General features: G+C 43.0%; 3 protein-coding genes across 13 annotated transcripts in view; 2 read left to right on the top strand and 1 right to left on the bottom strand.

Annotated features, from left to right (window-relative positions):
- Nucleotides 1-2,932, top strand: part of LOC109869032 (membrane-associated guanylate kinase, WW and PDZ domain-containing protein 1) — a 200,793-nt gene extending 197,861 nt beyond the window's left edge. For all 11 annotated transcript variants that reach the window (XM_031803412.1, XM_031803411.1, XM_020458852.2 and 8 more), the window contains one exon: nt 1-2,932. This exon is cut by the window's left edge and continues 405 nt beyond it. Coding sequence is in view for 9 of the 11 variants with exons in the window: in XM_020458852.2 (XP_020314441.1) it covers nt 1-782 (782 nt within the window). In the remaining 2 variants the exon portion in view is untranslated.
- Nucleotides 2,933-9,438: 6,506 nt separating this feature from the next.
- LOC109869303 (rhodopsin) lies at nt 9,439-11,147 on the bottom strand. The gene has a single exon (XM_020459364.2). The coding sequence runs from the start codon at nt 10,984-10,986 to the stop codon at nt 9,922-9,924; it is 1,065 nt and encodes a 354-aa protein (XP_020314953.1). The 5' UTR covers nt 10,987-11,147; the 3' UTR covers nt 9,439-9,921.
- Nucleotides 11,148-81,565: 70,418 nt separating this feature from the next.
- Nucleotides 81,566-143,597, top strand: LOC109869443 (prickle-like protein 2). Its single transcript, XM_020459609.2, has 9 exons — nt 81,566-82,047; nt 133,800-133,984; nt 137,191-137,304; nt 137,417-137,554; nt 137,997-138,200; nt 138,597-138,783; nt 139,987-140,141; nt 140,233-141,007; nt 141,137-143,597. The coding sequence occupies exons 2-9, from the start codon at nt 133,865-133,867 to the stop codon at nt 142,144-142,146; spliced, it is 2,703 nt and encodes a 900-aa protein (XP_020315198.2). The 5' UTR covers nt 81,566-82,047; nt 133,800-133,864; the 3' UTR covers nt 142,147-143,597.
- The last annotated feature ends 582 nt before the right edge of the window (nt 143,598-144,179 follow it).

The raw sequence follows: 144,179 nt of genomic DNA, 5'->3' as shown, positions 1-144,179 counted from the left end.
GAGAGCGCTCCGCTAGTAGCAGTACTCTGGACCAGAGATATGGTCGATCACGCCGCGGCTCCCTCGACCGCTCGCCCACCCGTAAACGCAACACTTCCCCTGACCGACGGCGGGCCAAGTCCATGGACCGCAGGGCAGAGCGAGCACACCGGGACTGCACACCTGAGAGGGAGTATGATGACGGAGGGTTTCTCAGTCATGCAGCCACTCCTGAACGACCACTCTATGACCGTAGGCTCCTGAGGGAACCACAGACCCCAGGCAGAGCCTACATGGAGGCCACCACCCCAGAACGCCCCAACAACGGGGCCTCCTCCCTGTCTCTCTCCAGGGACCGCACGACTGACATGAAGGCCACCACCCCAGAACGCCCCAACAATGGGGCCTCCTCCCTGTCTCGCTCCAGGGGCCGTACGCCCGACAGAGGCAGCCTGAAGAATGGCAACCTCCTGAGGGACTCGTCGGCCGAGACGAGGGATGAGAGCTACGGGATAAACGGAACACCAGAGAGACGCTACAGGTCAGAGAGAGACTCATCTCCAAACAGCAGCTCCAGCAGGGAGGAGCTGAACTACGCTGCAGCGCCTGCTCCCAGACTGAAGGATTACTACAGCACACTGAAGAACAACTCCTCCGCTCACCACAACGCCAGCTACAACAATGCAGGACTTAGCAACAAGGCAGGACAACACCACAACAACGCAGTAGGCCGTGCCCCGAACCAGTTCCCAGAGCCTAAGAGAAGGTTTTACAAAGAGAGCCCCAAGGACCTCAGCATCTGAGTGGACAGAGCCTGGCTTCTCAGCCCTTGATCTGTAGAGACTACAGTAAATACACTGGACTTAGACCTCTGAGGAGATTGACTCATGTGATTTATCTGATTGCTTGACTAATTTGACTACTTGTGATCCCAGACAGAGATTCATACCACAGCAGGAGTACAATCTTTGTTTTAGTTCTTACTGTACGTTTCTGTTCTCGTTATTTTGAGCATAACTGAGGTTGTTAATACTGTAGTGAAGTTATGTGTATGTGCCTATCAAATTACAAATGGTGATTTAGCTTTTTTATAGGCGTCTCTGACTCCACATGTGTTCCCTCTGAGGTTTCGAACATGCTCCTTACTGTGCTAACAGGTACTTCATGATGAGCTTGTTTTAACATGTTTTTAGATGTTGTTTTCCACCCCAGAATTGCTTTATAAAGCAAACTATAGCACAAGACGTTGGCAGTACAGGCATTTTATGGACGACTGCAGTGAAAACCTTAGTGAATATCATACAGAACGAAGGCAAACAAACATTTTAGAACCAATGGTCATTTTAGAATGAAGTAATATATTTCAAATAATACTTTTTGCATTCGACTTGCTGTTTATTTTCAATTGGCACACACTATGAGGAAGCTCAGTAAAAGGACCAAGTAATACGCCGATCACCTGAAATTAATAATAATTTTTACCCCTGCTGGATTTGCTGTTTAATCTAAGTTGGTATGGCATGCCCCCTTCCTTACCAAGCCCACAAACCCTCAAAAATCAGAGAGGGGAAAGCAGACCATCTATTGAGAAAAACACCAGGTATTGTTGATATTTCTCTCACAGAGCAGACAAGTCTAAAAACCCACCCGGATCTGAGGCTGTTTGAGGTTTCTGTTTTTCAGTGTGTCTAATGATGAGCCAAGGAGGAAAACTAAAAAAAATTATCTCAGTAAGAGGTGTCTGGGTAGACTACCTGTGGTGGAAATACAATTGAACAAAGTTTTGTATTCCTGTTCAGAGGACAGTAGAAGCAACACGTTACCTGACAGGAGCCTGTAACATAAAACCTACTTCACAGTTATATGCAGCATGGAGAGGTTGACCGAGAGGTCAAGTGGTTTTAAAGTAACCACAGTCCTATAATGACTTGATCCTACAAATGTAGGCTGCTTATTTGATCACACTGTTTCAGGAGAATTTTCCCTTGATCCTTGGCCCATTGATCCTATGCAGGTGATATGGGAGTATTTCTCAAGTCCCTCTCTTCCTCTCCCTGCCCAAGGAAATTAGGTGATGATGTAATAATGTAAGGGACGTTGTTGCGATGATAACGGATGGACCGTTCCAGTACAGAAGTGGGCCTATCTGCCAGGCTGAGCCATGCTGTCACACCACTGGAGTCTGACTGCTGCTTTGACCATGTGTATTCTCTGTTTTATGTTTCACAAAAGGACTAAAAAGATATAGGAAAATCCACAACAAATGCATTGTTTTATCACTGTTGTTGCCATGGTACTGTAAAAAAAACACAAAAAAAACATTTAAAGACGTTAACCTGTTGGCCACCACCTGTACAGAATGTCAATATGTAACCAATAGGAACCCATTGAGGACTAAAATGTTGCCTTTTTCTTGTACAAAAGAGACATTTATGGGAAACCTCTTTAGTGAGGAATGTGATAGTGTTTATATTTCTGAAATGGACCTGATGATTCATGGGAAATATGTTAATGTACTCTGAATCAGGTATGTAAAGACATTCTAAAAATGGACAACTTTATTTGGTCAATCAGAAGCTGTTTGTTGGTTTGAATATCTCTCGATGGTTAGCCTGCCTTTGTATTATAAAGCACTTGTATGCAGTCTGTGTTCTTTAAGCATTATTGTAATGTGCTCCAGACATAATGCTATCTCTGTGTTGATAAAAGCATTACATGTATATGGGCCAATCTTTTTTTATAAAACACTATGCATATATAAATACTACATTGTTCATAGCTTTATTTAACCCATGAAGCTATATATAACATTAGTCTAAGTACAAGTAGATGTGGACTTAACCAGTAAAGCTTCTTTCCTTGAGATGGATCACAATGTATATGTAGCTATCAAAAAGAAGTCTGTGAATGCTATTTTTATTATCAAATAAAGTTTTCCATACAAATTCAAAAATATTTTTCTCCACAGTGACTTGCAATTATATTCTCAGGAGATTCCTATTGCTATGATTGACATTGTAGAGTCCCTTTGCAGTGCAGCATTCTCAGATTGATTTATTATTCACCAAGGTAGTAAGCACACTGCTTTAGTAACAGGATATCTGCAAAAAAAGATATTGTCTAGCTTCCTTGCTTTTAACAGTGTCTATCTGACATTTCAGATTTGTCTGACTAGCAAAGGTTTTAGTAAATAAACAAGGAATGTCTAACTGCATATCCATTCATATCAATATCTCCCTATTACCCGCGACAACATCGACATGTCAGTAAACTGCCTACTACAGTAGCACATACTGGGTACCCACAGCTGTTAACCAGCAACCCTGAGGCAGGCTTTCAGCTATGCTACAGTATATTCCCTTGTTGGTTTTGTAACACACACAATATGTTTTTTTCCATTTGAAGCATGTGAAATGTGGAGAAGGTTAAACTAAGGCCTTATACATTTTAAAGGGTTAATAAATAATATTGTTATAAACTGTATGGTCTCTCTTCAGGAGACATCTGTGTGCGTGTTAAAACCTTTTCTGAGTGTTGTGACCTTCAGACACTATCAGAAGGCGTCTACGTTCAGACTCCTCCTGTCTGGATCCCACTGTGGTTATCTGGTTTTCTGAGAGCACAAGTCTGCCACAGACCTGATGAAACCAGCCACCTGTCAGAAGATGCTTACACTCGTTCACATTGTTATGACTCTATACTTGTGATGAAAGGTCAAGTTTCGGTCAAACCCAATTCTGAGTTTTTACTTAGTGATAAGATGGTTCTCGCTGTCAGGGGGAGGTTAGATTTATTAAAATGTTGTTGCTAGGGAAAGTTATAAAATGCTAATTAATTACTTAAAAATCATACAATGTGATTTTCTGGAATTTTGTTTTAGATTCCGTCTCTCACAGTTGAAGTGTACCTATGATAAAAATTACAGACCTCTACATGCTTTGTAAGTAGCAAAACCTGCAAAATCGTCAGTGCATCAAATTCTTGTTCTCCCCACTGTAAGTGGCGCCTCACTGTTAAATTTATCTGAACCTACATTTCTTTGTAATAGCGGAATAATTGAAAGTGTGAAATTATTGTTACACAATCCGTGGGGATAGGTTTAAAGGAATTTATCCACTACTCCCAAACGAACTAGTAGCTCCAGGAGATAATTCTTCCCCACCACTGAGTAGAATGTATCAAGAACTAGGAGATATATGGAATGATGCCAAGACTCAATCAACACCTCTCTATCCTAGAGTTACCATGGTAAAGGACCTCATGGCAGCTCAATAAAAGAAAGCACAGGGAGAAATGGATAACGCTGGTGAGGTTATCAGACGAGGTCGTAATGATGAAGATAAAGAGCAAAGTCTAAGTGGTAATCACACAGTGAATGAAGAGAACAGAAGAGAGGAAGAAAAACTGATACGACTGAGAACAGAATATGAAGAAAAAATGAACACTGAACAAACAGGAGACAGTGGGAGGAGAAGAAGAGAGAGGAGAGAGAATGTGAATAATTCACTGAACACGAGAGTGGAACTGCCCTTCACCCATTTCAGACAAGCACTCTACTGACAGTTAAGGGAATGTTTCCCACCACCAGAGATGTTGCAAGACCGGGTGAACTGCTCTTCACTGAAGATGATGATATCCTCGACTAGATGGATAAGATGAAGACAGAATGGCAAGGAGAGACAACTGAGAGATTTGAAGGCCCTAATAAGGAGGACCACATTAGACACTACTGCGGAGCCTGGAAAAAGATGAAGACTGAGGAAAGAGCAAGAAAGGCTGGACTCGTCACGCAGCTTAAGAAGGCCCAGCTAGCTCAGCCGGACAAAGGAAAGACCAGCAACCTGATGGTGGCTGAACCTCCTGCCACCCAGCAGCAACAACCACCACAGCCTCTTCCACCACCTCCTTCACAGTTTACCCAAGCACCTGCAGCTCAGTTCCCTCCTCAACCATATGGGAACCCACAACCATACCTACCAACACTGAGACAACCGCTGGTGTGCTGGAATTGCGGAATGACAGGTCATATGAGAAACATGTGCCCTCACCAACCACAGCATCAGTCACCCTGGCAGCAGAGTGGAAGAGGTCAATGGAGAGGGAATGCTGGCAGATGGAACTTCCAATGGTGGCTTGCCTGTCTTGGATAGGGGTTTGGAAAGGTAGGGACTTTGTTAACGCGTCTGGGACCCCTATTAAAAACCGTATGCAGATTGAAGCCCTGCTTGAAGCCATGTTGCTTACAGCGCAGTTGGCTATTCTTAAGGTCCGAGCCCACACAGGCAACACTGACAGCATTATTATAGGTATTGCAGCTGCTGATGCTGCTGCTAAGAATGCTGCTTCCCGCCGCCATACTCATGCTGTTCAGCTTGCCTCCCGGTGTATGTCTGAAATCACTGATCTGGACCAACACCAGGCTGCGGATGCATTTAATCACCCTTTGTGAGAGTTTAGAGGCTGCTCCAGAGGCCCTGGTGGCCCGTGGAGACAATCACTCTCTGGCAGAACAGTTCTGCCTCTGCCTCTCGTCTCCTGTGTGTGTCGCTTGGTCCACGGGGTGGGAGATGGTAAGACTAATATCTGACACCTGGTTTTGTCCAAATCTGATTGAAATTTGCAAAACACACGTGTATAAATGTACTACATGCATGCAATACAACATTGGTAAGGGTATCCCCTTGAAACCAGGGAAATTTCCAGTGCCAGTAATGGGGTTACTGAGATGGCTAATTAAACCATAGAAGGGGGGCTTGCCAAAGCATGCCACTCCACAGGGAAGTCATAGGTAGAATGTCTCCCCTTAGTCTTGAAGAAAATGTGCAATAGTATAAACCGCGGAACAGGGCGTAGCCCACATGAGCACGCCCCCAATGACTCCAAAACTGACGGACCTGACTGCGCTGGATGATGATTTGAGTAAATATATGAAGGAACTAACCCATGTTGTTAGGTATTTGTATTCCCAATACAGGAAAGCCCAGGACGTTCCAGAACAGGGCGACCCAGACAGCCTGCCTGTTGACGTTGGAGAATGGATCAAGCTGAAGGTCAAATCAAATCAAATTTTATTTGTCAAGTGCGCCGAATACAACAGTGAAATGCTTACTTACAGGCTCTAACCAATAGTGCGGAAAAAAGGTGTGTGTGTGTGTGTGTAGGTAAGTAATGAAATAAAACAACAGTGCACAGGGACTATGGTGGTCTGCTTGAAGCATGTTGGTATTACAGACTCAATCATGGACATGTTGAAAATGTCATTGAAGACACTTGCCAGTTGGTTAGCACATGCCTGGAGCACACGTCCTGGTAATCTGTCTGGCCCCGCAGCCTTGTGTATGTTGACCTGTTTAAAGGTCTTACTCACATCGGCTACGGAGAACATGATCACACAGTCATCCGGAACAGCTGATGCTCTCATGCATGCCTCAGTGTTGCTTGCCTCAAAGCGAGCATAGAAGTGATTTAGCTCGTCTGGTATGCTCGTGTCACTGGGTAGCTCGTGGATGTGCTTCCCTTTGTAGTCTGTAATAGTTTGCAAGCCCTGCCACATCCGACGAGTGTCGGAGCCGGTGTATGATTCAATCTTAGCCCTGTATTGACGCTTTGCTTGTTTGATGGTTCGTCGCAGAGCATAGACACTATCAGAAGGCGTCTACGTTCAGACTCTTCCTGTCTGGATCCCACTGTGGTTATCTGGTTTTCTGAGAACACAAGGCTGCCACAGACCTGATGAAACCAGCCCCCTGTCAGAAGATGCTTACACTCGTTCACATTGTTATGACTCTATACTTGTGATGAAAGGTCAAGTTTCGGTCAAACCCAATTCTGAGTTTTTACTTGCTGATAAGATGGTTCTCGCTGTCAGGGGGAGGTTAGATTTATTAAAATGTTGTTGCTAGGGAAAGTTACGTAAGGGGGATTGGGGAGGCTATATGAGTTACAGGATGTCTTAGACATTTTGCAGAACTTGGGGAGAACTATCATATGCTGTTAAACTGTACTCTGTATCAACTTCTGCCTACAATTGTATTACTACAAGGAGTATTTTAATTATTAATGAGTCTGTGCTTCCTTTCCATTACTAATGTATGTTTGGTAGTTATATAGACCTGATCATTTGCTGAAGAAATTGACCAACAAGAGAAACAGATGAGTCTTTTCATCATACAGGCCATATCAGTAACCTAGCGTACACTGGGGAAAGATTTGTCTGAAGCTGTGATGATGGGACAACAGTCCACTCCTTATGCTATCTTTTTATTCCCTATGTAGAGCACTACTTGTCTCTGATCAAAAGTTTAAACAATATATAAGGTGTCATTAGATTTCCCCGCAGACAATAATAGGGTTAGTAGCATGTAAGTAGACTTTGAGACGTTTTTTCCTCCATAGTGATCCATACCATAGCTAATGAAGGGGAAAACCTTCAGGATGTGTGGGAGCACGCACAGCACTGAGTCATCACAGAATCTAACTGACTTATAGCTTTAACTTCTGAATAATGGATGTGTTTTTTCTTCCATCTAGATGGGGGGAGATGTGAAATAAAGAGTACTTTGCACTCACCAAGCGATCCTTCTCCAAGCCAATGCAACCTTTGTTACCTTCCCAGGGAGGTATTGATGTTGCAGGCATCCCTATTCCATGTGACGATGACATAGTTTACAACAACCTTAGAGGAGATGGGTGCTAGCAAGTTGACCTTGATAGGCAGTTGTCATGGAAACACACAACTATGCACTGTGATTTTGTAAGTGCCGAAGTGACAGAAGCCAAGATGAAAGCCACTCTTCTGAGGCAGAAAAACTCGCTTCAGAGGCAGTAAAAAATACAAAAAAATACAAACTATTGAGTCAGCAGAATATTGATGAGATTCATTCATTAGTGTGGATATGTCAAGTTCCTGTCTGAGCAAGCAGTTAGAGAATTTCTGAACTGATGAAGGCAAAGACTGGAAATTGGAAATCATGAGGTGTAATGCTCCCACTCTTCCCTGCCTGTCTTCAGCCCAGCCCCTAATCTGGTCTGCGGCCAGTGATTGATGTGTTGTTGTTTCCCTCAGCCTGTCTCTGCTGGAGTTGGATTGGAGCAGATCGCTTGGCGAGTGAGCGTATCTGTATTCAGCCAGAGATCCGATGGTATGAGGGTTGCTATAGCTACACAACAAAGGTCATTATGAGAGAGTTTTCTAAGTGTTTGTTATGCTCCAGCCTGACAGATATTTCTGCACAACCGAGCACTGAGGAGGAGAAATCTCACGTCACTCCCTGAGCTTCTATCATTTATCACATAGACATGTAGGTACAGCTTATACCACCGTCTTTACATGGAGGGGGAAAGTCATGGATATGATGAAAATGATTCAGTATCTGTAAGCCGCAGTAAATCTAGACCATACTATACCTGATGCTATACTTTACCAGTCATGGGCAATAATAGGCAACCTGTCTGTCATTTTTTTCACATTCAATTGTGATCCAAAGTGTGTGTGTGTGTGTGTGTGTGTGTGTGTGAGAGAGAGAGAGAGAGAGAGAGAGAGAGAGAGAGAGAGAGAGAGAGAGAGAGAGAGAGAGAGAGAGAGAGAGAGAGAGAGAGAGAGAGAGAGAGAGAGAGAGAGAGAGAGAGAGAGAGAGAGAGAGAGAGAGAGAGAGAGAGAGAGAGAGAGAGAGAGAGAGAGAGAGAGAGAGAGAGAGAGAGAGAGGCCATGTGTTTTATTTAACATCAGGAACACAAAGATATATTGATAAGATTGACTGCACTTGATCCAATTATGGCTTTCACCTCATCAACCTTGTGGGTGATTACTGTAAATCAGAAGCTATAGTCATGTCTGCATCTTCATGTATGTATTGAGTCATACATAGCTATGCTTATTCATGTCATAATCCCTTAGAATTAGCATTACATACTCAGTACAAGGTGACCTGTGATTGACCTTAGATCACTATTCCGTCTTAACACCTTTATCAAAGCTATGAGAACACTTGACTGTACCAGACCTCAGTTTAAATACGTATAAGTATTTTTTTTAAACATTTTTTTAAAGAATGTGTATTTGAGTATTTTCAAAACACAGCCAAAAGCAAGTAGTTTTATTTTATTATTATAAACCAAAGTCAATGAAATTGCATTTGAAACTATTTTCAATGCTTAATTCAAATACTATTTTCTAATACCTGGGCTAAATGCATGGGAATGTATTTGAGTCAGTGTATTTGAGTACTTTAAAATACTTTCCAATGTTATCTGAATACTTGCTTTGAAATGCATTCAAAAGTAATTGAAATACCTGAAATCGTTTTTGAACCCAGGTCCTGACTGTACACAACATGTCTATATGTTCAATTATTTGCTATTGCATTTAAGAGCAGGCGATTCACATTGACTCAGTTAATTAAACATACTACTTTAGTTCCAACCGTTTCACCCTGATAGTAAGTAAAACATGAACAGTAATTGTCTTTTGCAAAGTGCGATTTATTACGTTGCCTTGATTACGTGTCTCTACATTCACAAATAAGCCAGTAACATATAGAATCCAACTGTAAAATATTTAAGATATTTTCCTTTCCTGTCTCGAGAAAGACAAAACATCTTGCACATCGACAGGGGTGGAATTGGGAGGGAATGAGTGGGAACAGAGTTCCCAAAGTGAAATAATTTGGACATGTAAAAATACAGAATCTGAACTATTTACATTGGTTAATTCCCAGAGTGATTATTTTCCAATTCCATCCCTGCACATTGTTACGTTAGACTCTCTTTACATATACATAAACAACTTTGTTGTGGGCTGCCCATCTGCAACTGTCTTTAGGTTGAACCAACTGGTTTGCAAAAATACAAGAGTTATTTCTGTAGACGTGAGCCTTTGTCGTTTCCGGGAGCAGAAGTCTTCTTTGTGGACGCTGGATCGCAGGGCCCACGTTGGGGGCCCGTTTATGCAGGAGCCACGGAGCTGGAGGACACGGAGGAGGCCTCGGTCTTGGAGGCAGTGGTGGAGGCTCCCTCCTCCTCCTCGAAGGGGTTCTTCCCACAGCACAGGGTGGTGATCATGCAGTTGCGGAACTGCTTGTTCATCAACACGTAGATGAGAGGGTTGTACAGGGACGAACTCTTGGCAAAGAATGCCGGAATTGTCATGAAGACGGGGCCGAACTCTGATCCCTGGTTGCAGAAGATATACCAGGCCACGCTGGCGTAGGGCACCCAGCACACTAGGAAGGAGACGACCATCATGATGACCATGCGGGTCACTTCCCTCTCAGCCCTCTGGGTGGTCTCAGACTCCTGCTGGGCGGCGGCAGCTGCCTTGACAGCGCAGAGCAGGTTGCCGTAGCAGAAGGAGATGATGAACAGGGGAATCATAAAGTGGACAACGAACATGTAGATGACAAAGGACTCATTGTTGATGTCAGGGGCGCGTGTGTAGTAGTCAATTCCACATGAGCACTGCATGCCTTCAGGGATATAGCGGGACCAGCCAAGCAGAGGGGGCACGGAGCAAGCAGCAGCCATGACCCAGGTAAAGGCCACGCCCATGATGGCATGGGTCTCACTGAAGCGGAAGTTGCTAATAGGTTTGCAGACGACCAACCACCTCTCAATAGCCAGGACAACCAGGGACCACAGGGCAATCTCACCACCATGGGTAGCAAAGAATCCCTCGATGTTGCAGCCCGTTCTTCCAAAGACGAAATAGCCATGCATGGAGGTGTACATCGTAGTGGTGAAGCCTCCGATTACCATGAAGAGATCGGCCACAGCCAGGTTCAGCAGGATGTAGTTCAGGGCGGTCCTCAGCTTTTTGTGCTCGATGGTGACGTAGAGTGTGAGGAAGTTGATGGGGAAGCCGGTGAGGATGAGAAAGAACATGTAGGCAGCCATGAGTGAGTACGCCGCTGGGCTGACAAGGTAGTACTGGGGGTATTCATAGGGGTTCCTAACAATGCCAGTAGCATTGGACATAGGGACGTAGAAATCTGGTCCCTCTGTGCCGTTCATGGTTGCGGTCTTGCGGTGGCGTTCAGCCCTTCTTCAGATGGTGTTCCGGCTGTACAGAAAGAGAGATGGAAAGGGTCCTTTCTACAAATGCACCCAGGAGGTCAGACTCCTGATTTTATAGGCACATCTTAAGGTGTTAGATGATCACTTTCCAAATCAGTCAGCACAATGTGATTTAGGCCACTGTTAATATATAATCCAGCCACCACTGCAAACATAACTGGCCACTCATCAAGTTATTAAGGTTACACCTGCTCATACCTATCAGGAGATGATGGCTTAATCTGAAACGCTGCATAGGCTATTACACACCTAGGCCTCATCCATATACTCAGAACTGAGTTAGTCATTTGCATACAACTTTTAAACACTGTTCAATTTACAGTTTCTCTTTTGAAGATATATTTCAATATATTCTAGAGACATGTTTGAAGCTTCATACTCCAAGCATAAAAGAGTGAAGAGATGGAGTGCTGTGGGAGAACAGATGGTTTATTATAAGTGGCGATAAGAAACATGTTAAGCTGTGGTAATACATAGGCACAAAGTAGAATAGCTGCCCCACCAGGAAATACTATATGGTGATTGAAGTATGTTTTTATAGATAATGGTCTGAGACGTGTAAACGTCCTCATCCTGAACATATTACATAATTGTATTAATATTAGGTATAGTAATATTTATAGATTTTTATCAAAATAATGTAAAATATTATTTTCATAAAACATTAAGTGTAGCAACATAAAGTTACATGTAATTCACAGGTCATTCATTGAGTACTTGTGCTTATGTTGCAGTATTATAGCTGATGCTTATTGTGTGACTAAGATTTTAAGACTGTGCGTGTGCATGCATGTTTGCACGTTTATGTGTGTGTGTGTGTGCGGGAGAGAGGATTACTCATGCATTTCAATGTCATTTCTTCCCAAACATCCTACAAACATGTCATTCAAAATAATATTCACATTTATTCCTGTTTTATAACCTTAAAAGTTTATTTCAAGAGATGTTACATTCTGCATATCTTCTGTTCTAATGTAGCCTAAATAAATCATAATGATCATGTGAGAGGTAGTCTTCAGCAGTAATGCTGTTTGTGTATTCTTTGATTATCAATTTAAAACTAATCAAACCAAGGGAAATGAGGGGAAAGTAGAGAGTAGACTTGTACAGAAGATCTAGACCATCTTAATGGCTAGAAGAGAGCTTTGCTCAGCACTTTCTAATGGACATTGTATTAAAGAGATTTGGAGCTTACGGACGTGTTACTTTAAGAGGCCTGTAATGAGGTTAGTGTCCCATTGGTCACCCTCAGACACAACATTATGGATACTCACACATGTACTGCTCGTTTTACTCAATGAAGAGCTATACAAATTTAGGAAAATCCATCATTCAATGGGGAAAGTGTCTATGTTTAGATTACAAGGCCAAAGGAGTGAAGAAGCTGTGGTGGCAGCTACTGTAGTGGAGGAACATAAGAATACTATTTCATCCTGTCAAAGCCCCAAGTGTTATTCAAAACCATGACTTATTTAGTAACTTTATAAATCACTTTAATTTATTTATTCACCTTAAAAAGTGCACTGTATGATGTTTTATTCATTCAGTATTCAGTATGCTAATCTGTACACTAAAAATAAAAAAAAATACTATGTAGATAATAAATACTGGCAGTTGGGGCCTACCCAAGACCATGTTTAATGAGCTATTCTCCTACCTGAAAGGGAAAGGGATCCGCCACATCCGCCCAGAATTCTACCACCCCCAGGGACAGAGCTGGGTAGAGCGGTTTAATCAGACGCTCAAGAACCAGACACTCAAAAAAACTTGCACAAGGGTGCACATTCGCCATCAGCCTGCTCTAAACACTTCTGCACTACCATGCCATGCAGCAGCTCTCCACCACAGGGGTCTCCCTAGTCCAGTGGATTCATGTTGGGGCATGAGCTTCAGCTACTGAGGCACCTCCAAGGTTAGGGGTTAACAGGCCCAACCCTGCAGCCCACATGTGGCTGCTAGCACCTTAATTGGAAAGAACAGTCTCATAGTAATGGCTGGAACGAAATACATGGAATGGTATCAAACACATTAAACACATGGCTTCCATTCCATTCACTCCATTCCAGCCATTTGGTCTGAGCCATCCTCCCCTCACCAGCCTCCTGTGCTGACCAGCCCCATCCAGTCCGAACCCTTACAAGGCATCAGCCCGGCCAGTCTGTACTCATAGCAGGCCTGAGCACCTCGGTTCCTGTGAGGGGGAGGGGAAGAAATGTTATGTCCGTACATGAAAACATATGTCAGTGACGTGAAACATTATTGTTAGTGTTTGACCTTGAGGCATGTTTACGACCCCCATGTATCGTATTGTTCAGTTGATGTTATAACTAAGAGAATGCAGTTAGCTCTGACATCAGTGGCCTCATCTGTCCTTCAAACAGGTATGTCACTACGGTGGTTACTTCAGATACTGCTCTTCCAATAGTTCAATATGTCTTGTACAGGTAAAGTGTGCTCTCTAGTGGAGTGTTATCAACATGACCAGATTTGTCTGTGAGACGGTGGCGCCCAGCATCAATGGGGAATATAGAGGGCAGTAGTGAGACGGAGCTGTAGTGAGACTGAGCTTTAGTGAGACGGAGTTGTGGTGATAAGGCAAATCTCAGCAGGCAGCTGCACTGCATAGAAAGAGGTTTTAATGTACAGTACCACGTGTACATTGTGTCATTTCATATCAATCACCAATTGGCCTTTCCACTATGCGATTTGTGCTGAATATTAAATTGTCCATTGACCGTCATGGTAGTCAGTTCATCAGGAGTCTCTCCTAGGAAGAATAGCCTAGTATAGCACCTTGGAAGTCATTCCATAAATTACCATAGGCTAATGAGGCTAATGACACTACACTACATTACTGATGAGCAGATCAGCTAGCTAGGATTATTCAGGATAGTAATTTAATGTGTTGTAGCCTGGTCCCAAATCTGTATAAAAAGGGGGGTTGAAATTATTCCATTTTTTACTCCTTGTTGGCGCATTTAGTTACAATTTGGCAACCCTGGGGGAGGTGGGTAATCAGCTGACCAGAAAGAGAGTGGGGTGAAGTTAGTCAATGATCTAGGGTCAGTTTTGCATCTTCCCCACTAATGGTTAAATGTAGGATTGGGGGAGGAATGGAGGGAGGGAAAGATAGAGGAAGATGGGGTGATGAATATTATCCTACCTCTACAGTTTGCCACACTTTCCAAGTTCTATTTTTCATTTCAGGGGTTTTAGGGCAGGGTATCCTGAGCTAAAATCCTTGGGACATGCTCATAGCCGTCTGCTCCCTGCAGTGCCTTGGGGAGTAGGATAGCCTCCTGTCCTGTGGTTCAGGAAAAACGACGTCAGAGCGCAGAGGTGAGTAGGTAACAGATCACATAAACAAACTAGAATTTCTCAGAATAATATTGTGGATACACAATGCAATGCTACACAAAATAAACAAATAGCTGTTTGCCTGTACTTATATGCTGTGGTTATTTTAGTATATCCACTGTTAAGCAGCAACTAGTTCTGTCTGTTACTCTCTCTCTCCCCCTCTCTCTGAAACAAGGGAGCTTGCCTATTTAACTGTTTAGATTACACCTAGGTGTTGCACAATATCAATTTATGTCATTTATTTGTTAGATTAGACTGTTTATTAGTTTTATTAGTTATTAATATCCTCCATCCCCTCTCATCCCTATTAATTACTCACACCTGTTAATTCCTAGCTCATGGAAGGTCAGCGTTGCAGTGCACAGGGTGATTAGCATCCTGGTTTCTTTCTGCACAGATGGAGGGAAAGCTTTAGAACAGTCCTACTCTTTATTTCTCTCTATCACTAGTTACAGTTCTACCTACAGTACTAGTCAAAAGTTTGGACACACCTACTCATTAAAGGATTTTTCTTTATTTGTACAATTTTCTACATTTGACATTCTTCAAAGTAGCCACCCTTCACCTTGACAGATTTGCACACAATTGGCATTCTGTCAACCAGCTTCGTGTGGTAGAGACCTGGAATTAATTTCAATTAACAGGTGTATCTTGTTAAACATTTAATTGTGGAATTTGAGCCAATCAATTGTGTTGTGACAAGGTACTGTAGAGGTGGTATACAAAAGATAGCCCTATTTGGTAAAAGACCAAGTCCATATTATGGCAAGAACAGATGAAATAAACAAAGAGAAACGACAGTCCATTATTAATTGAAGACATGAAGGTCAGTCAATGCGGAAAATGTCAAGAACTTTGAAAGTGCAGTCGCAGAACCCATCAAAACATTATGAGGAAACTGGTAAAGCGCTTACAGTTATTTGTTAACTACCTGTTTCAGGGAGAGGGAGAGAGAGAGTGACAGTTATTTGTTAACTACCTGTTTCAGAGAGAGGGAGAGAGAGAGTGACAGTTATTTGTTAACTACCTGTTTCAGAGAGAGGGAGAGAGAGAGTGACAGTTATTTGTTAACTACCTGTTTCAGAGAGAGGGAGAGAGAGAGTGACAGTTATTTGTTAACTACCTGTTTCAGAGAGAGAGAGTGACAGTTATTTGTTAACTACCTGTTTCAGAGAGAGGGAGAGAGAGAGTGACAGTTATTTGTTAACTACCTGTTTCAGAGAGAGGGAGAGAGAGAGTGACAGTTATTTGTTAACTACCTGTTTCAGAGAGAGGGAGAGAGAGAGTGACAGTTATTTGTTAACTACCTGTTTCAGAGAGAGGAAGAGAGAGAGAGAGTGACAGTTATTTGTTAACTACCTGTTTCAGAGAGAGGGAGAGAGAGAGTGACAGTTATTTGTTAACTACCTGTTTCAGAGAGAGGGAGAGAGAGAGTGACAGTTATTTGTTAACTACCTGTTTCAGAGAGAGGGAGAGAGAGAGTGACAGTTATTTGTTAACTACCTGTTTCAGAGAGAGGGAGAGAGAGAGTAACAGTTATTTGTTAACTACCTGTTTCAGAGAGAGGGAGAGAGAGAGTGACAGTTATTTGTTAACTACCTGTTTCAGAGAGAGGGAGAGAGAGAGTGACAGATATTTGTTAACTACCTGTTTCAGAGAGAGGGAGAGAGAGAGTGACAGTTATTTGTTAACTACCTGTTTCAGGGAGAGGGAGAGAGAGAGTGACAGTTATTTGTTAACTACCTGTTTCAGGGAGAGGGAGAGAGAGAGTGACAGTTATTTGTTAACTACCTGTTTCAGAGAGAGAGAGAGTGACAGTTATTTGTTAACTACCTGTTTCAGAGAGAGAGAGAGTGACAGTTATTTGTTAACTACCTGTTTCAGAGAGAGAGAGAGTGACAGTTATTTGTTAACTACCTGTTTCAGAGAGAGAGAGAGTGACAGTTATTTGTTAACTACCTGTTTCAGAGAGAGGGAGAGTGACAGTTATTTGTTAACTACCTGTTTCAGGGAGAGAGAGAGTGACAGTTATTTGTTAACTACCTGTTTCAGAGAGAGAGAGTGACAGTTATTTGTTAACTACCTGTTTCAGGGAGAGAGAGAGAGAGAGAGTGACAGTTATTTGACAAGCAGTTATCGTTGATGTTCACTTCAGGAGGCACTTAATTCATAATAAGGGTTACATGGAGAAAATCGGACCTCTCTAAAATGAAAATGGATGGCGTGTATAGTTGATATTGCATGAAAAATATATATATTTGACCTAAAACCTCCCTGGATGCTTGAAAAAAATAAGTGACCCTCCCCTATACCCAAAATAATAATTCAAACATAGAGGTAAATTATGACATTTCAATATTTATCATTGTTTTAGAATTAGTTGCTTACTAGGCTATATATCAATGCTTGCCTGATGCCGTCCCTCATCTCTGATTCTCCACTGGACACGCAATATCAGGTGCTCCTATAGGCTATTTAGTGTGGTCTCAATCAAATGATCCATAGCTTATAGCCTATACTAAAGTGCATGCTTGGAGAAGCACAGCACAAAGTTATATTTCTAAGATAGCTATTGGGATGGTGCAAATAAACCTACACTCTGCAATGGATATTCCAACCTTTGAGCCCCGGGATGCTCTGCTCCTGCTGATCAAAACTTGTTTGTCTGCTGCCTGACCAATGGCTGTGCTGTGTAGGCCTATGGTAACAGTTCAGAAGGAGAGTCAAAGGTTTCTCCAAAATAATTGGATAGGAGGGGCGGCATCGGGCACACATCGATATATAGCCTAATAAGCAACTACTTCTAAAACACTGAGAAATGTTGACATTTCTTGGTTCTCAGTCTTATATAACAGGCTCATCTTGGGATGACAAGAGTACACTTTGTGAGATTGTTATTCATTTTAAGGACCCATCTTGTCCTTATGACATTAACTCAACACTGAATTAAACACAGTTCTACCAGTTTGGAAGGGTATCTTTGTCCGGAAAATACTCAATTTTTCTTCCAAGTCTCAATCACACGTTTGAGATGTTTCTTATTTTGGGACGTTCTTTGATTGAAATCACACCATAGATTACCCTATTGAGAGCTCCTTGAATATAGTCTTGAAAGGGCCTTAGAATAAACCCAGGACCTCTGCTCCAGTGGGTCATCAGTCATCCAAGGCATGAGAGACACAATGTCCTCTCCCTGAATGGTGATTCACTGGGCTTGAGTTCTCTGACTGGCTCAGTGTGACAGTTTAGCTGTGCAGTGAATGGAAAGAACAGTGGGCCTGCTGAGGGTGGAGACCATTGGACATTGGGGTCAATCCACCTTAGTTTGTGATCACAACCAGGAGGACGATAAGTAAGAGAGTGAGAGAAGAAAACAGTGATAGGACAGAGGCTACTTTGCAATGGATCAACACAGAGATCAACATGCACTGAACAGTGCAGCAGACAGCGAACTGTGACTGGCCTTGGTTAGATGGGCTTTAGGCTACTAAGTGCAGGCATGGAGAAGCACTAGGCCAAAGGGCTGACGGCTTCTACAGATACACGTGATGAGTGTGGCACGTTGGATCATCCTGGTTTATAACATGTGCTTATCATAAGCTGCTGCCGTAATGCATTATCTGTTTCTTTTATGGGAACCTTCATTTTTATGCTGTGTTGTAAAATCTACCTAATCATTGGACAATATGTCCATTTTTTCCCTTCATACTATGCCTGAAAGAAAGTTAATCTAATTTGCATATTGGGATGACTGCGTGCCAGAGGACAGATCAGTGGGCAGGGTGTGATGCTCTCTCAGCCTGCCCACAGGAACTCTCTCTTTCACTGAGTGGACACTAACAAGGAAGGAACACTGTGACAAGGACATGGTACATATGGCAACATAGGCTGCCACAGCTCTGTATGTCACACTGTCGGACATATACTGTATGTCTAAATTGCACTATATGAACACTGGTATCATTTCTGTGATATTCAAACTGTAGATTAAACTATTTTTGATTGTATTTATTTATTATTTCACCTTTATTTAACCAGGTAGGCTAGTTGAGAACACCTTTATTTAACCAGGTAGGCTAGTTGAGAACACCTTTATTTAACCAGGTAGGCTAGTTGAGAACAAGTTCTCATTTGCAACTGCGAACTGGCCAAGATAAAGCAAAGCAGTTCGACACAAACAACAACACAGAGTTACACATGGAATAAACAAACATAGTCAATAATAGAGTAGAAAACTATCTAAAAATATATAAACATATATTATATTATAAAATATATAAACAGCATTTGCAAATGAGGTAGGATAAGAGAGGTAAGGCAATAAATAGGCCATGGTGGCGAAGTAATTACAATATAGCAATTAAACACTGGAATTATAGGGTGTGCAGAAGATGAATGTGCAAGTTGAGATACTGGGGTGCAAAGGAGCAAGATAAATAATTACATACAGTATGGGGATTAGGTAGATTGGATGGGCTATTTACAGATGAGCTATGTACAGGTGCAGTGATCTGTGAGCTGCTCTGACAGCTGGTGCTTAAAGCTAGTGAGGGAGGTAAGAGTCTCCAGCTTCAGAGATTTTTGCAGTTCGTTCCAGTCATTGGCAGCAGAGAACTGGAAGGAGAGGTGTCCGAAGGAAGAATTACAAGTCAGGACATAGGTTTACAGCCTGATTGAAAATCACGTATTTAAGTTAGAATTTGACTAAACCAATTTCAAAATAGGGTAAAAGTTGCATATATTTTGTAGTCTGTAGATCCAACTCTCAAACTTCTTAACTGAGAACACTAGAAAATCGCTGCCAGCAGAGAGTGCTGTTGCCATGCAATATAAATGTAGTTTAGTCCTGACCCTCAAACAGGCATGGCCATACAAATGCACACACGCGCAACATTTGGTTATTTAAATTATTAAGGTTATCAGGGTTTTTGAATTCAACCCAAGGTCAGCTTCAAAATGAAGATGCCCTTGTTCTCTAAATTTTGCATTGGCAGGGATGCTTTGCATGGAACACTGTCCCAATATACTAACCAGTGGTGATTTTAGCATTTAAATGTTGGTGGGGTAAACAAACAAAAAATTGGGGGGCAGCATGCCAGCAAAGCCACAACACAACACTAAACAATCTATTTTCTATGTATTTATATATATTACACAGTACTAGGATGTTAGTCCACCCATAAAGATTAGAAATTAAACCAAATGAAACTGTAGGTGCAAACCTGTCTATGACTTCACTATTTCCCAAGCGTGTTAGTATGTATATCTTTGTTAGTTGTCATGATGCATTCTATCTTGGATCATTGGGCTCTTAATTAAGCCAGGTATGTACAGTAGACGTCTTAATGCACTGAAAGATCTCTCACAGCTGCTAACTGGGAAGGTTGGCGCGGCCTGCATGATTGTCTTCAGTGATGGGAACGTATCAGGGAATAAAAATGTATAAACACAGGACATGTCAGAAGTGGCATCTTTCTTTTTTTGTGAGATAATGTTTAGCAAGGACTACTTCCTCTGGCTTGAGAGGAATATGCCATGTTTGTCTTGTGTGTGCCTCCCCTCTCTCTATGTTCTCTGTCCTGTCTGCTCCCCTCTCTATGTTCTCGGTCTGTCCTGTCTGCTCCCCTCTCTATGTTCTCTATCCTGTCTGCTCCCCTCTCTATGTTCTCACTCTGTCCTGTCTGCTCCCCTCTCTATGTTCTCTGTCCTGTCTGCTCCCCTCTCTATGTTCTCGGTCTGTCCTGTCTGCTCCCCTCTCTATGTTCTCTATCCTGTCTGCTCCCCTCTCTATGTTCTCACTCTGTCCTGTCTGCTCCCCTCTCTATGTTCTCACTCTGTTCTGTCTGCTCCCCTCTCTATGTTCTCTGTCCTGTCTGCTCCCCTCTCTATGTTCTCACTCTGTCCTGTCTGCTCCCCTCTCTATGTTCTCGGTCTGTCCTGTCTGCTCCCCTCTCTATGTTCTCTATCCTGTCTGCTCCCCTCTCTATGTTCTCACTCTGTCCTGTCTGCTCCCCTCTCTATGTTCTCACTCTGTTCTGTCTGCTCCCCTCTCTATGTTCTCTGTCCTGTCTGCTCCCCTCTCTATTTTCTCAATCTGTTCTGTCTGCTCCCCTCTCTATGTTCTCTGTCCTGTCTGCTCCCCTCTCTATGTTCTCACTCTGTTCTGTCTGCCTTCATCTCTATGTTCTCTATCCTTTCTGCTCCCCTCTCTGTGTTCTCACTCTGTTCTGTCTGCTCCCCTCTCTATGTTCTCTGTCCTGTCTGCTCCCCTCTCTATGTTCTCTATCCTGTCTGCTCCCCTCTCTATGTTCTCACTCTGTCCTGTCTGCTCCCCTTTCTCTATGTTCTCCTGTGTTCTCGGTCTGTCCGGTCTGCTCCCCTCTCTATGTTCTCCTGTGTTCTCGGTCTGTCCTGTCTGCTCCCCTATCTATGTTCTCTGTCCTGTTTGCTCCCCTCTCTCTATGTTCTCACTCTGTCCTGTCTGTTCCCCTCTCTATGTTCTCACTCTGTCCTGTCTGCTCCCCTTTCTCTATGTTCTCGCTCTGTCCTGTCTGCTCCCCTCTCTATGTTCTCGGTCTGTCCTGTCTGCTCCCCTCTCTCTATGTTCTCCTGTGTTCTCGTTCTGTCCTGTCTGCTCCCCTTTCTCTATGTTCTCCTGTGTTCTCGCTCTGTCCTGTCTGCTCCCCTCTCTCTATGTTCTCCTGTGTTCTCGGTCTGTCCTGTCTGCTCCCCTCTCTCTATGTTCTCCTGTGTTCTCGTTCTGTCCTGTCTGCTCCCCTTTCTCTATGTTCTCCTGTGTTCTCGCTCTGTCCTGTCTGCTCCCCTCTCTCTATGTTCTCCTGTGTTCTCGGTCTGTCCTGTCTGCTCCCCTCTCTCTATGTTCTCCTGTGTTCTCGGTCTGTCCTGTCTGCTCCCCTATCTATGTTCGCTGTCCTGTTTGCTCCCCTCTCTCTATGTTCTCACTCTGTCCTGTCTGCTCCCCTCTCTATGTTCTCACTCTGTCCTGTCTGCTCCCCTTTCTCTATGTTCTCCTGTGTTCTCGCTCTGTCCTGTCTGCTCCCCTCTCTCTATGTTCTCCTGTGTTCTCGGTCTGTCCTGGCTGCTCCCCTCTCTATGTTCTCACTCTGTCCTGTCTGCTCCCCTTTCTCTATGTTCTCCTGTGTTCTCGCTCTGTCTTGTCTGCTCCCCTCTCTCTATGTTCTCCTGTGTTCTCGCTCTGTCCTGTCTGCTCCCCTCTCTCTATGTTCTCCTGTGTTCTCGCTCTGTCCTGTCTGCTCCCCTCTCTCTATGTTCTCCTGTGTTCTCGGTCTGTCCTGTCTGCTCCCCTCTCTATGTTCTCACTCTGTCCTGTCTGCTCCCCTTTCTCTATGTTCTCCTGTGTTCTCGCTCTGTCCTGTCTGCTCCCCTCTCTCTATGTTCTCCTGTGTTCTCTGTCTGTCCTGTCTGCTCCCCTCTCTCTATGTTCTCCTGTGTTCTCGCTCTGTCCTGTCTGCTCCTGTAACGGATGTGAAACGGATAGCTTAGTTAGCGGTGCGCGCTAAATAACGTTTCAATAGGTGATGTCACTTGCTCTGAGACCTTGAAGTAGTGGTTCCCCTTGCTCTACAAGGGCCGCGGCTTTTGTGGAGCGATGGGTAACGATGCTTCGTGGGTGACTGTTGTTGATGTGTGCAGAGGGTCCCTGGTTCGCGCCCGGGTATGGGCGAGGGGACGGTCTAAAGTTATACTGTTACACTCCCCTCTATGTTCTCACTCTGTCCTGTCTGCTCCCCTCTCTCTATGTTCTCCTGTGTTCTCACTCTGTCCTGTCTGCTCCCCTCTCTCTATGTTCTCCTGTGTTCTCACTCTGTCCTGTCTGCTCCCCTCTCTATGTTCTCGCCCTGTCCTGTCTGCTCCCCTTTCTCTACGTTCTCCTGTGTTTTCGTTCTGTCCTGTCTGCTCCCCTTTCTCTATGTTCTCGTTCTGTCCTGTCTGCTCCCCTCTCTCTATGTTCTCATGTGTTCTCGGTCTGTCCTGTCTGCTCCCCTTTCTCTATGTTCTCGCTCTGTCCTGTCTGCTCCCCTCTCTCTATGTTCTCATGTGTTCTCGGTCTGTCCTGTCTGCTCCCCTCTCTCTATGTTCTCGTTCTGTCCTGTCTGCTCCCCTCTCTCTATGTTCTCCTGTGTTCTCGGTCTGTCCTGTCTGCTCACCTCTCTCTATGTTCTCCTGTGTTCTCGTTCTATCCTGTCTGCTCCCCTCTCTCTATGTACTCCTGTGTTCTAGTTCTATCCTGTCTGCTCCCCTCTCTTCCTTGTTTTCTGAAGTTCTGATTTCCTGGATCTCCTATATTTTTACAGAGACGGCATAGTATCAGTGCCGTAGCAATAAGGTGTATACTGAAAAGACAAAACACACACAGAAGCAATATATGCACACACACAACATGAACAACAGGCAAATAATGTTTACCTGAATTGAGCTAAAGGTAAAATCTGGGATTTCTGTTCCTTAATGATATTTGCAGTTCACTCAATCTTATAGCTGATTAACATTCAACTATCTTACCCTTCACTAACAACAATACCTGTGTTCTCTCTCTGTCACTTTAGCAACAACATTGAAATGCGTGCTACCGTGGGGCAAAATAGATGTTGGCTTAAATTGTTAATATGTAAGCTATATTTAATCTCAAATGTTTATTGAAAACATATACATTTGCACAATGACCACTTGTTTCAAATACATAGTTATAGTTGTTGGTTAGCTAACTAGAGAATTTTAGCCATAATTTTGCATTGACATGAAATCAGTCAAACATCTCAAAACAAGACATGGTATCAATGACAAGATTAACCATGCTGAAATAAGCCACTTATGATTCCCCACACGGCAGTGTCATTCTTGCTACAGTAGCAATCTGGCCATCCAGAATCACAACAGGATGACTGATGCCCAATGGAAGCATGCACATAGTTTTCGTGGCGTTGTCAGCCAATCCATATACCGTTCTGTAGCTAACGTTAGATGCAAAATAATTGAATTGTAAACACACACACAATTTATGCACTTACTTCTGCAAATACTACAACCATCTCTGTGTTTGCTGAGCTGCATCTTCAATTCTGTATGTCCATCTTCTATAGAATGAGAACATTTAACTCAGATATCCTGCTTTGTTTTTTCAACAGCTGACATTACCAAAAGTAGCTAACATCATGTTAGCCATGTCAGCTACCTATCTTTATTAGTAAAGTTTTGCATATTTGGAGAGTATTTGATTAGACAGTAATTGGTTAATTAGTGAGTTGTCGGGTGGTGAACAGAGCTCCAGCAATTAGATTCAGTGTTCAGATAGCTAATCAATAACTGTACTGTCAAAACCCTGCTCTTAAAATGTGCTAGGTTGCTAATGAAGCAGCACTACTAGCTAGACTGGGAAGTCCCTCACGTTAGTTAGTTAGCTTAACGTTATCTGTCAGTGCAGCTTTTGAGTCAACATGTTGAAATGTAAGTCAAAAATAACTTTGGAAAATCACTCCTAAAGTGCCACCGTTCACAGAATGCTGGTTTTAGCCAGCACTAAAAAGGCAGGTCAGGCCAGGGCTCATGTTCGGGGCATTCATTGCAGTGTGTAATGCAAAATAGCTGTTTTACACCAGCCAAGCAGGGCAAAAGACTCAGGGATGAAGCCACGAAAGCCCGGGTCTGGTGATGTTAATGGTTTACAGTATATGCTGATAGAGGATTTGTGACAGATAGTTATGAAATAAGTCACTTCTCTCTGTGCAACTGCCAAGGGCTGGATACTTGTTGAACGATGTTCTGTTGTTGAGAGCTAAGGCTGAAATTCGGAGTGTATTTGCTTTCATAAGGTTTTTGCGATACCTGTTCAGTAGTTTTAGGTCAATGGTCACAGTGAAAGAGGGGGGAAATATATTTTGAAAGCATCAAGTCTTAGCCAGGTGTGAGTCACCTGATGAGGGTGGTGACTCTTTGTGACACTTTGTCTGGCATCCTCACGAGACATCGTGTTTCAGCAATAACAACACACCTATTCATGTAACTGCAGGTCTAGAAAGGGATGACGTCATAGGTGTGGTTATCGTTCCATTTACTGAGTTCGTCCAAAGATTCAGATAGGCCATTAGAAAAAAGAGATCCTACAGCACCAGCGTCTCTTTGATAGGCCATCAGAGATCCTACAGCACCAGCGTCTCTCTTTGATAGGCCATCAGAGATCCTACAGCACCAGCGTCTCTCTTTGATAGGCCATCAGAGATCCTACAGCACCAGTGTCTCTCTTTGATAGGCCATCAGAGATCCTACAGCACCAGCGTCTCTCTTTGATAGGCCATCAGAGATCCTACAGCACCAGCGTCTCTCTTTTCAGCACTGGTAATGCAGTAGAGGATATGAATCACACTGATGAAATAAGAGTTCCATTTGGGGGTGTTTGACTATATGTGTTTGTTTATGTACAGGGTGTGTGCGTGCTCGCGTACATGTGTCTGAGGCTGTGTCTGTATGTGCGTATGCAAACGTGTGTTTGTGTATAATTTGGCATTCAGTCTATAAGGCCGTCCTCCTGAAAATGAGGGTGGAATCGCAGCACCTTTCCACTGAGCAGACCAGACCCAATTAAAATGTGAGAAACAGGCACAGGAAATGAACTGTTATGAAGCTAGACTGGAGCCAATTTCCTCTGACCAGAGGAATTCACTGACCCTGATCTCTCTCTCTTTCTCTCTCCCTTGTTTTCTTGTACTCTTTGCTTTTCTTTCCTCTCACCTCACTCCTGTCAAAATGGAAGTCAGTTTGGGATGGTACACCCCTCCCCTCGCGCTCTCATTCTCTCTCTTCTCTGTGTTTGTACTGTAGGCTACCTCCCTGGATTGGTAGTGTTGGTGGGTTGTTCAAGGTCATTAAAAACATTGCACACCACTTATCACACTGATATTTATCCTTCATATTTATCCTTCAAGTTGGTTTTCAATCAGTGTTAAAATAAGACTCAATTGCTTCTTTGTGATTGACTCTCTACCTAATAGGTCCTCCATGTTTGATTTTGGAGTAGTCAATCACCTTGGCTGGACTTTATTTCTGTTACCAATTAATTGGTTCCCATGGAGTCATGTTCAACAAGTTTTGTCCCTGGTGACTATATAGAATGTCCACGGTTAGTCGGACACACACACATTATTCTCACCAAATAATATTGAAACTATCAAAGGTTGTCATAAGTGAATGTTCTGCATCCTGGCACCCCACCAGCACTCCTCTTCTGCTCAGTAACTGTTGAATGAGTCAAATTCAGCCGTGGGCTGTACTTAGTGCTTACGTCTTCAGAGGTGATGTTGGGGTTTTGGAGCGATGCCGCATACCCAGATGCTGGGCTGGTTAGACCCCGTACTGTGAACCAAAATGTCACCCCTGTCACACACAGACAAACACACACACACACACACACACACACACACACCGCATACCGCCCTCCCACACTCTTATCTGCACGCTCTCACATACTGTAATGACAGCATCATAGCAACACATACATCAACTAGCTCTAATCTGCTTCTATTGTATCACATTATTTATATAATAAGCAGACGGACAGATTCGTGTTTTGCTGACGTATATCAGACAGTCATCAGCCATTTAGCCACCATCCCCAGTCCTTCTCTACCCTCTGCCGTTGTAAGTGTTCTTTGTACTGTGAGCTGGCTTGGCTGTCTCTCTCTCCTCTACCTGGGTGTCTGCTCCTGGTGCGGTAACCTTTCTCTGTTCCTGGATATGAAAAAGTCACACAGAGAGGAAACAGGAACACTCAGATATCTTGACATTATTTTGAAAATTAACAATAGATTTGTTCTCTTAGGTCTCTGGCTTAAAATGTACATCCTGACAGTTGATTTCACCCAGTCCCTTGAATTTCTCTAGTGTGAGGCCCTTACATGACTTTGACATAGAGCTAGAGACCACTCAAATCCTCCACTGTCTAGGGATTGACATTAACTCCAAATGCCATCCATAATCATTGCAGCAAAACGTTATAATAACTTAAAATGATAAGCCATTAATATACTATTTATAGCTGATCTATAGATCACTCTCCTGACTGCATCTCTTTGTGTTGAGACCTTGATGTGTGCATAATGTGAGCAGATGGGGGTACTTGTCTCTCCTCTCTTTGTGTGACACTTTGAAGCCTGTGTGTCTCTGTGTTAATTCATGCTATGTCTGTGGCGAGGGCTAGAGAAACACCACACCCAACACGCTGGCTGGCTCCCCTATTTTACAGTCTATGTGGTACATTTTCACAACTCTAAGCACATAAATTAAAACAGATCATCAACATTTTAAAAACTAAGCACATTTTCAATTGACTAAGTACAACAAAACAGATTCACAAAGTCACTTGCTCACTGCACTGAATCACTCTTTCAATTTGGATACATATTCAATCTAAGTATCTGCTTTTCAAAATGCAATATTCACTTTGCTTTTAATATGATTTTCTTGTCATTTGTTAACAATACAATTAACTATCACTTAATAAAACTGCTTGAAACTGCTAACTACAGAACCAAAATGATGTAGTGCCTAGTTCGTTTTTTTAAAGGCTTAGGTGCAATTCTCACAAGTACAAATCAGATCATCAAAAAGGCAGTTTCAAAACTCGAGGCACTTTTTGACTAAGTACAATACTGTACATTAATTCATACGGTCACTTTTTCACCAAACTTAATCAGTATTTCATTTAGAAATGCATGTTTCACATTGCAATACATCTTCATATAAAGTAATTGCCTTTCACAATACAATGCTCACATTACTGTAGATATGATTATCTTCCCTTTTGTTAAAATACATTTTACTATTACTTAATCCAATTGCTGTTAATTGATGATCACTTAAATGTTTGGTAAACCTATAGATTTGACATGTCAACTGGTTTGTCTACTACAGATTGAGAACTACATAATGAAAATGTACAGTTCCTTCAGAAATTATTCTCACCCCATGACTTTTTCCACATGTTCTGTTTCAGCCTAAATTTAAAATGTATTAAATTTACATTTTGTGTCACTGGCCTGAGCAGTGAATTTCAAACACAGATTGATCCACAAAGACCAGGGACGTTTTCCAATGCCTTGCGAAGAAGGGCACCTAATTGGTACAGTAGATGTGTAAAAAAAAGACATTGAATATCCCTTTGAACACGGTGGAGTTATTAATTACACATGCATACTTTTAGCAACAAGGCACTAAAGTGATACTTGTAAAAAATGTGACAATGCAATTCACTTGTTTTCCCCTGAATACAAAGTGTTATGTTTGGGAAAAATCAACACAAGAGTACCACTCTTCATATTTTCAAGCATAGTGGTGGCTGCATAATGTTATTGGTATGTAATTGTTAAAGACTGGGAGGTTTTCAAGATAAAAAAAAGAAATGGAATGGAGCTAAGCACAGGTAAAATCCTAGAGGAAAACCTGGTTCAGTCTGCTTTCAATCAGACACTGTGAAATAGACAATAACCTAAAATACAAGGCCAAATCTACACAAGTTGCTTTGCAAGAAGACAGTAATCATTCCTGAGTGGCCGAGTTACAGTTTTCACTTAAATCTGACAAGACCATAAAATGGCTGTCTAGCAATGACCAACAACCAATTTGACAGAGCTTGAAGTATTCTGAAAATAATAGGCAAATGTTGCTCAATCTAGGTGTGGTAAGTTCTTAGAGACCTACCCAGAAAGACTCTGCTGTATTTTTATTGATTTATTTTTCATTTCACCTTTATTTCACCAGGTAGGCCAGTTGAGAACACCTTTATTTCACCAGGAAGGCCAGTTGAGAACACCTTTATTTCACCAGGAAGGCCAGTTGAGAACACCTTTATTTCACCAGGTAGGCCAGTTGAGAACACCTTTATTTCACCAGGTAGGCCAGTTGAGAACACCTTTATTTCACCAGGTAGGCCAGTTGAGAACACCTTTATTTCACCAGGTAGGCCAGTTGAGAACACCTTTATTTCACCAGGTAGGCCAGTTGAGAACACCTTTATTTAACCAGGTAGGCCAGTTGAGAACACCTTTATTTCACCAGGTAGGCCAGTTGAGAACACCTTTATTTCACCAGGTAGGCCAGTTGAGAACACCTTTATTTAACCAGGTAGGCCAGTTGAGAACACCTTTATTTCACCAGGTAGGCCAGTTGAGAACACCTTTATTTCACCAGGTAGGCTAGTTGAGAACACCTTTATTTCACCAGGTAGGCCAGTTGAGAACACCTTTATTTCACCAGGTAGGCCAGTTGAGAACACCTTTATTTCACCAGGTAGGCCAGTTGAGAACACCTTTATTTCACCAGGTAGGCCAGTTGAGAACACCTTTATTTCACCAGGTAGGCCAGTTGAGAACACCTTTATTTCACCAGGTAGGCCAGTTGAGAACACCTTTATTTCACCAGGTAGGCCAGTTGAGAACACCTTTATTTCACCAGGTAGGCCAGTTGAGAACACCTTTATTTCACCAGGTAGGCCAGTTGAGAACACCTTTATTTCACCAGGTAGGCCAGTTGAGAACACCTTTATTTAACCAGGTAGGCCAGTTGAGAACACCTTTATTTCACCAGGTAGGCCAGTTGAGAACACCTTTATTTCACCAGGTAGGCCAGTTGAGAACACCTTTATTTCACCAGGTAGGCCAGTTGAGAACACCTTTATTTCACCAGGTAGGCCAGTTGAGAACACCTTTATTTCACCAGGTAGGCCAGTTGAGAACACCTTTATTTAACCAGGTAGGCCAGTTGAGAACAAGTTCTCATTTACAACTGCAACCTGGCCAAGATAAAGCAAAGCAGTGTGACAAAAACAACAACAGAGTTACGCATGGGATAAAAAAATGTAGAGTCAATAACACAATATAAAAATCTATGTACAGTGTGCAAATGTAGAAGAGTAGGGAGGTAAGGCAATAAATAAGCCGTAGAGGCAAAATAAATACAATTTAGCATTAACACTGGAGTGATAGAAGTGCAGATGATGTGCAAGGAGAGATACTGTGGTGCAAAAGAGCAAGAGGATAAATAACAATATGGGGATGAGGTAGTTGGGTGTGCTATTTACGGATTGGCTGTGTACAGGTACAGTGATCGGTAAGCTGCTCTGACAGCTGATGCTTAAAGTTAGAGAGGGAGATATAAGACTCCAGCTTCAGGGATTTTTGCAATTCATTCCAGTCATTGGCAGCAGAGAACTGGAAGGAAATGCGGCCAAAGGAAGTGTTGGCTTTGGGGGTGACCAGTGAAATATACCTGCTGGAGTGCGTGCTACAGGTCGGTGTTGCTATGGTGACCAGTGAGCTGAGATAAGGCAGTGCTTTACCTAGCAAAGACTTATAGATGACCTGGAGCCAGTGGGTTTGGTGACGAATATGTAGTGAGGGCCAGCCAACAAGAGCATACAGGTCGCAGTGGTGGGTAGTGTATGGGGCTTTGGTGACAAAACGGATGGCACTGTGATAGACTACATCCAGTTTGCTGAGTAGAGTGTTGGAGGCTATTTTGTAAATGACATCGCCAAAGTCAAGGATTGGTAGGATAGTCAGTTTTACGAGGGTATGTTTGGCAGCATGAGTGAAGGAGGCTTTGTTGCGAAATAGGAAGCCAATTCTAGATTTCATTTTGGATTGGAGATGCTTAATGTGAGTCTGGAAGGAGAGTTTACAGTCTAACCAGACACGACACCTAGGTATTTGTCCACATATTCTAAGTCAGAACCATCCAAGGTAGCGATGCTGGTCGGGCGGGCAGTTGTGAGCAGCAATCGGTTGAAGAGCATGCATTTAGTTTTACTAGCATTTAACAGCAGTTGGAGGCCACGGAAGAAGTGTTGTATGGCATTGAAGCTCGTTTGTAGGTTTTTTAACACAGTTTCCAAAGAAGGGCCAGATGTATACAGAATGGTGTCGTCTGTGTAGAGGTGGATCAGAGAATCACCAGCAGCAAGAGCGACACCATTGATATATAGAGAGAAAAGAGTCGGCCCAAGAATTGAACACTGTGGCACCCCCACAGAGACTGCCAGAGGTCCAGACAACAGGCCCTCAGACTTGACACACTGAACTCTATCTAGTTGGTGAACCAGGCGAGGCAGTACTTTGAGAAACCAAGGCTGTTGAGTCTGCCGATAAGAATGCGGTGATTGACAGAGTCGAAAGCCTTGGCCAGGTCAATGAAGATGGCTGCACACTACTGTCTTTTATCGATTGGCGGTTATGATATTGTTTAGGACCTTGAGTGTGGCTGAGGTGCACCCATTACCAGCTCGGAAACGAGATTGGATAGTGGAGATGGTACGGTGGGATTCAAAATTGTCGGTGATCTATTTGTTAACTTGGCTTTTGAAGATTTTAGAAAGGCAGGTTGGATATAGGTCTATAACAGTTTGGGTCTAGAGTGTCTCCCCTTTTGAGGAGGGGGATGACCGCGGCAGCTTTCCAATCTTTAGGGATCTCAGACGATACAAAACAGAACAGGCTAGTAATAGGGGTTGCAACAATTTCAGCTGATAATTTTAGAAAGAGACGGTCAGATTGTCTAGCCCAGCTATTTTGTAGGGGTCCAGATTTTGCAGCTCTTTCAGAACATCAGCTGTCTGTATTTGGGTGAAGGAGAAGCTGCTGCAGGGGGTGCTGAGCTGTTGGCCGGGATAGGGTTAGCCAGGTGGTGAGCATGGCCACCCGTAGAAAAAAAGCTTATTGAAATGATAGATTATCGTAGATTTATTGTGTTTCCTAGCCTCAGTGCAGTGGGCAGCTGGGCAGAAGTGCTTTTATTCTCCATGGACTTCAGTGTCCCAAAACCTTTTTTGAATTAGTGCTACAGGATGCACGTTTCTGTTTCAAAAAGCTAGCCTTAGCTTTCCCAGCTGACTGAGTATATTGGTTCCTGACTTGCATATCGCGGGGGCTATTTGTTGCTAATGCAGAACGCCACAGGATGTTTTTGTGCTGGTCAAGGGCAGTCAAGTCTAGGGTGAACCAAGGGCTATATCTGTTCTTAGTTCTAAATTTTTTGAATGATGCATGCTTATGCATGCAAGTTCAAATCCCAGAGCTGACAAGGTACAAATCTGTCGTTCTGCCCCTGAACAGGCAGTTAACCCACTGTTCCTAGGCCGTCATTGAAAATAAGAATTTGTTCTTAACTGACTTGCCTAGTTAAAGGTAAAAAAAATATATATATAAAAAAAATATATACGGCGAGCAAAGCACTTTTGAAGAGCAACCAAGCATCCTTTACTGACAGGATGAGGTCAATGTCCTTCCAGGATAAGTGATATGACATGCTATTCTATAAAATAATTTCTCCGTAATTAATATTAGCTGATTGAGCTAATCATGTAAATGTAATTAACTAGAGAGTCGAGCACAACAAAATAATATTTATAGAGCTGTTATCTTCCGAATAAACTCTTAAAGACCTAGTAATATTTTACATCAATAGCAGTCAATATTAATCAAAATCTTAATTCATGCTCATCTGAAAGTTGTAAATTCTCGGTTATCAGCATGAAACCTGGCTAACAAGTTGAACAAGCAATACAAAATTGGGTTTAATTATTTATTCACTAAATACCTAACTAATCACACAGAATTACACATACACATAATTAAATCATAACTTGATTACAAATGACGTCATAAAGGAAAACGTCCCTAGCGGGCGGAACAGATATGACAGCTTGTTATACAAAAGAAGGGGCTGGGTTTGAGTGAAAGAGCGGGAAGACTGAGGAACAAAGGCCAAAGCTGTGATATCGTAAATACGGTATCTTATGCATTCTAAATTACTGCCCATTTGGAAAAGGAAAATGCAATAAATATTTACTCTGAGCTGCGCTTCGGTAGGTTGGTGGTAGATGGAAGGCCGTGTTGCCCAACCGAGTCCTTTAAAGAATGTCTCTGGTTGTCAATTGGATACGTTGTAGTAACGTCATTGTGTGGTAGACGGGATACTCTGTCTGTTCCTTCCTAACCTGTGTTTGCATCTGCTGTTGCTAACTCAACGGCTAGGAGGTATCACTTCTGTAGTGAATAAGAGTTCAAAGTTCATACCATTCGCAACCAAAGCTCATGCTGATGTTGGCTTCGTTCTGTAGTTACCTGAACCATTCTGACATAGGACCGTTGTCCTCACATCCTCGGAACAGGAGGTTATATTGTCGTCAAGGGCTTATATAGGAAGGGAGAGGAGGGCGTGTTTGAAAACTTTAATAGCCCATGTCCCTTCACAGGGGCGGGCCACTGATTGAGCAGAGCCCTGTCTTATGAAAACCCAAATCTCACATTTTAGAAGCTAAAATCACATTTCATCCCCTCATGAATAATTTCATATTCAAACATTTCAATTAAACAACAATTTAAAGTGGCTAGTATACATTTATTACATAGATTTTTTAATTATTAAAGTGGCTAGAGATGAGTCAGTATGTTGGCAGCAGCTACTCAATGTTAGTGATGGCTGTTTAACAGTCTGATGGCCTTGAGATAGAAACTGTTTGTAAGTGTATCGGTCCCAGCTTTGATGCACCTGACATCGCCTTCTGGATGACAGATGGGTGAACAGGCAGTGGCTCGGGTGGTTGTTGTCCTTGATGATCTTTTTGGCCTTCCTGTGATATGGGGTGGTCTAGGTGTCCTGGAGGGCAGGTAGTTTGCCCCCGGTGATGTGTTGTGTAGACCTCACTACCCTCTGGAGAGCCTTACAGTTGTGGGCGGAGCAGTTGCCATACCAGGCTGTGATACAGCCCGACAGGATGCTCTCGATTATGCATCTGTAAAAGTTTGAGTGGTTTTGGCGACAAGCCAAATTTCTTCAGCCTCCTGAAGCGCCTTCTTCACCATGCTGTCTCTGTGGGTGGACCATTTCAGTTTCTCTGTAATGTGTACGCCGAGGAACTTAAAACTTTCCACCTTCTCCACTACTGTCCCATCGATGTGGATAGGGGGCTGCTCCCTCTGCCATTTCCTGAAGTCCACAATCACCTCCTTTGTTTTGTTGACATTGACTGTGAGGTTATTTTCCTGACACCACACTCTGAGGGCCCTCACCTCCTCCCTGTAGGCCGTCTCGTCGTTGTTGGTAATCAAGCCTACCACTGTAGTGTCATCTGCAAACCTGATGATTGAGTTGGAGGTGTGTTTGTGTGTGTGTGTGTGCGTGCATGCATGTGCAAGTGTGTGTCTAGATGGGATGTCTACATGAATAGAACAGTCTATCTAGTGAAGTCAAATGGAAAATGAGCTTTGGTTAAAAACGTAATTATTATTCATTAATTCAGGAAAGCGTTGAATACTAACTGTTCTTACAGAAGTGTGATTTACATGGAGACTGAGAATTAGTTTGGTCTAGACTGTATCTTTGTGATACATGCATCATCAGCCAGAACGGACATTTACATGATTTACAATTAAAATTCTAATTTCCCTAGTGAGTGTCCATGGCATTGTGTCCATGGCATTGTGAGTTTAGTAGATGATGGATGGGGTTCTGGGGGGGTAGGGGGTTGCTAGGGGTAGGGGGTAGGGGGTAGGGGTGTGGGACTAGACTGACAATACTGTAACTTAACAAATGGAAGGTGGAGAGGAAAAACAAAAATAACTCTGTGTCTGCCTGGGTGTTGATTGAGCTCTCTGTCTCTGAGCAGGGTTTTCTGGGTGATTGAGCTTTCTGTCTCTGAGCATGGTTTTCCGGCGGGTGCAGGTGCAGGGCTCAGCGGGGCCTGTCATTGGGTTAACCACAGGGGCACAGCACAACCAGCCCATCAACCTGCCTGGCGGGAGGGGAGGTAGTCACTGGCAGGGGCACAGCAATGTGTCTGGGACAGAGGGGGTCCAGGGTGGGTTCCAGAGCCGTGATGAACAGCCTTGCCAGGGCCCAGAGTGTGATTGGCAGTGATTAATTATTGGAGACATGTAACCAGTCTGACACAGACAGTCAGGAAGAGAAGCTCTACAGAATAGTGCCTCCTGTGAACATATCAACAAACTGGAGGAAATGTTCAGAGAATGAAACAAAAATAGACTTTCTTTCAACCTTATTTTTATGAAGAAATGTATTCAACAAATGCTTGTTGAAAAGTGTAGCAGTGTCATACCATTTAGAGTTTTGTTGTACTGGTTTTAGAGCCACTTTGATTGCCACTATGATAGCCATTATCATAGCCGCAATGATAGCCATTATCATACCCTCTATGATATTCACTAGGATAGATTCTATAATATCAAAATTTTAGCCACTGTGGTGGCCACTGTGGTAGCCACTGTGGTAGCCTCTCTGATAGCCTCTCTGATAGCCTCTCTGAAAGCCTCTCTGATAGCCTTTCTGATAGCCTCTCGGGTAGCCTCTCTGTTAGCCTCTCTAGTAGCCTCTCTGGTAGCGTCTCTGATAGCCTCTCTGGTATTCTCTCTGATAGCCTCTCTGGTAGCCTCTCTGATAGCCTTTCTGATAGCCTCTCGGGTAGTCTCTCTGTTAGCCTCTCTAGTAGCCTCTCTGGTAGCCTCTCTGATAGCCTCTCTGGTATTCTCTCTGATTGCCTCTCTGGTAGCCTCTCTGGTAGCCTCTCTGATAGCCTCTCTGGTAGCTTCTCTGATAGCCTCTCTGATAGCCTCTCTGGTAGCCTCTCTGATTGCCTCTCTGGTAGCCTCTCTGATAGCCTCTCTGATAGCCTCTCTGGTAGCCTCTCTGATAGCCTCTCTGATAGCCTCTCTGGTAGCCTCTCTGATTGTCTCTCTGATTGTCTCTCTGGTAGCCTCTCTGGTAGCCTCTCTGATAGTCTCTATGATGGCCACTATAATAACTTCTATGACATCCACTATGGTAGCCACTATGACAGCCACTATAATAGTCTCTACACCAGGCTACATTTCCTAACAGATGTTCATGAGAAATGCAACAGAACGGCTCTACAATGGCAGGTGTACTACAAAGGTTAGAATGGTTTGGAAACACACTTAGGGCATAGGACATTGCTGTGAACATATATGTTTAGGTGTACTGATGTAGGATCTTAATTTCGCTTAAAAGCGTTTATGTTAGGACATCTCTCTCAGCAGACAAATGGAGGGAAGGCATGCAATGGAACAGAGAGGTTTCAGGAAAAGCAGCACTTCCTGGTTGGATTTTCCTCAAGTTTTCACCTGCAATATCAGTTCTGTTACACTCACAGACAATATGTTGACAGTTTTGGAAACTTTAGAGTGTTTTCTGTCCTAATCTGACAATTATGTGCATATTCTAGATACTGGGCCTGTGAAATAGGCAGTTTCATTTGGGTACGTTTTTCATCCAAACATCAAAATACTGCCCCCTACACTCAAGAGGTTAATAATTTACATGTTAACATGGTAATGCAGTACTTAGTTAATAATTTACATGTTAACATGGTAATGGAGTACTTAGTTAATAATTTACATGTTAACATGGTAATGCAGTACTTAGTTAATCATTTACATGTTAACATGGTAATGCAGTACTTAGTTAATAATCTACTGTACATGTTAACATGGTAATGCAGTACTTAGTGTATTTATTTATTTATTTGGATCCCCAATAGCTTTTGCATAGGCAGCAGCTACTCTTCCTTGGATCCACAAAAAAAACACAAAACATGACAAGTAACAAAACACTAATATACCGTTACGGATAATGAACACAATTACACTTTACCTATGGAAATATGCCTGCCAGTACCATAACCCCACCACCACATGGGGCACGCTGTTCACAATGTTGACATCAGCAAACCGCTCACCCTCACAGCGCCATACATACTGTCTGCCATCTGCCCGGTACAGTTGAAACCGGGATTCATCAATGAAGAGCACACTTCTCCAGCGAGCCAGTGGCCATCGAAGGTAAGCATTTGCCCACTGAAGTCGGTTATGATGCCGAACTGCAGTCAGGTCAAGATTCTGGTGAGGACGAAGAGCATACAGAGGAGCTTCTTCTGACAGTTTGTGCAGAAATAATTTGTTTGTGCAAACCCACAGTTTCATCAGCTGTCCGGGTGGTCCTGTGATTTGGAGGTCCTGGGCTGGCGGGGTTACACGTGGTCTGCGGTTATGAGGCGTACTGCCAAATTCTCTAAGACAACGTTGGAGGCAGCTTATGGTAGGGAAGTTAACATTAAATTATCTGGCAACAGCTCTGGTGGACTGTGAAATTGTGTTGTGTGACAAAACTGCACATTTCAGTGGCCTTTTATCATCCCCTGCACAAGGTGCACTTGATCATGTGATCAATGATCATGCCGTTTAATCAGTTTCCTGATATGCCACACCTGATAGGTGTATGGATTATCTTGGCAAAGGAGAAATGCTCACTAACAGGGATGTAAACAAATTTGTGCACAATTTTAGAGAAATAATATTTTTGTGCTTATGGAACATTTCTCGAATCTTTGATTTCAGTATATGAAACATGGGATTAAAACTTTATAAATTGCATTTATATTTTTGTTCAGAGTGATCGCTTCTTCTTTCTGTTAAGTTCAGTCACAACATTTTTCAATGTACAGTATGTCAACCAATTAGCTGAGCAGCTTGACTTGTTTGCCACCTATTTTGCGTCTTTTCTTTGAACCATAGAATTTTTAAATTCATCATCAAATCCATGGGGCTCTAACAGTTCTCACAGTTAGTTTCTTAACAGTTAGATTCATACACATCAGACTAACATACATTTTTTACATCTTCCAAAAAATTGTATCATCTCTTATCTTTTACTTTAGCCCCAACCTTTGGCACTTTGGCTTTCCTTGTTATTGCCACAATGTTTTGGTCACTACAGCCAATATAAATGCATTGCTTTGGAGCAAAGCCCTGCAACATTACTGAAGATATGATCAATGCAAGTGGATATCACAGTTCCAACACTATTGCTATGCACACCCAGAAAATAGACCTCTCTGTTATCACACACATTATCAAGCACTCCTTCATTTTTGAAGAAATGAATTTATTCAAAACTGTTCAAATAATGTCTCTCTCTCTCTCTTTAAGTCAACTGCTTACTACATTTTATGCACTGCAGTGCTAGCTAGCTGTAGCTTATGCTTTCAGTACTAGATTCATTCTTTGTTTGGGTGGATAACATGTCAGTTCATGCTAAAAGAGCTCTGATAGGTTATGGGACGTCCTCCGGAAGTTGTCATAATTACTGTGTACGTCTATGGAAAGGGGTAATAACCATGAGCCTTCAAGGTTTTGTATTGAAGTCAATGTACCCAGAGGAGGACAGAAACGATCTGTCTTCTGGCTACACCATGGTGCTACCCTACAGAGTGCTGTTGAGGCTACTGTAGACCTTCATTGCAAAACAGTGTGTTTTAATCAATTATTTGATTAACTATTTGAGACTCCACTGCTCTGAACATATATAGCAACACCTCCCCTGTCTTTCATGTAGATGTTATATCCCTGTATTGCTACTGCTATATCATCAAAGGAATGATCTAACTGAATTTCAGACATGGCCTGTACAGTGCCTTCAGAAAGTATTCTCACTCTGACTTTTTCCACATTTTGTTGTGTTACAAAAGTGGTATTCAAATGTATTTAATCATAAGTTTTTGTCAACGATCTGCAGAAATAACTCTGTAATGTCAAAGTGGAAGAAAATTCTAACATTTGTCAAAATAAAAGACAAATATATCTGTCACGACTTCCGCCGAAGTGGAATATATCTGTTGTTTGGTTTAATGGGCTTCCCTATATTTAGTAGGTAGACCCGCCCTTGTTTTCTGCAATGGATCAAATGATGGAGAGGAAGGATCGATGGGAGAGGAGTGGCCTTCCCACCTCATCTCCAGCACCCCCTTCTCCAGCACCTCCTGTTCCTGCTACCGCATCCGGCTCTGGGGCTCTTCGGCTGGCGCTCCCACGGGAGTATGATGGAACGGCGGCGGGGTGTTAGGGTTTCCTCCTACAACTGGAAATTTACCTGGCGACCGTTCGTCCTACTCCCTCCGGAGAGGAGAGCGTGAGTGCCCTCGTCTCCTGTCTGACTGGACGAGCCCTAGAGTGGGCCAACACAGTGTGGAATGGTCCAGACTCGGCGAGGGATCATTACCCGAGTTCACCCGCCGATTCCGAGCTATATTTGACCACCCACCAGAGGTAGAATGTTCAATACAACTATTTTCTTTAAAAATCATTAAAACTATCCATAATTCCTATCAAGAATAGTATGAGTGATTAGGCAAAAGTTTTACTTTTTACTTAAGTTCTACACATTTTAAACATTTTCAGCTGCGGCTGGTGAACGGCTGTTCCTCCTGCATCAGGAGACGAGCAGCACGCATGACTTTGAACTGGAGTTCAGGACCTTGGCATCAGGAGCATGGTGGAACGACAGGGCCTTAATAGACCATTTCTGATGCAGCCTTAGGGAGGACGTCCACAGGGAGCTAGCGTGTCAGGACACCACCCTCACGCTGGATGAACTCATCAACATGGCCATACGTCTCGACAACCTGCTGGCTGCCCGCGGGTGTTCGGAACAGGTCCTGTCATTTCCATCTCCCAGCCCTCCTGCTCCTATCCCTATGGAGTTATGGGGGGCGGCTTCGAGGGGGACCGGAGGAGGAGTGTCCTCCTGCACCAGTTATGGTCGGCGAGGACACATGGCCGACCGGTGCTGGAGGGACTCGTCTGGGAGTCGGGAGGGCAGGCGGAGCACTACTCGATCACCCCAGGTGAGTAAGCACCAGACTCACCCAAAGCTTCCTGTCGGTCATATGTATGTGTTAACCTCTTTCCCTGGGTTTTCTCCCTCTCTACAGCATAAGACGCTAGTCGATTCAGGCGCAGCTGGGAATTTCATGGATCGGGGGCTCGCGTTAAGGCTAGGGATTCCCCTTGTGTCGACAGACGTACCTTTCGCCGTGCACTCCTTAGATAGCCGACCATTAGGGTCAGGAGTGTTCAGGGAGGCCACGGTGCCGCTGGACATGGTAACGCAGGGGAGTCATAAGGAGCAAATTAGTCTGTTCCTTATCGATTCACCTGCGTTTCCAGTGGTGTTGGGAATTCCCTGGCTAGCTCAGCACAACCCGGTGATTTCCTGGCGACAGGGGGCTCTTAAGGGGTGGTCAGAGGAGTGTTCAGGCAGGTGTATAGGAATTGCCGTTGGTGCGACTACGGTGGAGAGTCCAGACCAGGTTTCCACCGTGTGCATTCCCTTTGAATATGCCGATTTGGCTATCGCCTTCAATAAAAAGAGGGTGACCCAATTACCACCCCATCGTCGAGGGGACTGCGCGATAGACCTCCTGGAGAACGCTGCACTTCCTAGGAGTCACGTGTATCCATTGTCCCAGGAGGAGACAGTAGCTATGGAGACATATGTTGCTGAAACGCTGGGACAGGGGTACATTCGGCCCTCCGCATCACCCGTCTCTGCGAGCTTCTTTTTGTGAAGAAGGAGGGAGGTCTGCGTCCGCGCATTGATTATCGAGGTCTAAAGTCCATCACAGTTTAGTTACCCACTACCTCTCATCGCTACGGCGGTGGAATCATTTCACGGGGCGCGCTTCTTCACAAAACCGGACCTGAGGAGTGCGTATAATCTTGGTCAGGTGGCTGCTCCCATTACCTCACTGCTGAAGGGAGGACCGGTGCGCTTGCATTGGTCAACAGAGGCGGACAGAGCTTTCAGTCGTCTGAAGGAGCTGTTCACCAATACGCCCGTGTTGGTGCATCCGGACCCCTCTTTAGCGTTCATAGTGAAGGTGGACGCGTCTGAGGTGGGGGTCGTGTGGCCTTCCCCCGTTCCAGGGAAGTACCACGATCCTGGTCGTTGTGGATTGGTTTTCTAAGTCCTGCCGTCTCATCCTGTTGCCCGGTCTCCCTACGGCCCTGCAGACTGCGTAGGCCTTGTTTACCCATGTCGTACGGCACTATGGGGTGCCCGAGGACATCGTTTCTGATCGGGGCCCCCAATTCACGTCCAGAGTTTGGAGGGCGTTTATGAAGAGACTGGGGGTCTCGGTCAGCTTGACCTCGGGTTTTCACCCCGAGAGTAATGGGCAGGTGGAGTGCGTAAACCAGGATGTGGGCAGGTTTCTGCGGTCATATTGCCGGGACCGGCCCGGTATCTTCCTTGGGCTGAGCTCGCTCAGAACTCCCTCCGCCACTCCTCAACGAACATGTGCCCTTTTGAGTGTGTATTGGGTTACGGCGCACTGCGGGAACCGCGCGTCAGGGGGGGGGAAACTGTCACGACTTCCGCCGAAGTTGGCTCCCTTGCCTGTTCCGGCGGTGCTCGGCGGTCGTCGTCACCGTCCTACTAGTCGCCACCGATCCCTTTTTCATTTGTCTGTTTGTTTTGTCTTATTAGTTTCACCTGTATTTCTGTTGTTTGGTTTAATGAGCTTCCCTATATTTAGTAGGTAGACCCACCCTTGTTTTGTGCGGGATTGTCTTTATGTTACGTGTGTGCATTTTAGGTAGAATCAAACTTTTGATTATCTTCTCCCTGGACAGATATAGCAGTCCCAGAAACTGAGGCTAACTGAGTCGCCTGATCCAAATTCAAAAGGTAGCTAGTAACCAAACTTTGTCAATAGAAAACTTTTTCAGAGACTTTCAAAACAACACATCACGTGTAATACACTTTGCTTTGACATTGCCAGAAAGCTGCTAAAGACGTAGTTACATAACAGTAAGTGTTTATGCTGTCTAATGTAACCACTGCCTTTTCACTGCTGCTTTGCTTTAGGCCCAATAAATACACAGAGCTTTAGTTTACTATGTGCCTGACTGTGTTATCTCTAAGTCTGTTCTGTTTTGTGTTTGGACGTTTGTTGACTCAATTCAGATGCCACTTCTCAATAGCTTTTCTGTGTGCTGACACTGACAGTCAAAGGTTCAGAATTGTTCTGTTTGTAGGGGGCCGTGTTGAAGTCAGACTCAACATGGCCAGACAGTGTGCTCATCTGGGTCAGGCTCAGGGGTCTTACTGAACACCAGGGAGGGAGTTTGAATCTGGTGTTAGTCTTGATCATGTCTGTCTGGGGACCTTAACATTGTCTCTCCTGTCTCCTTACAGGCCTGGCTCTGGCCTTGCACTGACTTTACAGCTGCATGTAACAGCCAGAAGTGGCCATGTGTGTCTAGAGTGTACATCCCAGTGAGATTGTGTTTGTTTGTTGTGGTGTGGTTGTAATGGACTGAGGACAGAGAGGGTGATTATGGCTGGATCATGTGGTTAGGTGGTCTTTGTCATGGGCTTCACAGCCATGGGGTTGGAATTGAAGAGACTGTAGCAGGAGTAAGTGTTAACTGTTTGTGAGTATTTTATACATGGCTTCTTTTGTTTGTCAACGTTTCCATACTTACAAATGAATCAATTCAATACGTTTATATTTAATGTTACTTCGACCCTGTTGTAATCCCCTTGGCAATTTCAAATTACTAGCAGCCGTAATCTAATCCAAATAACAACACTTTTAGGAGAAACAAATGCCAAACATTAAGTCATGACGAGTCTTGTTTGATCTGTTTGTCCTGCTTGTTATGAACATGATGTTGGGCTTTTTCTAGGGATTTATCTGGAAGAATTGATCTCCACTTATAAACTGGGTGTTTCGAGACCTGAATGCTGATTGGCTCAAAGCCGTGGTATATTTAAGCAATAAGGCCCAAATCAAATTGATTTATATAGCCCTTCTTACATCAGCTGATATCTCAAAGGGCTGTACAGAAACCCAGCCTAAAACCCCAAACAGCAAGCAATGCAGGTGTTGAAGCACGTTGGCTAGGAAAAACTCCCTAGAAAGGCCAAAACCGAGGAAGAAACATAGAGAGGAACCAGGCTATGAGGGGTGGCCAGTCCTCTTCTGGCTGTGCCGGGTGGAGATTATAACAGAACACGGCCAAGATGTTCAAATGTTAAATGAATGAATTAAATGACCAGCATGGTCAAATAATAGGTCTGGGACAGGTAGCACGTCCGGTGAACAGGTCAGGATTCCATAGCCGCAGGCAGAACAGTTGAAACTGGAGCAGCACCACATCCAGGTGGACTGGGGACAGCAAGGTGTCATCATGCCAGGTAGTCCTGATGCATGGTCCTACGGCTCAGGTTCTCAGAGAGAGAGAAAGAAAGAGAGAAAGAGAGAATTAGAGAGAGCATACTTAAATTCACACAGGACACCGGATAAGACAGGAGAAGTACTCCAGATATAACAAACTGACCCTAGCCCCCCGACACATAAACTACTGCAGCATAAATACTGGAGGCTGAGACAGGAGGGGTCAGGAGACACTGTGGCCCCATCCAATGATACCCCCGGACAGGTCCAAACAGGAAGGATATAACCCCACCCACTTTGCCAAAGCACAGCCCCCACACCACTAGAGGGATATCTTCAACCACCAACATACCATCCTGAGACAAGGCCGAGTATAGCCCACAAAGATCTCCGCCACGGCACAACCCAAGGGGGGGCGCCAACCCAGACAGGAAGATCACATCAGTGACTCAACCCACTCAAGTGATGCACCCCTCCTAGGGAAGGCATGAAAGAGCACCAGTAAGCCAGTGACTCAGCCCCTGTAATAGAGTTAGAGGCAGAGAATCCCAGTGGAAAGAGGGGAACCGGCCAGGCAGAGACAGCAAGGGCGGTTCGTTGCTCCAGAGCCTTTCCGTTCACCTTCACACTCCTGGGCCAGACGACACTCAATCATATGACCCACTGAAGAGATGAGTCTTCAGTAAAGACTTAAAGGTTGAGACCAAGTTTGCGTCTCTCACATGTGTAGGCAGACCATTCCATAAAAATGGAGCTCTATAGGAAAAAGCCCTGGCTCCAGCTGTTTGCTTAGAAATTCTAGGGACAATTAGGAGGCCTGCGTCTTGTGACCATAGCGTACATGTAGGTATGTACGGCAGGACCAAATCAGAGTGATAGGTAGGAGCAAGCCCATGTAATGCTATGTAGGTTAGCAGTAAAACCTTGAAATCAGCCCTTGCCTTGACAGGAAGCCAGTGTAGGGAGGCTAGTACTGGAGTAATATGATCAAATGTTTTGGTTCTAGTCAGGATTCTAGCAGCCATATTTAGCACTAACTGAAGTTTATTTAGTGCTTTATCCGGGTAGCCGGAAAGTAGAGCATTGCAGTAGTCTAACCTAGAAGTAACAAGAGCATGGATACATTTTTCTGCATAATTTTTGGAATTTGTTTTTTGCAATGTTACGTTGATGGAAAAAAGCTGTCCTTGAAACAGTCTTGATATGTTCGTCAAAAGAGAGATCAGGGTCCAGAGTAACGCTGAGGTCCTTCACAGTTTTATTTGAGACGACTGTACAACCATTAAGATTAATTGTCAGATTCAACAGAAGATCTCATTGTTTCTTGGGACGTAGAACAAGCATCTCTGTTTTGTCTGAGTTTAAAAGTAGAAGGTATGCAGCCATCCACTTCCTTATGTCTGAAACACAGGCTTATAGCGAGGGCAATTTTGGGGCTTCACCATGTTTCATTGAAATGTACAGCTGTGTGTCATCCGCATAGCAGTGAAAGTTAACATTATGTTTTCGAATGACATCCCCAAGAGGTAAAATATATAGTGAAGACAATAGTGGTTCTAAAACGGAACCTTGAGGAACACCGACATTTACAGGTGATTTGTCAGAGGACAAACCATTCACAGAGACAAACTGATATCTTTCCGACAGATAAGATCTATACCAGGCCAGAACTTGTCCGTGTAGACCAATTTGGGTTTCCAATCTCTCCAAAAGAATGTGGTGATCGATGGTATCAAAAGCAGCACTAAGGTCTAGGAGCATGAGGACAGATGCAGAGCCTCGGTCTGATGCCATTGAAAGGTCATTGATGGGGTGATGATGGGGTCTAAAACCAGACTGAAGCATTTCGTATACATTGTTTATCTTCAGGAAGGCAGTGAGTTGCTGCGCAACAGCCTTTTCTAAAAGAAATTAGAGGAATGGAAGATTCGATATAGGCCGATTAGTTTTTTATATTTTCTGGGTCAAGGTTTGGTTTTTTCAAGAGAAGCTTTATTACTGCCACTTTTAGTGAGTTTGGTACACATCTGGTGGATAGAGAGCCATTTATTATGTTCAACATAGGAGGGCCAAGCACAGGAAGCAGCTCTTTCAGTAGTTTAGTTGGAATAGGGTCCAGTATGCAGCTTGAAGGTATAGAGGCCATGATTATTTTCATCATTGTGTCAAGAGATATAGTACTAAAACACTTGAGTGTCTCTCTTGATCCTAGGTCCTGTCAGAGTTGTGCAGACTCAGGACAACTGAGCTTTGAAGGAATACGCAGATTTAAAGAGGAGTCCGTATTTTGCTTTCTAATAATCATGATCTTTTCCTCAAAGAAGTTCATGAATTTATTACTGCGGAAGTGAAAGCCATCCTCACTTGGGGAATGTTGCTTTTTAATTAGCATTGCGACAGTATCAAAAATAAATGTACGATTGTTCTTATTTTCCTCAATTAAGTTGGAAAAATAGGATGAGGTGTGGGCAGCTGTAAGGTCTCTTCGATACTGCACGGTACTGTCTTTCCAAGCTAGTCGGAAGACTTCCAGTTTGGTGTGGCGCCATTTCCATTCCCATTTTCTGGAAGCTTGCTTCAGAGCTCGGGTATTTTCTGTATACCAGGGAGCTAGTTTCTTATGAGAAATGTTTTTAGTTTTTAGGGGTGAAACTGCATCTAGGGTATTACGCAAGGTTAAATTGAGTTCCTCAGTTAGGTGGATAACTGATTTTTGTCCTCTGATGTCCTTGGGTAGGCAGAGGGAGTCTGGAAGGGCATCAAGGAATCTTTGTGTTGTCTGAATTTATAGCACGACTTTTGATGCTCCTTGGTTGGGGTCTGAGCAGATTATTTGTTGCAATTGCAAACGTAATAAAATGGTGGTCCGATAGTCCAGGATTATGAGGAAAAACATTAAGATCCACAACATTTATTCCATGGGACAAAACTAGGTCCAGAGACATGTTGGACAAAACCCACTGAGTCGATGATGGCTCCGAAACCCTTTTGGAGTCGGTCTGTGGAGTTTTTCATGTGAATATTAAAGTCACCAAAAATGTGAATATTATCTGCTATGACTACAAGGTCCGATAGGAATTCAGGGAACTCAATGAGGAACACTGTATATGGCCCAGGAGGCCTGTAAACAGTAGCTATAAAAAGTGATTGAGTAGGCTACATAGATTTCATGACTAGAAGCTCAAAAGACGAAAATGTCATTTTTTTTTTTTGTAAATTGAAATTTGCTACTGTAAATTTTAGCAACACCTCCGCCTTTGCGGGATGCACGGGGTATATGGTCACTAGTGTAACCAGGAGGTGAGGCCTCATTTAACACAGTAAATTCATCAGGCTTAAGCCATGTTTCAGTCAGGCCAATCACATCAAGATTATGATCAGTGATTAGTTAATTGACTATAATTGCCTTTGAAGTAAGGGATCTAACATTAAGTAGCCCTATTTTGAGATGTGAGGTATCATAATCTCTTTCAATAATGACAGGAATGGAGGAGGTCTTTATCCTAGTGAGATTGCTAAGGCGAACACCGCCATGTTTAGTTTTGCCCAACCCAGGTCGAGGCACAGATATGGTCTCAATGGGGATAGCTGAGCTGACTACACTGACTGTGCTAGTGGCAGACTCCACTAAGCTGGCAGGCTGGCTAACAGCCTGGCCTGCACCCTATTTCATGTGTAACTCTGTGTTGTTGTCTGTTCACACTGCTATGCTTTATCTTGGCCAGGTCGCAGTTGCAAATGAGAACTTGTTCTCAACTAACCTACCTGGTTAAATAAAGGTGAAATAAAAAAATAAAAAAAATAAAAAATTGTGGAGCTAGAGGAGTTAGAGCCCTGTCTATGTTGGTAGATAATATGAGAGCAGCCCTCCAGCTAGGATGGAGTCCGTCACTCCTCAGCAGGCCAGGCTTGGTCCTGTTTGTGGGTGAGTCCCAGAAAGAGGGCCAATTATCTACAAATTCTATCTTTTGGGAGGGTCAGAAAACAGTTTTCAACCAGCGATTGAGTTGTGAGACTCTGCTGTAGAGCTCATCACTCCCCCTAACTGGGAGAGGGCCAGAGACAATTACTCGATGCCGACACATCTTTCTAGCTGATTTACATGCTGAAGCTATGTTGCACTTGGTGAACTCTGACTGTTTCATCCTAACATCGTTGGTGCCGACGTGGATAACAATATCTCTATACTCTCTACACTCGCCAGTTTTAGCTTTAGCCAGCGCCATCTTCAGATTAGCCTTAACGTCGGTAGCCCTGCCCCCTGGTAAACAGTGTATGATCGCTGGATGATTCATTTTAAGTCTAATACTGCGGGTAATGGAGTCGCCAATGACTAGGGTTTTCAATTTGTCAGAGCTAATGGTGGGAAGCTTCGGCGTCTCAGACCCCGTAACGGGAGGAGTAGAGACAAGAGAAGGCTCGGCCTTAGACTCAGACTGGTTAATGGGGAAAACCGGTTGAAAGTCTCAGACCCCGTAACGGGAGGAGTAGAGACAAGAGAAGGCTCGGCCTTAGACTCAGACTGATTAATGGGGAAAACCGGTTGAAAGTTTGTCGGCTGAATGATAAACCATGAGAAAATTGTCCGGCTGCGGGGACCGTGCGAGAGGATTTATACTAACGTTACAATCTGTACTTACTGGTGGCACAGATGCTGTTTCGTCCTTTCCTACACTTAAATCACCCTTGCCTAACGATTGCGTCTGAAGCTGGGCTTGCAACTCAGCTATCTTCGCCCTAAGGCGATCGTTCTCCTGTATATTATGAGTACAGCGACTGCAATTAGAAGGCATCATGTTAATGTTACTACTTAGCTTCGGCTGTTGGAGGTCCTGACGAACCATGTCCAGATAAAGCGTCCGGAATGAAATAAAGTTGAGTGAGGGAAAAACCAAACATTTAAACGGTAATTAAAAAGTAAAACAAGTAAAAAACGTAAAGTTGTCAGGTAGCAAAGTAAGGTTGGCAACAAAACACACAAAACGCACAGCAACACGTAAACAAGTCTGCATGTTGTGACCGGAAAAAGGGGGTGTGGTATATGGCCAATATACCACGACTAAGGACTGTTCTTATGCACGACGCAATGCTGAGTGCCTGGAAACAGTCTTTAGCTGTGGCATATTGTCCATATAACACAAACCCCCGAGGTGCCTTATTGCTATTAGAAACTGGTTACCAATGTAATTACAGCAGTAAAAATACATGTTTTGTCATACCTGTTGTATACGGTCTGATATACCACGGCTGTCAGCCAATCAGCATTCAGGGCTCGAACCAACCAGTTTATAATAGACTGTATACCACGCTTATGATAAATCATGTATTTGTACTTCTCTAATTATGTTGGTAACCAGTTTATAATAGCAATAAGGCATTTTGGGTGCTTGTGGTATATTGCCAATATACCACGGCTAAGGGCTGTTTCCAGGCACTCTGCGTTGCGTCGTGCATAAGAACAGCCCTTAGCCGTGGTATATTGGCCATATACCACACCCCCTCAGGCCTTATTACATAATTAGACTACCCCGGTCCCTTGGGGTTTAGCTCTACTATGCTGTCCTTTTAAGTTTCCCACCATAATCAAGTCAAACATTTATTCAGTTACATAATAATATATTTTTTTGCATTCCTTGAAGTAAATGGTGATATGATACATATGTATGAGAGAGAGGGAGAAGTGAGGGAGAGAACGAAAGACAGAGCAGGGAGTGTGTCTGTTGGGCCCTTGCTGAAATAGAAATTGATGTTGATGACTTCAGATCCAGGGTTGTATGTGTATCAATGACAGCTTACCCGCTCCCTCCCTTTACCCATTCCAAAATATGAAAATGTTTTCAAATACTGAAATAGAGGTCTTCCAATGATTATGTGAGAAGGAATAGAATTGAACAAATCCTCTTCTGGTGCCTTCTTGGAACATTATGTTATTATTGTGACCTTCTCACAAGGTTGATGAGGTAAAGTCTTCTCGTTGCCTCTAACTCACGACCCACCTGAGTACTGCTTGACGGAAACAGAAACAGAAATGCAAATGAAAGGGTTTCATAACACCTTATTTATATAAAGATGATTCTGTTTCTCTGCAGAGACTCCAACTGTGCTCCTTTTTAGTGTTTGAAACACACAGAAATAGTTTCTCAAAGGTACATCTTGCTTCATTAGTGAAACAAGGGATGATAATTACTGGATTCATGTACTAAAGATGCTATGTTGAAAGAGGCAGCCTCAAGCAATCTAAAAGCTGAAGTTGACAATAAGTTAAAGCTTTTAAGTGGACATTTTAGTAATTAGCTTAATCCTAATAGTAAGGGTTAACGATGAAGGATTTCATTCCACTATGGCATCATGAGGTGTATGGTCTCAGAGTTACTTAGAGAGTTCATACTCTAGTCCATTATCATTCTTGAGGGATTCCTATACTGTTACAGTCTTTGAATATAAGCCAATTCAGAGTTATAAGTAATGGCGGATTTACAATCCCATGTGGCTCCCAGGACCAGGACAAAGCGGCTGTGTAAAACCCAGTGAAATCTGATTCCCTTTCGTGACTTTCTCTTTTACAGCTCTCTTTGAAGGATTTACCCAATATATGGCTGTGGGTGGCAGTTTGAAGGTTTACTGTTATGCTAGCATGATTTCAGTTTGTGTGACTAATTCGTAGACTCTTAAAGGTTGTGGTTTTGTAGCTTTTTTGCATTGATTGATTCTATTGGTTCGGTCTGGGCGAGAAAGAGCAATGTGAGAAGGAGGTTGACAGACAGCTGTTAAACTTCTCCCCATGTGTGTTTTCTCTGATGGTGTGATTTGGTGAAAGGGCAACAGACTGACAGGATTAGAGGTAGACAGCACACACAGCCCTACAGATGTGACGTGTTGTCAAGTGTCAGTTGTGCAGAGGTGAGGACGGAGTCAGGCGCAGGACACAGAACTGAGTAAAACAAAGTACTTTACTCTGAAAAATAAATCTGCCAAAATAAATCCACACAGGGAATAACAAACCCTAACACAAAATACTAACACAAGACCAGGAACAATCACGCACAAAACATAATGAGAACCAGAGGGTTAAATAGGCAAATAATAATGTAATGGGAACCAGGTGTGTACAATCAAGACAAAACAAATGGAAAAAGAAACGTGGATCGGTGGCAGCTAGAAAGCCGGCGGCGGAAATCGTGACACGTGTCTGTGTGTGTGCATGCGGCGTACATGCGTGCATGTGTTGTTTAGTCCATTGGGCTCGTGTCAACTTGGCTTAATGTTCTGTCATTAACCATCCCCATAGTGGATGTGTAGTGTCCAGGGGAACGGACCTGCAGTGAGCTGTACATGGGTAAAACTTCCACTACAGTAGGGAGATATATCATAAATCCTCCACTAACTGCCTAAAATATATTTTTGAAATGTCATTCTGCACTGAGGCGTCCATTGGCATATGATGGGGAAAAATGTTCTGTTCAGGAAGCTGTAGCTTGACATTTGAGATTAACTTCTTATAGAATAATAACACTTACAAGACAGTTACATTTTATAGTGATAGACCCGGTCTACTTGAAAACCAATTTGGATTATTCATGATAGTTGATTAGATGCCGTTATCCATGTGATACAACAAGTGTTTGTTAAAATCAGTTAGAGAGGCAAGTGCATGTCAAACTTATGAATTATGAGTAAAAATGGGTTTTTCCACTGAATTTCTGTCTGTAGAAGATGTTTTTGTGCACATTGTTTTATACCAATGGAGACAGAAACTTTTTAAGATGTGAAAAACATCAAAGTGCCTCTCTTGAGATTGTGCTTTATGAAAGGTTTAGAACTCATGTATCAGCATCCATCTAAGAAAGTGTAGCAAAAGAGAAAGAGAGAGAGTATGTTCAGATGAAAAACAGCCTCACACTCCAGACAATGTCTATCATTCCTCTGCTGCTTATTTTCATTTCATCTTGCTGAAAGAGAGAACTGTATTTCACTGCAGAAAAAAGCCAGACACTGACAATGTAAAAGTTCCCAGCATCTCCAGCATGAGATAAGAAAACCGTGACAGAAGACATGTGTGTGTGTGTGTGTGTGTGTGTGTGTGTGTGTGTGTGTGTGTGTGTGTGTGTGTGTGTGTGTGTGTGTGTGTGTGTGTGTGTGTGTGTTTGTGTGTGTGTGTGTGTGTGTGTGTGTGTGTGTGTGTGTGTGTGTGTGTGTGTGTGTGTGTGTGTGTGTGTGTGCGCGCGTGCATAATGTATGTTTTGGCTTTGGCCTCCTTTTGTAAAGTCTTAAGGATTCTTTAGGGAAGGCCTCTGACAGCTGGTTTCCCAGGGAGTTGTGATAAAGAGTGATAAGGTATACATATGTCTGCCTGTTGACGTTTCTGTCATCCTCTACAGAGGAGCATGGAGTCCCCAGACCAGGTGTATTTACAAGACAGGTGCTGTGAGGAGCTTAAATGGACAGGATGCAAGAGACTAAGAGAGAGAGAGAGAGAGATCTTGCTGCTGTGCCATCACAGCAGCAAGATTTGTGACCTGTTGCCACGAGAAAAGGGAAACCAGTGAAGAACACACACCATTGTAAATACAACCCATATTTATGCTTATTTATTTTATCTTGTGTCCTTTACCATTTGTACATTGTTAAAACACTGTATATATATAATATGACATTTGTAATGTCTTTATTGTTTTGAAACTTCTGTATGTGTAATGTTTACTGTTCATTTTTATTGTTTATTTCACTTTATATATTATCTACCTCACTTGCTTTGGCAATGTTAACACATGTTTCCCATGCCAATAAAGCCCTTGAATTGAATTGAATTGAATTGAATTGAATTGAATTGAATTGAGAGAGAGAGAGAGAGAGAAAGAGAGAGAGAGAGGAGGGAAGGGAACCTTTAAGAGGTTGAAAGGGGCAGAGTGATCAGGATACAGATGGTAGATTGGAGGTTCAGAACTTCATGTACAGTATGTTTTCAATCTTCTTATTTTTTCAATCTGTTTTTAGCGTTTCCCTTCTCTTGCTGTGTACGGCATGTCTTAAGTCATGTTTAAAAAAATCTATAAATATTTTAGTTTTTTAATCATGGGTTTCAACGAGGGAATCACATTTTATCCAAACCTCATTCTTTATTTGTATGATCCAAGTGCTTTTTCTGGGCCATGAAAGTGGATTATCTTTTCTGAGTGATTTCTCTCCCTCTCTTAGCTAGAGTCTCGCTGCTTGCTTGTGCGCTTGCTCAGCCACTAGGGAATCAATGGCCTCATCTCTGAAGAAACACACACTCACATCACATCACACACATACACACACACACACACACACACACACGCACACACACACACACACACACACACACACACACACACACACACACACACACACACACACACACACACACACACACACACACACACACACACACACACACTTCTTACTAATGTAATATTATAAGGTAATAATGGAGCAATCTAAATTTGTATAATGCACAATGTTTTGTTTAACGTAATGTTTTATCCCTGTTTGGACCACAGACAGAGTAGATGCTGCCTGGCAACAGCTAATGGGGATCCTAATAAAATACTTTATCTCCTGAAAGCTCGGAATGGTCAGAGTCGCTATGACCCGGGTTAACCCAATAACCATCAACTCCATCTCTCTTCTAGGTCCATAGTATTATACAGCACCTTCCACTCCAACAAACCCAACAAACCCACATAACTGACAGAAATAAATTCTGCTTAAGACTACATGTCCAGAATAGTGGAGATCGTAAATCAACATTTCAAATAGTTTGGAATAGCCTACATTGACGATTACATGGAATGCACACAGACAAAGTATTCTATACAAATTCAATGAACAATGATAGCAGAAACAACCAATAAGCCAATTACATGTATAATGTATACTGAACAAACATATAAATGCAATATGTAAAGTGTGCTGAAATAAAAGATCCCAGAAATGTTCCATTCTCTCAAATGTTGTGCACACATTTGTTTACATCGCTGTTAGTGAACATTTCTCATTTGCCAATATAATGCATCTACCTGACAGGTGTGGCATGTTCTGGGACAATAAAAGGCCAGTCTAAAATGTGCAATTTTGTCACACAACACAATACCACAGATGTCTCAAGTTTTGAGGGAGTGTGCAATTGGCATGCTGACTGCAGGAATGTCCACCAGAGCTATTGCCAGAAAAATTTATTGTAATTTCTCTACCATAAGCCTCCTCCAACGTCATTTTTCTGAATTTGGCAGTACGTCCAACCGGCCTCACAACCGCAGACCACGTGTAACCACACCAGCCCAGGACCTCCACATCCGGATTATTCAGCTGCGGGATTTTCAGAGTCCAGCCAACCAGACAGCTGATAAAACTGTGGTCGTTGTCCTCAGTGGGAAAATGCTCACCTTCGATGGCCTCTGGCATGCTGGAGAAGTGTGCTCTTCATGGATGAAATCAGGTTTCAACTGTACCAGGTGTTGTGTGGGTGAGCATGTTTGAAATGCTCTGGATCGATGTGTACGATAGCGTGTTCCAGACCTCGCCAAAATCCAGCAACTTCACACAGCCATTGAAGAGGAATGGGACAACATTCCACAGGCCACAATCAACAACCGGATCAACTCTACGTGAAGGAGATGTGTCACGCTTGCATGAGGCAAATGTTGGTCACACCAGATAGAGACTGGTGTTCTTTTAAGGTATCTGTGACCAACAGATGCATATCTGTATTCCCAGTCATGTGAAATAAATAGATTAGGGCCTAATTAATTCATTTCAATTGACTGATTTCCTTAAATGAACTGTTACTCAGTAAAATCTTTTAAGTTGTTGCATGTATATTTTTTTGTTCAGTGTACCATTTTAGAGCAGTGAGAAGCATAGAACTGTATTCAATGACCGGTGGCATGTTGTAAACATGCAATGATGGTGATGATGGTGTTTTCCATGGAGCATAGGAGTTAGTTATTAAAAGAGGGCCTCTTCTGCTGTAAAGGACCGTTTTTCAGCTTGCAACTCAGTCTACACCACTGAAACCAAAACATGTTTTTCATGTTTCACGTTGTTTTTTTTTTATTATGTTGTTCTGTAAAGATTGTATTTTTAGACTTGAGTACAAAAGTGTGAATTGTTTCTTGTCTCCAAGGAACAGAAGCTGCTTCAGGGTCCCCTTTCTTTAATGGCTTAAGGATTTAGTCTGTATCTTCAATTATGCCAATTTTGACACATTTGGACTTAATATTGTACAAAACAAGTAACCAAAATATTGCTACTAACAACCTTGGTTTTCTGTGCAGGACTGGACAGAGTAGAATAGAATAGAAACAAATTTATATTGTCCACAAAAAGTGGAAATTTGCCTCTGTCTGTGAGAAGATCTAGATCATGTGGGATTTACAGTTTCTATTGTTGTTAATCAATTACTTACTATTAGAGTAGCGTTGAAATGAACGAGTTCTGTTGTTTTGTCTGTTATCATGATTTGCAATAGGGAAGTGACTTGAGATATTCTACCTGCCAAACAGACGTGTTTCCCGTGACAGTGAGGGATGGGAGGACTGGTTATCTCTCTGTAAAGTTGTGTGATTAAAGCAGGTCAGACAAGCTGTCACTGACTCGAATAAACTCAACACATCACCAGCAGAAACTTTATCGCCTCTCCAGCCGCCAGATTGGTTCAATAACAAAATGCTGTCTTGGCTTCCATTGGCCCATCAGTGTTTAACAGTGTTTATTTCCGGCTTGAGTGGTTGGCTCATAGTTAGGGAAATGGCTTCTGTAATTCACATGCTGCTGTGGACCTAAAGAGTATTTTTCCCAAGGCTATGTGTAGTCTTAGAGTGCTATGGTCACATACACAAGCACACAATCAATCAATCAAATGTATTCATTAAGCCCTTCTTACATCAGCTGATGTCACAAAGTGCTGTACAGAAACCCAGCCTAAAACGTCAAACACCAAGCAATGCAGGTGTAGAAGCACGGTGGCTAGGCAAAACTCCCTAGAAAGGCCAGAAGCTAGGAAGAAACCTAGAGGAACCAGGCTATGAGGGGTGGCCAGTCCTCTTCTGGCTGTGCCGGGAGGAGATTATAACAGAACATGGCCAAGATGTTCAAATGTTCATAGATGACCAGCAGGGTCAGCAGGATCACTATAGCAAATAATAATAATCACAGTGGTTGTTGAGGATGCAAAAGGTCACACACACTGTGTTACTTAAAAAATGAAGGAGCACCACATCGATGGTGTGTTAAAACGTTGTGTGTGTTAACTGTAGTGGTACCCATGGTGCTGGAGATCAGAAGTGTCCTGGGAGAGAAAGGCAAGGTTGAGGTTGCCAGGATCAGAGTAGTGCAGAAGGTGTCGTATGCTGAAGCAGTGAAGAGATTAGTAGAGGAAGATGGGTCCAATGCGAGGGATCCTAAGAGGCTCCCTGTGAGTAGGGAGAGGCCAAATGAGAGTGATAGGAATAACATATGCTTCAGTTAAGAACAAATGTACCTTGTGAGCAGGGCTATAAATAAATACAAATATTTTGTAGAACTGGTGCTCCCAACTTGAAAAAGTTAGGAGCAACCACATGAAATTTAGGAGCACCAGAATTGTTTTATTGATTGAGATACAACCTATATTGGGCCTATACCAATTTTAGCAACTATAGCTAGATATTTCATTAGCATTTTCATGATTGAGTATGCATAATGTCAGCCATATGAAAAATAAATAACAAAGTGTGTTTGGTGTTTTATTTCCATGGTACTATAAAAAACAACACTGACACATTTAAAAATCTAATGTAAATGCTTAAATGACAAATAATTTCTCATGTTTGCCATTTCATTTCCTTGTTGTGATTGCATGAATTGTGACAAAAAGATAAATAATGATCAATTCGCAATTGACAATTAGTTTCCATACCCTGTGGTTTAAGACAAACCCTGTGGTTTAAGTCAAAATTCTAATGATCAATCAAATACCATAAATCAATCGCAATGCTTAATTTTGCTATTTAGTTTCTTCATTTGTCATTTTCGATTGTCATTCAAACACTGTAGGTGGGGTTTCGGTAACGCGAGGCGGAAGAGGTTGCCTGTGCTTGCTGGCAACAGTCATTTTCGGTCATAACTGTATCAATGTGGCGTGGGTAGACAGAAGTTTGAGTCCCAGGGGTTTCGAATATGGACGATGAAGACGGGAGGTTGATAGGCATCAAGTGCAAAAATTGAAAAAAGTATTTCAGTTGCTCGGAAGAGAACATGAGGAAGAAAGCAGAAAAGTTGACGAAACAAAAGGAAAAAACCCTGGGACAAGAGAGGATGTTGAGAGAAGTACAAAAATGGGAAATCATGCTACAGCAGTTCAGAAAGTAAAAATGACAAGAGGGAAGATGGTGGCAGGGTCGAGTGAACAAGGAAAAACCCTGGGGAAAGAGAAGATGTTGGGTGTCAAGTACAAAACTAGAAAACAGTACATTAATAGCTCAGAACGTGAAACTGAGGAGAGTGACATGAGTTGAAGAAAGAGAGGAAGACGTTTTAAAAAATGGAGGAGCGGATTCGGAGCTGCAAAGTGTGGAGGTTGATGTGTCTGTGAAGAGTGGGAAGAAATAAAAGGATGACAAAGATGATTCTGGCCCTGTGGGAGTGAGATTTTAGGGGAGAATAGATCCCTGCCTGAATGGATCCCTGGCTGATCCATATGTAGTGTCAGGTTGAGTCGGTGAAAGTAACTGGAAGTGGACTCGTGATGATTTGTTGTGTTTTTTTGGTCCAGAGGGAGCAGACACTCAGCACCACGTGCCTAAGGACAAAAACTGACTTGTTTTCCTCTCAGAGCAGTGCACCGTTGAAAGGAGTGAAAACTGTGGTGGCATTAACTGTTAAATAGGATCAACTGAAATGGAAGATTCCCAGTGTCTGAGACGACTGCCATTTGTTGCGGCGCAGACCGGCAGAGAGCGTGGTGAAACAGAAAAGACACTGTCTGTACTGCTGAGTTTTGATGTAAAGTCTTTACCCAACAAAGTCAAGTTAGGATGTGTACTGACACATATCCTGTATCCATTTGTCCTGAACCCATTAAGGTGTTTTAGGTGCCAAGGTTATGGTCATGTTGCAGCAGTGTGTAGAAGGGAGATTCCTAGATGTCAGAAGTGTGCAGGAGTGCATGAGACAAAGGAATGTGTGTTATTCATGGAAAAAGTTGTGTGTATTAACTGTAGCATTACCCATGGTACTGGAAATCAGAAGTGTCCTGGGAGAGAAAGGCAAGGTTGAGGTTGCCAGGATCAGAGTAGTACAGAAGGTGTTGTATGCTGAAGCAGTGAGGAGATTAGTAGAGGAAGATGGGTCCAGTGTGAGGGATCCTAAGAGGCCCCTTCTTTGAGTAGAAAGAGGCCAATAGAGAACGATAGATAAAATGTGCTTTGGTAAGGTTGATTTCTTAGCATTCATACGCATGGTTATCAACTGTAACACAGAAATGGAACATAAATCACAGAAAATATACAGTACCAGTCAAAAGTTTGTACACACCTACTCACTCAAGGGCTTTTCTTTATTTTTACTATTTTATATTTTGTAGAATAGTAAGGAAGGCATCAAAACTATAAAATAGCACATATGGAATTATATAGTAACCAAAAGGTGTTAAACAAATCAAAATATATGTTATATTTGAGATTCTCCAAAGTAGCCACCCTTTGCCTTGATGACAGCTTTGCACACTCTTGGCATTCTCTCAACCAGCTTCATGAGGTAGTCACCTGGAATTCATTTCAATTAACAGGTGTGCCTTGTTAAAAGTTCATTTGTGGCATTTCTTTCCTTCTTAATGAGTTTGAGCCAGTCAGTTGTGTTGTGACAAGGTATTTATTTGTTTAACCTTTTTTTGGTTACTACATGATTCCATATGTGTTATTTCATAGTTTGATGTCTTCACTATTATTCTACAATGTAGAAAATAGTCCACATTTTTTACTGGTACTGTATGTGGTGGTAGCTACAGAGAAGTACTTGGGTGTACAATATTTTACTGCAGTTGAGTTATAAGGTGTGTTGAACTACAGTTTCCCATCCTCCCAGGCTGTTGGCCTGGTGTAGTATCAGACAGGGCCATGTAGTGGAATTGTGGTGAGGTTTGAATGGGTGTAGGGCCAGTTGGTATGATCATGTTTCTTCCCTTTTCCCCATACTTTTTCCCTTCCTTTTTGTGTCACAAAGTGTTATGAATTCACTCTCCAGAACAGTAGGCGTAACACAGGGCTAGATAAGATACATTGATTAATAGAGAGGCCATCACCTGCCTCACACTCCAGTACAGTACGTGATAGTATATGCACCTCTTGGTTGCGATTCGCCAATACAAATTTAAAGAAGAAGAATCAAATGTGGCGTGTTTTACACTGTTCCGGCAACAAGAGGCAATGTGAAACCCCACAGTAGAGTTGTGCTTGGGTGTCTCTCAAGGATTTATCACCAATCGGAAACGTCTAACTCACAATTGTGATCTCTACAGAACTGTCGGGTGAACATCACTAGCAACATTCTTATTTATAAGGCCATTTCAGGAAACTGACGTTTTATCTATCCTCTCTTCTAGCTCGAAATGAAAACACATACAAGTTCAATCAATCTTGTTCTATGCTAAAAGTCCCAACAATTTGAACCAAGCTTGGGAAAACTACTCAGCCCCCTGGTCATGGAATTCTCTCCAAGCCAACCTAAAACTGTAGGATCTGGTATTCCTGGGGAAGTTCAAAGGACACATAGATTAACAGGTTGTTGAAACGTAGTTGTTTCTAGTTGTCACCCGATGTCCATAGTTTGCGTTGCCTTACGTAAGGAAGTATGTTGTTTTACTTCACACACACTGCACACGTGCCTTTCACACACACACACACACATCCACTGTTTGTTTGCTGTCGTATTTGCCAGTGTCTTCTGTCTGTGTTGTCCATTTTTGTCTTACATTGTGTGTTTGTTGTTTTTTTATCCCCCGTCCCGACAGGAGCACTTTTGCCTCTTGCCAGGCTGTCAGTGTAAGAATAAGAATTTGTTCATAATTGACTTGCCTGGTTAAATAAAGGTTAAATTAAGAAAGAAAAAGAAGAGCAGCCAGTGTGTGCAAGGAGTTTGCGGAAGGGGACTATAACGCTCAGTTGAAGACACAAGGGGCGCTACTAGCTAATATGGCTAATTGCTATTATATGTAGTTAGCTACCAGTAGGTTAGATAGCTAGCTAGTAGGTATTTTTAATTTTTCCTTTATTTAACTAGGCAAGTCAGTTAAGAACAAATTCTTATTTACAATGACAGCATACAGTAGCAACAGTGGGTTAACTGCCTTGGTGTCACGCCCTGACCTGAATGTGTTTTTGTACTGTCTAGGGTTTTTTGTAGGTTTATGGGGTTATTTACCATCTAGGTGTTTATGTATGTCTATGGTTGCCTAGATTGGTTCTCAATTAGAGGCAGCTGTTTATCGTTGTCTCTGATTGGGAACCATATTTAAGCAGCCATCCTCTTTGGGTATTTTGTGGTTTATTGTCTATGTTATGTTGCACGATAGCACTCAGTTTTGATAGAGGTCACGGCCGTCTTGTTGTTTTTTGTTTGTTTAGTGTACTTCATGTTTTTTCGTCTTTCATTAAAAAGAAGTATTCACATCACGCTGCGCTTTGGGCTCCTCACTACGACGATCAAGATACTTGGTCAGGGGCAGAACTCAGATTTTTACCTTGTCAGGTCGGGGATTCGATCTTGCAACCTTACTGGCCCAACGCTCTAACCACTAGGCTACCTGCCACCCCAGGTAGCTGGCTACGAAGAGGAACTACTGTCTAACTTTAGGTACCTAGCCCACTAGATAGTAGCTAGATAGCTAGGCTTTCACAATAAGACACTGTGGAACACCTTTAAGTACGGTAAGGGGATTATTTGTCTTGTAATTTCACATTTGGAAGGCGCATTGAAACAATTTGCTGGATTACTAGCATGGTTATTTATTTATCACCACAAATAGTTACTCTAGAGGGGATCACTAATGGTATGTGGCTACTCAAAAACAAGGGAATTTTGTGAATGCATGCCACCAGACTAGATAGTGGAATGTCACATACACAAAATAACATTTAGTCCCCCCCCCCCCCCCCCAGATGTGGCTGCAGGAGAGTAGTGGTGGACAATACTGGAGGGCATCTACACTGGGCACATGTGTGACATGTAGAAGTAAGTATCCCATATTAGCTACTAATACTTAGATAGATAGGAGGCAGATGTTGCAAGCATACAGTAGAGGAACATACTGTGTACTGTATGTTTGCAAGTCATTGCGTGGCTGTCATTGTGCAACCCAAAGACACGTTGTGTCACACACTGTGAACAGACTGTATGGACCACCCGTTCTCCTCATAGGCAGTACCCAAATGAGTTGGACTTTGCAGAGTTGCTGTAATGATTCTACTCCCTTCCCCCAAAAGTGTGCAATTGCATACTTCCACGATGAGGAGTTTGCAAGTGCACACCAGAAGAGAAGGGTGGAGAATTGGGATGTAGCCCTAATGTGCTCTCTCAAAGACCCATATGGCTATTCCTGTAACTGAGGGCTATAGCGATATTACAATGAGGGGATTCGATTAAACTCCTGCCTTGTTGATAGTGCTATTAAGAAGGCAGAGCAGCGCTCTATTATGGACAGACTTCTCCCCATCTTAGCTACTGTTGTATCAATATGTTTTGACCATGACAGTTTACAATCCGGGGTTACTTCAAGCAGTTTAGTCACCTCAACTTGCTCAATTTCCACATTATCGATTACAAGATTTAGTTCAAGTTTAGGGTTTAAGGTTTTTTAAATGATTTGTCAAAAATGCTTTTAGTCTTTGAAATATTTAGGACTAACATTTCTTTCCACCCATTCTGAAACGAACTTCAGCTCGTTATTAAGTGTTGTTGTTATTTTAGTAGTAGCTGATGTGTATAGTGTTGAGTCATCTGCATACATAGACACACTGGCTTTAAACAAAGCCAGTTGCATGTTGTTAGTAAAGATTGAAAAAAGTAAGGGGCCTAGTCAGCTGCCCTGGGGAATTCCTGATTCTACCTGGATTATATTAGATAGGCTTCTATTAAAGAACACTCTCTGTGTTCTGTTAGACAGGTAACTCTTTTTCCACAATATAGCAGGGGGTGTAAAGCAATAACACATGTTTTTTCAGCAGCAGACTATGATTGATAATGTCAAAAGCTACACTAAAGTCTAACAAAACAGCCCCCACAATATTTGTATCATCAATTTCTCTCAGCCAATCATCAATCATTTCTTTAAGTGCTCGCTTGTTGAATGTCCTTTCATATAAACATGCTAAAAGTTTGTTGTCAGTTTGTTTACTCTAAAATAGCATTGTATCTTGTCAAACACAATTTTTTCCAAAAGTTTACTAAGGGTTGATTGGTCAGCTATTTGAGCCAGTAAAGGGGGCTTTACTATTCTTAGATAGTGGAATGACTTTTGCTTCCCTCCAAGCCTGGGGGCACACACTTTCTAGTAGGCTTAAATTGAAAATATGTCAAATAGGAGGAGCAATATGGTCTGCTATTATCCTCTGTTATTTTCTATCCAAGTTGTCAGACACCAGTGGCTTGTCATTGTTGATAGACAACAATAATATTTTCACCTCTTCCACACTCACTTTACAGAATGCGTTTCTTTCATAATTTGGTCAGATCTACTTGGATGTATAGTGTCAGCGTTTATTGCTGGCATGTCATGACTAAGTTTGCTAATCTTGACAAAAAAATGTTTAAAGTAGTTGGCAATATCAGTCGGTTTTGTGATGAATGAGCAATCTGATCCAATGAATGATAGAGCATTGTTAGCCCAAAATGTAATTTAAGTTGGTCCAAAGCTTTTTACTATCATTCTTTATGTAATTGTTCTTTGTTTCGTAGTGTAGTTTTTTCTTAATTTTATTCAGTTTAGTCACATGATTTCTCAATTTGCAGTATGTTTGCCAATCGACTTATTTGCCATTTATTTAGCTTTTCAATTCCTCATCAATCCATGGGGATTTAACAGTTTTTACAGTCATTTTCTTAATGGGTGCATACTTATTAGTAACTGGGATAAGCAATTTCATAAATGTGTCAAGTGCAGTATCTGGTTCCTCATTACAAACCACGGACCAACAAATATTTTTTATATTAACAACATAGGAATCACTACAAACTTATTGTATGACCTCATATACACTATAGTAGGTCCAGCCTTTGTAACCTTGGTTTTCCTAGATATGGCTACTATACTGTGATCATTACATCCAATGGATTTGGATACTGCTTTCAAGCTAATTTCTGCAGCATTAGTAAAGATCTGATCAATATATGTTGATGATTTCATTATTGTACTGTTTGTAACTACCCTGGTAGGTTGACTGATAACCTGAACCAGGTTGCAGGCCCTATTTACAGTTTGATGCTTTTTCTTGAGTGGGCTGCCTGATCAAAGCCAGTCAATATTAAAATCACCCAGAAAATACACCTCTCTGTTGATATCACATACATTGTACACATACACATGTTATCCAGATACTGACTGTTAGCGCTTGGTGGTCTATAACAGCTTCCCACCAGAATGGGCTTTAGGTGAGGCAGATGAACCTGTAACCATATTACTTAAACAGTATTTAACATGAGATCCTGTCTAAGCTTTACAGGAATGGGGTTCTGAATACAAACCATCTGACGGCTCTGGCAGCTCCTGGCTGACTGACGGCTCTGGCAGCTCCTGGCTACCCGACGGCTCTGGCAGCTCCTGGCTGATTGACGGCTCTGGCAGCTCCTGGCTGATTGACGGCTCAGGACAGACTGGCGGCTCTGACGGCTCTGGCGGCTCAGGACAGACTGGCGGCTCTGGCGGCTCAGGACAGACTGGCGGCTCTGGCGGCTCAGGACAGACGGGAGACTCTGGCAGCGCTGGAGAGGAGGAAGGCTCTGACAGCACTGGACAGGCGGGAGCACCTGTAGGGAGAAGACGGAGAGACAACCTGGTGTGGGGAGCTGCCACCGGAGGGATGGTATGTGGAGGTGGCACCGGATAGACCGGACCGTGAAGACGCACAGGAGGTCTCAAGCACCGAGCCTGCCCAACCTTACCTGGTTGAATAGCCAGGCCAGTGCGGCGAGGTGGAAACACCCGCACTGGGCTGTGCTGGCGACCTGGGGACACCATGCGTAAGGTTGGTGCCATGTACACCAGCCCGAGGAGACGCACTGGAGACCAGATGCGCTGAGCCGGCTTCATGGCACCTGGCTCGATGCCCACTCAAGCCCGGCCGATACGAGGAGCTGGGATGTACCGCACCGGGCTATGCACATGCACCGTGCGCCTCACGGCAAAACACGGCATAACACGGTGCCTGCCTGGTCCCTCTCTCTCTCCGTTAAGCACGGGAAGTTGGTCAGGTCTCCTACCTGCCTTCGCCACACTCCCCGTGTGCCCCCCCTAATACATTTTTGGGGCTGCCTCCCGGTCTTCCAGCCGCGCTGCCGTGCTGCCTCCTCATACCACCGCCTCACGGCTTTCGCTGCCTCCAGCTCAGCCTTGGGGCGACGATATTCTCCAGCCTGTGCCCAGGGTCCCTTGCTGTCAAGAATCTCCTCCCATGTCCAGGAGTCTTGCGATTCCGGCCGCTGCTGCTGCTGCCCGTTACCACGCAGCTTGGTCCTTTTGTGGTGGGTGTTTCTGTAACGGATCTCGTCCTCCTCTTCTGAGGAGGAGTAGCGAGAAGGGTCGGAGGACCAAAACGCAGCGTGGTAAGTGTCCATAATGTTTAATAAAAACAACAGAACACTGGAACAAAACAAAATAACGTGCATCAACGAAACAGTCCCGTGTGGCGGCAAACACTGACACGGAAGACAAACACCCACGAAACACCGGTGGAAAAAAGGCTACCTAAGTATGATTCTCAATCAGAGACAACTAACGACACCTGCCTCTGATTGAGAACCATACTAGGCCGAACACAGAAACCAACATAGACTGCCCACCCCAACTCATGCCCTGACCATACTAAACAAAGACAAAACAAAGGAACTAAGGTCAGAACGTGACATGGTCAGAATATGAATGTCATCTGTTACTAGCAAATTATTGATTTCATTAACCTTGTTTCTTAAGCTGCATATGTTAACGTGGGCTATTTTTAACACTTTTCTGTGATGCTTGATTGTTTTTATTACTTTACTGAGAAATTTAGCAGAGGTAGACATTCTCAGGTTATTTATGTTAGTACACAGTGGACTTCCTGCTAGAGCACACAGCCTCAGTCCTAACAGTATAACTCTGGTTCATAGGCACATGATTACTGCATACAATAGCTGTAGGGTCCGCAGAGGCATTCAGGTCAGAAAGAAGGACATATATACATTAGGTTAGTTACATTGCCTCTTCTAGCACCCTTGGGATAATGTACATTTGCTGAAGCATTATGAAAACTCAGCGACACAATGGTAGGGTTTAAAATAACTGGGCTTGGGTCATAGAAAGGTCATTGTCTCAACACAGCCTTATAATGCTGTGAAAGGATCCTGGAACCCAAATGAGTTGGGTGGATCCCATCCACCTTATAATATGAACTTTGTTTCCAGAAGGTATCAAAATTGTCAATAAATGTTACTCACAGTTACCCACAGAGCTGCAATAGTCTCGTTGCCAGTTATGGGGGGCTAAAAATCAGCTGAACCGTTCAATGCCACGATTTACAGAGGGCAGAGGGCCAGATATATTGGAGCTTCTGTTGGTGTCAAGTAGTGACCCAATCAGTTCTTTAAAATCCTTCTTCAGCTGTTCTGAGCTGCCCTTCCTAATGTCGTTGAATCCCACATGAACTATGATATAGTCAATTAGCTGATAGAAAATACTTTTAGAAAATAAATAGCTGTACTGATGAAGAGGAGGGCAGAATTATCCATTGTTGCTGAAATGCTTGGTGTTCAGTCAAATGCACAGTGCCACATTGTTACCATTGGTCACATGTTCAATAACATGTTCTGCAAAAATAGTAACAATACAGAAATGTTTTTGCTCTTCAATGTGGTTATTCCAATCATATGTTGGAAACCATTATCATGGAATCCTACAGTAGTTGAACACTTTGTGTCGATAGTAACCTGTTTGTTGAATACCCGTGATTCTAAGAACAAGAATAACTGATATCTGTAGGACAATGTCTCTACCACAGGTCACCAAGGGTACAGTAAGGTATATCCTTAATAAAATGATTTGTGATGGTTAATTGTGCATGCCTCTCCTTTTTCAGTCAACATGGAATAACTTAATCTGCAATATACACTGAACAAAAATATAAATGCAACATGTAAAGTGTGCTGAAATAAAAGATCCCAGACATGTTCCATACGTGCAAATGTTCCGTTCTCTCAAATTGTGTGCACAAATTTGTTTACATTGCTGTTAGTGAACATTTCTCATTTGCCAATATAATCCATCCACTTGAAGAAGCTGATTAAACATGATAATTACAAGGGTGCACCTTGTGCACTTATTAATTTCTCGACCATAAGCCGCCTCCAACGTCATTTTTCAGAATTTGGTAGGACGTCCAACCGGCCTCACAATCGCAGACCACGTGTAACCACACCAGCCCAGGACCTCCACATCCGGATCCTTCATCTGCCGGATTTACAGAGTGCAGTCAAACAGACAGCTGATGAAACTGTGGGTTTGCACAAACAAAGAATTTCTGCACAACCTGTCAGACACTGCCTCAGAGAAGCGAATCTCCGTGCTCGTTGTCCTCACCAGATTCTTGATGTGACTGCAGTTTGACAGTCACGTCAACAGGTGTGGCATATCAAGAAGCTGATTAAAAGCATGATTATTACACAAGTGCTTACACAAATAAAAGTCCACTCTAAAATGTGCAGTTTTGTAACACAACACAATGCCACAGATGTCTCACATTTTGAGGGAGTGTGCAATTGGTATGCTTACTGCAGGACTGTCCAACAGAGCTATTGCCAGTTAATTGAATGTTCATTTCTCTACCATAAGCCGCCTCCAATGTTGTTTTAGAGAATTACACAGTACGTCCAACCGCCCTCACAACCGCAGACCACATGTATGGCGTTGTGTGAGTGAGCGGTTTGCTGATGTCAACGTTGTGAACAGATAAATTCAATTGCATTTTATTGATGGAAATTTGAATGCACAAAAATACCGTTACGAGATCCTGAGACCCACTGTGAGACCCATTGTGAAGCCCTGTTGGTCACAGATAACAGATCTGTTTTCCCACTTATGTGAAATTCATATGATCTGTTAGTCAGTAAAGTCAATGAAATTGTTGTATGTTGTGTTTATCATTTTGTTCAGTATAGTTATACGTATGGCTTGCACAACCAACTCAGTGTATTTGTTGTTAGTTTCTTCCCTGAGATTTGGACAGTTCGATCCCTGGATGAGTCATACCAAAGACTGTGAAATTGGGACCAGATGCGTCTCTGCTCAAGATAGATAGAGATAGATTGGGAGTAAGGCCCTGCGATAGACTAGCGTCCTGTCCAGGTGGTGTACTTGTACCTCAAATGGCCTCACACTACAGAAACAGTAGCTCCTATGAGCCGTTGTGGCTACCCTCTTACTTACTTTGGCTTGCAGCTTTAATATTATTGAGTCAAGGTACAGGGGCAGAGGAGGCAGGTGTGATTCCTATCTCTTGTGGGGATACCCTAATGGTGTCATCATATATATGACAACTAGCAGTTTAAATGTTATTTGTTAGACCAGAATGATTTTAGTAGATTATGTCCATCTACTTATTTCTTATAATGTGTTAACTAACGTATCTAACCTAGCTATTTAACTACATATACTAGCATATACCATCATTGCTAGTAGCTTGCAGCCTGCACCATGCCCGATCTGTGTCCCAGTGTCTCCTCCTGCGAACTCCTTACTCACTGGCTGACAGATCTCTTACACTTTGTCATCACAAACCTGATGTTTTTAAAGAGACAGTGAACAATTGTCAAAGTAATGCATCTCAATAGAAAAATAATGCTTTTACATAATGTAGAAACCTAAAATGACACAAATTACTTTTACAGATTATATAATTAACTAAGGTCTTTACAGTGTTACATATGATTTTCTAGGGCACAACATGTGCTTCAAAAATAGCTAGAATTCATATAGGCCCAATATAGGTTGTATTCAATCTATATTTATTTTTTTACAGTACCAATGAAACATTTTAATTTAGAACCCTGCTTGATTGGGCTAGAAGCTAGACATTTTCACTCTAGTAATGGTGCAAACATGACGCTAACAAATCTGCACTCACTTTTTCTCTAAGGCACTCGGCAACAACGGTACAGCAAAGCCTTTTTATTCCAACAATTATCATCTGGGATTTTTTTTTATCCTGGGCGCACATTCCTCCCAAAATAAAATTGGTTTCACTTTAGAGCCCTGCTCGTGGGTAGAAGGCCTACATTTGGAAAGTGTGTTTAGGAACACAGATGATCAACATCTAGGTGTCAGTATTTAACACCAATAACCCCTTCTGAAACTCTTTTGTTCAGATTAGCATTCATACGGACATTATCGCTGCAATGTATTGTATGAATTGCTCACGAGTCACGGCCATTAATAATCAGCAATCTATTGAGCAAGGCATTCTAAATACATATACTACTCTTGTTCCCACGTACTGGTAGGTCCTTTAAAAACAGCCTTGTGTCGTTGTCGTGCCATACATCAAGGTCAGTTGTCTCTAGCTATTTTTATGAAGTCCAGCCTTGCATGGGGGATGAGCAGCATTCTCCTCTCTGCTTCTCCTCAGAGCGTGAAACATTTTCCACCATATTGGTACAGAAACTCACATATGTCTCATTTCCATTTCTGAAATGAAGAGAAAAGCAGATCTGAAACAGCTGTCAAATACACAAAATCTACAACAGATTCAGAAGACTGGCTATAGGTGTACTTACAGTATTGCTGTTTATATTTAAAGGCAAAAGAGGACACATTGGACGTGCTTGGCTAACGTAGTTTGGATGCACTCAAGACAACCATTCAACAGCTTTACATGGAGCTCACCCTCCACCCTGTCTGTGTTCTCAGCAAGTTGGACCTCCCAGCCCTGGAGATGCTAACCAGGGCTAATAACTTCACAGGAGATGTAGCAATCAGACCACCACACACTGAGGATGCAAAAGAATCAATGCTGGATCTATGTCTATCTATGTGCGTTTCCATCTGGAACAAGGCTGGAGTGTTTATGGTCTGCTTTTTGGAGTGCTCTAACATTGTGCCACCTTGAAATAGTTACACAGGTAAGACACCATTTATGAGTCTATAGGTTAAGGGTGGCAAGTCAGACATACATTATGTTTAGCTGCACATTGGGTAGAGCAGTTCACTTTTTAAACGTAGTCCTTACAGAAGTTTGTACAAAAGGGCAATCTTGTCTTGATCACCTATAATTGAAAACAGACATTTTATTGGACGTGCTAGTGTTTATTTCCTGGGTTTTTCAGATTGGGTTATGGAGTCAACACCAATCTGACAAACAGACACCCAGTCAGTTACACGGAAGGTCAAGGCTATTCTGCCCAGACACACACAGACCAAGAATCTGTTTTATTCCTACCCTCATCTCTCACTCAGGGAAGTGCTAATCTGGTCCTGTGATGAGGATGTTAACTCAATATCTCTTTTGGCCTTCTAGGCAAAGTCCATTCTGTCAGGCATTTCATTCTATGAATATCATCCTAGCAACTGATAAGATGATAGATATGTTTCTCTTCTTGTCGCTTTCAGTTCCCCTCCTCCTCCCCGTCCACCAGTGGAGGCTCCTCAGTGAATTTCTTCAAAAAGAAATAGTGAAACATTAAAAAAAGCTATAATTTTAGATAAAATTATACAAATATATTCACATCATCAAATAATTGATTAAAACACATTGTTTTGCAACGAAGGTCTACAGCAGCTTCAACAGCACTCTGTAGGGTAGCACCTTGTTGTAGCCGGAGGACAGCTAGTTTCTGTCCTCCTCTGGGTACATTGATTTCAATACAAAACCTAGGAGGCTCATGGTTCTCACCCCCTTCCATCGACATACACAATAATTATGACAATTCCTGGAGGACGTCTTCTAACCTATCAGAGCTCTTGCAGCATGAAGTGAAATGTTTTCCACCCAATCAAAGGACCAGAGAATGAATCAAGTACTGAAAGCCTAAGCTACAGCTAGCTATAACTATAGTGCATAAAATGGTGAGTAGATGACTTAAAGAGAGAGAAAGACCATATTTGAACAGTTTTGATCAAATACATTTCTTCAAAAATGAAGGCGAAGCAGGAGAAAGTGGGAGCGAGAGAGAGCTAGCTATATTTCATAGTATTTTTTAATCTTTCAATTTCTTTGCCAGCTAGCTAGTTTGGCCTACACAAAAACTGACTCAAACAGAGAGGGATGCCATGTTAGCTAGCTGGCTATACACTGGAACTCTTCCAAGTCAAGGTAAGCTTTTGGTTTTATTAATTTATTGCAACCGGGGCCTGCCGGTGCTAAAGTGCTTGCTAACTGTACACTGTACTGCATTATTGTAGCAGGTTTACCAGCAAATGCGTTAGTTTAATTAGCTATGCTGACTATGACGTTAGATAATATGTTGACAACAATGTAGCCGGATAGCGGTTATGATATGAAGGTTTGGCTTGGAAAGGTTGGTCACAGACAGCTGACGTGTTGTGCACTAAATTCCACAAGCGAAGGAAAAAGGTGAGAGAAGAAGAGAACGCATAGACGCGAGAAAGAATTACAAGAGCGAAGATATCATGCTGTTGGTATGTAGCTGCTATGAAAAAGAACTGTGTTTTCTTGTGATCATTCATTCGGCCAATTCTGTTTGAAAAATTTTTCTTAAACGGAAGCAAACGGAGCGAAACGGGGATAAACATGACTGAATTTGTCCAATAGGAACTCTCGTTTGCAACTGTTGGACTAGTGATTACACTCAAGATCAGCTAGATACAGGCAAGAGTGTGCAAGGCGGTATTGAATGTGTCACTGTCTGTCACCTTGATTACAAAAAAAATTCTTGACTGGTGCACCTACGTTGTAAAAGTTCATTCATAGGCTAGGTTGTAGCAACCTCATGATGGGTATAGGGGAATTTGAGCATCATGTAGTAGCCAAAATCTATCAACGTTACATTGAACTGGGTAAATGGAATATGAATGACAGTCATCCAATATGCTATTATAGAAATAAGGCCATGCTCATTAATTTTTTTTCCGTCCTCCCTCATTTTAAATGCCACCGACCACCACTGCTAAACATCCTTCTTTCTGAATAAATGGCCAAGATGGTTCCAGTTTCCCTTCCGTCAGAGTAATTGCTTTTGAGTTAATGGAAATTTTTGAACAAAAAGGGAGACTGTTAAGAAAGATGGCTGTCTGGCTTTATAATCATCAGGTTATTCTATTATGTGCATCAGATGTCAATGCCTATTTTCAGGCTGAAACAGAAATGTGTAGAGGGGAAATGGCTTTAACAGCTACACTACAGCATTCATTTTCAGTCATGTGGATTGCTCGGTCTCCCTCCTTCTATCCATCTCTCCTTTCTTTCTTGCTTACCCCTTTTTCCTTTCTCTTGCTTTCTTTTGAAGCCTTTTCATTCTCTCTATTTCTCGGTTCATATTTCTCATCACTTAATATCTGGACTTTTCCTCTGACTCTCTCTCTCTGATTCTATTGCAAAACTCTAAGAAACAGGAGGAGGAGGAAATTGATTTGGATCGGAGCGCTTGGCAACAGAACACTTCAGTATTGACTCCATGGCTAAATCACAGTTCCCATCTTTAACAGTGGCGTCTGTTGTTGAGTTACTGTTACAGTATTGTGTGTCTGTTGTTGAGTTACTGTTACAGTATTGTGTGTCTGTTGTTGAGTTACTGTTACTGCATTGTGTGTCTGTTGTTGAGTTACTGTTACAGTATTGTGTGTCTGTTGTTGAGTTACTGTTACTGTTACTGCATTGTGTGTCTGTTGTTGAGTTACTGTTACAGTATTGTGTGTCTGTTGTTGAGTTACTGTTACAGTATTGTGTGTCTGTTGTTGAGTTACTGTTACTGCATTGTGTGTCTGTTGTTGAGTTACTGTTACAGTATTGTGTGTCTGTTGTTGAGTTACTGTTACAGTATTGTGTGTCTGTTGTTGAGTTACTGTTACAGTATTGTGTGTCTGTTGTTGAGTTACTGTTACAGTATTGTGTGTCTGTTGTTGAGTTACTGTTACAGTATTGTGTGTCTGTTGTTGAGTTACTGTTACAGTATTGTGTGTCTGTTGTTGAGTTACTGTTACTGCATTGTGTGTCTGTTGTTGAGTTACTGTTACAGTATTGTGTGTCTGTTGTTTAGTTACTGTTACTGCATTGTGTATTGCACGTTCTACTGACGTTGTCAGATTTTCCATAAATCTGGAATCAAATTAAACTCTGGTTCAGTCACTGATACTGTACACGCTTGATTTGTAATACCCCTTTGCAATAACACATTGGTTTTATTAGCATGTGTGTACTCAGATTATTGTGTTAAGGATGAACAAAAATTCAGGGGAAAGGACCAGTTTTGAATGTAACACTTGCCTTGAAAGCAGCTTCCTAGCAACTCAACAAGCACCAGCTGCTATCCATTGCCAATCAACCTCAACTACTGTTTGCAACACTTAACTAGATGGTTTGAACATAACTCCTCAAACAAGCTCAAGCTGCCACTAACTGATAATCATCCTCCACACCTGTCGTCACTCTCCTTAATCACCATTACCACCCTTCTTAAACCTGACCAAACAATCATTTATTCTCTCTGTTTTGTGTTGCATCCATTCTCCTCCCCACTCCAGTGATATCTGTCTGAGACTCCAAGCCAAACCATAACGAGTCAACCCCTCTGGATCCTTAATCTGCAGCACTTGGCTTCATCCAGTTTATTCTCATTTCCCCACTTCCATTCCATTTCCTCATTAAATATTCTAAACCCATTTCATGTCTGGTTCTTTAACTTGTGAAAGTGAAAAATAAAATATTTTGTGGTGCTGTGGCCATACCACATTGAACTAAGATATGGAGTGCGGGTCTAACATTGTAGGTACATTTTGAAAGATAAAAATAGAGTGGGAAATACAGGTTTAGTATTTATATGACCAGAAAGAGAGGGAATTATGGAATGACTGAGTGTATGAAGATTGGGCCTCTCCTTTTCTCTCTGCAAGTTTCCATAAGATTTAGCAGGTTGGTGTTTATTGTCATAAATCTTGCCCTGGGGGCAGAACTGATCGATTTCCGCTAGATGGACCAGCTGTAAAGTCAAAATTCATATTTGTGTTTTGCTATTTGGTCTTAGGGTTAGGTATTAGGGTTAGAAATGTGGTTAAGGTTAGGTTTTAGGTTTAAAAACAGATTTAAAATCAGATCAAATCAAATCAAATTTATTTATATAGCCCTTCGTACATCAGCTGATATCTCAAAGTGCTGTACAGAAACCCAGCCTAAAACCCCAAACAGCAAGCAATGCAGGTGTAGAAGCACGGTGGCTAGGAAAAACTCCCTAGAAAGGCCAATACCTAGGAAGAAACCTAGAGAGGAACCAGGCTATGTGGGGTGGCCAGTCCTCTTCTGGCTGTGCCGGGTGGAGATTATAACAGAACATGGCCAAGATGTTCAATGTTCATAAATGACCAGCATGGTCGAATAATAATAAGGCAGAACAGTTGAAACTAGAGCAGCAGCACAGTCAGGTGGAAGTTGAAACTGGAGCAGATGTTATGACTTTGTGGTGACCACTGCAGATCTGCCTCCAGGGTAAGATTCATGGCTGTAAATGTCAACCTGCTCAGATTTACCTTATTGTTTTACCCAAAAGGCTCAGACTTTTCTTTTTCCATCTAAGGGATCTACACGGTTTACGTGAGTAGATCTACTTGCATAAATGTTTGTGTGTGGAGTCGTTTTTGAAGGGGAAGTGAACCCTTTTAATTGCGTTCCAACCAGAGAGGAAGTCCCTGTTGTGTAGTGTCGTGTCTTTGGCATCATTACATTGATGACTATTATTTTATCAAATCGATTCTTTGTAATTATTATTACATGATTAAACTAATCATGTAAATATAATTAACTAGGAAGTTGGGGCACCAAGGAAAATCTTCAGATTAAAAAGTTATAATTTTCCTAATATAGTTCTCAGGACATTTTAATATCTGATCAATTAGTCTTCTAATTAATGAATTATTCTTTACCTCACGTTACTCTCATTCCAAACATCGTAAATTGTGCACAAACCCAGCCTTTACTATGACTCATCCATACACCAATTGTCTTAATCATGTATTTAATAACTAACTAAATGATCACAGAAATGCGTAAACAAACAAACAGTAGATATAATTTCCTTGTAACCATAGGGGAGGTTCCCTAGTGGGCTAAGCTGATATGACGGCTTGGTGGACAAAGGGAAGTGGGTGTGGACTGAGAAGGGCGGGAAAGACAAAACGGAGTCACTACACAGTTGATAATTATATTGATTGAAATGCTAATCCTTTTCACATGAACGTTCACTCATTTGGGAATAATTGTAATCCATATATATTTAAGCTCAGTGTGTCGTCATGATCTCTGCTGGAATCGTCCGTCTTTCTGTTGGAGAGTTCATCCGAGCGTCTTTTGTGCTTAGAATGGATACTTCATTCAGTACCATTCAGAAATATTCTCATAGAATAGATGTTTCAGTGGTTGTCGGTCTTCGCATCCCAGATTGACATAATTTCTAGCTGCAGACTAGTAATTAGCATCTAATATTTGCTCTTATTCTGTCGGGATCGATAGTCTCAGAGTTGAACCATTTCCCGCCGCGTAGCCAATGCTCCACGTGTTATGGTTAGGAATTCAACAACCATTACAACCTAATCATAAACTGTGTTTTTTGTGGACTCTACTCAAACCTTTGCCCCCTCGGTGTCCATCGAGGTACGAGTGGTATGAAGAGGATTTCTTCAGGAGAGGGTTTTATTCGTAACAGTAGAAAAGGGCTGTCCCATGAGCCAGATCATGTCTGTGCTCATGGGGGCGGGCCAATGACTTAGTTAAACTTTAAAAGGAATACAATTCTCTCACATTAACGGCTTAACAAAGCATTACATAATTTAACAAATAGTTTCGTCTTTACTCATTTATTTTATACAATAATTAGACGCAAACCTCATAACGGAGGCACCTGTATAAACAGAGTTATGGTAATGTTGCTGTATTGTCTTTCATGAGGTCACAAACATGAAACAAAGCGGACCGGGTCGTAGCTGATTTCTCCACCGAACATGGATATTGTTCAATTCTCAAGTTCTGTGATGTAGAAGAAGATCCTTTGTTCTACTATGAAACTCTCTCTCTCTCTATACTGCATGACCAGGAGGAGAGTCTCCTCCAGGAATTTACGACCTGAGAAATCAGAACCTGGGTGTAGGAGAGAGAGAGAGAGAGAGAGAGAGAGGGATGCCACGATCTATACCCAGAAAGGGCCACGTCATGACAGTAGTGTAAATCCACTAGGGTCTTGGGGAACCAGAGTAGCTAATCAAGCAAGAGGGGCCGAGGCACTCTTTTTGACTCTATCTATCGACAACGTTTCAACTTCCAGATCCGGTGTTATATGCCTGTTTACAAATGCTAGCTACATGTCAAGATAGTCTGGTGTTTTATGCTTTACGACACTACTTTTTAGCCACAGAAGAAAACATGTCTCTTTTTAAATTGTAATTGCTAGAGCTTGAACAGCAAGAGCTTATACTGCTATTATAAAAAAATGGAAGACTACAAGAGGGGGCATAGAGAATACACGTCTCTTATTCAACCTATGCCAAGCTCTCACAAGTGGCAGCAGGTAGCCTAGTGAGTAGAGCGTTGGACTTGTAAGCGGAAGGTTGCAAAATCGAATCCCTGAGCTGACAAGGTAAAAATCTGTAGTTCTGCCACTGAACAAGGCAGTTAACCCACTGTTCCTAGGCTGTCATCGAAAATAAGAATTTGTTCGTAACTCTCTTGCCTAGTTAAATAAAGATAAAATAAACAAGTACAAATAACCAGACAAATACATTTGCAGACCTCTTAGATTTATGTACTATCACAACAGGAAAATAGTGTAACGTAACACAATGTAATACACAGGTGAAAAGTGTGATGAACGAAGAAATATGTATAGAAAACATCCACAAAAAGACCCCCAGTAAATTACCCACCACCCTAACAAATGAAAGCAACAAAAACAGTTTTTGTGGTGAGACAAATGGGAGACGTTGATCAGAAGGAATAGACACCTTCCATAGTACCATGACGTTGTAGACGGCCATTGCTGCTGTTTCTGTAACTCCCGCTGATGTTTCTTTAAGTCAACCACCTGCTGCATAATGCCAGTGTCCAAAGGATCCTTAGCTGTATTCCTCTTCCGACCACTGGAGCTGGGTAGGGGAGATGGGGTTGAGGTTAATGGAATTGCAGGGCAGGGCAGAGAGCACGGATGTGCCTGGCCGGTGGGTTGGATGTTGGTGACCATGTTTCTTTGACATTTTAGATAAGCATTTAGATAAGCATGCTCCGTTCAAAAAATGCAGAACTAAGAACAGATACAGAACTAAGAACAGATACAGCCCGATACAGCCCTTGGTTGACTGCCCTCGACCAGCACAAAAACATCCTGTGGCGGACTGCAATAGCATCGAATAGTCCCCGTGATATGCAACTGTTCAGGGAAGTCCGGAACCAATACACGCAGTCAGTCAGGAAAGCTAAGGCCAGCTTCTTCAGGCAGAAGTTTGCATCCTGTAGCTCCAACTCCAAAAAGTTCTGGGACACTGTGAAGTCCATGGAGAACAAGAGCACCTCCTCCCAGCTGCCCACTGCACTGAGGCTAGGTAACACGGTCACCACTGATAAATCCATGATTATCGAAAACTTCAATAAGCATTTCTCAACGGCTGGCCATGCCTTCCGCCTGGCTACTTCAACCTCGGCCAACAGCTCCGCCCCCCCCGCAGCTCCTCGCCCAAGCCTCTCCAGGTTCTCCTTTACCCAAATCCAGATAGCAGATGTTCTGAAAGAGCTGCAAAACCTGGACCCGTACAAATCAGCTGGGCTTGACAATCTGGACCCTCTATTTCTGAAACTATCTGCCACCATTGTCGCAACCCCTATTACCAGCCTGTTCAACCTCTCTTTCATCTCGTCTGAGATCCCCAAGGATTGGAAAGCTGCCGCAGTCATCCCCCTCTTCAAAGGGGGAGACACCCTGGACCCAAACTGTTACAGACCTATATCCATCCTGCCCTGCCTATCTAAGGTCTTCGAAAGCCAAGTCAACAAACAGGTCACTGACCATCTCGAATCCCACCGTACCTTCTCCGCTGTGCAATCTGGTTTCCGAGCCGGTCATGGGTGCACCTCAGCCACACTCAAGGTACTAAACGATATCATAACCGCCATCGATAAAAGACAGTACTGTGCAGCCGTCTTCATCGACCTTGCCAAGGCTTTCGACTCTGTCAATCACCATATTCTTATCGGCAGACTCAGTAGCCTCGGTTTTTCGGATGACTGCCTTGCCTGGTTCACCAATTACTTTGCAGACAGAGTTCAGTGTGTCAAATCGGAGGGCATGCTGTCCGGTCCTCTGGCAGTCTCTATGGGGGTGCCACAGGGTTCAATTCTCGGGCCGACTCTTTTCTCTGTGTATATCAATGATGTTGCTCTTGCTGCGGGCGATTCCCTGATCCACCTCTACGCAGACGACACCATTCTATATACTTTCGGCCCGTCTTTGGACACTGTGCTATCTAACCTCCAAACAAGCTTCAATGCCATACAACACTCCTTCCGTGGCCTCCAACTGCTCTTAAACGCTAGTAAAACCAAATGCATGCTTTTCAACCGGTCGCTGCCTGCACCTGCATGCCCGACTAGCATCACCACCCTGGATGGTTCCGACCTAGAATATGTGGACGTCTATAAGTACCTAGGTGTCTGGCTAGACTGCAAACTCTTCTTCCAGACTCATATCAAACATCTCCAATCGAAAATCAAATCAAGAGTCGGCTTTCTATTCCGCAACAAAGCCTCCTTCACTCACGCCGCCAAGCTTACCCTAGTAAAACTGACTATCCTACCGATCCTCGACTTCGGCGATGTCATCTACAAAATGGCTTCCAACACTCTACTCAGCAAACTGGATGCAGTCTATCACAGTGCCATCCGTTTTGTCACTAAAGCACCTTATACCACCCACCACTGCGACTTGTATGCTCTAGTCGGCTGGCCCTCGCTACATATTCGTCGCCAGACCCACTGGCTCCAGGTCATCTACAAGTCTATGCTAGGTAAAGCTCCGCCTTATCTCAGCTCACTGGTCACGATGGCAACACCCATCCGTAGCACGCGCTCCAGCAGGTGTATCTCACTGATCATCCCTAAAGCCAACACCTCATTTGGCCGCCTTTCGTTCCAGTACTCTGCTGCCTGTGACTGGAACGAATTGCAAAAATCGCTGAAGTTGGAGACTTTTATCTCCCTCACCAACTTCAAACATCAGCTATCTGAGCAGCTAACCGATCGCTGCAGCTGTACATAGTCTATTGGTAAATAGCCCACCCTTTTCACCTACCTCATCCCCATACTGTTTTTATTTATTTACTTTTCTGCTCTTCTGCACACCAATATCTCTACCTGTACATGACCATCTGATCATTTATCACTCCAGTGTTAATCTGCAAAATTGTAATTATTTGCCTACCTCCTCATGCCTTTTGCACACATTGTATATAGACCCCCCCCTTTGTTTTCTACTGTGTTATTGACTTGTTAATTGTTTACTCCATGTGAAACTCTTTGTTGTATGCTCACACTGCTATGCTTTATCTTGGCCAGGTCGCAGTTGCAAATGAGAACTTGTTCTCAACTAGCCTACCTGGTTAAATAAAGGTGAAATAAAAAAAAAAAAATTAAAAACATCAGTATCGGTGTTCAAATTTCGTGATATCTCCCTCCAGCTGTTGGCTTTTGCTTGCTTGTCCGAATACAACCACATTAAAGGGTTGTAAAGGTTCTGCTTGCCCCAAGTCTTTAGTGGCACACTCCTGATGGAAACACAATTACACTAGAGCTTATATTAACCTTAAACACTGGTGGGCGACAAACTGGTGCGGGTTAAGGCGTAGGTGGAAGTGCACCATTAGGTGGAAGAGCATCAATGTCTCCCTCTCCTTCCAGGCAATTCATGATTGATGGAGGCAAGAAAATGTGGTAGAGGGTCTGAAGGAGGAAGATATAGTGTAGATCAGGATTCCCCAATATGTGGCCAGGAGATTTGATTTATATATATATATATATGATACCGTTCAAAAGTTTGAGGTCACTTGTAAATTTCCTTGTTTTTGACAGTATGGGGATGAGGTAGGTAAATTGGGTGGGATATTTAATGATGCACTATGTACAGCTGCAGCGATCGGTTAGCTGCTCAGATAGCAGATGTTTAAAGTTGGTGAGGGAGATAAAAGTAAATAAACAGAATGGAGTACCGTGATTAATGGACAGTCCAGCAGGCATCAGCTATGTAGCCAAGTGATCATAGTGTCCGGGGTGCAGCAGTAGATGGAACAGGGAAGCCGCCACTACACTAGCACGTGGGCGACATGTCGTTTAAAGTTAGTAGCCCGGTAGGAGCATCTGCTCCGACGGAGGCCGGTTGAAGGCACAGCGGATGGAGTATTCGTCGGCAGACCAGTCGTGGTGGTGCAGCGGGGCGCCGTGTCGACAGAGAATCCAAGCCAGATGGCGAAAGAGGTATTGTAGAATTTAGTTTGCTATTTAGTTTGCTAGCCGGGAGATGCGCCTGGCTCACGGCTAACTGGTGCTAGCTTCCTTGGCAGTGGCGTTAGCCACTATAGCCAATCGGTAGCAGCGGTGATCTGGTGCCAAGGTCCAGAGTTTACAACAAGGATCCGGTGGTGTATTGGGCTCTAGCCGTGTATGAGTGGGGTTCAGGTGAACAGCTGAGTAGGTCGGGAGGTGGGCCTCAGGGATAGCTTCGGTACTGGGTGCCACGGTGAGTGCAAGCTAGCTGTGAGCTAGCTAGCTGCAAGCTGTGAGCTAGCAAGGTGCAAGTTAGCTGTGAAGATCAGAAGTAGTGGTCCAGGGATTACGGCAGGAATCCGGCATTGTTGTGGAGAGACAGTCCGATACTGGTAGACTGGCGAGTATTATCCAGGCTAAAAACAGGGCTGGTATCTGTGCAGAAGGTAAAAGCCACTAGCAGTGGCTAACAATGACTAAATAGCTTGTAGCTTCTGCTTCTGGAGGTTCTTGAATGTGTTCTAAAATTTAAAATAATAGCGATTCCGTATCACATTGGGTGAAGCAGTTTACCGGAAGGTATAATCAAATTAAAAATCGAAAAGAAATTGAAAGTAAAATTGAAATATATATACAAAAAATACATGAGAGGACAAACAAACACGGCTTCACTGCTACGCCATCTTGGTTAATGGGTTAATTGGCTTGGTTAATTATCAGCAAACATCACTCCTGTGTTCCAATGTCACATTGTGTTAGCTAATCCAAGTTTAGCATTTTAAAAGGCTAATTGATCATTAGAAAACCCTTTTGCAATTATGTTAGCACAGCTAAAAACTGTTGTTCCTATTAAAGAAGTAATACAGCTGGCCTTCTTTAGACTAGTTGAGTATCTGGAGCATCAGCACGTGTGGGTTCGAATACAGGCTCAAAATGGCCAGAAGCAAAGACCTTTCATTTGGAACTCATCAGACTATTCTTGTTCTGATAAATGAAGGCTATTCCATGCGAGAAATTCGAAGAAACTGAAGATCTTGTACAATGCGGTGTACTACTCCCTTCATAGAACAGGGCAAGCTGGCTCTAACCAGAATAGAAAGAGGAGTGGGAGGCCCTGGTGCACAACTGAGCAAGAGGACAAGTATATTAGTGTCTAGTTTGAGAAACAGACGCCTCACAAGTCCTCAACTGGAAGCTTCATTAAATAGTACCTAAAACCACGAGTCTCAACGTCAATAATGAAGAGGCAACTCCGGGATGCTGGCATTGTAGGCAGAGTTGCAAAGAAAAAGCCATATCTCAGACGGGCCAATGAAAATAAAATATTAAGATGGGCAAAAGAACACTGACACTGGACAGAACGCCAGCATCCTGGAGTTGCCTCTTCACTGTGGATGTTGAGACTGGTGTTTTGTGGGTACTTAGACCAGTGGAAATGTGTCCTTTGGTCTGGAGTCCAAATCTGAGATTTTTGGCTCCAACCGCCGTGTCTTTGTGAGACGGATGTGTATTTCCCACCATACAGCATGGAGGAGGAGGTGTTATGGTGTGGGGGTTCTTTGCTGGTGACAATGTCTGTTCAGAATTCAAGGCACACTTAACCAGCATTGCTACCACAGCATTCTGCAGCAATATGCCATCCCATCTGGTTTGGGCTTAGTTGGACTTAGTTGGACTATTATTTGTTGGACTATTATATGTTTTTCAACAGCACAATGACCCAACACACCTCCAGGCTATTTTACCGAAAAGGAGAGTGATGGAGTGCTGCATCAGATGACCTGGCCTCCACAATCTCCCGACCTCAACCTAATTGAGATGGTTTAGAATGAGTCGGACTGCAGAGTGAAGGAAAGCAGCCAACAAGTGCTTAGCATATGTGGGAAGTCCTTCAAGACTATTGGAAAAGCATTACAGGTGAAGCTGGTTGAGATAATGCTAAGAGCGTGCAAAGCTGTCAAGGTGAAGGGTGGCTACTTTGAAGAATCTCAAATACATTTTGATTTGTTTAACACTTTTTTGGTTCCTACATGATTCCATATGAATTATTTAATAGTTTTGATGTCTTCACTATTACTCTATAATGTGGAAAATAGTAAAATAAAGAAAAACCCTTGAATGAGTAGGTGTTCTAAAACTTTTGACCGGTAGAGTATTAGAGTATATGTTATAATTTTCAATAATGGACGTGAGAGACGATAATATCACCAGGAAATTAGCTCAAAGTGATTTTAATTTAGTGAATCTGTTCCAAAGTATTCCCAATAATAAATAGAGAGGCATATGTGATCATATCCAAATGTAATCAAGGTTTGAAATAATTCTGTTTTTGTCAAATACTATATGTGTTCGGGATTCTTGCAGTCAATTTGCAGTGATTGACTTTTGCAATGATTTATAACTATGCTCCTACCCCCCCGACCATCCGCTCAAGGAAAATCGGCCCACGGCTGAATGTAATTGGGGACCCCTGGTGTCGATGGTGGCAGGTTGGTTGAATGAATGTCATCATAATCCAACAGCAGTGGTCAGTTGTAAAGGGTTTGCAATCAGCAGCACTTCAGAATAAGAAGGAGAATCAGCCCTAGAATTCCCTGATTCTGCCCAGCAGGTTTATTTATCCCCCCTATTCAATCAGGCGCATTTCAACAGGACAAAATAGCTTATTATCAAGAAGATGTCAAATCCACCAGGGGACTCTGCATTCCCCTTCACTTTCTGTGCCTGATGTAATTATGCATCAGAGGAGAAACCCTTTCCCTGACAGACTACTGTGACACAGTTTCAAAGAGGAATGCAGCTGTCATTCACTGACTACCTCTCATATGACCAGAGTCCACTGAATCCCCGCCCATAAAATCGAGTATGTAAAGGTTCTCTCAGACTTTCCCCTTCCTTGTCTCTGCTTGTTTTATCCTCCTCTCCTTCCCTCCTTGTTTCATCCCCTTCTCCTCATGATAGCAGTGGTGGAGCCTCGGCCCTGGTTAGTACCCTTGTGATTTTAATCATAGGCAGTTCGCCGTGTTGTGATTGGCTCAGAGACGATGACTCACTCTCTAACAGGCTGGAGAGATGATGAGAAGAGGAGGGGGGGGGGGGGGTAGAGGTGGGAGTAGCTTTCTATCAGTCTATCTCTCAGTGAGAGCCTGCTTGCCTAACTCTCATTAGTGCTCACAGAAAGTTCATAACACACATGCCATGCATGTGAAGGAAGCCAACACAACCTGAATGTGCTGATCTGTTGTAGTATTCTTCTCCCTTTACCTCTGAGCAGCCTTGAGGAGAGACACCACGCCTGGAGGAGAAATAAAGAGAGAAAGAGAGAGAATAACAGAGTGAGGGAGGGAGACTTGAGCTGGTGACAGAGCTTGCAGGCTCCAGTCGTGCCTCTCATCTGTCTGCTGCTGCTGCTGCGTTGCAGTCAGAGTCAGAGCCAGGGGCTGAGCTGAGCTGGTGTTTTTCTCAGTGTTCTACAGGCAGACAGAGCAGTGAGCTGTAAGCTGTGAACAGTACTGTACCTCTGCCACACCACTGCCATGACAACACTGTGAGTGAAAAGAGAGAGTTCCTCCTGTCCACCACCTCTCTAAAGCTACAGCTGCGGAACCCTGCAGCCACAGACAGATAATTACAGAGGTGAGTCTGTCTGCTGCTTTTCTGTAGTCTGTAGTCAGAGAGAGAGGGCGAGAGAGATTTCAATTTGCAGTAGTGAACTGTTTTGGCAATAAAACATATGTATCCACTGAATTGAGGGAGAGAACGAAAGAAAGAGAGGGAAATAATTGTATGGTGTGTTTTGGTTCACAGCTTAACGTGCTCGTAAAACTTCATGAATTGATCTTTGGTATTGTTTTCATTCGTCTTGGGTGAGAGAATGTGACGTCTTAGTTTCTTGGTGTGTTAGATGACTCAGAAAGATGTAACACTGAAGTGTTTATAATAAGACTGAACAGGTTTAATGTTGATGATATTACCAAAGGAAAGTGTGGAAAGTTTTGTGAGTCTGATACCATTTTTAGGGTGTATCCATTATGAACTGCCACAGACAATGGGTGTGTGTGTGGATGCTATGTTTATGTTTATGTTTGTGTCTCTCTGTCTGTGTATCCTGTTTACTTTTTGAATGGCAAGTTCTGCATCGAGCTATATCCCTCTTACAACCTGTGTGTGTGTGTGTGTGTGTGTGTGTGTGTGTGTGTGTGTGTGTGTGTGTGTGTGTGTGTGTGTGTGTGTGTGTGTGTGTGTGTGTGTGTGTGTGTGTGTGTGTGTGTGTGTGTGTGTGTGTGTGCGTGCACGTGCCCTTGTGTGTGCTCGTGCCTGTGTTTGTGCGTTCCAGTGAGAGAGAAAGAAAGAGGCAGTGAGAAAGAGAGAGAGGGAGAGAGAGAGTGGGTGGATGAACACAGCAGCAGCAACATTACTGTTATCTGACTTAGCTCAGGAGTAATGAAACATGAACACACAAGTGTCTTTTCAGCTGCTCTGATTTAAACCACCGACCAGCTGACAGAATGCAAATATCCACATAGCTAGGCTATTGTACCTTACAGCTGTCCAGCCAGCCTGTCAACTGTATAACTCAATATCTGTATAGCTGTCCCTCTGGTTCTCAGGGTGACTAGATCATCTCCTCTGTACTGTATGAAGGCTGATCCATCCCTATGGACTGAGCTGTGTGGGCAGGGGTGGAGCATGGAGAGCTGTACTGCAGTAATCTTGCCCGTGACACAGTTGATAACTGCCTCCTATTTCCGCTTTCTAAGCCATATAAATGGTTTTCTAAGCCAGCATGGGGAAAGGGTTCAGTGGTGATGTCTAATGTGTTAGCACTAACCACTTGTAGATGCTTCTGGGGGGTTTCTGTTGCAGATTTTTCTGTTAGGTAATGTCTATTGCTATTGTCAGTCTCTGACTGTTTTGGAGTTTGTTTTTAATAGACCATCAATTCAGTGTGAAATTCCTCCATTTTAGTGTGTGAAGACATCGATTGAGGCCATTTCTGTTTCTTACGTCAGTTACTGTAGAAGCATAGAGGAATAGACTGAGAGGAAATGGTGGAGAATGTTGTTTCCTTCATTCATGTAGAACAAGGACAACTGCAGATTTCAGAGAAAAGGCAGCTTCTGGATAATACACTGGGAATGCCACAGCCTCTGCCACAGCCTCTGCCACAGCCTCTGCCACAGCCTCTGCCAAGCCTCTGCCAAGCCTCTGCCACTCCTGTCTGTCTATCTGAGAGATGTTGAGAGATGCAGAGAGATGCGTAAGCTCCCTACTGACCCTTTCACACCCCTTTATCCCCCCTCCTTCCACCCCTCCATCTCTCTCCCACTGTAATTGAAGTGTCGTCTCTCCACTTTCACAGAATCGACCCCCCCCCCTCTTCCGAACCCCTCCGCTTCTCCCCCCAGCTCTGTCGCCACAGAAACGGCTGATTCTGGAAGGGTGGTGGGTGGAAAAAGACACAGAGATCCTGAATGCTCTGCCTCCTGCAGCATTGTACTGTAGTTATCTGCATCTGTAGTGCCTATTGGCTATGGCTCGGATGGGTTAGTGAATGGTGCTGGCAACACCACAGTTGTGGGTTCAATTCCTGCTTGAGTCACTGTTGGTTACTGAATCTGTGTGCTCACTGTTCTGTGCTTTGAATGAAAGGGGCTGCTCAATGACCATGTTGTGGCTAATGTAACACTGGAGGGTTACACACCTGACAGAGGATACTTTGTGTGTGTGTTCTCAGAGGTATCACTGAGCTGATTAATAATGTAATGTAGCATGACAAGACAGTTATTAATGGCTGTGGCTCGACCTTGCACTCCTGCAGTCGATAGGATGCCTAGTGAATGATGGAGAGATATGGATCGAGTTACAGGAGAGACCACAAACCAGATGTTGAGAAGCCATGCCATGCTAATGTGTTCATGATGTGATGTAATGGAACATGCTTGCCCCCTCAGATTGTAAAGGACCGCACACATGCCAATGAACACTGTAAGAGGCAGGTCTCTGGTAGGACCTACAGCACAGGCATGTCAATCAAACAGAATCATTTCTGTTTGTCCCCTCCTACACACACATTTTTCTGAGTGTTCTGTGTTTGTTTTCTTCTTGTCAAGTTTTCCATTCCTACAGTACAATATACAAAAATATTATTAATTCTATGCAACCTTCACTGTGTGTTTTTGCCATATACAGTTGAAGTCGGAAGTTAACATACACTTAGGTTGGAGTCATTAAAACTCGTTTTTCAACCACTCCACAAACAAACTATAGTTTGGCATATCGGTGAGGACATCTACTTGTGCATGACACAAGTAATTTTTCCAACAATTGTTTACAGACAGATTATTTCACTTATAATTCACTGTATTACAATTCCAGTGGGTCAGAAGTTTACATACACTAAGTTGACTGTGCCTTTAAACAGCATGGAAAATTCCAGAAAATTATGTCATGGTTTTAGAAGCATCTGATAGGCTAATTGACATCATTTGAGTCTATTGGAGGTGTACCTGTGGATGTATTTCAAGGCCTACCTTCAAACTCAGTGCCTCTTTGCTTGACATCATGGGAAAATCAAAAGAAATCAGCCAAGACCTCAGAAAAAAATTGTGTACTTCCACAAGTCTGGTTCATCCTTGGGAGCAATTTCCAAACACCTGAATGTACCACGTTCATTTGTACAAACAACAGTACGCAAGTATAAACACCATGGGACCACGCAGCCATCATACTGCTCAAGAAGGAGGCGCATTCTGTCTCCTAGAGATGAACGTACTTTGGTGTAAAAAGTGCAAATCAATCCCAGAACAACAGCAAAGGACCTTGTCAAGATGCTGGAGGAAACAGGTACAAAGTATCTATATCCACAGTAAAACTAGTCCTATATCGACATAACCTGAAAGGCCGCTCAGCAAGGAAGAAGCCACTGCTCCAAAAAAAAAAAAAAAAAAGCCAGACTACAGTTTGCAAATGCACATGGGGACAAAGATCGTACTTTCTGGAGAAATGTCCTCTGGTCTGATGAAACAAAAATAGAACTGTTTGGCCATAATGACCATCGTTATGTTTGGAGAAAAAAGAGGGAAGCTTGCAAGCCGAAGAACACCGTGAAGCACGGGGGTGGCAGCATCATGTTGTGGGGGTGCTTTGGTGCAGGAGGGACTGGTGTACTTCACAGAATAGATGGCTTCATGAGGATGGAAAATTATGTGGATTCAAGCAACATCTCAAGACATCAGTCAGAAAGTTAAAGCTTGGTCGCAAATGGGTCTTCCATATAGACATTGATCCCAAGCATACTTCCAAAGTTGTGGCAAAATGGCTTAAGGACAACAAAGTCAAGATATTGGAGTGGCCATCACAAAGCCCTGACCTCAATCCCATAGAACATTTGTGGGCAGAACTGAAAAAGCGCGTGCGAGCAAAGAGGCTTACAAACCTGATTCATTTACACCAGCTCTGCCAGGAGGAATGGGCCAAAATTCACCCAACTTATTGTAGGAAGCTTGTGGAAGGCTACCCAAAACTTTTGACTCAAGTTAAACAATTTAAAGGCATTTCTACCAAATACCAATTGAGTGTATGTAAACTTCTGACCCACTGGGATTGTGATGAAAGAAATAAAAGCTGAAATAAGTCATTCTCTCTACTAATATTCTGACATTTCACTTTCTTAAAATAAAGTGGTGGTCCTAACTGACCTAAGACATGAACTTTTTACTAGGATTAAATTTCAGGAATTGTGAAAAACTGAGTTTAAATGTACTTGGCTAAAGTGTATGTAAACTTCTGACTTCAACTGTAGGTCCTTCAGATGTTTTTTAAAATCATATTACTTCACAAGTCAGTTAAGAACAAATTCTTATTTACAGTGATGGCCCACCGAAAGGCAAAAGGCCTCCTCTAGGGACGGGGGCTGGGATACATTTAAAAATATAAGAAAATTGAATAAAAATATAGGACTAAATATATCACGGCAAGAGAGACAACACAACATTACATAAAGAGAGACCTAAGACAACAACTCATCATGGTAGCAACACAACATGACAAAAACATGGTAGTAGAACAAAACATTTTTGGGCACAGACAACAACACAAAGAGCAAGAAGGTAGAGACAACAATACATCACGCAAAGCATCCAACTGTCCAGTTTGAGTACACTCAGAAAAAAAGGTGCTATCTAGAACCTAAAATTGTTATTTGGCTGTCCCCATAGGAGAACCAATTGAAGAACCATTTTTGGTTCCAGGTACAACCTTATTGGGTTCCATGTAGAACCCTTTCCCCATAGGGTTCTACATGGAACCCAAAAGAGTTCTACCTGGTTCTCCTATTGGGAAGCCGAAGAACCCTTTTGGAACCATTTTTTCTAAGAACGTTTGAAATATATTGTGATATTGATTAATCACAATTTAAAAATGAACATCCATCAAACTCCAGGTGCAGGGTCCATGGAATAACAAGGATGCCAGCACACTGTCTCATACAGAACTAATATCTATGTGAGAGTGGGTATTCATCTTTTTATGAAGATGAATCACAGGGCATTAAAATTCACTCAGTTAATCAGGCCTATGGTCCATGTCACACTGCTGCTAGTGCTGACAGTGACTCATCCCTATGGCTATAGGTCAGTATAAACCCTTTTTAAACTAACGTCACGAAAAAGGTCTCTGGAACAAGTTTGGGGCCCCATGGAAACCTCTGCTCACGGAAAGCTGTCACTGTCACAGAACCACAACACAGTTAGTCCCACACAGGACCCCATGAGACCGCCCTTAGTGAATGCCCGATTAAATTAGGATGGGAATTATGCTTAGGCAGGAAGTACTGTGGGTGATCCAGGTTCATCTAGGTTGTTTTTCTCCCTGGAAATGATCTTTTGGATCACTGCCTGCTGTGTGATGTATTACGTCATTGATCCCCCAATGTGTAATTTCCTTTTATACCCGTCCAGAAATATTATTAGAAGTATACACTATGGGGACTGGAGTCTTTCTATTCAATAAGAAATATTATTAGAAGTATACACTATGGGGACTGGAGTCTTTCTATTCAATAAGAAATATTATTAGAAGTATACACTATGGGGACTGGAGTCTTTCTATTCAATAAGAAATATTATTAGAAGTATACACTATGGGGACTGGAGTCTTTCTATTCAATAAGAAATATTATTAGAAGTATACACTATGGGGACTGGAGTCTTTCTATTCAATAAGAAATATTATTAGAAGTATACACTATGGGGACTGGAGTCTTTCTATTCAATAAGACTTCAGTATGAAAGGTTCAAAGCTTCGAGTCCTACGATACATTACTTGGGTAAGAACATGTCTAATCGCTAAAGAAAACTAGTACAATGCATGTGTATGTACTTACATATAGGCTGACACTCTTGCATGGGCATTTCCAGTTGCTATGGTGTAATGCCTACCCAAAGTTTAGTTGGGGCTATTCAATTCTATTTCTGTGATTCCGATAACAATAGGAATCGAAGAATAGAGAGGATGTGGGCTGCAGTGGTGCAGTCATTACCGTCAGCTGTGTGACGCAGAACCCGCCCAAGACTCCAGACTCACACAGCATACTGCAGACACATCAAAAGTTACAGTCACAGCAGTGAGCAGAGTCATCTGAGAGAATCGCTCAACACAGGTGGAGGGAGGAAAACACAGGTGCCACTGCTTCATAATCCCTTTAGGGTGTTACGATAAGAAGAATATCCCATGATGAAGATGAAGATAGAATAAGAGGATATTGCTCCTGCGTAATGTTTTCCTCACATTCCTATTACCTTAGGTTTCTCACTTTCTAAATTCTCTCTCTATTCATGTCATTAGAACTGCAGTGGAAGCAGATATCTCTTACGACTATGCTATTAACCCCATTGGAAGCCTTAGAGTGCAGAGCTATGTCCTGATCAGTCACCCAGTCATGGTTTGAGGACACTTGCCCCTCCAGTGTAGCTGAGGGGATATGTGTGGAATTGTGGGCCTCAGGTGGAAATCAGCTGCTCTTTCCTTAAAGTACAACCCTTTGGAGCTCATTTGTTCAGTTATAGAAAGTGGGTGTGTGCAAGCATGTGTGTGTATGTGCCCTTCAGCTCATTCAGTGTGTCATGTGACTTCTGGTACACGTTCCTGCCGAGTAGTCAGCTGACTGTAGTGGCAGCTCCCTGTTGTGCACTAGCACGTCCTGTACCCATGGATACACAACATCCCCCAAGAGAGGAGAAGAGAGAGAGAGAGAGATGGGAGAGAGTAGGAGGATGTCACAGTAGCACCTTCCTGAACAATCCCAACAGTCTTGATGGCCAGGTAAGACCTGATAGGACCTCATCTCTCTCTGTCTGCCCAGTTGGCTAGGGTTAGGGTTAGGGTGACACTGTCATTGTGGGGGGAAGCAAGTCTGACCAACCCAAACTGTAGCAGACAAAATTTAAGATTTTCAGGGATGAGAACAAGTACGAAGAGAGTGTTTATGAAGAGGAAATGAGAGCAAGAGAGAAAGAGAGAGAGGGAGAGATTGATAAAGAGAGAACGAGTGGGAGGGAGTCAGTGTTTCCAAGGTACCCCACTGGTGATTAATGAGGGTGTGATAGAGGTTATTCTCGTTCCTCACCCCCCCATCCTTCCATCCCTCTCCCTTTACTTTCTCCCTTGGTTTTCTCCTCCCTCTCTCTGCCAAAACAGCCCAGGCCTGGCAGAGGCGTTCCTCAAACAGGGTAATGCAGTGTGGAAGACTGATCCATCCTGACTGGGTAATTGATTGAAGTGAAACGAAGAGGGGGAGGACATTAGCTGCGACACTCTACACTCATGTAGAGGGATGCATCCCTCACTTAGCTGATCAGATTAATGATTATGGAGTGGGCTTCGGTTATTGACTTTGCATTCTCAACTATCCCCAGCTGGCATATAGATTGATTTGCTCAATAAGTTTGGACCTTTCATTTTAATTGAATTGTTCTAATGATAAATTGGGCAGTTTTAAAATATTTGGTCTGAAGAATATTAATATGGCTGAGTCGTGGGGTTTAAACTGTGTGATCTGTGGAAAGAACTACTGCTGCGAATCGTAACTTTACCGAATGGACTTTACCGAATGGACTCACTTTACCTTTAGTGTTTCAGTTAAGGTTTGGACCTGGGTAGTTCTTTATAGATGGCCCTTGTACTCTAGATCAGTGGTTCCCAACCTTTTCCAGTCTGGGGACCCCCAAATCACTGTCAAAAGCTTTTGAGAACCACCAGTAGATTATATATTTTTTTATCAAATATCTTGTATAATAAAAAATGAAAAAATATAAATTTACATACGTTTTCAGACCGTTTACTCAGTACTTTGTTGAAGCAACTTTGGCAGCGATTACAGTCTCAAGTCTTCTTGGGTATGACGCCACAAGCTAGGCACAGCGGTATTTGCGGAGTTTCTCACATTTTTCTCTGCAGATCCTCTCAAACTATGTCAGGTTGGATGGGGAGTGTTGTTGCACAGCTATTTTCAGGTCTCTCCAGAGGTGTTCGATCAGGTTCAAGTCCGGGCTCTGGTTGGGCCACTCAAGGACATTCAGAGACTTGTCCTGAAGCCACTCCTGCATTGTCTTGTCTGTGTGCTTAGGGTCGTTGTCTTGTTGGTATGTGAACCTTTGCCCCAGTCTGAGGTCCTGAGCGCTCTGGAGCAGGTTTTCTTCAAGGATCTCTCTGTACTTTGCTCTGTTAATCTTTCCCTCAATCCTGACTAGTCTCCCAGTCCCTGCCAGTGGAAAAACATCCCAACAGCATGACACTACCATCACCATGCTTGACCGTAAGAATGGTGCCAGGTTTCCTCCAGATGAGACGCTTGGCATTCTGGACAAAGAGTTCAATCTTGGTTTCATCAGACTAGAGCATCTTGTTTCTCATGGTCTGAGAGTCCTTTAGGTGCTGTCATGTGCCTTTTACTGAGGAGTGGTTTCCATCTAGCCACTCTACCATAAAGGCCTGATTGGTGGAGTGCTGCAGGTGCTCCCATCTCAACAGAGGAACTCTGTAGCTCTGTCAGAGTGACCATTGGGTTCTTGGTCACCTCCCTGACCAAGGCCCTTCTCAGTTTGGCTTGGTGGCCAGCTCTAGGAAGAGTCTTGGTGGTTCCAAACTTCTTCCATTTAAGAATGTTGGAGGCCACTGTGTTCTTGGGGACCTTCATTGCTGCAGACATTTTTTGGTAACCTTCCTGTGCCTCGACACGATCCTGTCTCGGAGCTGTATGGACAATTCATTTGACCTCATGGCTTGGTTTTTGCTCTGATATGCACTGTCAACTGTGACCTTATATAGACAGGTGTGTGCCTTTCCAAATAATGTCCAATCAATTGAATTTACCACAGGTGGACTCCAATCAAGTTGTAGAAACATCTCAAGGATGATCAATGGAAACAGGATTTGCCTGAGCTAAAATCTCATAGCAAAGGGTCTGAATTCTTATTTAAATAAGGTATTTCTGTTCTTTGTGGAAGAAGGGAAGGGGTCTGAATACTTTCCGAATGCACTGTAATTTTGAAGCAGAGTGATGTTTGGGGGGAAGACGAATTTCTTTTGTCTGGGGCGAAATGTTGAATGCTGTGTCTTCAACGAGTTGTCATGAAAATCCCGCAGGCTTTGGTGGAGTGTCTGAGATGGCTGCCTCTGCCTTCAGCTCCCTGCTGTCTGCTGATGACTAATTCCCTCTCCACACACACTCGATATTAAAACGCTTAAATTGGCTTCAGCAAGCCCATTATTAACACACTCATTAGTACTGATTGAATGCTCAAGAGCCATCGTACCATCGTTTTACCACGCCTGCTCCTCCATCCTCCTCGTCTATCTGTCTAGCAGATTCGTAATCTTCACACAGAGGTTCTGAGTCATTTTGGTCCTTCTGAGGTGTCATTGAGCTTAGTTTCAGGGTGTCTCGGTGCTAACCTCATAGCTCTGGCCAATTAGTCCCATCTGGACCTGCTCTTCCTGCCATCTGGTCCTCTTTTCGCTCTAAATGGCCAATCACCTCGTGAGTTCTGGTTTCAAAATGGCTCCGGTGTAACATTCCTGGCTAGAGGGAGGTGTGATGAAGGATGAATGAAAGGGCAACATAGAGCTTTACAGGGTAGATATAGTTATGGCTTTTCAATTGATGAAGTCCCTTTCACTTTATGCTACTACACACAATATGATTTTCCAATCTGTCACAGTATAAAGTGCTGACCATCTTAGGAGGGAGATTTACTTAGAGAACGATACAGACTTCATGTTACCATTTGACATTTACATTTTAGTCCTTTAGCAGACGCTCTTATCCAGAGCATACATACAACCACAACATTTCATTTCATTTTTTTGGAACACTTCACGTGTAGTTTCATGTTATCACATGTTGCTTTACATGTTGTCACATATTATCACATTAACTTCAATTAAGATCACATGTGATTACATGAAAACATGTGTTTTTGGAACACTTCACATGTGAAATTCATGTGGCTTTTCCATAAGCCTGATTCCTCAACTCAAAAGTTGCCTACCGCCAAACTCAGTTTGGAAAGGGAGACAGAAGAAGGGGATAACCAAGCTAAGGTGGATATCATGTCGGTGTATGCCAGAGAGGATGGTGATAAAGGTGATTGATGATAATGTGTGTGTGTGTAGGCCTACCTAACCAGGGGTACTGAGAGGAAATGCAGGTCGTGATTCTGCTACTGGTGCTGTACTGGTGGTGACGATGGTGATGGTTGTGATGTTGGTTTGGCCTCTCCTGTCAATCAATCAATCACATGTATTTTATAAAGCCCTTTTTACATCAGCAGTTGTCACAAAGTGCTTACACAGATACCCAGCCTGACTGCTCTATGCAGATGAGTGTGAGGAGAGCAGCCTGTATGAGAACTATCTGTGTGGCTGCCATGGCCGAGGCCTGGGGGTCTCTCCACTGAGGGACAGAACTGAGACTACTAATGGCATTACTATTGTCTCTCTGAAATACCATAACCCTATTCAACACCCATAGATTCAAACAGACAGAGGCACACACATGGGCAATAAAACAGACAAGCATGTATGCATGCCAGTGGAGGCTGCTGAGGGAAAACGGTTCATAATAATGGCTGGAACAGAGCGATTGAAATGGAATCAAACACTGTGTTTGATGTATTTAATACCATTCCACCTATTCCACTCCAGCCATTACCATGAGCAAGTCCTCCCCAATTAAGGTGCCACAAACCTCCTGTGATGCACGCACACACACACACACACACACTAGCCAAACTCATAAGGCTGGCCTCGGTGTCATAGTCTAACATTAATATTTACAACTGTGAATACTGAATGGAGCCAAGTGGATGGTGTACTGATTGTCAAAATGGAAGGGGATTTTTCTGCTCTGCAATGATTGACTGTGACATCCATGTAAATCACCACGGCTGTATGAAACTGACTATACTGTTAAGAGGCTGATTTACATAGAAAATTCTTACACACTCCCCAAATCCCAAATCTAAATTCTTCTTCTACAGATGGCAGATCTGCATTTTAAATCTTTCGTTTTCTTGAGTTCTCTGTTTGGAATTCCTTTAGAGGCTAGATCCAGTCGACCAGAAAGATGTGGGTTTCTGCTAATAATTTCTCTTATCACCTAAATGGGTTTGATGAGATGAGGGAGCGCAGTGCAGCGAAGCTGCTAGCTATTACAACTCCTCTGTAAAAACCGCAAGCATGCACACACACACACACACACAAACAAAAGCATGCACACACATATGCGAGCGCACATGCTCATACACACACACACACACACACACACACACACACCCCCCCCCCCCACACACACACACACACACACTCACAGACACTCACACTCCAAATCAACAGAGCTGCTATGGTGCTGTACCACCTGCCTCTCATTAACCCCCTCATCAAGCAGAATAATATCACTGCTAATCCAATTGTCTCAGCCCACAACCTTCCTACAGCATTCCTACAGCATTCCTACAGCATTCCTACAGCCTTACACAGCATTCCTACAGTGTTACCACAGCTTTCCTACAGCCTTCCTACAGCATTCCTACAGTGTTCCTACAGGCTTCTTACAGGCTTCCTGCAGCCTTCACACTGCATTCATACAGCATTCATACAGTGTTCCCACAGCAGGAATGGGCTGGATTGGGTTTTCCCCTCTTGCCCCGCATTCGGGAAGTCAAATGAAAAGTAAAGCACTCCTGGCTTACACATACATTTATTTATCTCTTGCTATTTTGCCATGTTTCTTGATTTTTCTTTCTCCCTATTGCATCTCTCTCCCTCTCTATCTTCTGTGAGTGGAGAGGAAGTGGAGGTCAGAACGTGGTGAGCAGAACCCGGCTGGGTGTCTGGATCTGATTAGAAAAAGCACTTTCTGTGTGTGTGTCCCCTGCTTACCTCATGGGAGGCTCTCTAACCGTTAATCGAATAGGGGGAACTACTGAAAGAGGCATCAAATCGCTCTCTCTTCCCTACTAGGTTCTTGATTCGTATTTATTTTATTTTTCTCTCCCTCCCCACTAGCATCCCAAACCTCCCTTTCCTAAGTCTTCCTGGTTGTTTTGATCCACTGGCATAGGGCTGCTGTTTTGATTAGTTGATGAGGTGCGGTCAACCCGGTCATAGAGGGAATTGTAATGTGAGGAGTGCTGGGAGTTATTTTACCCCTGTAGTCCTCACTGCGACTGTCAGGTAAATTAATTTGAGGCTGTGGCTAATGATTTCCCCCCCAGCCCTGTAAATGCAGTGTGTGTGTGTGTGTGTGTGTGTGTGTGTGTGTGTGTGTGTGTGTGTGTGTGTGTGTGTGTGTGTGTGTGTGTGTGTGTGTGTGTGTGTGTGTGTGTGTGTGTGTGTGTTCACACAGTGTTAACTCATGCATAGTCAGAAAGCACCCAGACTCTGAAGAAATCACTGTAGAAATACTAAGCACCTCGTAGACTTTTTACAAGCTCTGCTATAATGAAACTCCTTAACATGACATATACTGAGCTCATATGGTATATAGGCTTCTCCTAGTTGTTGTAAAACTACATTCATTGTTAAAAGACCAGAGACTCCTTATTAAGAAGCCAATCAGAGGTTATTGAACCTTAACCCTGAAAGAGTGTGACTGAAGCACTATTGGACACTTTTAAACAATGTCCTCAAACAGTTGGTTGACTTGGTCATGCCTTTAATTGCTAAGGAAACAGGATTAAGCATGTACAATCACCAATGGTCTGTCCTTAGAATTACCATATCCTGCTAGTACCACATTTGTCCTAGGTTATCTTGCAAGGGAATAGAAGGTTCAAGTATTCATCCCCCTTGGCGTTTTTCCTATTTTGTTGCATTACAACCTGTAATTTAAATGGATTTTTATTGGATTTCATGTAATGGACATACACAAAATAGTCCAAATTGGTAAAGTGAAATGAAAAAAAAAAAGTTGATTTAAAAAATGAAAAAAATACAATAAAACTGAAAGTGGTGTGTGCATATGTATTCACCCCCTTTGTTATGAAGCCCCTAAATAAGATCTCGTGCAACCAATTACCTTCAGAAGTCACATAATTAGTTAAATAAAGTCCACCTGTGTTCAAACTAAGTGTCATATGATCTCAGTATATATTCACCTGTTCTGAAAGGCCCCAGAGTCTGCAACCTCTAAGCAAGGGGCACCACCAAGCAAGCGGCACCATGAAGACCAAGAAGCTCTCCAAACAGGTCAGGGACAAAGTTGTGGAGAAGTACAGATCAGGGTTGGGTCATAAACTTTGAACATCCCACGGAGCACCGTTAAATCACTTTAAGCCGTACGCTCCATAGAGCTGGGCTTTACGGAAGAGTGGCCAGAAAAAAAGCCATTGCTTAAAGAAGAAAATAAGCATTCACATTTGGTGTTTGCCAAAAGGCAAGTGGGAGACTCCCCAAACATATGGAAGAAGGTACTCTGGTCAGTTTAAAATTGGCCATCAAGGAAAACGCTATGTCTGGCGCAAACTAAACACCGCTCATCATCCCGAGAACACCATCCCACAGTGAAGCATGGTGGGTATGTTTTTTCATCGGCAGGGACTGGGAAACGATAAATGACACTAAATACAGGGAAATTTTGGAGGGAAGCCTGTTTCCGTCTTCCAGAGATTTGAGACTTGGACAGAGGTTCACCTTCCAGCAGGACAAACCCTAAGCATACTGCTAAAGCAACACTTGAGTGGTTTAAGGGGAAACATTTAAATGTCTTGGAATGGCCTAGTCAAATCCCAGACCTCAATCCAATTGAGAATCTGTAGTATGACTTAAAAATTGCTGTACACCAGCGGAACCCATCCAACTTGGAAAAATGCCAAGGGGGGTGAATACTTTTGCAAGCCACTGTAAATACTTTAGTCTGAGACTGACATCATTGAAGTAATTTGTGGTGACAAGGGGCACGAGGAGCGTTGTACAAAACAAGGTCATCAAAGATTGGATTGTCTCTAACCAATCAGAGTATCAAAGCCAATGACACATTTTCAAACACATTTTTTTACTCATGTGTGTTCTGGCTCTGGACCAACCCATTGGTTTCTGGACCAATCAGATGGCCTCTAATGTGATCGCATTTGGTGAAGGGTTGGGGAGGTATTCAGATCCAGACTCATTGCGGAGAAGAAACAAACGTCCGTGGGCGTGGCGTAGCGTTTGGCCCTAAACAAGGAGTCTGGGTCGTTCCATCAATTCGGTTTTCTGAGAGGTAAACATATTTTTTTCTTATGGATTTCACCAAATGTTATTATTTTATTAATTCTGTCATAAAGAGTTTATGTTCAACTTCATGAGAAAAAAACTTGAGGTTAAATTAAAAAGAATGTCTACAGTAAGTGCCTATTAAGTACCAAATAAAGTTAAGTTAAAAATAAAGTAACAGGATTGACCGTAACAGGGTTGATGATTTCATCTTAAATCAGCCATTAATCCCCTTGTGACAGGAGGAATGGAAGCTTGTTGTGTGCAACAGGGAGTGGAAAATGAATGCATGCTTAACTTTGGGGCTCCCGAGTGGCGCAGGGGTCTAAGGTACTGCATCTCAGTGCTGGAGGCATCACTATAGACCCTGGTTCAATTCCAGGCTGAATCACATCCTGCCATGATTGGTAGTCCCATAGGGCGGTGCACAAATGGCCCAGCGTCGTTAGAGTTTGGCCGGGGTAAGTAAAATTCACAATAATTATTTTTCTTCTACATTTATAGCCTGTCTATCTATACGTAATAGGGTTGACGTGTTACGCTCGACCTGCCCACAAAAACACCGGAAAATGGCCAAAAAGCTGCTTTTACACTATGATTTGACTATTAGATGTTCAATGTTTCTTTGTAAGAGGGTGCATGGAGGGACATGTCAAAATGGTGCATTTTTGCACTTTAGCAAGTCTTTATTAATATAAAATTCAGATTTATTGAATTCTCCATGTGGTCTATATTAAAGGCCACTTAATTGACTTTAACAAGCTTTACAATTCAATATTGGTGCACAATTTCTACTTTAAATATCAAAGGGACGCAAAAGGCACTCTTTTCATGGAACGACCTTACTATGTTAGAAACAGGAGGTCCATTTGGACTAATAAAGAACAAAATTAAGACTTGTTATTTCTTCCATTAGTTTGTTGAAATGCTAATTGTAACAGTATTTACAGTAGCAAATAAGTTGTCCTTAGAATGACCACATGCCTACAAGAGACAATTTGTCCGAAGGCCCATTTGGAGTAAAAGAGCAACACCCACATTGTGGAAGAAATGGTGTTACAGTAATTCAGTTGTAGCTCAGTGTAGCCATGTCTTGAACCTTAACCTGTCATTGGATACTAATATACTAGTTAAAACTAAAATGTTCTCCTGGTTCTCCTTTATGTGCTTCTCTCTGCTGGTTGTTAATGTGATGGTCCCCCCTACCATAGTGGTGATGTCATCCAGGCTGAGTTTACTCCCCACATGGCTGTATGCCTCCCAGGCCCCACAAAAACAGAAACACGTTGCTAATAGCTACCAGATCCACCTCATTAGTTAATTGTGTGTTGTGTAAAGGTCTTAATCTGTATACTGTAACTAACAGCCCACTGACATTTACACTAATGCCAACAGATAACCTCTGAAAATATTCACACTGTTACATTGTTGTGTTGGACATTCATAGTTACGCTGTTGTCGTATTCAAAGAGCGTCACTATGGTCTTTGATATGAAAATCCCACAGTAGTATGATTACTACAGGGGATCAGTGAAAAAAAGCTATATTAAATGCTAACAATGTCTATATGTAATCCCCTCTGCTTCTATCCCTGGTAGACTAAATATGTATTCTCACAATCAAATAAAATGTATAACATCAAGCACCACATAGTAGGCTGTTCAGTGAACAAAAAACTATGGCAACACCAGGAATGGTATTTTGATACGATATGTTACATAAACACCTTCTTGTTCTACTTCAAGGGGCTTTGTGAGTTAGACTTGATCTATGGAGACTTGATCTCTTGATCTTGTTTCATTGTCTGCCTTCTTTTTAAATGGTTGACTGTCAATGTCAAATTGGAACTCTTTGTGAGTACTATAAAGAAATGGGCGTGAGTCATTACACAGCCATTGTTCATGACATGGCTACACAATGGAGCTAGTTTTCAATAAAAGCTGCAACAATGGGACAGGGTTTTAAATGAATCATGCCTTGAATGAGTGTTCCTTCTATTGTTGGGATTGGTACCAAGCTCAAACTGCTCCAATGGAGTCCCTATCCATAAAGACTTTCCCTACAAAAGACTTTCCCAGGCAGATGGCGTATTTTAACCTCCTGCCTTTTACATGGTCATGCTTATCTGAAAGATATCTTTCTCAAAGCAATTATTCCCAGGTGAAAGGCATTTTATACTCTACATAGACTTTCATTCTTGTGTCAAACATGAGCTAATGGAAATATATCATCTTGATAAAGATAGTTGTGACATTGTAAATGCAGTTACAGTATGTATGTGGTACAAAAATTATTCAAACGGAACACACACACACACACACACACACACACACACACACACACACACACACACACACACACACACACACACACACACACACACACACACCTCCATACATGCTTAGTCCACATAACACTCATCTCCAGATTGAACACAACCAAAGACTCAATTGAATAACACTGCACATGCGTAGAGTGAAGTAAATGCTTCCCATATGGTTGAGTTCACGCATTGGCCGGCCCCTCTGTGCTGGTAAAAAAAATATATATATATATATATATTTGGATTTATGACGTTATTTATTTCCGGAAGGAAAATGCTGAGAGTGCTTGCAACTGTTCAATCCAAAGTGTCATCAATCAAACAACAAATCAGAAAAATATATGAGTTATCGCTGCTTCTGAGAACAATCAAAGACATTAATCAATGAGAAAAAAATGTGATTGTTGAAAGTCGAAGGTAAAGATGGGATGTTATTTTTACAACTTAGTGAGGAGGTTCCTTTGGGTGTGAAACTGACTGACCAGGCACTTTCTCAACAATGTACTAGCAGAATAGCAGCTTCATAGTCTTGCAGAACTGTCAAGGTTTTCCAGATGATTTAGAACACTGGCATTTGGAGCTTTTTGAAAATTGCAACACTACTAACATGCCAGCAGGGCCTAAAGACTAGATGTAACATATTAAATTCAAATCAAATCAAAAATTATTTGTCACATGCGCCGAATACAACCGGTGTAGACCTTGCAGTGAAATGCTTACCGTAGTTTTAAGAAAAATAAGTGTTCAGTCAAAATAAATAAGGAAAACATAAAATTAAAATAACATAACAAGTAATTAAAGAGCAGCAGTAAATGACAATAGAGAGGCTATATACAGGGGGTGCCGTAACAGAGTCAATGTGCGGGGGCACAGGTTAGTTGAGGTAATTGAGGTAATATTTACATGTAGGTAGAGTTAAAGTGACTACGCATTGATAATAAACAGAGAGTAGCAGAAGTGTAAAAGAGGGGGTGGGGGGGCAATGCAAATAGTCTGGGTAGTCATTTGATTAGCTATTCAGGAGTCTTATGGCTTGGGGTAGAAGCTGTTAAGAAGCCTATTGGACCTAGACATGGAGTTCCGGTACTGCTTGCCGTGCGATAGCAGAGAGAACACTCTATGACTAGGGTGGCTGGAGTCTTTGACAATTTTTAAGGCCTTCCTCTGACACTGCCAGGTATAGAGGTCCTGGATGGCAGGAAGCTTGGCCCCAGTGATGTACTGGGCCTTACACACTACCCTCTGTAGTGCCTTGCGGTCGGAGTCCAAGCAGTTACCATACCAGGCAGTAATGTAATGCTCTCGATGGTGCAGCTGTAGAACTTTTTGAGGATCTGAGGACTCATGCCAAATTATTTTCAGTCTCCTGAGGTGGAATAGGCTTTGTCGTGCCCTCTTCACGACTGTCTTGGTATGTTTGGATCACGATAGTTTTTGGTGATGTAGACACCAAGGAACTTGAAGCTCTCAACCTGCTCCACTACAGCCCCGTCGATGAGAATGGGGGCGTGCTCGTTCCTCCTTTTCCTGTAGTCCACAATCATCTCTTTTGTCTTGATCACGCTGAGGGAGAGGTTGTTATCCTGGCACCACACGGCCAGGTCCCTGACCTCCTCCCTATAGGCTGTCTCTACATTGTCTGTGATCAGGCCTACAACTGTTGTGTGATCTGCAAACATAATGATGGGTTTGGAGTCGTGCCTGGCCATGCAGTCATGGGTGAACAGAGAGTACAGGAGGGGACTAAGGATCAGCGTGGCAGATGTGTTGTTACCTACCCTTAGCACCTGGGGGAGGCCCGACAGGAAGTCCAGGGTTCAGTTGCAGAGGGAGGTGTTTAGTCCCAGGGTCCTTAGCTTAGTGATGAGTTTTGAGGACACTCTGGTGTTGAACACTGAGCTGTAGTCAATCAATAGCATTCTCACATAGGTGTTCCTTTTGTCCAGGTGGGAAAGGGCAGTGTGGAGTGCAATAGAGGCTGCATCATCTGTGGATCTGTTGGGGCAGTATGCAAATTGGAGTCGGTGTAGGGTTTCTGGGATAATGCTGTTGATGTGAACCATGACCAGCCTTTCAAAGCACTTCATGGCTACAGACGTGAGTGCTACGGGTCTGTAGTCATTTATCAAATCAAATCAAAGTTTATTTGTCATGTGCGCCGAATACAACAGGTGTAGACCTTACAGTGAAATGCTTACTTACAGGCTCTAACCAATAGTGTGGAGGGAAAAAGTGTGTGAGTGTGTGTGACGGGGGGGGGGGATAAGTAAAGAAATAAAACAACAGTAAATAGACATTTGAAAATAAGATTAGCCTAGCTATATACAGACACCGGTTTTTCAGGCTTATTGAGGTAGGGGGAGCACTGGTTGGTCGGGCCAATTGAGGTAGTATGTACATTAATGTATAGTTAAAGTGACTATGCATATAAGATAAACAGAGAGTAGCAGCAGTGTAAAAAAGAGGGGTTGGGGGGGCACACAATGCAAATAGTCCAGGTAACCATTTGATTACCTGTTCAGGAGTCTTATGGCTTGGGGGTAAAAACTGTTAAGAATCCTTTTTGTCCTAGACTTGGCACTCCGGTACCGCTTGCCATGCGGTAGTAGAGAGAACAGTCTATGACTGGGGTGGCTGGGGTCTTTGACAATTTTCAGCGCCTTCCTCTGACACCGCCTGGTGTAGAGGTCCTGGATGTCAAGCAGCTTTGCCCCAGTGATGTACTGGGCCATACGCACTACCCTCTGAAGTGCCTTGCGGTCGGAGGCCGAGCAATTGCCGTACCAGGCAGTGATGCAACCAGATGCTCTCGATGTTGCAGCTGTAGAACCATTTGAGGATCTTAGGACCCATGCCAAATCTTTTTAGTTTCCTGAGGTGGAACAGGCTTTCTCGTGCCCTCTTCACGACTGTCTTGGTGTGTTTGGACCATTCTAGTTTGCTGTTGATGTGGACCCCAAGGAATTTGAAGCTCTCATCCTGCTCCACTACAGCCCCGTCGATGAGAATGGGGACGTGCTCAGTGCTCCTTTTCCTGTAGTCCACAATCATCTCCATAGTCTTGGTTACGTTGAGGGAGAGGTTGTTATTCTGGCACCACCCGGCCAGGTCTCTGACCTCCTCCCTATAGGCTGTCTCGTTGTTGTCGGTGATCAGGCCTACCACTGTTGTGTCATCAGCAAACATAATGATGGTGTTGGAGTCATGCCTGGCCAGTAGTGGATGAACAGGGAGTACAGGAGGGGACTGAGCACGCACCCCTGGGGAGCTCCAGTGTTGAGGATCAGCGTGGCAGATGTGTTGCTACCTACCCTCACCACCTGGGAGCGGCCCGTCAGGAAGTCCAGGATCCAGTTGCAGAGGGAGGTGTTTAGTCCCAGGTTCCTTAGCTTAGTGATGAGCTTTGAGGGTACTATGGTGTTGAACGCTGAGTTGTAGTCAATGAATAGCATTCTCACATAGGTGTTATTTTTGTCTAGGTGGGAAAGGGCAGTGTGGAGTGCAATAGAGATTGCATCATCTGTGGATCTGTTTGGGCGGTATGCAAATTGGAGTGGGTCTAGTGTTTCTGGGATAATGGTGTTGATGTGAGCAATTACCAACCTTTCAAAGCACTTCATGGCTACGGACGTGAGTGCCACGGATCTGTAGTCATTTAGGCAGGTTGCCTTTGTGTTCTTGGGCACAGGGACTATGGTGGTCTGCTTGAAGCATGTTGGCATTACAGACTCAATCAGGGACATGTTGAAAATGTCAGTGAAGACACCTGCCAGTTGGTCAGCATATGCCCGGAGCACACGTCCTGGTAATCCATCTGGCCCCGCAGTCTTGTGAATGTTGATCTGTTTAAATGTCTTACTCACGTCGGCTACAGAGAGCGTGATCACACAGTCATCCGGAACAGCTGATGCTCTCATGCATGCCTCAGTGTTGCTTGCCTTGATGCGAGCATAAAAGTGATTTAGCTTGTATGGTAGGCTCGTGTCACTGGGCAACTCGCGGCTGTCCTTCCCTTTGTAGTCTGTAATAGTTTGCAAGCCCTGCCACATCCGATGAGCGTCCGAGCCAGTGTAGTATGATTCAATCTTAGCCCTGTATTGATGCTTTGCCTGTTTGATGGTTCAGGGCATAGCGGGATTTCTTGTAAGCTTCCGGGTTAGAGTCCTGCACCTTGAAAGCTCTACCCTTTATCTCAATGCGAATGTTGCCTGTAATCCATGGCCTCTGGTTGGGGTATGTACGTACAGTCACTGTGGGGACGACGTCCTCAATGCACGTATTGATAAAGCCAGTGACTGATGTGGTGTATTTCTCAATGTCATCGGAAGAATCCCGGAAAATGTTCCAGTCTGTGATAGCAAAACAGTCCTGTAGTTTAGCATCTGCGTCATCTGACCATTTTTTTATAGACCGAGTCACTGGTGGGGGGGATAGAGTTGTGGTCAGATTTACTAAATGGAGGGCGAGGGAGGTTTAGCTCTGTAAGCATCTCTGTGTGTGGCGTACACATGATCTAGATTTTTTTCCCCTCTGGTTACACATTTAACATGTTGATAAAGAATTGGTTGAACTGATTTAAGCTTCCCTGCATTAAGGTCTCCGGCCACTAGGAGCGCCGCCTCTGGGTGAGTGGATTCCTGTTTGCTTATTTCCTTATACAGCTGGCTGAATGTGGTCTTAGTGCCGGCGTCTGTCTGTGGTGGTAAATAAACAGCCACGAAAAGTATAGCTGAGAACTCTCTAGGCAAGTAGTGTGGCCTGCAATTTATCATAATATACTCTACTTCAGGCGAGCAAAATCTAGAGACTTCCTTAGATTTCGTGCACCAGCTGTTGTTTTTCAAATATGAACAGACCCCCCCCCCCCCCCCCCCCTGGTCTTACCGGAGTGTGCTACTCTATCCTGTCGGTGCAGCGTGTATCTCGCTAGCTGAATATCCATGTCGTCATTCAGCCACGATTCCGTGAAACATAGGATATTACAGATGTCCCGTTGGTAGGATATTCGTGATCGTACCTCGTCTAGTTTGTTGTCCAATGATTTCACGTTGGCGAGGAATATTGACGGTAACGGCAGCTTTCCCAGTTGCCTTCTGCTGGTCCGGACGAGTCATCTGGCTCTTCTTCTTCTGCGTCACTTCCTTTTGCGAATAATTGGGATGTCTGCCCTGTGGGGTGTTTGGAGAATATCGTGTGAGTCCTGCTTGCTGCTGTTGTTGTTGTTGAAAACATCTTTGTCTAATCCGAGGTGAGTGATTGCTGTCCTGATATCTAGAAGCTCTTTTCTGCCGTAAGATACAGTTGCAGAAACATTATGTACAAAATAATTTACAAATATCGTGAAAAACCCCCACATAATAGCACAATTGGTTAGGAGACCGTAAAACAGTGTCCATCTCCTCTGGATCCATTTAGGCAGACTACCTTAGTGTTCTTGTGTTCACAGGGATTATGGTGGTCTGCTTGAAACATGTTGGTATTACAGACTCAGTCAGGCACAGGTTGAAAATGTCAGTTGGTCAGCGTATGCTCTGAGTACACGTCCTGGCCTTGTGAATGTTGACCTGTTTAAAGGTCTTACTCACATCGGCTACGGAGAGCGTGATCACACAGTCGTCTGGAACAGTTGACGTTCTCATGCATGCTTCAGTGTTGTTTGCCTCGAATTCGAGCATAGAAGTAATTTAGCTCGTCTGATTATCAGTGTCGTAGTTCTGCCACAACTCTGTGAAACATGAGATATTACAGTTTTTATTGTCCCGTTGGTAGGATATTCGTGATCGTAGCTCGTCTATTTCATTATCGAATGATTATACTTAGGCTAATATGATTGATGGTAGAGGCAGGTTACCCATTCGCTGTCGGATCCTTACAAGGCACCCCGACCTACGTCCCCGATATCTCTGTCTCTTTCTCATGTGAATGACGGGGATTTGGGCCTTGTCGGGTGTCTGGAGAAAATCCTTTGCAACCGACTCATTAAAGAAAAAATCTACGGCCAGTACGAGGTAAATAACGGCTGTCCTGACATCCAGAAGCTCTTTCAGTCATAAGAGAAGGTGGCAGGAACAGTATGTACAAAAGTTGTTACACATAACGCGAAATAACAAACACAATAGCACAATTGGTTAGGAGTCCGCAAAACGGCCGCCATCTCCTCCGGTGCCATTCTCACGCCCTTCTCATTTCCATATTAACAGTAAATGTGTGACACTCATAGTAAACGTAAATGTATTTTATGTTTGGTATGGTTACATAAGACAGAAGGTTATTTAATCCAAAAAAGAAAGGAGGTAGATTGGTCCTTGAGGATGGGTAGGTGTATAACGTGAATGTCTAGCAACAAAAAAGTTGTGTGTTCATATCACATCATGGACTTTTACATTTTAGCTAATCAGCAACTTTGTAAATAGTTCATACTTTTTAGCTACTTTGCAACTACCTAACCTTAATCCTAACCTTAACCCTTAATCCTAACCCTTTTAGCTAACGTTAACAACCTAGCTAATATCAGCCACAACAAAGTGGAATTCATAACATTTCATACTCATTTGTAACATAATGTAAGAATTGTAATTTGTAACATATACGAAATGGATGATGGACATCCACAAACTAATGCATACCATACAAAACGAACTTCATAATAAATGGACGATAACATCACAAAAATAACATCATAATAAATGGAAGGATATAGATTTACAGTTAATATGTTAGGTTTATCTCTGAGTCCAGGTTCATCATTCTAAAGCGGGTTTAAGCCCTTTTCTCTATACAATATAGAGAGATAGTACTTTGAGGATTTCCATGACCACTGGAGCTGTATATATGCATTGGCTTCAGAAAGTATACACACCCTTGACTTTTTCCACATTTTGTTGTGTGACAGGCAAAATTTTAAATTGATACATTTTGATTTTGTGTCACTGGCCTACATACAATACCCCATAATGTCAAAGTGGAATTCTGTTTTTAGACATTTTTACAAATTAATAAAAATTGAAAAGCTGAAAGTCTTGAGTCAATATGTATTCAACTCCTTTGTTAAGGCAAGCATAAATACATTCAGGACTCAAATTATCTTAATAAGTCACATAATAGGCTGCCTCGTGTTTTACATGATTATTATCTCTGTACCCCACACATTCAATTATCTGAAAGGTCCCTAAGTCGAGCAGTGAATTTCAAACACAGATTCGACCACAAAGACCATAGATATTTTCCAATGCCTTGCAAAGAAAAGCATCTATTGGTAGATGGGTTCCAATAAAACATACTTGGAATACCCCTTTGAGCATGTTGTAGTTATTCATTGCACCTTGGATGGTGTATCGATACACCCAGTCACTATACAAATATACTGGCGTCCTTACTAACTCAGTTGCTGGAGGAAGGAAACTGCTCAGGGATTTCATCATGAGGCCAATGGTGACTTTAAAACAGTTACAGTTGAATGGCTGTGATAGGAGAAAACTGAGGATGGAGCAACAACATTGTAGTTACTCCACAATATTAACCTAAATGAAAAAGAAGGAAGACTACAGAATAAAAAAATATTCAAAAACATGCATCTTGTTTGCAATAAGGCACTAAAGTAAAACTGCAAAGAACGTTAAGTCCTAAATACAAAGTATTATGTTTGGGGCAAATCCAACACAACACATCACTGACGACCACTTCATATTTTCAAGCATGGTGGTGGCTTCATCTTGTTATGGGTATGCTTGTCATTGGCAAGGACTAGGGAGTTTTTTTTAGGATAGAAAGAAACGGAATAGAGATCTGCTTTCCAACAGACAGTGGGAGACAAATTCACCTTTCAGCAGGACAACAACCTAAAACACAAGGCAAAATATAAAATATACACTGGAGTTGCTTACCAAGACGACATTGAACTTTCCTGAGTGGCCTAGATAGTTTTGACTTAAATCAGTATGACAATCTATGGCAAGACTTGAAAATGGGATATTGTATGTAGATGGTTGAGAACAAAATCCATTTAATCCATTTTGATTTCAGGCTGTAACACAACGAAATGTGGAATAAGTCAAGGGGTGTGAATACTTTCTGAAGGCACTGTAGGCTTGGAATTCTCAGAGCCCTTAGTGGTGAAGCATCACAGTATGATCACTCAGCTCAGCTCACTGATGGTTGGTGTGAAGAGGCTGGTGGTAGGCAGGGATGTGGAAAATGCATAGCAACAGACTCTCTCCTTCTCTCCCCCTCTCTCGTTCACACACACATACGCACACACACACACTCAAATAATAATGGGCCCAGATGAAAGATTCCACCCTCAAGCGAAATGGTGTAAGTATAATTTTGAAGCAGAGCTCAACGTCATGGGTAGTGAATCACCAGCAACATCCAAAGGAGAAGATTTGCTTCTCTGCTCTCCCTGTTGGATCCATTCTCCTGTTCTTAACAGTGGAACTAGTGATGGTCTGCTTTGCACTGGCATTATGCTCACCGTCACTCTCCTGTTGTTCCATCCCACTCCTCATCCCACTCCCCATCCCACGGTGCCTCTCCCCTCTTGTCATATTACCTTATCATGTCTCTCTCCCTGTAATACATGTGAATTTGACACAAAGCCTACAGGGGGGATGGGGAAGGAAAGATGTGCAGCAGCAAAGGGAGTAGGGTATACATTTCTCTTCATTTCTTGCCAAGTCCTATTCTTCCAACATTGACTCCTGACTGTGCTGTGGCGTAGTAGCTATGTGAGTGTGATTTGCCTGCCTGGTTGGTGGAACCTAGGGATTCTATTTCGGGTCATCACACACACTGGGGGGAGAGGAACCCACATTTGTCACCGTTAATTACAGCTTTCTACTTCCTGAGAAATCATTTGCCTCTGTAGACTTTAGATTTCAGGAACCAACAGGCCTCTGGCAATTAGCACATCAAGGAGATGTACTGTGTGTGTGTTTTGTGTATTTGTGTTGTGTGTGTGGAGTCTGCATGCATGTGTGCGTGCATGCGTGTGCGCATGTATTTGTGAGAGTTTTGCGACTGCAATTTTCATAAGGATTCTCAGAATTTTCTTAATTGTGGTCAATTTGACCATATAAGATTTGGTTCGAAGTGAATAGCTGCTGCCGTCTGTGAGCACTATATTTGTTCAACAGATTTATTGAAAAAGCAACATACTGTATCCATTTATTTTTCTGTTGTTTTCTCCTCCCACTCTATCCCTTTTTGCCATGCTGATATCAGTCTGTCTAACCATGGAGGTTTGATTTACTCCTATACGGTCATGTGCTTGCAATGCATTTCTTGTTAGGTTGTATCCAGATAAACTGTATAAAGAATTTATTTCTCATGTTTGGATTATGATTTGATAGTAAGCTGTGCATCATTCTGATGAACAGTTGCATACACGTTAACATTTTGGTGAATTCGCTTTTTTTGCTTAAAGAACTTCTAAAAGAGATTGCTGTGTTTTTTAAGCATCTAATCATGAATTGGGGATGTTCAATGACAGGCGTGTATATTGGTTTTATCTATCACTTGATGGTTTCATTTCAGAGACACAAATAATCATGTTTTGTTGTAAAACATTACATACAGTGCATTCGGAAAGTATTCAGACCCCTTCCCTTTTTCCACATTTTGTTACATTACAGCCTTACTCTAAAATTGATCAAAACAAACATCAATCTACACACATTACCCCATAAAGACAAGTGAAAACAGATTTTTAGAAATGTTTGCAAAAAAAAAACTGAAATACCTTTGTTACATAAGTATTTAGACCCTTTGCTGTGAGATTTGATGAGAACAACTTTAGCAACTACTTACTACTTTTTAGCTACTTTGTGACTAATTAGCATGTTATCTAACCCATCCCCTAAGCCTAACCTTAATCCTTTAAACTAACTCTTAACCCCTAACCCCTAGCTTATCTAAAGTTAGCCACCTAGCTAACGTTAGCGTTATCCACCTAGCCACCTAGCTAACATTAGCTACACAAATTGGAAATTGGAAAGTAACATACGTTTAGCAATTTTTATGTTGTATGAATTGTAATTCGTAACATATCATACTGTCACGTCTGCTCCCGCTCCCCTTCTCCGGTGCTCGAGGTCACCAGTTCATTCATCATTACACACACCTGCATCATCGTTACGCGCACCTGCGCTTAAGTATGGGACTCACCAGGGCTCCATCATGTCATTTACCTCCCCTATATCTGTCACTTCCTCAGTTTCATTCTCGAGTCAGCATTGATGTTATGTTTCTCCTGTCCAGACGCTGTTCTTGTTTTGTTTCATGTCTATCTGTCATTAAATCCACACCCTGTCCTTGCTTCTTGTCTCCCAGCATCAGTTGTTACAGAATGCTGACTCCACAATTGGAAGAATCAGGGAGTTACATTTATTTTTATTTTTGGGGGGGTGACGTCAGGTCCGCGTGTTGCTGCCAAAAGCAATCGGGGATGCCTCAGCTGGCTCGTCATGCTCACATGCCTCAGTTGGCTTGGGAGGTTCGCAAGCCTTGGTTGACTTGACGGGCGCCCACACGTTGGCCTGCTCATCAGGTTCCCACGCCTCGGCCGGCCCGTCAGGCTCACCCAGGTAAGACGCCAGGTGGCGCCCCTAGAGGGGGGGTACTGTCACGTCTGCTCCTGCTCCCCCTCTTTGGTGCTCAAGGTCACCAGTTCGCTCAGCATTACACACACCTGCCACCATCGTTACGTGCACTTGCGCTTAATTATGGGACTCACCTGGACTCCATCACGTCATTTACCTCCCCTATATCTGTCACTTCCTCAGTTTCATTCTCGAGTCAGCATTGATGTTATGTTTCTCCTGTCCAGACGCTGTTCTTGTCTTTTATTGAATCCACACACTGTACCTGCTTCTTGTCTCCCAGCGTCTGTCATTACGGGACCGTTACACATACAGTTGAAGTCACAGTTGAAGTCGGAAGTTTAACTACACCTTAGCCAAATACATTTAAAGTCTGTTTTTCACAATTACCACCATTTAATCTTAGTAAAAATTCACTGTTTTAGGTCAGATAGAATCACCAATTTATTTTAACAATGTGAAATGTCAGAATAATAGCAGAGAGAATGATTTATTTCAGCTTTTATTCTGTCATCACATTCCCAGTGAGTCAGAAGTTTACATACACTCAATTAGTATTTGGTAGCATTGCCTTTAAATTGGTTAACTTGGGTCAAATGTTTCAGGGTAGACTTACACAAGCTTCCCACAAGAAGTTGGGTGAATTTTGGCCCATCCCTCCTGACAGAGCTGGTGAAACTGAGTCAGGTTTGTAGGTCTCTTTGCTCGCACACGCTTTTTCAGTTCTGCCCACAAATTTTCTATAGGATTGAGGTCAGGGCTTTGTGATGGCCGCTCCAATACCTTGAATGTGTTGTCCTTAAGCCATTTTGCAACAACTTTGGAAGTATGCTTGTGGTCATTGTCCATATGGAAGACCCATTTGTGACCAAGCTTTAACTTCCTGACTGATGTCTTGAGATGTTGCTTCAATATATCCACATAATTTTCCTCCCTCACGATGCCATCCATTTAGTGAAGTGCACCAGTCCCTCCTGCAGCAAAGCACCCCCACAACATGATGCTGCCACCCCTGTGCTTCAAGGTTGGGATGGTGTTCTTCAGCTTGCAAACGTCCACTTTTTTCCTCCAAACATAACGATGGTCATTAAGGTCAAACGGTTCTATTTTTGTTTCATCAGATCAGAGGACATTTCTCCAAAAGGTACGATCTTTGTCCCCATGTGCAGTTGCAAACCGTAGTCTGGCTTTTTTTATGGCAGTTTTGGAGCAATGGCTTCTTCCTTGCTGAGCGGCCTTTCAGCGGCCTGAGAGGCCTTTTTTATGTCGATATAGGACTCGTTTTTACTGTGGATATAGATACATTTGTACCTGTTTCCTCCAGCATCTTCACAAGGTACTTTGCTGTTGTTCTGGGATTGATTTGCACTTTTCGCACCAAAGTACTTAATCTCTAGGAGACAGAATGCGTCTCCTTCCTGAGCAGTATGACGGCTGCGTGGTCCCATGATGTACTATTGTTTGTACAGACAAACGTGGTACCTTCAGGTGTTTGGAAATTGCTCCCAAGGATGAACCAGACTTGTGGAGGTCTACAATTTGTTTTCTGAGGTCTTGGCTGATTTTCTTTTTCTTCCGATGATGTCAAGCAAAGAGCCACTGAGTTTGGAGGTAGGCCTTGAAATACATCCACAGGTACACCTCCCATTGACTCAAATTATGTCAATTAGCCTATCCGAAGCTTCTAAAGTCATGACATAATTTTCTGGAATTTTACAAGCTGTTTAAAGGCACAGTCAACTTAGTGTATGTAAGCTTCTGACCCACTGGAATTATGATACAGTGAGTTATAAGTGAAAAATTCTGTCTGTAAACAATTGTTGGAAAAATTACTTGTGTCATGCACAAAGTAGATGTCCTAACTGACTTGCCAAAACTAGTTTGTCAAAATAGTTTGTTAACAAGAAGTTTGTGGAGTGGTTGAAAAATGAGTTTTAATGACTCCAACCTAAGTGTATGTAAACTTCCAACTCCAACTGTATGAAAGGATGATGGATATCTACAAATGAATACATATCATAATAAGTACATACATAATACAATACTATCATACTAAATGGAGGGAGACATATTTCAATTGATCAATACAGTAATATGAGATCTGCATGTAAAATATTTACATTTGACATTTTAGTCATTTAGCAGATGCTTTTATCCAGCAGAGGTGAGACAACATATCACAGTCAAATATACAGAACACGAACATTCCATTCCAGCTGAACAATGAATATGTTGCCCTTTTACAACAAAACCCATTTTAATACGCATCTAAAATCTATGAATAAAAAAATCTGAGAACAGTAATATTTTACATACACATGAAGTTACCCATGAGCAATATTTTTTTAATGAAAAAACACAAATTAGAAAAATTTGATGCAGCATTTTGGAATCAAATCAAATCAAATGTATTTATATAGCCCTTCGTACATCAACTGATATCTCAAAGTGCTGTACAGAAACCCAGCCTAAAACCCCAAACAGCAAGCAATGCAGGTGTAGAAGCACGGTGGCTAGGAAAAACTCCCTAGAAAGGCCAAAACCTAGGAAGAAACCTAGAGAGGAACCAGTTTATGAGGGGTGGCCAGTCCTCTTCTGGCTGTGCCGGGTGGAGATGGGGGGGGGGGGGCAACCCAGAAAGGAAGATCTCATCAGTGACTCAACCCACTCAAGTGACGCACCCCTCCTAGGGACGGCATGAAAGAGCACCAGTAAGCCAGTGACTCAGCCCCTGTAATAGGGTTAGAAGCAGAGAATCACAGTGGAAAGAGGGGAACCGACCAGGCAGAGACAGCGAGGGCAGTTCGTTGCTCCAGAGCCTTTCCGTTCACCTTCACACTCCTGGGCCAGACGACACTCAATCATATGACCCACTGAAGAGATGAGTCTTCAGTAAAGACTTAAAGGTTGAGACCGAGTTTGCATCTCTCTCACATGGATAGACAGACCATTCCATAAAAATGGAGCTCTATAGGAGAAATTATATAAAAATCTAACTTTCATTAAATCACACATTAAATATACTCAATTACAGTTTCTCAGTCGCTTTGATGCATTTTTCACATCATCCCTAACATGTGCAAAATAATAAGTGCATTTCTCAGAACAATTTGTACAAAATGCAATATACAATAGATATGTTTCTAAAGCTAGTCAGTCACTAAAAATCCTTAGTACATCTCTCAAAAGTAAATATTCATGCCAATGATCATGTCAGTGTCATCAGAATGATAAGTCATCGAGTCATTGTTCACGAACAAGGTCGTCAAAATGTTTAGGCATGTTGTCAATGTAACTGTGTACTTTGACAGTATTACCTGATGTAAACTTAGGCTACAGTTTGGATGACAGTTACTGTATTGAAAATGCACAAGGCTGCACTTCTATGGCATATATCAATTTCAACAGTACTATTTACATATTACTGTATGTGGGGTATGGATTGAAAGAGACTGGACAACCCAAGGGGCACAAAGGAAAAAAAACTAAATTAGAAAGAAACACAGGAAATCACCCCTAAGGCACAACTTTGCCCGCAGCACTGTTGTGCTGTCTCTACACATCCAGACGGTCCTGTCTGTCGGCCCACATATTCTCATCCACATCACACCGGATATTTTCCCTTCCAATGCAACGTGGAAAGAATCTTTTGGAATGCCTTATCCATCCTCTGCAGGCGTCTACTGTGATGTCCTCACATGCTGCATCAATTGCAGCCAGCAGGGTCATCTGTGTGTGTGGCTGACAATCGTACACCTTCCACCTCCATGCTGAAATTAACTCCTCAATTGGGTTAAGGAATGGTGAATAAGGTGGGAGGAATTCTATGAGCATCCTCGGGTAGGTCACAAACAATTGCCTTATGATGTTTGATCGATGGAAACTCACATTATCACAAATGACGACATACTTTGGCAAATCCTCTCTAAACAGACCCCTCTCATCATCAGGGATGAGAGCCCTGTAGAGAGTCTTTAAAAAGTTGAGTAGATGCTGGGTGTTGTATGGCCCTATAAGGGGGATATGGGTTAGGACACCATGCTCCGAAATAGCAGCACACATGGTGATATTTCCTCCCCGTTGGCCTGGCAAATCCACAGTAGCTCTGTGACCGATGATAGTCCGACCCCGCCTTCTGAATTTGGTCAGGTTGAAGCCAGCCTCATCCACGTATACAAAGTTGTGAGAGGATTCACTTGATTCCAACTCCATTATACACTATATCCCAGAACACACAGTTGAATTTGTTTTGGTAAGGAAGAGTGACGTAAAATGTACATATATTGCATGTTCCTTCCACAGCAATGGAAATGTGTGCAGTTTATGCTTATTGTACTATGTATCACTATAAAATGTTGCTGTAAAGTAGTTACATAGATATATGTTTTACCTGTACATACTGGTAACATAGCTCCTTAACTCTGTCCTCATTCCTTTGGAATGGTACACAGTACAGCTGTTTCATACTCATCTGGTTTCTATGCAGCAACCTGTCGATGGTTGAGATGCTAACCGTATGGATGTTTTCAAAGACATCGTTGTCTTCTATAATGGTCCTTTGTATTTCCCTGAGTCTCATTGCATTGTTTGCTAGGACCATGGTGCAAAAAGCCTCCTCTTGTTGAGGTGTGAAAAGGCGTCCTCTGCCACTGGTTTGAGGTAATCTTGCAGTCCTATGTGGGGAAAAATGCAGTGATGCATCGCACACTTTCACATAGACAAAAACTATGCAAACACACATTTTACTGTAAAACATACAGGTGGGTGCATGTAAGGTGCAGTATGTATCTGTATAGAGTATATTTCTGTATGCTGTGAAATACAAGTGGACTACTGTAATATGAAGCATTGTAGGAAGTATACAGTATACTGCTTATATACAGTAACAGTGCACTGTACATTGGTGGACATACCTGTTCTCTCTTCGAAATGTTTGAACTATTGAGGACACGGTTGATCTCCCAATATTCGGTTGCACCCTTCGACCCGCCTGAGCCATTGTAAGGCCATGATTGACAACATGGTCTACAATAGTGGCCCTTATGTCATCAGATATGCGGTTATGTCCTCTTCTGCCTCTTCCTCTGTTTTGCCTTCCACCACGCATCCTTGCTCTTCTTCCTCCTCTTGGCTGTTGACCCTGTTCGTTTCCTGGTTCGTCCATTATTGGACAATTGCAACTCTGTGTTGTGGTCTGTCTATATATGCTTGCCAATTGATTCTTCATGAGATGCACCTTTGAGCAATTTAGACAACTGGTTGATTGTTGGTTGAACTAACACTTTACATTCCTTCATGAGTGAGGGTCAATTTCACGATTCATCAATTCACGTTTTAGTACAAAAGGTCTAAAAGAAACGTGTAAAACTATGCTTGATAGTTTATGACAAATAGTTCAACAATTTTGCATGTAATGGCTTATGCAAGGAACTAATGCCTAGATGTTTTGAGGGGTAAGACTATTCAACAGAGAACCATCTACTATATTTTGATCAACATGACATAAAAAGAGGTGACACTTGTACATTATCAATTGCAATTTGTTCAAAGGAATAAGAAATTGGTTTAATGATGTGCACAAGTGACTAGATTATTTGGAATTTGTACAAGTAGTATCAAGAATTGCACTTTTGATCTAAGAAAAGCACCAAAGCGACTAAGAAAAACTGTAAAGCTACACTCGTTGTGAATCCAGCCAACATGTCAGATTTTAAAAAGGCTTTTCGGCGAAAGCATAAGAAGCTATTATCTGATGATAGCCCAATAGTAAACAAAAAGGATAGCATATTTCAACCCGGCAGGTGCTACACAAAACGCAGAAATAAAATATAAAACATGCATTACCTTTGATGAGCTTCTTTTGTTGGCACTCCAATATGTCCCATAAACATCACAATTGGTCCTTTTGTTTGATTAATTCCGTCCATATATATCCAAATGTCCATTTATTTGACGCGTTTGATCCAGAAAAAAACGTCACTACAAAATATTTCAAAAGTTGCCTATAAACTTTGCCAAAATATTTCAAACTACTTTTGTAATACAACTTTAGGTTTTTTTTAACGTTAATAATCGATCAAATTGTAGACGGGTCTATCTGTGTTCAATACAGGAAGACAACAAACCATGCTACTTTTCACGTCTTGCGCAACTCTCAACAGTGTTACCCAGTTCCTAGATGGCCTACTTCTTCATTGCACAAATGAATAACCTCAAACAAATTCCAAAGACTGGTGACATCCAGTGGAAGCGGTAGGAACTGAAAACAGGTTCCTAAGAAATATCATTTGCCAATGAGAACTCAGTGAACAGACAGAGACAAAAAAGAAATCTGAACGTTTAATCCTCTGGGTTTTGCCTGCTACATAAGTTATGTTGTACTCACAGACATGATTCAAACAGTTTTAGAAACTTCAGAGTGTTTTCTAACCAAATATACTAATAATATGCATATCTTATATTCCTGGCATGAGTAGCAGGAATTAGAAATTCGGCACGCTATTTATCCAAAAGTGAAAATGCTGCCCCCTATACCTTAAGAAGTTTTAAGGGTCCCAGTTTCTTATGTAGTTGTTCAACTTAAATCCATTGTTTCTAGAGGTATTTTAAGAATTTTGTTGTTCTGGTGATTATTGATATAGTCTTTGATTCTAGGCATTATGCAGTAGTTATTCTTTGGTCTAAATATATTTTACAAGTCATAAGGTGTAGATTTGAGAAATAAGGGACAGTTTTGTTAGGCGTAATGTGATATAACGGCACTTATAGGCTACTCAGTGTTGATAGATTGGTGCTGAAGTTAGCAAGGACAGTGCAGTGCGGATATCCTCTGTGATCTCCTTGCCACAGACAGACAGACAGACAGACACATATTACCAAGGACCTGCTGCTATGTATCCTGCATGTTAACACATGGAAAATGGGAAAGAGGTGGGTGGTGGGCTGGAAAACAGAGAGAGTGGTTGCTGGGTTGATTGAAACTCATTCAAATTGGACTCGACATGACCACAACACAAATTATTGCACTTAGGATAATCAACATTTCAACCTCCATCAGTGTGTGAACTTCTGTCACCGCATAAGCTATTGCATTTCATCATATCAGTATGTAAAGTTTTATCCCTCTCATTACTTTATCTTCGGTTGTATCTCCTTGTACCCACACTCAGACAAACAGAATGACAGACATCCTTTGTGGTTCCTCCATCTTTGCCATCGTGTAATTGCATTTTCTCTCTCATCCCTCACTCATTGTGCCAGGGAGAGCTGGACTGGGGTTACTGTGGTGATTCGCCTGACCTTACTCCATGGAAACCAGCCCCATTGGCATATAGAGAGGGGGGAGGGAAGTGGGGTGAGAACTGTCTTCTGGAACACTGGTTTTTTGCTAAGTGAAAAGTGTGTTAAGGTGGAAGGAGGGAAGAGGAGGAGACCACTGTGTTCTGGAACGCTCTTTTTTCCCCAGAGTGAAATAATCAGTTCCTTAGGGGTGTTAGGAAGGGTGGATTTGTGTATGCTCTTGCTCTCCCTCCCTCCATCACTTCATTATTAATCGGGGATGGCTGTGACTTCAGCTTCAGAGAGAACGGGGCCAGCTGATGACATTTGGGCTGTTGCTCTAAGTCCACAGGGAGGGAGACTTACAGCAACACCATGTGTGAATCAGTGGGTTAACACTCTGATCCACACTGTCACCACTGCTTTGGTGTGTGCTTCTCCAGAGTCACTGTGACTCTGTGAACATTTTCTAAGCGTTCTACTTCTTATTGTAGCACAGTGTCACAGGGATGAGGTGACATTCTAGCAAGGCCCAACAGGAATACAACAGTTTGTTATCTAATGATCAGTCATTGTGCATTGTCTATGCTGCCTTTGTGAGGGTTGTAGGCACTGTGCCTGCTTTAAAGTCACATTTGCACCTGTTTGTCAGGCTTACATTTTTTATTGCCATTTCATATTATTCAGAACGTGGAAAGTGATTCATATTGAATAACTGGTGTCACAAGAGAACGCTGCCCTGTACTTGCTGTTAAACCATGACCAAATAACAGTTCTCAATTCTCTGTAGTGGGATTTCAACCAATCCTTGTGTAGTTTGCTGACAGCAGGTGAAAGGTGCAGTGAAATGCTCGCGTGCAGTGGAGTAAAGTACTTAAGTTAAAATACCTTAAAAATAACACTTATCAAGAGAACATCCCTGGGTATCCCTACTGTCTCTGATCTGGCGGAGTCATTAAACACAAATGCGTTGTTTATAAATGATGTCTGATATTTGGAGTGTGCCCCTGGCTATCTATAAATGGGGAAAAAAACTAAAGGAATGTGAAATGATTTATACTTTCACATTTGATACTCAAGTATATTTTAGAAATTACTTACTTTTACTTTTGATACTTACAGTTGAAGTCGGAAATGTACATACACTTAGGTTGGAGTCACTAAAACTCGTATTCAACCACTCCACATATTTCTTGTTATAACAAACTATAGTTTTGGCAAGTTGGTTAGGACATCTACTTTGTGCATGACACAAGCACATTTTTCCAACGATTGTTTACAGACAGATTATTTCACTTATAATTCACTGTTTCACAATTCCAGTGGGTCAGAAGTTTACATACACTAAGTTGACTGTGCCTTTAAACGGCATGGGAAATTCCAGAAAATGATGTCATGGCTTTAGAAGCTTCTGATAGTCTAATTGAGTCAATTTGAGGTGTACCTGTGGATGTATTTTAAGGCCTACCTTCCAACTCAGTGCCTTTTTGCTTGACATCAGGGATAAAATCAAAAGAAATCAGCCAAGTCCTCAGAACAAAATGGTAGACCTCCACAAGTCTGGTTCATCATTGGGATTAATTTACAAATGCCTGAAGGTACCACATTCATCTGTACAAACAATAGTACGCAAGTATAAACACCATGGGACCACGCAGCCGTCTTACCGCTCAGGAAGGAGACGAGTTCTGTCTCCTAGATATAGTTTGGTGTGAAAAGTGCAAATCAATCCCAGAACAGCAAAGGACCTTGTCAAGATGCTGGAGGAAACAGGTACAAAGTATCAATATCCACAGTAAAACGAGTCCTATATTGACATAACCTGAAAGGCCGCTCAGCAAGGAAGAAGCCACTGCTCCAAAACCGCCATAAAAAGCCAGACTACGGTTTGCAACTGCACATGGGGACAAAGATTGAACTTTTTGGAGAAATGTCCTCTGGTCTGATGAAACAAAAATAGAACTGTTTGGCCATAATGATCATTGTTATGTTTGGAGGAAAAAGGGGGAGGCTTGCAAGCCGAAGAACACCATCCCAATCGTGAAGCACGGGGGTGGCAGCATCATGTTGTGGGGGTGCTTTGCTGCAAGAGGGACTGGTGCACATCACAATATAGATGGCATCATGAGGGGGAAATTTATGTGGATATATTGAAGCAACATCTCAAGACATCAGTCAGGAAGTAAAAATTTGGTCACAAATGGGTCTTCCAAATGGAAAATGACCCCAAGCATACTTCCAAAGTTTTGGCAAAATGTCTTAAGGACAACAACATCAAGGTATTGGAGTCGACATCACAAAGCCCTGACCTCAATCCTATAGAAAATGTGCAGGCGGAACTGAAAAAGCGTGTGCGAGCAAGGAGGCCTACAAACCTGACTCAATTACACCAGCTCTGTCAGAAAGAAGGGGCCAAAATCCACCCAACTTATTGTGGGAAGCTTGTGGAAGTCTACCCGAAATGTTTGACTCAAGTTAACCAATTTAAAGGCAATGGTACCAAATACTAATTGAGTGTATGTAAACTTCTGACCCACTGGGAATGTGATAAAAGAAGTAAAAGCTGAAATAAGTAATTCTCTCTACTATTATTCTGACAGTAAGTACAGTTGAATTCGGAAGTTCACATGCACCTTAGCCAAATACATTTTAACTCAGTTTTTCTCAATTCCTGACATTTAATCCTAGTTCAAATTCCCTGTTTTAGGTCAGTTAGGGTCACCACTTTATTTTAAGAATGTGAAATGTCAGAATACTAGTAGAGAGAATGACTTATTTCAGCTTTTATTTCCTTCAGTACATTCCCAGTAATGCAAAGAGGCACTGAGTTTGAAGGTAGGCCTTGAAATACATGGAGGTACACCTCCCATTGACTCCAATTATGTCAATTAGACTATCAGAAGCATCTAAAGCCAGGATATAATTTTCTGGAATTTTCCAAGCTGTTTAAAGGCACAGTCAACATAGTGTATGTAAACTTCTGACCCACTGGAATTGTGATACAGTGAATTATAAGTGAAATAATCTGTCTGTAAACAATTGTTGGAAAAATGACTTGTGTCATGCACAAAGTAGATTTCCTAACCGACTTGCCAAAACTATAGATTGTTATCAAGAAATTTGTGGAGTGGTTGAAAAATGAGTTTTAGTGACTCCAACCTAAGTGTATGTAAACTTCCGACTTCAACTGTATATTTGAAACCAAATACTTTCAGACTTTTACTCAAGTAGTATTTTACTGGATGTCTTTCACTTTTACTCTAGTCATTTTCTACTAAGGTATCTTTACTTGCACTCAAGTATGAGAATTGGGTACTTTTTCCTTTTTCCACAAGCAGTGCTAGCTCCCTTAACATTGCAGTGCTAATTTCAATATGATAATAATCAGAAGTCAATCAAAAATAAGAAGTAATTAGAAGAAGGTGGTAAACTGATATGTACACTATAGAATATACAGTATAGATAATGAACAATAGAATATACAGTATAGATAATGAACAATGGGATATAAAGAATGTACAATGAATGTGCTATGTCAAGTTTGACAGTATTTAAAAACATAAAGTGGGTAGTGTCTTGGTCATGCAGTTAAATACATAGTATATAATAGAGCAGCAGTGTTAGCTGTGTGTGTGTGTGTGTGTGTGTGTGTGTGTGTGTGTGTGTGTGTGTGTGTGTGTGTGTGTGTGTGTGTGTGTGTGTGTGTGTGTGTGTGTGTGTGTGTGTGTGTGTGTGTGTGCGTGTGTGTGCGTGTGTGTAAGGGTTGGATGTGTGGAGAATGCTGCTAACATGCTGAGCCCACCGCCCGCTTCGAGTGCAAAATAAATTTACACATAAATGTTATTCATTGCACACACACTGCTCACACGCGTCAACGAGCGTCTGCGTATCCAGGCTCTAAAATAGAACTAAATAGAACGCGGACGCAAGCGTACGAGCGGTCTGGTCAGCATGTTAGGAGCAGTTTTTTTTTTATGTGCAAGTAGTCTCTAAGGTGCAGGTTTGAGCAGGTAGACAGCTTGGGTTCGTTGTTCAACAGTCTAATGGCCTGGTGGTAGAAGCTTTCTTGGAGCCTGTTGGTCCGAGACCCAATGCTCCGATACCATTTGCCAGATGATAACATAATGAGCAGTCCATGGTTTGGGTGACTGGCATACTTGAAGATCTTCCTGGCCTTCCTCAGACACGGCTTGGTGTAAATGCAGCCAGGTCACCTGTGATAAAAGTCAGTATTCGACATCCATCCATGTCTGAGGACGTCGGGAGATGAAGTGGAAACCGTCCACTAGGGGCATCTGCCTCTGGTGTCAAACGTTGCATGTTCTAATCCAGCGATGGAACGTTGTTTTTGAAATGTTTGTTTTAAGCCTATCCCAAACCTTAACCCTTACCGTAACCTTTTCACATGTGAGTTCCAAATAACGGTTGCCCCAGCATGAGTTGTTTTATGCACATGATATCAAAATACACTCACTGTTCCAAAATGTGATTGTTACGCAACAGGACAGTTAACGTGCGCTGCCTGCTAATTATCTATCGGCTATGTTTCATCTTGTCAATTTTCCCAAAAATTCTAACAAGTTTGAATTGAGGTGTTCCACCTCCTCATTAATTCACAAATAAGTAGCCCATTTCAGTGTTGCAAAAAAATGTATGTTTGAGGCTTTACTGAGCCGGACAACCTTCCCTCTTCGAGGAGAGCCCTTCCCTAAGTATGCAGACATATAAACAGTCTTGCTAGAACTGGCATATTTTCTGGCCGCTGCTCGCATTTTTGCATTGATATTATTCTTACAAATAATAACTTTGGACATGTTTGCATTCCTATGTAAGTATTTTATTTTACTTAACGAGGCAAGTCAGTTAACCTAAATTCTTATTTACAATGACAGCCTTCCCAGGCAAAATCCTAACCTGGCCATTTGTGATACAGCCTGGAATCGAACCAGGGTCTGTAGTGACGCCTCTAGCACTCAGATGCAGTGCCTTAAACCTCTTCGCCACTCAGGAGCCCAAAAAGTGAGTGCTTTATTTTCTGTATGCCGGTATGTAAGTATGTAAGTATGTATGTATGTATGTATGGAGCATAATGTATTTACCATATTTACCGTTTTATTCACGTTTTCAAGTACTGGTCACAAATAATGCAGTCCGATTATTGTATAGATTGTAATAGACACCTATGATTTGTGTAAAATACTTTTTTGAAGGTTGTACTGATTATAATGAGCTAATGCTAAGATATTTGCCAGCTATGTGTGGCGCCATGTTTGTTGACATTATACAATGCATTATGGGTGTCACGTAAACGTCTCAGACCAAATATATTATAATGAGATAAAGGAATGAAAAAATCAAATAAGGTGAAGGAATGGTTCACTCATCTTCCGAGTAAACTTCCGGAGGTGAATGAAGGGAAGTGAATGATCATAGATGACACACCCCCTTCAACATGCATACTGCAAACAGACCTTACTCCTCTTGTCTTCTCTTATTATCTTTGGTTGACGCGCACAAACTACCCATCGATTACTTTCGATTTCTAGTTTTATTTAATTATTTCGATCAATGTTGAGCTCACCTGCAATGTGATGAATTAGAAATAGTAATTGCTATTAGCTTATTCATATTGTGCTTTCTGTTTTCGAAATATGACTTCTTGTGTTATGTCAGTCTTTCCTCAGTTAGCACTAGGACTAATGTAGCCTACATTTTCCAGTTTGGATGATTGTGTATGATGTCGTTACTTCTGTAAATGTCTGATTATTGCATCCCAATTAAACTGGACACATTCAGGACATAACTTTGTAAGGACTGTGTTTGCGCAAAATGTTTCTGTGAAAAACCAATGAGGCTAGTTCAAATGCTGACTGTTGCATCAATCGAAACTGGACGTTCTAAATAAGCGTTCTAATCACACCAGTTTAAGCGTATGCTGCAGGAACCACTGTAGAATGATCACACCAGTTTGTTGATAAGTGTGAAAAGGTTAACCATTCAGAGTACATGTCTAAACTTAACCCTAACACTAAGAATTTGGAGTTAATGCCTGAACTTAACCCTAACCTTCAAAATTCAGAGTTAATACCTAAACTTAACCATCAACCCTTCGAAATGTCCCATTTGGAACAACTTCGAAACTTGACATTTTGAAACATGGATGAATGTCTAACTCTGACGTGAGACTGAAAGCTGGTTGGTAAATGTTCTGGAAGGCAAAGAGCATTCCCCCAGTGACGTATTAGGCCCTCTGCACCACCCTCTGTAGACCCTTGTGTTTGAGGGCGGTGCAGTTGCCATACCAGGCGGTGATACAGGAAGTAAGTGAGTGGGATGGTGTTAGGTAGCATCTGTCTGTTGTCCCACAGCAGATTGACATATTATTTTGTTCATGTATTTTTGTTGGGTAGTTTAGACAAATAAAGTGTCTAAATGGGATAGAACCAATAAACCAATCCACTCTACACACAATAGAAAATGGCCTTCTCAGTTACCATTGAAAGTGGGCCTTATCAGCCAAATTAATATTTATGAAGGTTTAATCCATACACTGGTGAGTTATGTCATTAGAGAAGAGCACTTTTCAACATAAATTCTACATTTACAGTATTTGCCCCAACTCTGATTATTCCTCTATTATACACTAGCAGACTTACTCAATGAATCCGGATTTTCAATTTTTCAATAATTGACCTTTAAGCACTTTGGTAATTTATACATTTGTCTGCCACAACTTTCCCAATGGCCCAAGGGCATATTATAAATGTGTTTGATGTTTTACAGTATTGCAAAGGAAGGACACACCAGTCCTAGAGGGGATTTAAATCACTCGTACATGAGGAACCAATTCAAGCACACACACACACACACACACACACACACACACACACACACACACACACACACACACACACACACACACACACACACACACACACACACACACACACACACACACACACACACACACACACACACACATACACACATGTACCCTCTCATCTAGTAAAGTTTATAGCTTAGTGGCTTCATATATATTCTTTCTTCAATATTTCATTGGATGAGCAGAACCATTGAAGTTCCTCTACAGCTGTGAGTGATGAAGTGCTGTCAGTAGAGCTGGGGAGAGAGAAGTGTCTTTATATCTGTCACCCAGACATACCTAGAGGCTGTGTGTTTAATCCAGCCAGACAGTACTGTACAGGTCACACAGCTCCCCGAAGAGCCCAGTCCATCCTGGCCTCAACAGTTAGGCTGCTAGGTCCAGCATTCTCAGTCTGTTATAGTCAGTATTCATGTGACACTGGCTTTAGGATGCTATATCCCGCATCCAGCTCTGTCCCTGCTCGCTCAACAAGCCTCTCTGGCATAAATGAAATGTTAACTGTGTCAGGGAAATGAAATACAGTATATACAGTACCAGTCAAAAGTTTGGACACACCTACTCATTCAAGGGTTTTTCTTTATATGACTATTTCCTACATTGTAGAATAGTAGTGAATACATCAATAGTAGTGAATACATTAAACTATTAAATAACAAATAACACATATGGAATCATGTAGTAACCAAACAAGTGTTAAACAAATCAAAATATATTTTAGATTTTAGATTTTTCAAAGTAGCCACCTTTTGCCTTGATGACAGCATACTCTTGGCATTCTCTCAACCAGAATCATGAAGTAGTCACCTGGAATGCATTTCAATTAACAGGTGTGCCTTGTTAAAAGTTAATTTGTGGAATTTCTTTCCTTCTTAATGTGTTTGAGCCAATCAGTTGTGTTGTGACATGGTAGGGGTGGTATACAGAAGATGGAGCCAGGTTTTCTCCAGAGGTGATTCTTGGCATTCAGGCAAAATAGTTCAATCTTGGTTTCATCAGACCAGATCAGACCAAACTCCAAGCGGACTGTCATGTGCCTTTTATTGAGAAGTGGCTTCCGTCTGGCCACTCAACCATAAAGGCCTGATTGGTGGAGTGCTGAAGAGATGGTTGTCCTTCTGGAAAGTTCTCTCATCTCCACAGTGGAACTCTGGAGATCTATCAGGTTCTTGGTCACCTCCCTGACCAAGGCACTTCTCTCCCGATTGCTCCGTTTGGCCGGGGAGCGAACTCTAGGAAGAGTCTTGGTGGTTCCAAACTTCTACCATTTGAGAATGATGGAGGCCACTGTGTTTCTTGGGGACCATCAATGCTGCAGAAATGTTTTGGTACCCTTCCCCATATCTGTGCCTCGATAAAATCATGTCTCGGAGCTCTACGGACAGTTCCTTTGACATCATTGCTTGGTTTTTGCTCTGACATGTACTGTCAACTGTGGGACCTTATATAGACAGGTGTGTGCATTTCCAAATCATGCCCAATAAATGTAATTTACCAGGTGGATTCCAATCAAGAACAGGTGGACTCCAATCAAGTTGTGGAAACATCTCAAGGATGATCATTGGAAACAGGATGCACCTGAGCTCAATTTTGAGTCTGAAAGCAAAGGGTCTGAATACTTATGTAAATAAGGAATTTCTGTTTTTTGTTTTTTATAAATTTGCCCAAATTTCTAAAAACCTGTTTTCGCTTTATCATTTGGGGTATTGTGTGTAGATGAGTTTTTTTTCTTCATAAAACAACATGTGGAAAAAATGAATAATAGACGGCAGGAAGCTTGGTGATGTGATGTACTGGGATGTGCACACTACCCTCAGTAGCTCCTTACAATTGGATGCCAAGCAGTTGCCATACCAGGCGGTGATGCAACTGATCAGGATGCTCTCAATGGTAAAGCTGTAGAATGTTTTGAGGATCTGGGTACCCATGCCAAATCTTTTTAGTCTCCTGGGGGGGGAAAGGTGTTGTCGTGGCCTTTTCACGATTGTCTTGGTGTGTTTGGACCATGATAGTTTGTTGGTGATGTGGACACCAAGGAACTTGAAACTCTCGACATGCTCCACTACAGCCCTGTAGATGTGATTGGGGGCATGTTTGGCCCTCCTTTTCCTGTAGTCCACGTTCAGCTTCTTTGTTGAGGGAGAGCTTTTTGTCCTGGGACCCCATAGGCTGACTCATCGTTGTCGGTGATCAAGCCTACAACTGTTGTGGCGTCAGCAAACTTAATGATGGTATTGGAGTCATGCTTGGCTGTGCAGTCGTGGGTGAACAGGGATTACAGGAGGGGACCGAGCACCAACCCCGGAGGGGCCCCCGTGTTGACTATCAGCGTGACAGATGTGATGTTTCCTACCCTTACCACCTGGGGGAGGCCCGTCAGGAAGTCCAGAATCCAGTTGCAGAGGGGGGTGTTTAGTCCCAGTGTCCTTGCTTAGGTTTGGGCTATTTGGGCACTATGGTGTTGAACGCTGAGCTGTGTCAATGAACACCATTCTTACATAGGTGTTCCTTTTGTCCATGTGGGAAAGGGCACAGTGGAGAGTGTGATTGAGATTGCGTCATCTGTGGATCTGTTGGGGCGGTATGCGAATTGGAGTGAGTCTAGGGTTTCCGGGATGATGGTGTTGATGTGAGCCATGACCAGCCTTTCAAATCACTTCATGGCTAATGACGTGAGTGCTACAGGGCGGTAGTCATTTAGGCTGGTTACCTTCACTTTCTTAGGCACAGGGACTATGGTGGTCTGCTTGAAACTTGTATTTCTCTCAGGGAGAGGTTGAAAATGTCTGTAAAGACACTTGCCAGTTGCTATGCGCATGATCCTGAGTACACGTCCTAGTAATCCGTCTGGCCCGTGGCTTGTGGATTTTGACCTGTTTAAGGGTCTTGCTCACATCTGCTACTGACAGCGTGATCACACAGTCGTCCAGAACAGCTGGTGCTCTCATGCATGCTTCTGTGTTGCTTGCCTCGAAGCAAGCATAAAAGACATTTAGCTCGTCTGGTAGGCTTGCGTCACTTGGAAGCTCGCGGCTGGGTTTCCCTTTGTTTCCCGATGTTGGGACAGCGAATAGCTAATGTCTCCCAGACTGTTTATAATGTTTGTATACGCTTTGATAGTTTTTGCTATTATATATTTTGAGTTGCTTTTATTTAAAAAAATAACAAGAAAAAACAACAACATAATTTTTCGCATTCTAGGACATAATGGACTATGTGGGCAAGTTATGCAACTGCTGATATTTTTGTGGCTGCAAATAGAATCAATCACCATTTTGTTTCTCATTGTTGAACATGAGATGAGAAAAGAGATACTGATCAGTGTTTAGAGATGATCATTACAGAGTTTTTGCTCATAACCTTCACAGATGAAGGATGTGTATAGTATAGATACAGTGCATTAGGAAAGTATTCAGACTTTTTCTTATGTTACAGCCTTATTCTAAAGTGGATTAAATTCATTTATACCCTATAATGATGAAGCAAAAACAGACCCATTGCTGTGAGACTCGAAATTGAGCTCAGGTGCTGTCATGCCTTGACCTTAGAGAGCCGTTCTATTTCTCTATTTGGTTAGGTCAGGGTGTGATTTGGGTGGGCATTCTATGTTTTCTATTTCTTCGTTTTTGGCAGAGTGTGGTTCCCAATAAGAGGCAGATGTCTATCGTTGTCTCTGATTGGGAATCATGCTTAGGCAGCCTTTTTCCCACCTAATGTTGTGGGTAATTATTTATTTTCTGTGAATGTTTGTTTGCGCCATGGTTGCGTCACGTTCGGTTTCTGTTTACCTGTTTTTTTGTGAATGTTTCACTTTTATTAAAGATGTGGAATTACATGCACGCTGCGCCTTGGCTCATTTATGACAGGGAGTTTGAAGATAGTGAACGTGACAGAATCACCCACCACAAAAAGACTCATCAGCGTGCACCAACTTGGAGGACGAGCTGGACCGGGGAGGAGATTATGGCAGGGGACAAAATCCTGTCATGGAAGCAGGCGGAGGCAGCGAAGTTAGGTCAACAACAGAAGCCCGAGAGGCAGCTCCAAAAAAAAAATGTTTTGGGGGGCACACGGGGAGATTGGCGTAGTTAGGGTTTAGACCTGAGCCAACTCCCCGTGCTTACCGTGAGGAGCATGTGACCCATCAGGCACCGTGTTATGTGGTGATGCGCACTGTGTCTCCAGTGAGCATTCACAGGCCAGTGTGCTCTGTGCCAGTGCCCGCATTTGCCGGGCGGAAGTGGGCATCCAGCCAGGACGGGTTGTGCCAGCTCTACGCTCGAGACCTCCAGTGCGCCTCCACAGCCCAGTGTATCCGGTGCCTGCTCCACACACCAGGCTTTCAGTGCATCTCCCCAGTCCGGTGAGACCTGTTCCGGTTCCACATACCAGGCCTCCAGTATGTCTCCCCAGCCTGGTAAGCTCTGTGGCAGCTCCACGCACCAGGCTTCCAGTACGTATCCTCAGTCCGGTGAGACCTGTTCCGGATCCACGTACGAAGCCTCTACTGATATATCCAGGGCATGAAGCCTCCATTGATGATCCATGGCCCGGAGCCTGTAGTGATGATCCATGGCCCGGAGCCTGTAGTGATGATCCATGGCACGAAGCCTCCAGTCATAATCCATGGCCCAGAGCCTCCAGTGATAATCCATGGCCCGGAGCCTCCAGTAATAATCCATGGCACGAAGCCTCCAGTGATGATCCATGGCCGGAGCCTGCAGTAAAAATCCAGGGTACGGAGCCTCTAGTGACGGACCCCAGTCCGGAGCCTCCAGCGATGGTCTCCAGTCCCGTCCCTCCAACGACGGTCCCTAGTCCAGAGCCTCCAGCGATGGTCCCCAGTCCAGAGCCTCCAACGATGGTCCACAGTCCGGAGCCTCCAGTGACGGTCCCCAGTCCGGTCCGGAGCCTCCAGCGACGGTCCCCAGTCCGGTCCGCAGCCTGCAGCAAAGGTCCCCAGTCCAGAGCCTGCAGCAACGGTCCCCAGTCCGGAGCCTGCAGCGACGGTCCCCAGTCCGGAGCCTGCAGCGACGGTCCCCAGGCCTGAGCCTGCAGCGACGGTCCGCAGTCCGGAGTCTCCAGCGGCGGTCTGCAGGCCAGAGCCTCCAGCGGGGGTTCCCAATCCAGAGCCTCCGGCGAGGATCCACGGTCCGGTTCTTCCGGAAACGATCCACGGTCCGGAGTCTCCGGCAACCATCCACAGTCCGGTTCCACGGTTCCGCGGAGGGATCAGCATGCGGAGTGGCGGCTACGTCACGAACCGGAGCCGCCACCGAGGATAGATGCCCACCCGGACCCTCCCCTACAGAGTCAGGTTTTGCGGCTGGAGTCCGCACCTTTGGGGGGGTACTGTCACGCCCTGACCTTAGAGAGCCGTTTTATTTCTCTATTTGGTTAGGTCAGGGTGTGATTTGGGTGGGCATTCTATGTTTTCTATTTCTTTGTTTTTGGCAGAGTGTGGTTCCCAATCAGAGGCATCGTTGTCTCTAATTGGGAATCATACTTAGGCAGCCTTTTTCCCACCTAATGTTATTATTATTTATTTTCTGTGAGTGTTTGTGTGCGACACGGTTGCGTCAAGTTCGGTTTCTGTTTACCTGTTTTTTTGTGAATGTTTCACTTTTATTAAAGATGTGGAATTACATGCACGCTGCGCCTTGGCTCATTTATGACAGGGAGTTTGAAGACAATGTTTTCATTGATCATCCTTGAGATGTTTCTACAACTTGATTGGAGTCTACTCCTCAGTAAAAGGCACATGACAGCCCGCTTGGAGTTTGCCAAAAGGCACTTAAAGACTCTCAGGCCATGAGAAACAAGATTCTCTGGTCTGTTGAAAACCAAGATTGAACTTTTTGGCCTAAATGCCAAACATCACGCCTGAAGGAAATGAGGCACCATCCCTATGGTGAAGCATGGTGGTGGCAGTATCATGCTCTGGGGATGTTTTTCAGTGGCAGGGACTGGGAGACTAGTCATTATCAGGGGAAAGATGAACAGAGAATAGTACAGAGAGATCCTTGATGAAAACCTGCTCCAGAGTACTCAGGACCTCAGACTGGGGCAAAGGTTCACCTTCCAACAAGACAACGACCCTAAGCACACAGCAAATACAGCACAGGAGTGGCTTTGGGAACAAGTCTCTGAATGTTTTGAGTGGCCCAGCCAGAGCCTGGACTTGAACTCAATCGAACATCTCTGGAGAGACCTGAAAATAGCTGTACAGCAACGCTTCCCATCCAACATGACAGAGCTTGAGAGGATCTGCAGAGAAGAATGGGAGAAACTCCCCAAATACCGATGTGCTAAGCTTGTAGCGTCATACCCATGAAGACTCGATGCGATAATCGCTGCCAAAGGTGCTTCATCAAAGTACTAAGTAAAGGATCTGAATACGTATGTAAATGTGATATTTAAGAGAAACATGTCATGTGTTTTATTATAACGGCAGTGTGACATGGGGAACGCACAACAGCGGCATATGATTGGTGGAGAACTGTCAGTGAAGAAGTAATGGACCCTTGGTTAGGTGTTCAGTGCTTCAGACGAGCACTTCTTCTCATGTTCGTTTTTACATAAAGAAGAGGCTCTTTCTCTCTTACTCTCTTATCTCAAATCAATTCAATTTCAATTTAAGGGGCTTTATTGGCATGGGAAACATACGTTTACATTACCAAAGCAAGTGAAATAGATAAACAATAACACATTTACAGTAAATATTACACTCACAAAAGAAACATTTCAAATGCCTTATTACGTATATATACAGTGTTGTAATAATGTGCAAATAGTTAAAGTACAAAAGGGAAAATAAATAAATATAAATATAGGTTATATTTACAATGATGTTTGTTCTTCACTGGTTGCCATTTTCTTGTGGCAACAGGTCACACATATTGCTGCTGTGATGGCACACTGTGGTATTTCACCCAATAGATATGGGATTTCATCAAAATTAGATTTTTTAAAATGCTTTGTAGGTCTGTGTAATCTGAGGGAAATATGTGTCTCTAATATGGTCATACATTTGGCAGGAGGTTAGTAAGTACGGCTCAGTTTCCACCTCATTTTGTGGACAGTGTGCATATAGCCTGTCCTCTTGAGAGCTAGGTCTGCCTTCGTCTGCCTTTCTCAGAAGCAAGGCTGAGTCTATACATAGTCAAATATTTCCTTCATTCTGAGTCAGTCACAGTGGTCAGTTATTTTGCCCATGTGTACTCTCTGTTCAGGGTCAAATAGCGTTCTAGGTCAGGTATTATTTCCAATATGTCTATTATTTGGTGTTTTATGTTGTACACAGAGGATATTTTTTCAGAATTCTGCATGCAGACTCAATTTGGTGTTCGTCCCGTTTTGTAAATTATTGGTTGGTGAGCGGATCCAAGACCTCACAACCATAAAGGGTAATGGAGTCTATAACTAATTCAAGCATTTTTTGCCAGATCCTAATAGGGATGTCGAATTTTTTGTTCCTTTTGATGGCATAGAAGGCCCTTCTTGCCATATCTCTCAGATCGTTCAAAGCTTTGTGGAAGTTACCAGTGGCGCTGATGTTTAGGCCGAGGTATGTATAGTTTTTTATGGGCTCTAGGGCAATGGTGTCTAGATGGAATTTGTATTTGTGTTTCTGGTAACTCGACCTTTTTTGGAATACTATTTTTGTCTTACTGAGATTTACTGTCAGGGCCCAAGTCTGACAGAATCTGTGCAGAAGATAAAGGTGCTGCTGTAGGCCATCCTAGGTTGGTGACAGAAGCACCAGATCATCAGCAAACAGAAACATTTGACTTCAGATTCTAGTAGGGTGAGGCCGGGTGCTGCAGACTGTTCTAGTGCCCTCGCCAATTCGTTGATATATATGTTGAAGAGGGTGGGGCTTAAGCTGCATCCCTGTCTCAGCCCCCGGCCCAGTAGAAAGAAATGTGTGTTTTTTGCCAATTTTAACCGCACACTTGTTGTTTGTGTACATGGATTTTATAATGTCGTATGTTTTTCCCCCAACACCACTTTCCATCAATTTGTATAGCAGACCCTCATGCCTAACTGAGTCAAAAGCATGATATGCTTTTGTTTTGGTTTGTTTGTTTGTCAATTAGAGTGTGCAGGGTGAATACCTGGTCTATTGTATGGTAATTTGGTAAAAAGCCAATTTGACATTTGCTAAGTACATTGTTTTCGCTTAGGAAATGTACGATGTTAATGATAATGCAGTGGATTTTCCCAGGGTTACTGTTGAACATATCCCACAGTAGTTATTGCTGTCAAATTTGTCTCCACTTTTGTTATTTGGGGTGATCAGTCCTTGGTTCCAAATATTGCAGAAGATGCCAGAGCTGAGGATGATGTTAAAGAGTTTAAGTATAGCCAATTGGAATTTGTGGTCTGTATATTTTATCATTTCATTTAGGTTACCGTCAACCCCACAGACCTTCTTGGGTTGGAAGGTCTGTATTTTGTCATGTAGTTCATTCAATGTAATTGGAGAATCCAGTGGGTTCTGGTAGACTTTAATAGTTGATTCTAAGATTTGTATATGTTTTTGCTGCTTGTTCTTTGCTATAGATTAAAGAGCCAAAATCTATACCTCTCGATCAATCTCTCTCCATTTACAGCATCTCTATTTCTAATTCTCTCTCTCTCTGAAGATGAAGTCATTTGGAGTTTTCGACGCAGTAGAAAGCATACTACCACCCTTTCATTAAAATTGAGTGATTACCTTCTTCTACAGACAATGAGATGTGGCAGCATTCATCCTCTCGTGATATTTGTCTGATAAACTTTTTCTTAAGCCATGGCAAAACTAAATGTCATGGTGATTATTGACTGAACCTCCTTGAACTTTACAGTATGTAACAAGAGTGGTAATAATGATGCTCCTGGCCAAAGCTGTCATTCATGCGATGCAGATGATGTGTCACTCATATTGGCTATGTGCTCATATTCATTATCAGTGAACTAATGGCACATAATGCATGTTATCTCTGATTGGCTGTGACTGATAGACAAGCCTCTGTTTTTTTCTCTCTCTAGAACGCAGAACTGAACACAAACCAGTGAGAAAAAAAGTGAAAGATCAAATTTGCCTGCCTGCCTGCCTTCCCTCCCTCCAAATTCCTCCACCCCCTTAATGTGTTGCCGGGGCAGATTAGAGGAGTGCGTGATGACAAACCACTCGGCGTAGTGAGAGTGTGTTACATCGAACTCACACACACACTCTCCAGGTCTCCCATGAGGCCTTCTCTCCCTCACTCTCTCTACTCCATACAGTTGTGATGTAACTGATGCACTGTCTGCCTGCTCAGGCCAGGCCACGAGCTAGCAGCTACATCAGCACCAGCTTTACCTAGAACCCTAGAGGAATCAGCAGCGTCCATCTTAGAGCGAGATAAACAACACACCACACTACCTCATGCAGTCTGACTCACTGGCTCACTCCTCAAAGCACAGCGAGGGAGATTAGTTATGTCCTTGTGCTTTCATGGCTTTAGTTATCTCATGTGGCTTTGTGTGTTGTGTAAGAAGCTCTGAAAAGTTGTTGTAGCTATCTGTTAGATTGCAAGTAATGGACGTTCCACAGGGTGTCTGTGTTGTGCTGAGGGAATGTTGTTTTGGATTAATGGTGGACAGATCCTGTTTGAGCCTGATCCGTGACGTGTCATGTGGTGGGACTGATTTATTGGAAGTGGATTAGCTACAGTAAACCCATCTTGTTTCTCATATAGACCAACTTACTGTAGGGGCACCTTGCCCTGGCCTTTACCCCTATCACCCACCATCCATTCATGCTATAAAATGTCCCATTTTCTCCCTAAATGAATTGCTTTCAGTGCCATGTTTCTGGTGACGGCAGGTAGCGATCTGCAGCAGATACCGTCTCCTCCTAATCAGTCATGTATTAGTAATGTGTCCAGCTGTTCCACTATCCAGCCAGAGACCCTCCATCCTCTCACTCTCTCCCTCTTTCTATCTCTATCTCTATTGCCTCTGCATTGATCTCTGCTCATCCTAATTCATATTCTGAATTATGATCAACACTGTCTTAGGAGCTCAGCCATATCTGATAAATGGTCACATAACTTAGGTTTGTTGTGTTAGATTTCTGTGTGTGGACTGTATATTCGTTTTGAAAACTATAATGGCACAAACATTTTGTGCATTTGATAGTTTTATTAAAGTCTGAGCCAGTGTGTGTGTTTGTGTGTATGACTCTATACAATATTTATGCATAATTGGTTATAACAAATTGGTGAAAATGCTTTCATATATCTGCCATAGCCCTGATGTATCGCCCTGGGAAATCTGAAACCGCAGCCTGTAGTGTAGAATACTAATTACTTTCTCTTTCTCTATATTTCTCTCTCTCCCCTCTATATCTCTCTTTGTTTTCCCTCCCTCCCTCCCTCCCTCCCTCCCTCCCTCCCTCCCTCCCTCCCTCCCTCCCTCCCTCCCTCCCTCCCTCCCTCCCTCCCTCCCTCCCTCCCTCCCTCCCTCCCGCCGCTCTGTCTTTCTCTCCCCCTTTCTCCCTCTCTCTCTCTCTGCTCTGCTAAAGTAAGACCTGTGTCTACTCTAAGTGTCCCAGTGAGGAGCATGTGGTGAGGGCCATGTCCTCTGGAGATGGAGAAGAGTGTCACTAAGTTGATGTATGACTTCCAGGGGAACTCTACCTCTGACGACGACTCAGGCTGCGCACTGGAGGAATACGCCTGGGCACCCCCTGGTCTCAGCCCTGAGCAGGTACACCATCCACTTTGTACCCCTCTGTTACCCTTCTTCTTTTCCCCTTCTTAATTTTCCTAGTTATCTGAGAGGGGTGGATTCATTGATTGATAAACAAGCAGCAGAACTGATGGTTAATTGCTTTAAAACTCCCTCTATGGTGTCCTGAATGCCGAGAGAGAGAGAGAGAGAGAGAGAGAGAGAGAGAGAGAGAGAGAGAGAGAGAGAGAGAGAGAGAGAGAGAGAGAGAGAGAGAGAGAGAGAGAGAGAGAGAGAGAGAGAGAGAGAGAGAGAGAGAGAGAGAGAGAGAGAGAGAGAGAGAGAGAGAGAGAGAGAGAGAGAGAGAGAGAGAGAGAGAGAGAGAGAGAGAGAGAGAAGAGAGAGAGAGAGAGAGAGAGAGAGAGAGAGAGAGAGAGAGAGAGAGAGAGAGAGAGAGAGAGAGAGAGAGAGAGAGAGAGAGAGAGAGAGAGAGAGAGAGAGAGAGAGAGAGAGAGAGAGAGAGAGAGAGAGAGAGAGAGAGAGAGAGAGAGAGAGAGAGAGAGAGAGAGAGAGAGAGAGAGAGAGAATATCAAACCTACCAAGCATAACAAATTAGCTGTCAAACATTTCATGGAAGTGCAAATGTGAAGAAATTACTCAACTGTCACTGTTGAGATGACATAAGCAGAGAGGTCAGAGCCCAACCTAATGACAACCGTGACCAAACCATGAAGATGACCTGAAAGATAATCTGTGGACTGCATCGTCTGAACGACATGAAAGTAATGAAATGATGGTGCCTCTTTTGGTTTCAGTGTTGTAATGATGGTGTGTATTATATATTCTAGAATTTTTTGCTGTTTGTTGGATTGCTATGTTTTATTCTATCAGGATTGTCATTCCTAACCCCTCAAATTGGAACAAACTGAAACATAAACTTTCACCACAGAGAGAAAACAGCACAGACATAAAAATAATTAGTTCTTTCCGTTGACGGGAGCTGTCCAGATGAGGGAGAAGTTAGTCCTTTGTTTGTTCTCAAATCAAATCAAATCAAATTTATTTATATAGCCCGTCGTACATCAGCTGATATCTCAAAGTGCTGCAGGTGTAGAAGCACGGTGGCTAGGAAAAACTCCCATGAAAGGCCAAAACCTAGGAAGAAACCTAGAGAGGAACCAGGCTATGTGGGGTGGCCAGTCCTCTTCTGGCTGTGCCGGGTGGAGATGGGGGGGGGGGGCAAGATCTCATCAGTGACTCAACCCACTCAAGTGACGCACCCCTCCTAGGGACGGCATGAAAGAGCACCAGTAAGCCAGTGACTCAGCCCCTGTAATAGGGTTAGAAGCAGAGAATCACAGTGGAAAGAGGGGAACCGACCAGGCAGAGACAGCGAGGGCAGAACATGGCCAAGATGTTCAAATGTTCATAAATGACCAGCATGGTCGTATAATAATAAGGCAGAACAGTTGAAACTGGAGCAGCAGCACGGTCAGATGGACTGGGGACAGCAAGGAGTCATCATGTCAGGTAGTCCTGGGGCATGGTCCTAGGGCTCAGGTCCTCCGAGAGAGAGAAAGAAGGAGAGAATTAGAGAACGCACACTTAGATTCACACAGGACACCGAATAGGACAGGAGAAGTACTCCTGATATAACAAACTGACCCTAGCCCCCCGACACATAAACTACTGTGGCATAAATACTGGAGGCTGAGACAGGAGGGGTCAGGAGACACTGTGGCCCCATCTGAGGACACCCTCAGGCTGAAGTAATAATTCCTGCTTGTCTCCACTGTAAAGTGCTGCACAGTGGGACCTGTGATGCGATGCTGCCATGCTCCCTTCCTCCCACCACCTCTTCCTCCATCGCTCCCTCCCTCTCTCCCTTCCTTCCCTTCCCCTTCCGCCGACCCGCCATCCCTTCCTTCTTTCCTTTCCCCACCCTCCCTTCAGGAGCTCTGTTAATAGATGACAGGCAGGGCTGATGATAGTTATTTTCTCCAGTTAGCCATCTTGACAGGATTCTGAGGGAGGCTGTGGCCTTTCTCTGAACCTACAGGAGATGAAGGCAATCAAGCCTGCTGGATGATTGTGACCTACAACTAAGTTTAGCGTCTGCTGTTGACTAGATGGCTGTTTTCTAGTGGATTGGAAGGCCCTAATTTATTTTGTGCAATGTTAGGTGTGAGCCACACAATGATTTTAGTTTAAATCTGCTCTGTATGTGTCGAGGATTATGTTGCAAATCATTGAGGTGTGACAAAACTTTAATTGTACCATAAGATTGTTGTGTTCTTGAAGAATAATTACCTGAAGCATTTTCCCTCCTTTCTATCATGTGACTTCAGCTCAGCAAGTTTTCCTGAATGCCTATAATTACTTTGATTGTAGCCTACAGGCATTCAGAAATCATAGATACTTTTCTATTTTCCCATCACTATGGGGGCTGCGGTAGCATTGAGGGGGGGCCAGCAACTGGAAGGTTGGCGGTTCCTACTGTTCCTACCAAATCCTACTGTAGACCAGGGCAAAAATCTAGTGGGAGTGAGCTGGCAGCTGGAGGTTTGCTGGCATTGATGTCTCAGGTTGAAGTAATAATTCCTGCTTGTCTCCACGGTAAAGTGCTGCACAAGTGGGACCTGTGATGCAATGCTGCCACGCTCCCTCCCTTCCTTCCATGTTCCCTAGAGCAAGGAACGTATTTGTTGGATAAAAAGCAGAAGACAAATTTCCAACATATATGGACTAATAAAGCTAAGTAGAATAAGAGCCTACAATCGGGACTCTACAAAACACTGTCTGCAATGAAAGAGCACATTGCTCTCCAAGGCTGTGTCTACTGCAGAGCCACAAGAGCCTTTGTTCCAGACACTTCTAGTTCCAGCCGTTGTTCTCAAGGCCAAGGATGATGGAGGATAGAACAATAACCAACACAGCAGAATATAAAGCCCATCATCTATTCATTAAAAACTGCTGCTTTCAGGTTCATCTGGGAGGGTTTTTTTACTTTTGTTTTTAATTGACAGACATTTTACCATTCAATTTACAGATATAGTAACGTTTATAATGATAGGTAGGCACATGGCATACTTCAGGAAGGATCAGACTAGCCACTCTATCAATCCTGTCATTACAAAAAACATTTTTGTTGAGTGCTAGATGCTATCATTGTCACTATGCTGAACTAAGACCCTTAGCGTTTGGTGAGACTAAAGCCAGAGTGTTGTGGTTTGTGTCCCTGTCAGGTGCATCAGTACTACGGTTCTCTACCTGAGGACAGGGTGCCGTATGTGAACAGCCCAGGAGAGAAGCACCGCATCAAACAGCTAATTCACCAGCTGCCCCCGCACGACAACGAGGTGACACTAGTTTACCTGATTACCTGTGTCTAGTGACCTTCGACACATTTATGAAGGGATGTCTAATGTTTTGGATATGGGTGACGAAAGAGTGTTTTGGTTTGGTCGTCAGGTCCGATACTGCAACACACTGGACGACGAGGAGAAGAGGGAGCTCAAGCTCTTCAGTAACCAGAGAAAGAGGGACAACCTGGGAAGAGGCAATGTCCGCCCCTTCCCCTTGTCCATCAGTGGGGCCATCTGTGAACAGGTATTCACTGCTGACACAAAACAAACATGACAGAAAACCTACAGCACAAAAAGCAGAAACATTGAGGGCACCACTAGGGGATGGTGCAAATGGGATAAAATATGTGCTACAGCAAATCTAATTTATATTTGAAAATAAATTCAACTTTCTACTCAGATCTGTTCATGTCTAAATGAGATGCTTTCTTTGCCATTGTTTTTGGTTTGATGTCTAATCAGCAGGATTAGCCATAAAAGCCCTTCAGTGATAAGATCATGCACTTCACATTTAGAAACATTGCGTTATTCATATCGTAACTGGCATCTTTCTCCCTTCTCTCTTCCTCCTCCTTCTCTCCCCCTCCTTCTCTCTACCCCTCCTTCTTCCTTCCCCCTCTGTACATTTATTCTCTCTCTCTCTCTCTCTCTCTCTCTCTCTCTCTCTCTCTCTCTCTCTCTCTCAGTGTGGGGGCCAGATAAATGGACGGGACATTGTGGTGTTTGCATCGCGGGCAGGCCACGGCCTGGTGTGGCACCCTCACTGCTTCGTGTGCTGCATGTGTGAGGAGCTCCTGGTGGACCTCATCTACTTCCACCAAGAAGGGAAGATCTACTGCGGCCGGCACCATGCAGAGAGGCTCAAACCCCGCTGCTGTGCCTGTGATGAGGTAAGCATGCCTGGACTCAGAGGGCTGGGGTGGTGGGGGGTCGGCTGGAGCTCAGTGGGAGATGGGGTTTAAGGGGTATGGAGTGTTGAGGGGTGTCACCTTCCACGTCTCAGTTATCTGAGGAAGTCTTGCTGGGTTTGACTAAGTCTTATTTCAGCTAATTCTAAGATATGTGTGATATTCACTTGGTAAGAATCTGTCTCCGCTTGGTGTGTATCTCTCACCCTCTCTAGTGGTCTATGGTTTGACAGTCTGTTCTCTGTCTTTCCTGCATATTATCTTTAATTATTTTTGCTGATGATTTTGGATCTATTTGCTTTAGATTCCGGTTTGCTGATGATTGTGATGAATGGTCTCTCTCTCTCTCTCTCTCTCTCTCTCTTTGCTTTGCTTTAGATTATCTTTGCTGATGAGTGTACGGAGGCGGAGGGCAGGCATTGGCACATGAAACACTTCTGCTGCTATGAGTGTGAGGCTCCGCTGGGCGGCCAGCGCTACATCATGAAGGATGGACACCCACACTGTTGCAACTGCTTTGAGTCCCTCTACGCAGAGTACTGTGACGCCTGCGGTGAACACATAGGTACACGGTTCTAGACATTTCTTGAACATGATGTATACATACATTGAGTGTACAAAACATTAGGAACACCTGCTCTTTCCAAGACATAGACTGACCAGATGAATCCAGGTGACAGCTATGATCACTTATTGCTGTCAGCGTGGTTTCCATCCAATTGGCGACAGATTTTCATGCGAATATTGTAAAATCCTCATAGAAAATATGCACATTTTCCCACCAGTCTTGTTTCCAGTGTGGATAAAAATCAGTGTGTGTTGACATAGTGCACACAAAATGAACTTTTTGCAGAAAAGAAATCTAAAGTTCAATGTGTTTCCATCACATTTTCAACTCTACCAACTCTATTTTTATTTGTCAGATAGCAGTCAAGCATCAATCATCATGTCGCCAGAATAACACCATCGAAATGTATTGAAAGGAGCATTAAGATCACTGTGCACTTTCACCACTCTGTGAAGTTCATTATAACTTATTTCATCTGTAGCCTAATAAACTGCATGACTTTACGTGGTTAGTGTCTCTTTTTACATGTATCTTCCCCCCTGTTTCAAGTCTCTATGACTGTTTTGTTCCCACACGCCATCAGTCTCCCTTTGTCTCTCTCTGTGTCTCTACCTCCATTTCTCCATGTCTCAACTCATTTCATTATTGACATGTTTTACCTGTGACGACAACCTAATGGAGCCATTCAAAGAACCTGTGGTCGTTAAGTGCCAATAGTCATAAAATCTGAGATAAATGTATATTTATTGAGTTATTTATTTAGTTATTATACAGACCCCATAATCCCAGTTTTGGATAAAATCACAATATCAACCTTCTGGGAAATAAAACGCAGCGTTTCTGCTGTATTTCATTTCTTCTTCCAGTAAATATCATACAAATATTTTGTAGGCTCATGTTTTACAGATTAGCTGAGGCTCTGAGCAGGCTCTTCAGAGACTGTGTGCTTGGCTCAGCTCATTACTGAGGAAAGTTACAGTCTCTCACTATAGATGATGGGTTTCAGCCAGTCAGTTAGACTGACGGTAATGCTGCTGATATACCATATGCCTATGCCAGTGTTCTTTCATCCAAAGACAAGATCAAGCCTCCAATTGTCTGTGATCATTAAGAATCAGTTTGTGATATCCCGAAACTGACACCTTATTAGTAGTAAGCATCATTTCTAATTCTAATGCCAGGATGTGATCCTTTCCCCAGGCATTGACCAGGGCCAAATGACATATGACGGGCAGCACTGGCATGCCACAGAGGAGTGTTTCTGCTGTGCCCGCTGTAAGCGCTCCCTCCTGGGGCGCCCCTTTCTGCCCAAACAGGGACAGATCTACTGCTCACGCTCCTGCAGCGCCGGACAGGTGAACAACCAGCATTTAACTGAATGTTCTGGTGACACCTGTATGTGTGTTTTCTATGTATTTCAATTATGTAATCAATTCCATCAATCAGGACCCAGATGAATCTGACTCCTCGGACTCGGCCTTCCAGAGTGCCCGCTCCCGTGAGTCCCGCCACAGCACCAAGATCATAAAACAGGATCACCGAAATACCGAGAAGGAGCGTCGCCAGACAGCGCCCATGCCTGACCGTCTGTCTGTCGAGGTGGACCCCCTGTCTATCCATATGGACCGTCTGAGCCTTGGCTCCATCCAGACACCCAGCCGAACCCCCAGTCGCACCCCAAGCCGCACCCCTAGTCTCAACCAGGTGTGGATGAGCCGGGACGAACCTTACCCCCCAGCATACGAGACAGCCTATGAGGGCTCCCCGCGGGAACCCTCTCCAACCCCCACGCCTCTGCTCCTGGGCCCGTGTAACCCCAGGCAGGGCTACAGCCCCAGCCCCAAACTCCACCCCCCAACCCAGAGCTCTGGCAACCCAGGGAAGAGGCCTGAGTCCTGGGTTAAAGAGCAGGGCAACACCAAGAGGACGCCCATGGCGGCATTGAGGGGCCAATCCTTCCAGGACAACTGGATCCACCACAGCCAGGACGAGTTCCGGCCACCCAAGCTGAGGACCCAGATGAGTTTTAACGAGGTGTCCAGCCAAGGCCAGGGCTTCTCAGACAAGAGGAGCATCAGCATGCATGGCTTCCAGAGGGACAGCAGGCCCCCCCTGACCAGGAACACCATGAGCAACGGCATTAGCTTCACAGAGCCCCTCACCCCTCTGGAACAAACCCCCCGAGGATCCATGGAGTCTCTGGCCCTGTCCAACGCTACAGGTGCTGTGCCCTCTCACCTGAGTTTAGAAGATAGACAGTAGATATGATCGAATATGATAATATGGCTAATGATTTATGCTCCCAATCAGGTAATAAAGTATCAATAACCTGTCTGTGTATCTTTCCCAGGTAACTCTCTGGATGGAGTCAATAAGCGTCAGGAGCACCTGTCCAGGTTCTCCATGCCAGACCTTAGTAAGGATTCTGGGATGAATGTGTCTGAGAAGAGCAACATGGGGACACTGGGTTCCCCTGTCCAGTTCCGCAGCTCTGAGTCCCTGACCTCCTCTCGGCCGTACAGGAACCTGAATGCGCCCGTGCAGGTGGGGTACCCCCTGGGGTACTGGGACGCCCCCCAGCCTCTGGCCTTTGAGGGTAAAGGTCGTGTGGCCCTGATGGGGAGTAGTGGCAACCTCCGCATGCCCCCCATGATTGAGAGGACACCTCGTCGTCGGCCCAATGAGCCAGAGCCCATACGGCAACAACAACTACCAACGCAACCACGGCGACGGAAACACCGCGGCAACGGTAATGATGGAAACGGCAACCACCGCAACAGCGGTCGCCACCACCGGCGCTCTCGACGCTCACGCTCTGACAACGCCCTCCACCTGGCGGCCGACCGGGCAAATCACATGATGGAACCACCACACCGTCGCATTCAGGAGGACTATGACCGTTTCCCCGCAGGCCGCACCGCCCGGGACCTGTTTGGGGTTGGGGGCATGGGTGGTTACAGACAACAGCCTTATAGACCCTGCCCTCGCACCACCTCAGATCTCACCCTGCACAATGCAGCGGGGGGTGGGGGGATTCAGCCGCTGGGCCTGGGGGGGCCATACTGTGGTGGAGATGGGTACGGAGAGGGGGCAGACCCCTGGTGCTCCAGCTGCTCCTCGTCCTCTGAGTCTGAAGAAGATGAGGGGTACTTCCTGGGTGAGCCCATCCCCAGACCTATCCAGCTACGCTACCTCAACAATGAGGAGCTGCGCCACAGATACAGCCCTACAGGAGTGGGAGGGATGGGGGGCCACCATGGACCCATACATGGACCCCTACATGGAGGAAACCACGGGCAGCTGCACGGACAGCTACAAATGCGCCAGAGGAGGAAGAGCAAGAACTGCACCATCTCATAGAGAGTGGAAGGGAAAAAGAGAGAGAAAGGGAGTGGGAGGGAGACAGAGAAAAATTAAGTGAGAGAGTGAGTATGTGAAAGAGTGTATGTGTATGTGTCAGAGAGAGAGAGAGAGACATATATATTTGATGTGTGTAAGTTATACAACTGGCTCTGTGCGCGGGGGGGGGGGGGGGTGTTGTTTGTGTACACCTACACAGTATGATCTAATCAGAACAGGAAGCCTGCAATGGACCGGCTTCTTACACAACTGCAATGTTTACAATGGTGACTAACGATTGGCACGAGCATCACATTTGTATTGTTAACTGTTTATTATATACAACAAGAAAGGTTACAGCAAATTATAAACTGTGTGTGTGCGTGCGCGTGCGCATGTGAGAGAGATACATCTACAGATACATCCAAGAAATACTGGACTTATTCATAAAATGTACTGCCATAGTAAAACTACTAGCTGTTTTTTCAAACCAGTTAAAACATTTATAGAAATTGGATTCATGCATGCATAATATTCAGTATGTCAACAAGGCATAACATAATACTGCAAATAGTTGCAATTCATGATGGAATTTAGCAACTATTTAGCATTGTTTTCCATCTTGAAACAGACAGGGGATAAATTCACCATGTCTGTAAAGTTGAATGAATGCTCCTAAATGACTCAGTTAAAAGAAGTAATGGTACACAGCAACAAGAGCTCTACGGGCCGAAGTGCTCACGTATTTTATGTACCTTACTGGACCTTGGAAAACCACCTGAGTGGACCTCTCATACCAGTGATCCACCAATGACTTAATCAGTCCATCAAATACTAAGGAGAACCAAAAACTGCCTGGCACCCGGCAGCCCTCCAAACCAAGTCAACTGGCTGCGTGATTGTGGGAAATGTGTGCTAGATTCTGTACAGTGTTGTCTTTTACCTCAGTGGAAACCAAGAGCTGCTGAATGTACAGTATCGTTGGCTAGCCGGCCATGTCATCACCCTGTATAAGTAGCCTGTTGAACCTAACCCTGTGCTGTGTGTTTTACATAGCCTCCTGACCTCCCTCCATCCATGCTTACCAAGGACAGCTCTAGCCTCTGCTCCTTGACCATTCAGGCACAGCAGCGTCTCATATGGTCCCGTTTTCTCCTGCAACATGCTTTGTTTTTCAGAGTTAGAATACCACTACTAGATTAATAATAATGAAATATAATAATAATAATAATAACAATAATAACAATAATAATACCTGTTAAATGTATATAACAGTAAAATAAATGTTATTTAAGTTATGGATGTAGTAATGTAAATGTTCTGTACATAATGGCCCTACATATTTATATATATTTTGTAACTACAGAACCATTATTTGTATAACATGATGTAGGGATAGAAAAGTCTTGCATGTTTATTTGTTGATGTTGTGTCATATTGGAATTAAAGTGGATTTTAATGAACAGTGAAAATGTCACGTCTTCTTTTGGTAACACTGTAAGAAAAACCCTGTATAATAGGACATTATAATTGCTTATACATTTTTATAATAATCTAAATGCTGTGAAGCAGCTTACTCCAGATGTATGTGGTTGGTTCTAGCTGTGGTCCTCTGTAGCTCAGTTGGTAGAGCATGGCACATGGTGCATGACTGTCGCTTTGGATAGAAGCGTCTGCTAAAGGGCATATATTATTACGTATATTATGGAATCCCATGTTGGTTTGGTTGACTGACAGTCCCTGTCCCTCCTGACGTCGCTCCAACCTTTGGTGTAGAAATTCCATCTGCTCATTACCAGTCTGCAGCTAATAAGCCCATAATAAGTCTATACCTGGTTTCTAACTTGCATCCTTTGTCCTGATCTTGTCCACGTTCTGATTGTGCCCACATTTTCAAACAGGTATAGACGATTAAAATCTGCAATGTGATCATTATCATCCTGCCTTTTAAAAGCATTGACAGGTAGCACCATTGATTTATGGCATCAATATGTGTCTTGAAATAAAATATTATTTTGAAAGAATAGCTGTCAAATAATTTGGTCACAATGCGG

The sequence above is a fragment of the Oncorhynchus kisutch genome, linkage group LG24 (assembly GCF_002021735.2).
Source record: "Oncorhynchus kisutch isolate 150728-3 linkage group LG24, Okis_V2, whole genome shotgun sequence".
In the NCBI taxonomy this organism is placed as follows: domain Eukaryota; kingdom Metazoa; phylum Chordata; class Actinopteri; order Salmoniformes; family Salmonidae; genus Oncorhynchus; species Oncorhynchus kisutch.
The sequence above is the reverse complement of the archived record's forward strand: the minus strand, read 5'-3'. Positions and strand labels throughout refer to the sequence as shown.

Coding starts and splice junctions, on each gene's coding strand:
- LOC109869303 (XM_020459364.2), bottom strand. CDS start 10,986: ATGAACGGCACAGAGGGACCAGATTTCTACGTCCCTATGTCCAATGCT.
- LOC109869443 (XM_020459609.2), top strand. CDS start 133,865: ATGGAGAAGAGTGTCACTAAGTTGATGTATGACTTCCAGGGGAACTCT. Junction 138,201..138,596: donor GCTGCTGTGCCTGTGATGAG/GTAAGCATGCCT, acceptor GCTTTGCTTTAG/ATTATCTTTGCTGATGAGTG. Junction 138,784..139,986: donor CGCCTGCGGTGAACACATAG/GTACACGGTTCT, acceptor TCCTTTCCCCAG/GCATTGACCAGGGCCAAATG.